The 144,179-nt window shown below is 32.8% G+C and overlaps 8 protein-coding genes and 3 long non-coding RNA genes across 17 annotated transcripts; 3 read left to right on the forward strand and 8 right to left on the reverse strand.

Moving 5' to 3' along the window:
- Positions 1-14,525: 14,525 nt before the first annotated feature.
- Positions 14,526-21,632, reverse strand: LOC148624713 (uncharacterized). Its single transcript, XR_015919743.1, has 5 exons — positions 21,554-21,632; positions 21,288-21,351; positions 19,777-19,880; positions 18,822-18,902; positions 14,526-18,273 (listed from the first exon to the last, which is right to left on the reverse strand). It is a non-coding gene; the product is annotated as an uncharacterized LOC148624713 (long non-coding RNA).
- A 2,066-nt stretch (positions 21,633-23,698) lies between these two features.
- Positions 23,699-27,312, forward strand: LOC148624714 (ras-related protein Rac1-like). 2 transcript variants are annotated; one of them, XM_088567561.1, is made up of 5 exons: positions 23,699-23,966; positions 24,261-24,332; positions 25,694-25,811; positions 26,242-26,304; positions 26,900-27,310. In XM_088567561.1, the coding sequence occupies exons 1-5, from the start codon at positions 23,932-23,934 to the stop codon at positions 27,182-27,184; spliced, it is 573 nt and encodes a 190-aa protein (XP_088423687.1). In that variant the 5' UTR covers positions 23,699-23,931; the 3' UTR covers positions 27,185-27,310. The 2 variants fall into 2 exon arrangements, with proteins under 2 accessions (XP_088423687.1, XP_088423688.1); XM_088567562.1 differs by lacking the exon at positions 26,242-26,304 and having other exon boundaries at positions 26,900-27,312.
- A 3,674-nt stretch (positions 27,313-30,986) lies between these two features.
- LOC148624715 (ras-related C3 botulinum toxin substrate 1-like) lies at positions 30,987-40,373 on the forward strand. 2 transcript variants are annotated; one of them, XM_088567563.1, is made up of 5 exons: positions 30,987-31,100; positions 32,094-32,165; positions 34,645-34,762; positions 35,653-35,715; positions 37,480-40,373. In XM_088567563.1, exons 1-5 carry the CDS (start codon positions 31,066-31,068, stop codon positions 37,762-37,764), a joined length of 573 nt encoding a protein of 190 aa, XP_088423689.1. In that variant the 5' UTR covers positions 30,987-31,065; the 3' UTR covers positions 37,765-40,373. The 2 variants fall into 2 exon arrangements, with proteins under 2 accessions (XP_088423689.1, XP_088423690.1); XM_088567564.1 differs by lacking the exon at positions 32,094-32,165 and having other exon boundaries at positions 31,006-31,100.
- LOC148624716 (uncharacterized) lies at positions 31,935-36,227 on the reverse strand. The gene is made up of 3 exons (XR_015919744.1): positions 36,121-36,227; positions 33,770-33,824; positions 31,935-32,654 (listed from the first exon to the last, which is right to left on the reverse strand). It is a non-coding gene; the product is annotated as an uncharacterized LOC148624716 (long non-coding RNA).
- A 6,181-nt stretch (positions 40,374-46,554) lies between the features above and the next one.
- Positions 46,555-66,503, reverse strand: LOC148624717 (sphingomyelin synthase-related protein 1-like). 2 transcript variants are annotated; one of them, XM_088567568.1, is made up of 5 exons: positions 66,365-66,503; positions 51,368-52,005; positions 50,302-50,419; positions 48,645-48,795; positions 46,555-48,361 (listed from the first exon to the last, which is right to left on the reverse strand). In XM_088567568.1, the coding sequence occupies exons 2-5, from the start codon at positions 51,997-51,999 to the stop codon at positions 48,018-48,020; spliced, it is 1,245 nt and encodes a 414-aa protein (XP_088423694.1). In that variant the 5' UTR covers positions 52,000-52,005; positions 66,365-66,503; the 3' UTR covers positions 46,555-48,017. The 2 variants fall into 2 exon arrangements, with proteins under 2 accessions (XP_088423694.1, XP_088423693.1); XM_088567567.1 differs by lacking the exon at positions 66,365-66,503 and adding an exon at positions 65,329-65,477.
- Positions 66,504-69,994: 3,491 nt separating this feature from the next.
- LOC148624718 (uncharacterized) lies at positions 69,995-78,479 on the reverse strand. 3 transcript variants are annotated; one of them, XM_088567569.1, is made up of 9 exons: positions 78,319-78,479; positions 77,884-77,959; positions 77,202-77,246; positions 76,324-76,413; positions 75,714-75,797; positions 74,929-74,940; positions 73,532-73,594; positions 70,963-71,077; positions 69,995-70,409 (listed from the first exon to the last, which is right to left on the reverse strand). In XM_088567569.1, the coding sequence occupies exons 1-8, from the start codon at positions 78,376-78,378 to the stop codon at positions 70,989-70,991; spliced, it is 519 nt and encodes a 172-aa protein (XP_088423695.1). In that variant the 5' UTR covers positions 78,379-78,479; the 3' UTR covers positions 69,995-70,409; positions 70,963-70,988. The 3 variants fall into 3 exon arrangements, with proteins under 3 accessions (XP_088423695.1, XP_088423696.1, XP_088423697.1); XM_088567570.1 differs by having other exon boundaries at positions 70,948-71,077; XM_088567571.1 differs by lacking the exon at positions 74,929-74,940.
- A 5,077-nt stretch (positions 78,480-83,556) lies between these two features.
- LOC148624719 (ecdysteroid-regulated 16 kDa protein-like) lies at positions 83,557-86,407 on the reverse strand. The gene is made up of 4 exons (XM_088567572.1): positions 86,250-86,407; positions 84,941-85,054; positions 84,052-84,224; positions 83,557-83,767 (listed from the first exon to the last, which is right to left on the reverse strand). Exons 1-4 carry the CDS (start codon positions 86,323-86,325, stop codon positions 83,681-83,683), a joined length of 450 nt encoding a protein of 149 aa, XP_088423698.1. The 5' UTR covers positions 86,326-86,407; the 3' UTR covers positions 83,557-83,680.
- A 696-nt stretch (positions 86,408-87,103) lies between these two features.
- Positions 87,104-91,155, reverse strand: LOC148624720 (NPC intracellular cholesterol transporter 2-like). The gene is made up of 4 exons (XM_088567573.1): positions 91,024-91,155; positions 89,592-89,705; positions 88,968-89,137; positions 87,104-87,299 (listed from the first exon to the last, which is right to left on the reverse strand). Exons 1-4 carry the CDS (start codon positions 91,100-91,102, stop codon positions 87,213-87,215), a joined length of 450 nt encoding a protein of 149 aa, XP_088423699.1. The 5' UTR covers positions 91,103-91,155; the 3' UTR covers positions 87,104-87,212.
- Positions 91,156-94,306: 3,151 nt separating this feature from the next.
- LOC148624721 (uncharacterized) lies at positions 94,307-99,164 on the reverse strand. Its single transcript, XR_015920173.1, has 2 exons — positions 98,970-99,164; positions 94,307-94,932 (listed from the first exon to the last, which is right to left on the reverse strand). It is a non-coding gene; the product is annotated as an uncharacterized LOC148624721 (long non-coding RNA).
- Positions 99,165-121,134: 21,970 nt separating this feature from the next.
- On the forward strand, positions 121,135-123,711 carry LOC148624722 (thialysine N-epsilon-acetyltransferase-like). Its single transcript, XM_088567576.1, has 5 exons — positions 121,135-121,274; positions 121,923-121,974; positions 122,516-122,578; positions 123,094-123,257; positions 123,514-123,711. The coding sequence occupies exons 1-5, from the start codon at positions 121,209-121,211 to the stop codon at positions 123,679-123,681; spliced, it is 513 nt and encodes a 170-aa protein (XP_088423702.1). The 5' UTR covers positions 121,135-121,208; the 3' UTR covers positions 123,682-123,711.
- LOC148624723 (uncharacterized) lies at positions 123,668-140,767 on the reverse strand. 2 transcript variants are annotated; one of them, XM_088567575.1, is made up of 12 exons: positions 140,645-140,767; positions 140,279-140,431; positions 134,843-134,908; positions 134,050-134,142; positions 132,959-133,207; positions 130,855-131,012; positions 130,130-130,250; positions 128,772-128,847; positions 127,280-127,471; positions 126,796-126,938; positions 125,896-126,010; positions 123,668-125,437 (listed from the first exon to the last, which is right to left on the reverse strand). In XM_088567575.1, exons 2-12 carry the CDS (start codon positions 140,405-140,407, stop codon positions 125,319-125,321), a joined length of 1,461 nt encoding a protein of 486 aa, XP_088423701.1. In that variant the 5' UTR covers positions 140,408-140,431; positions 140,645-140,767; the 3' UTR covers positions 123,668-125,318. The 2 variants fall into 2 exon arrangements, with proteins under 2 accessions (XP_088423701.1, XP_088423700.1); XM_088567574.1 differs by having other exon boundaries at positions 134,843-134,926.
- Positions 140,768-144,179: the final 3,412 nt, after the last annotated feature.

The raw sequence follows: 144,179 nt of genomic DNA on the forward strand, positions 1-144,179 counted from the left end.
ATATCCTTTGTTTAACTTTGGTTTTCTTCACAATATATACATTTAAAAAAGAACGTATATTTTATTCATACGGTGCACATCATGCGCACTTTAAAAAAAATATCACTATTTGAACTAAACACATTGAAATAATGCATTGGAAGACGATAATAATTTATAACTGCAATTTTGATGGATTTAAGCAAGGAGTTAAACACAGTTTATATAAATCCTTGATTTAAGCAAGGCGTTTGATTGTCTTTCATATAATCTTCTGTATGAAAAACTAAACGCATATGGTGTTTCAGATGCAACACTTAATCTTCTCCGAGATTATCTGTCAAACAGAAAGCAGTATATCAAATTAGGATCCTCGTGTAGTAAGTGGGAGAAATTTATAGAGGTACCCATGGGTCAATTTTCGACCCGGTATTATTCAATACATATCTTAATGATATTTTTTATTTTATACATGATTCCTCTCTCTACAACCACGCTGATTACAATTCTCTTTCTTATGCCCAATATAATCTCGATGAAGTCAAAACAAAATTAGTGTCAGACAGGTTAAAATTATCGTTTGGTTTACAGTGAATCAGATGAAAGCAAACCCTGATATATTTTAGGCACTTGCCATTAACCGAAAAACTTATGATAAGCATATTTCTTTCGATCTTGATGGTAATGTTATAAAATGGGAGGATGAAGTGAAACTTTCGGGTGTAACAATAGTTTGATACTCGTACAGCCAACATTTGTAAAAAGGCCTCTTGAAGATTAAATGTTAAAGGGTAGGGAATTACTTAAATAAACTGGGAAGGTTAATAATTTATCACTTCTTTATCTTGTCCAACTTTAATTATTGTCCTGCCACTTGACACTTTTGTGTTGAGGTAAATACTAATTAAATGGAAACAAATTGAAGAAAGGGCCATTAAATTCATCCATAACCATTACACCATATGGGGAGCTTTTGATAAAATCGAAAATGCAATCACTGAAAGTAAGACGAATTAGAAACATTGCAGTTGAAACTTTTAAGATAATAAATAGGCAGAGCTCAGTATCTACATGACCTACATGTAATTGAAATAAAAGAAAATAAATATAATTTCTGATATCAGAACACAGCAAAACTAACCAGCGTCAGAACACCACGAAAGGGGTGGAACACCTTCTAATGTTTTGCTGCAAAAACTTTTAATTTGCAAGATATGCATATTCCCAGTAAATGGACTCGTATTATTCAAATCACCGTTGACTTGTTTAGAATTCATGGTCTAAATAACGTAACTTTTCCCTAGTTGGTTATTGCAGCCATATAAAGGTTAATAGAGACACAGATCTGCCTGTTTGCAAAAAAAATAATAAGTGCAGTGTTATCATGGAAACTGGTACAGAAAGGTAGACCAATGAACTTTTTTTCTTCTATCAAAGTAAACACAAATAGACCATGGACCAGCATAACCCCCTCTCCCTAGAGGGATTTTTGTAGATATGTATAGGATTCATTACTGGTTTATTTAAAACACATTTCTGCCTGTCTCCAAAAATACAAATATAGCGCCAGCTCAGGATTAAGAAACGGAGGAGGCCATTAGTATCGAAATGTCGAAATTCCGTTAAAAAAAAAACAAACAAAACTGCTTTTACATAAAATTACCGAACACTAATCCGATCCATAATCAAGTCAAGTCCAAAATAAATCTGACAAAATATATACAGATACTAAAGAATGTTAGATACCATTGAAAAGTGCAGTTTTGAAGTTTTTGAATGAGTATATGGTTAATAGTTTTTATTTAAATGATAAATTCGAATTTGGAAGGGATCTCGGGACGATACAGACCAGCAAATCCTTACAGGACCTTTTTGCAGAGAGGCATAGTTTAAAGCCTGATGTTATTAGAACATAATTCTGCTTGTTTGCCAAAATATAACTGCAGTGTCGAACTTTCAGGTGTGGTTGTATGAATGATCCCGCATTTCAGGCAATATGAGTGTATCATATCTATGATTGGAATAAATCATTAGTTTTCACGTAAAGTCTATGCAACTTACCTCACATGAATAACAAGATGTCACGGACGCTAGACATAATATGATTCAAGACTTGACTGTAATTTTCAACTAATATCAGTTAAGTCCTTGCAAATATCCATAACTGTATTGCGATCACTATATGGAAGGATATACATGTATGGTAATGATGAATCTGTTGCAGGTGTTATGAGATTACAATTACAGTATAAACTAAAGCTTATATTTAATTAGATTCGAGAGTCTGATGGTAAAATAGGAAACAATGGGAATATTCACATTTTGATCTCTTCATTCTTTTTTAAAGTTCAGGTCAATTCTGTTTCTATAGACAAAGTATATTAGTCATGAATAAATTAATTTCTTTCTTTTAAATATACATAGGGTTGGACGTATTGAGACGGTTACTGATCATGAATAAAGACAAAAACGAGACTCTGAAGTCCTGTCCTATAATACTTCATTTGATTTTTTAGTATCATCAAATTCCATCAATTTCTAGAAATTTCCGATAACAAGATTCCTCTCCTGATCGACCATGTTTCGCATCAGAAAACCCAAAGCGTCGACCAATGACTAACTCCGTGTTTTGTATCAGAAATCACCACAAGTCATTCAGATAGAAACACAAACACAAAGTGCACAATGTCATTGTGTGACGGTGAGTGCTGTAAACTTTTTCAGCTATTAGCCCGAACTACCAATTTCAGCAATTTTTCTCAAGAGCGCAACTGATATTCTCAGATTTTTCACTTATAGTCCGAATCAATATTTGCTAGTCTCATGCTTCGGCAATTGCTAAAGGCACAGAAAATGTTTGATGAAAAATTTTTGAAAGTTTCATCAAATTCTATTCAGCGGTGTAAGATGAGTCGCAGATTAGAAGATCACCCCTTCGTCGTCGAATAACACAGTCCATGTTCTCCGCCAGGAAACCCAAAACCTCAAAAGTAATTCAGGTGAATCAACGTATATGTGATGTGTACAATTGCACCATGTGATAAGGGGTGAACAAATCGGTTCTCATGATGCAGATGGTTACACCATAACGTCCATGCTGGCAACCATGATATTTTTATAGTGAATACTTTAATCTAGTAGCAACATAACCCTGTTCCAGAAGCCTAATTGTAGGGAGTCTAGCACTATGCAAAAAGTCCGCGTAAGATTGTTAATTTAAAGACAACACGTCATGTAGATAGCGGAAACTAAGATCAAAGGATCTGGCTGAACTATGTTCATTCTTTTGGATAAGATCAGTGACAGGGTCAGCTTTACAAGAGTGAAGGGATAGGTTAACGAGTGGGGGTCCATTAGAATACGACCGTCTGTTGAAAAATACGTTCATCTTACTGGATTAATATGTCGTCGATCGAAATTTTCAGCATTTTGACAACGCATTCTTCGTTATAGTGAGAAGATGATTTGGAATTATTATGTTTTTTTAAAGTATAGAGAATTTAAACAAGTACTACGTTTTTTAGCTAGGTGTTCCATCTTATTTTTTTAAAGTAATGACGATGTATAATGGTTTGATTCGGGATTTCAACTGAGTATGGGAAATAGTAATATAGAGAATTGTACAACAATAGTTCTTGATGGTATTTCATTCCGATAATAATCTAGCATCTAGGGTTTTTAGAAGGTCTCTAATTTTTCAGAATCCACCATTAAGGGAGTAACAAGTGTCGTTCAATAAGACTTGAAGACCCTCTTTGGCAGCTGCAAGTATGAAAGTTAATCGTTTCGAAAGAGGCTTAGTAGAACAGTTTGCATATCCAGCTATGAAGCGTTGTTTGTATGGATTCTTAAGGGTATAAGGGTTTAATACATGTGCAGGAGATCGCAGTCATCTTTTGGTGGTAGACAAAAGAGTATAGAACATATTTTATGGGTTTCAACTATCTCTTCTTTGGAGAGTGTGGTAGCAGTATAGGTATTATTACTGCTACTATTTATAACATTAAAGGGAATGTGTCTTGCAGACAAAACAATGTTGTTTTCGGCTTTGTCTGTTGGTACAACGTTTGTTCTCGTTTTATCCATTTTCTGCCATACTCCTCCACTGCATCCATATGAATTTTAAAGTTATAATCCCAACTTTCGAAGCATGGTTCACGGTATTTGAGACGTACTTTAGCAACTTTACGGAGAGATTCGTTTTCTTCTATATCTAAACCTCCCGTAGTGATGTGACCGGTAGGGAGGGATATATTTGAACAGATAGTTTGACATGAACAGTCAGATGGTTAAGCCCTCAAGTCCTCTAACTCGAGGTCCTGGAATCCTTTTTTGTAGTAGAAAATTTTGGATGCAAAAGGTGAGATATAGATATACATGTATGAATAATTGGTATGGATTTGTCTTTGAAATACCGCGGAATTTAGTTCGTGATGTTTGTATGATGAAGGATGTTAACCAAATTTATGACATCTTAATCTTTGCTGACAAACTGGACTGGACGAAATGAATGATTTTCTTCATCTTGACCTTAAACTGGTTTAAAGAGTGCAATAAAGTGAGAGAGAGGTAAAGTGTATAGATGGGTCTGAAAAATTCCCAACGATGTTAGAACTGTCGATTTTGCTAAGCAAATTTTTGTCGTTCCATATAGTCTAGCCGACCGAGTGGTCTAGGGCGCTGGATTTAGTGCAGGCGGTGTTGCCATAGATGTCACAGCGGTACGAGTTCGAGTCCCGCGGAGGGAACGACAAAAATTTGTTTAGCAAAGACAGTTCTCACATCGTTGGGAATTTTTCAGACCCTTCTATAAGTTAACGTTATCTTCCCTGTATCAATTTGATCCGATGGAGCAGTGTAGCGAATAGAGTCGTCACATTCTGAGACGTTATATATATATATTGACTTGAAAGATTTCTTATACATGTACTTTTAATGTTGTCATTGCATCCGTAAGGTGTTGCAGTACATAGTCTGTGTATCTTATATTTCTATTTTTTCTACGATAGTTTTTACCTAGGATAGGAAATATTGATAAATTGCCGGAATTTTAAATTTGTAGATGTTGATACCCCAACTACATATGTTTCACCGACATATAATAGATTACGTAAAAAGCATTCTAATTCGTAGATTAGTTTAATCGAATTCCTAGGCGTTGCGGATCAGAAAAGATAAACAACGAAATTGAAAGTGCACAATGGCATCATGTGATAAAGAATGATATCCCCCCTGGTCGATCAATGACAGAGTCCATATTTCGCATAACAAAGTTGAAACACAAAATTGAGGGGCTTACTGATAAGGAGTTTGTAAAAGTTTCACTAAATTCTATACAGAATTCCCCACCCAACACCTTTGGTCGACCAATGACTAAGTCGATGATTTGCATTAGGAAACATCAATACCCAATTGGATAAAAAACGGAATAGAAAACGGACAATGACATTATATGATAAGGAATTTTGTAAAAGTTTCATCAAGTTCTGCTTAATGGTTTTAGAGGATTTGTGGATTAAATGTTACTTGCACCCTCTGGTCGACCATTTATTATGAGTATGTTTTGCATCAGGAAATTCCAAAAACCATTCATGTAGAAAAAAAATATAGGAGGTGCACGATAGAATCATAAAGAATTTGTAAAATTTTCATCAAATTATGTTCAGCGATATTTAAAGGTGTTGCGGATTAGAAGGTGCCCAACCCACCTGGTTAATCAATGCCCAAGTCAATGCTTTCATTAAGAACCTCCAAATGTAACATAGATGGAAAACTAAATAAAAAGTGCACAACAGCTTCACGTAATAGTTTATGCAAGTTTCATCGAATACCATTGAGCGGTTTTACAGGAGTTGCGGATTAGAAGTCACGCCCTGAATCTTGTCGACCAAGACATAAGTCCATGTTTGTTTCAGGAAACGCCAAAAGTCATTCAAACAATAAAATGACAACGGTGAAGCACAATTACATCATGTGGTTAATAATTTCTGAATGTTTGATTAAATTCTAATCGGCGATTTTTCCTGGTCGACCAACGACAAACTCAATGTTTTGTATCAAGTAACCCCAAAGAGTATTAAGAAGTACAGTTAAAATAGGAGGTGCACAATTGCATCATATCGCATCGAAAAATTAACGCTATCCAGTTATACATCATGTGCTAATAGATTTACTTACGAGGAAATATCACTTGCTTAAAGCTAGCTATATTTTATAAACGTCTTCAATTTGATTTTATATATTTTTCTTGATATAATAAATGTTCATTTTTTCTTAAATTCTTATACTTAAAATAGAACATGCTAATATGTAACATTCATCCCCTTGCAAATCAACGATTTATAATTTATACCTGTAGAAACTAAAAGCTTTGATTCGTAGGAGCAAGGACACGACTGTTGCTTAGTGTATAACTGGGGATGGAATTATTTTTACGATATAGATTTTATATCTGCCATTGTACATTACAGAAAAAAACAGAAGACCTAAGCGTCATATCTAATATTCAATGACCAAAAAAGTAAAGAACTGCAACAATGGAAGTGCATCTTACTGGTATTAACGGTGGATTATTAAATGTTCCATGGGCAATACATTTCGAATATTCATATGTAAATGAATTTTACACTCGGACTTTTTCCTGCCAAACGTTACTTTACTTTATCATATGACATTAAATCTGATTACAAAATGTAGAATTTCAAAATAACTGAAAAGACCTCACAAATATTTATGGTAAATAGAAAAATCCATTGGTTATCGTGAATAATACTGTAACTCCTGTCCAGAACGCTTGGGAAATTTAACTCATGCGTGGAACAAGTTTCGAGCACAAGTTAAATCGTGGCGTTCATTAGCAGTCGTGATCATGTTTAGTTATTCATTTTGTCCAGTTGATTACCCTGTAAAGAATTGGGGCATTTGGGAAAAAAGAATTAAGTAGGACAAAAACACTCCTAAATATGTGTCATAAGTAATAAAGTTTTCTTCCTAATAAGCAACAGAAGATTCATATTTTTGTTGAATTTCCAGAAGTAAAGCAAATAAATCTGTCAGACGGTGCAAGTGTGCTGAGTGAACATTTGTCAATTTATGAATGTTCTTGAATCTTATATTCTTTGAGATGTATCGTTCAAAGATTCGACCGGGTCTGGCGTGAAATAAATCATCTGCTGAGGGCGTTCGTCAGTCCTGTAAACAAAATAAAAGTGTATAATACGATGTGTTCCACAATACAAAACAAAAATATAAAAAAACAAGACAATCACTACTTTATACTAGCATTTTAAACTTTCAACCGTAATTCAAGTAAGCATTGTTTTGTAAAAGTATGCGATGAAGTTAAAAAGATAAAATGTGTCTTAACATTCTGCTTTATTATGAGTTCCACATCATTTTTTCTCGAGTTTACTGGAATTACTTAGCATTTTCTCCGTGATTGTGATTTAGATAAAAAAAACAACACCTAGTTATTCTAGAATATTGATAACCATCCGATATACCACGTTAGTATTGTAAAATGTTATTGTTGTTCTACAGGGCCAATATGGAAAGGGTGTGCAAATATGACTAAGGTTATATGTTTTTTTTTTAGTTTTGATTAGCACACTTAGAACAGCACTTTTTACGCATAGCTGCCGCACAACATGATAAGAACACAAAGAATACTACCCCGCCGATGCTTGAACCAATTATTGAGATGTAACGAAATAATTAAAATATGAGTTATGTAAAAGAGATACAATGAAATGCAATGAAATGGAATGTTTATAGTGCAGATTTATGAAGATGCGAGGACTTTCCTTAAAGTATCGTCAATTAATCGTGTATATGTTGTACCATTGAATGATCTGTGCGCTTTTTCATGTCATTTCGAAATTGTGTAGTACATGATTCTTTTTGTGGAAGTTGACCATGATTTCAAATGTCAAACTTTCTTACTTTTGTAATTCCTTTGTTGACGGAGATTAACACAAATAGCTTATTTAAACAAAACGAAAACACGTTTTATTAATGTAATTATACATGTAATATGTATTTTGTATAAAAGGAATCTCGGGATATTGTCAAAAGGCTACTTACCCTGTACCAAGCCCAGACAAATTACCACATCCTCCACTTACTAAACAGTATTTTCCACCTGTACATGTGTATCCATGAGGACAACACCAAACTGAATCATCACAATAGTATCAAGTTGTGCAATCATAGGTTGAATCACATTTACAAATTACTACAAGTAAGTAACATTTGAAAACAAATAACTTGCATTAATTTTATATGTTTTGTTTTTACCTTTTGTTTAAATTGTTTAAAACGTGTGTGTTCTGACGGTGAGAACAACCCTTATCATTTACAAATTAACAAAACAATGTATTAAATAAAATAAAATAATTTTTAATTATGGAATTGCAATTGTGGTGTTAATAAGCCGGTATATGATATTTATATTTTCTTCGTTGTTAAGGTGAGCTAGTAGCTCAATTCTGACTTCTTAATACGTTGTCGTTACCTGAGAGTTTATCACTTCGGCAATCTTGTTTCTCTACGTTAATAAAAATGATTTTGATTTGCTAGACAAATTTAAAGAGCAAATTAATAATAATATGACAAAATCACAAAAAACTTATTCTCCTTGGTGTTTCTTTTCTAGGGTTTGTTTGATTATTTTCATTTATTTATGTGTGTAGTATTTGTTATCAGCTTCTCTGTCCTTTTTATAGTGTTGTATATACTATTTCTTATATCACAAAAAACTTACATCCAGGAATTGTAACTTGAAATATTAACCAGCTGAATAAAACGACCATTTTGTGTCCCGGAATCTCTTTAAATGGGTGATTTCATGTTTTATTTTAAAAGTACAATATATTTTAAATAAGGTTAATTTATAGATGTGGATTAAATTTTCAAATATTACAAAGTTTCTTCTAAGTGGAAGATAAAAGCAAACAGATCAATGCAAAACTACATATGAACTTTTGTGTTATAAATATATTTTACAAGTGCACTTCGATATTTGTATTGTAACTATCTAATAATTTATTCTTAGCAACGTCAGGTTTCAACCAGTTATATATATATATATATATATATCCTTGGAATCCTGTGGTTATCATGATTTATTAAAACCTATGATTTTTCAACACTGTATACTTCTATTCCCCATACTCAGTTAATTCCGACTTAAAAACATTATACATCGTTGTCGGTGGTACACCTAGATACAAGTATATAGTTCTTGGTAGAGATTCCTCATACTTTGTAAGAAATAATTCCAAATCATCTTCCAAATATACAGAGGAAGATATTTACAAAATGCTGGAATTTTTAATCGACGACATATTTGTCCAGTGTGGTGGACGTGTTTTTCAACAAACGGTCGGCATTCCAATGGGAACATATTGTGCTCCTTTACTAGCTGACCTATTCCTTCACTCTTATGAGGCTGACTTTATAGCTGATCTGATCAGAAAGAAAGAATATTGTTTGGCTTGTGTGGTATAGCTGTATTTTTATCAATTTGTATTTGTGAACAATGTATTATTGTTAGTCGTCATGTATCCCTGTATGTGATTTATTTGTGTGATTTGTATTCAATTAAAGTTAGTTTTATCAATTTCATTGCTTGAAATTGTAATTTTATATGTTACTCCTTTACAGTACATTTGTAGTCTGCTATATCCTTATTACTCAGATATTCCTACTCCTTCCTTGTTTCTTATTGGTTGGTTTATCTTTTGGCGGGAACTTGTGATTGTGGGTAGTTGACTCTAGGTTTTGAAGGAGTGAAGAAGCCATTTTTTGTCTAGTGGAAAATCTTGTATTTACCTGGATTGTCTATCTGTGATAAAGCCGATCTTAATTTGAGGTGTATATTATAGTGATGTCCTGAAACTGAAGGCCATAGGAAACACAGCCTTTACACAAACATGCGAGGGTATTTTTCATTGTTTCCTATGTTACGATGATTAATAAACAATACTAGAACTTGCAACCTGGGATTTGTGTTGTAATGCCAACCAAAACACGATTACACTAGATCCTTCAATCTCAGTTTCCGCTATATAGATGACGTGTTATCTTTAAACAATCCTAATTTCGGGGATTTGATACATCGCATCTACCCAAAAGAACTTGAGATAAAAGATACTACAGACACTGTGATGTCAGCCTCATATCTTGACCTACACTTAGAAATCGATGGTAAAGGAAAACTATTGACCAAACTTTACGACAAACGTGATGACTTTTCATTCAGAATTGTCAACTTTCCTTTCATTTGTGGCAACATCCCTTCGGCTCCTGCGTATGAAGTGTTCATATCACAACTCATACGTTATGCCAGAGCTTGCCGAAACTACGCAGATTTTTTGTACCGCGCTAGAACTCTAACAAATGGGCTTCAGGAAACGGGTTTTGTTGCTACAAGATTGAAGTCATCACTACAGAAGTTTTATGTTCGTCATCATGAACTCGTGGATCGTTATGGTGTATCCATCAGCACCATGAAAACTGATTTATTCAACGGGTCATAGTTTTCCTTTCCTCGTTTGTCTACCCCGGACTTGACTTTTTATGGGCAACTCGTCGGGTGTTTCTAGAAAAGCAGAGGACGCTTACACTAAAGGTGCACCTGGTCCATGCTCCCAGTTTTTAGTGGAGTCCGAGTTGCTCATTTACTTTTGTTACTTTGTATGTATTATTTTAGTTACTTTATGTTCTTTGTTGTGTATGTCTGTTTTCCATGTCTGGTCTTTGTCCCTGGATTACATTCTTTTGATTACCGCTATAACCTTGGTTCCCTTGATTACTCTTTATCAGCCAGAAAGATCTTAAAAAAAAGAGACCATCGACAAAAGTGATTATTGATCTCGAGGGTTGATAAGACAAGTAAACGAAAATCTAAAGATATCAATAATTTTATTATATGACTAATCTGTTCCTAAAATCAAACTGACAAAAATTCAATAGAAGCATCCAAATGTGAGCATTTGTGACATTCACAATTTACCATAAATCATTTAATTGTTTGCTTCCTCTCTCTCTCTCTCTCTCTCTCTCTCTCTCTCTCTCTCTCTCTCTCTCTGTTTGTGTGTGTGTGTGTTGTTGTTGTTGTTATTGTTTTATGTTGTGTGTGTGTTTTATCCCTTTAATTTATCTCTTGATTTACAATGTAAACTAAAAGTTTGAACAGGGGAATCCGTGTCATATCTGATACTTTTGACGTCTTTGTTAGTCAAGATACCTTTTATTTGATTATAACGAAAATGGATATTGTGAATATTTCAGAGACAAAAACCTTACTGTCAGCTCAAGACCACCCACTGGTCTTCAACGAACAACGAGGAAACACTCTCACTACAGGGCGGGCTGTACCTGCCCCCCAAAACAGCAATTTACACAGAAAAATAGTTGCTTTTACAGACTCAGGCAACATAAAAGAAGACTGAAAGTGAAATTGAAAAAAAACCAACTCTTTTTTGTTTGTACATTGCAGTCGCTCGGAGCAGTCAGTTATCATTTTTGAATGACGGTAAACGTTAAGTAAGGAGAGTGGCGATTGGCCAAAAAAAGTTCTAATATACATATTGACTTATTGTTAATAACGATTTAAAAATAAATTATAGAAATTCACCTGATATTACATTTGAGGACACGCTGTGTTGAACATCCTTGTTTGATAAGGCAATGGTAGGATTAACAATCATTTGATATTTACTTGAAAATAGTAGTTAAGTGTATACGATAAATGAAAAATGTTACCTGGATCAAGTTGAAAAATGTCATAACCGTTAAGCGCGTAGCATAACCATGAAAATGTAAACCTAATATTTTGTTATATTTCTTAAATTTCGTTATATCCAAAATGACGTTCTAGCCATGTACACTGATTTTAAATGGTGTAACAGCGCGTGAAACGTAATTGCAACACAAATATTGAATTATTTTATTTATTTTTTTTTAAATATTTATTAGATTCTATTGTTTTTTAATATGTTTTATTTCATTGCAAAAATCGGGGAAAAATATGTAATAAAAATATATTACAAAAGAGAAAGATTGTGTGTCTCTTTTTATGATATTATTTAAAATATTTCATCCATCATTTTTTATTGGAAAAGGTCAAATACAGGTAAATTTAAAATATAAACCATTTTGAACAGCCCATACTCCCTTAAAGCCACAAAACTTAAAGCTAGACCATTGAAAAAATGTATTTTACACACGTTTATAATGTATTATTATACATACGTACATAGTAGGTTTCGGGCAAAGTTTATTCTGAAAATTATTCAATGTATATAAAACCAATTCCCATTCATTTTTAATGTTTAGATGATGAATAGATAAGACAGACTTATTCATTGTAATCTGAATAAGAAGCACTGTAGATTTTCCCACTATTTTCACTCTCAACATTACTATCTCTTAACCATGCTATAATTAATATATGGGTTTATACCTTTCATTTCACTCTTTTGTTTTTTATTTACGTAATTGTTGTTGATTTTTTTTTATTTTGGTTTGCTTTTTTGCCATCGTAAGATGCAAAAGGATGAAGATTTGTAAGAGAAAAAGTATTATTCTATTTTATTGATTACCATCTTAACAGACGAATTTACTTATGAATTACACTTTCAGAGTGTAATATCAATCGATATATATTCTTTTTATGTTCATCAATAAATCGTTATTGGTATAGTACACGAGGAAAAAAAAACACTCAGAAGATAAAATCGACATATTTTCAAAAAATGACATCAGAAGAAGAAAAAATATATGGTTAAACGCAATATATGCACCATAAACACCTTATGATCACCCATGCATGTTACAATAATGCATGCGCTATAAAGAGATAACGTTAAATTACTATACGTCATATTCTACTAATGGTTGTTGGGCTTAATAACAACACAATTACTGTACTGTGAGTACAACTCTTGAATGATAATAACATCCCATTAACAATATATAATATATAATTACATGTTGATACGTAATACTTCTAAGAATTTTTTTTAATTCTGAATATCTAACTTCAAAACATAAAAAGTATAATATTCATTACCAAGAGTAATCAAGGGAACCAAGATTCTATCTGAAATCAAGAGAATGTAATCAAAGACATAAAATAACAAAAATAATACATACAATGTAACATAAGTAAATGAGCAACTATGACTCCACTAAAAACTGGGAGCATGAATGTGTACGGACTATTTCTTAAGTAAACATTGTCACAACAGAATAAACCTAAATGAACCTGAAACATCACTATAAATAGACATCAAATTGCAATTTGAACCTGTGTAAACCAAACAACCTAACATACTGTTTGGTTTTGTTTGGACAGGTTTCTCTCTATTACACAGTCATTTTTTTCTTTTAATTTAGGTATGTCAATTTAATACAGTCGAACCTCGTTAAGTCGTAGTCGAAGGGACCATGCAAAAATGTTCGAGTTATCCGAAGTTCGAGTAATACGAGTTCGAGGATAAACCGGAAATACTAGTAGTTTGGTCAATGATTGTTTCTGAATTTACATCATTTGATGTACTTGTACATGTACATGTACTTCACTTTACACGGTAATTCGTAATGTCTTGTGTTTCATATCCTGTAATTATATAAACCGGACCCATGTGGATCAATGATTTGATGGTGTCCATTTCTTGACCAATATCAACATATCGATTCAAAATCATCAATGCAACACTATGGTTTGGAGGTTATTTTTATTTTTATTTTCTCGCAAATCGTATTTTTGTTTATTTATGATCGATATTTTTGAATTTTACACGAAATCAAATTTAACGATTTTGACAGCTAATGCCATTTTAAACAATCTTTTTGAATGTCATCTTATATAAGTTGTAAAATCATAGACGACACATTATCAAAAAGAAGACATTTGTACTATCAGGTGTTTGAAAAAAAATCAAAGAAATTTTTAAACCTGTTCACAGTAATATCTTTTTTAATATTTGTTTTGTTAATAATAATTAGTGACACCGTTGTTGCTAAGAGAACTTTTCAAACCTTCCTCAAGTTATGTTCACTCAATTTGTACATTGGAAACATCGCTGTTTCGGAAAGTAACATCGTGACTGTTGTGTTTGAGAGGTACAAAAAAACTTGCACCGATCGAACCTGCTGGAAAAAAAATGCAGAACCTGAAACCCTTTTGGGTTCTAAAAATTATTGGTTTATGGTTCCATAGATAACCAAAGTATATATTTTCTTGTCATATTTGTTATTTAAGTCTATTTTGAATGAAAATGCGCCTTTTCAACTCTTGTGATATTTTCCTGTCGATATGCAGATCATTTTGAAAATTATTCCTTATAACAACAGAACAAATAATCAAAGATGTATACTTCAGTGTACCAGTCGTCGAATCTAACATTTCATTTATACCAAACATTTTCTGGCAACTATTAAGGCGGGAGGTGTAGCTAGCCATTAAAGTAAATTAATTTTGAAATGCATGCACGAATTTAGTAACTTATTTTATCTTTTTTTTCCAGTTTATTTACTGCTTATTATCCTTTACGATATATGATTGTGGAATCAGAACGAGCTGCAATATAACAAATAAGGGTTTTCTTTCAAAAGAGTTTGATGACATACATTTTTCTTTCATGTCTAGAAAGAGAGAATGATGAATGTTGATTTATTGATAAAACAATGTATAGTAATGAAACATATCATTGGTAAATTTTTATTTTACATTAAAATAAAAAAGTAAAAGAACAACAAAACAAAACAAAACAAACGAACAAATGTTCGGAAAAAAATACAAAAAAAATATGTAAGCAAGCTTACATTCTATTTAGATAACTGTTGATTTATTGATAAAACAATGTATAGTAATGAAACATATCATTGGTAAATTTTTATTTTACATTAAAATCAAAAAGTAAAAGAACAACAAAACAAAACAAAACAAACGAACAAATGTTCGGAAAAAAATACAAAAAAAATATGTAAGAAAGCTTACATTCTATTTAGATAACTGTAAAGTTCTGACACTTTTTGAGAATAAAAAACGTCTGGAATTTTTATGTTGAAAAGTGTAAAAAAATTCATAATTCAGGAGATTCAGTATACCTTTCTAGATAAATCTAAAAAAAACAAATGACTTTTAATTTGATATACAAGATCAGAACACTTTCAGTTGACTATTTGTTTAATTGCGTTTGCATAGAAATATTGTGTTATCACAATGAAGTTGAAAACAATAAATTCTTAAAAGGTAAAAACAGTCCATTTCATTCAAAAAAATTGATACTACAGACAAGTATGATTAGAACAGAAAATTTGTATTTTCAATATCGTATCGAAGTGCTGCTTAGTGCCAAGTCAATCAAGAATCTATGTAGAACCTTAAACTTGAAACAAATATGTTGAAGGCTTACAAATAACAATCAGACCAATATGTTTTTACCTTCAGTATTACTTCTAACAATCTGATTTTATCTTCAACTTGCTGTTTTATGCATACTTGGAATTTTTTTTAAGGATATTGAAATAGTTTGGTTTTATTCACTTTTCAAACTTATGAAATTTACAAAAAGATTACAATGTGATGTCACTTATATCAATACATACAATTTAACAAGTTAAAGTAATGTTTTGTAATTGGCAATAATAAAGTGTTTTGACATTCTGAACTACATGACAACTGAAACTTCTAAATGAGGTTCTTAGAAAAACAGGTGCAGTGGGGCATATCAGCACTTTAAGATACTTATGTAAGCAACGAAAATGTCAAGAGTTGATGATGAAAACGCGCACATGACTAGACACAAGACGGAACTGATAAAATCCAACCGGAACTTAGAAAGAAAGGAAATAATGGGATGAAAAATAGAGGGCGAGAGCTGCCTAAGTATAAGTATGAGTGGAAATGGCTTGTGGAATTAAGGTAAAAAAAAGTCCACCTCCATGTTTTTTGTAGTCAATATTAGTATTTTTAATCACAGAGATCGGTATCACTATACAATACAATATTGAAACAATTTGTTTTAAGCATGAATAAATTCAAGAAATTCAATTTAATAGTTTGTTTTCTTACAATCGTTTTCTTATCATTTTTAGGATACACCTTGTAACGAAAACATAAAGAAACCAATTATTTAAACACGTATTCTTATAACATTAAAGGTATGATAAAGTGACAATTTCTTGTACAAATACATACAAATTTGTATAGGAACCTATTTGAAGTATGATTATATATATAATAAACAATAAACTACATCAGTGTTAATGGCAACATTGCTAAAAATACTTCACAGAATATCATCATAAGCCATGCTGTAATTTCACTTGGACATTACACATTTATTTTGTCAAATAATGATCTCGGGATAATCGAACAAAAGAAAATTTTACTATATTACAGTAAACCTGTATCAAACATGATTAAAGTAGGGTACACAATTATCCTAAACTTCTTTTGTCTCTTGCCGTTGAATTATTTTCATATACCACAGTTTATATACCTTTAGACACCAAGAAGTGTGGTTTATGAACGGCTAAAATGAAATATTTCTTAAATAAAAAAAAAAACAGTTTTGGTGCCTCAATGTATAAACAAGTGGTATATGAATATGAACAGGCAAAAGGAAACTTTCATCAAAGTGAGAAGTAAACATTCTTTCGCATCGATTCTCCTTGAGGAGTCTTTTTCATATACCATGATTAAACATGGTATAATTTATAATAGGCGGATCCAGCGAGACCCCATTTTGTGTGAAAATTTTGTTATTTCTTTTTTGTAAATTAGGGCGCAAATTTACAAATAATACACTGGAACCTATTTGGAACCCCTTATTCAAAATCTCTGGATCTACACCTGGGTAGATACAAGGAGAACGTGCCAAACGGTTTTGCTTCGTTGTTATAAATGGTACCTTTTTGTAGCTCAGCAAAATCAGAATATGCACAAGAGCTACATTATTGTAGCTACAGAGGATCCCTCAAACGACATAGACAAAACCAAATAAGACTGTCGTGCGATCAAAGCAATACAATTTTGAAATTTATTTTTTGTTGTTGTATATGCTTTAACTCCATACCATGCTGTTTTGGTTATTAAGTTAATTATTGGTTTGCTTTGTTTTTACGACAAGGCGTAATTGAATTAGTTTTTGTTCAGCTTTTTTTCTCAAGTATTTCAAATATGGGGTGGGGGTCTGTATGGAAATGTGTGAAATAAATCTGAAAGCTGAGAGAAGGTCTTATAAAACAATGTTTATATTACATATCAATCCTATGACATTTTCTTGAATTATAATTGAAAATAGATTTTAGCCTGTAATTATAACGGAGGCAAATCTCTAGTATAACTTCTTTTAACCAACTATATAAAAGTTGATATCTCCATATAACTAACAAAACGGCATTTTCAAAGGAATTCTTGTGCCGTACCAAATCTAGAGGTTTCCAGGGTTGAATCCTGTTTTTTCCCCCTGAAATTTCCTAATTTCAAGCAGAATTTGGAAAGTCGAGCAAAAAAAGCATGTGGCTCCTTTCCTTTCAAAACTTCCTACAAACCCCGTGCGACCACAGCTTCGTATGGGGCAGACCCTGCATACGTCCCCCACCATTTTGGAAAAAGAAATGAAATCATGATTTTTTCACAATTTTTACTCTAAAGATTGCCTTACCTCGCTTTGTTCGTACTTATTTACGCCCCTAACCTAAAATCTTTCATCCACCCCTTATGATGTGCCATCAAAATAAAATGCAGCAGATCGGTGAATCGATAAAAATCCTCAACAGCGCATTTGGAAAACGGAATTCAAGTTTCTTACAAATAAAAAATTAAATTTATCTCAATCAAACCATCTTCTCTAACACAACATGCTTAAAATAAGATATGATACAATATTTCCCATTCAAATGAATGTTTTCAACCGTGAATTATGTGAATCCCTTTGAATCGCCAAACATTGATCATTAAAGACCACTCGCAAAAGAAGAAAAGGCTGAATTGGTTATACTGTAGTTAATCATGGATATAAAAAATAAATCTTCTCGGGTTCGCTCCGAGGACTCTTTTTTATATTCCATGATTAACCATAGTATAACCTATACTGAAAAAAAAGATAAAAGTATTAAATCATGGTAGGCGATACACAACGAATTTGAAGCAGTTTTGAAACACAAAACGAATAGAAAATTCAATTAAGCAACCATTTTCTCCCAGATATCTGTCAGTATCTTGGAGGAGCTGTAGGTTCCTGTTGGACGTTTATTTGTCTTACACGGTTGTTTTCGCTAAATGAAAAGGAAAACGTATATATTCACGTAAATTCAATCGTATTGTTTGAAAATCAGATGATGAATAATGATTATGGCCCATGCATCAATAATATATAAAATGAAGCAATAAATACAAGTACTCTGAACTCGATTTATCTCTAAGGAGAATGTTAAATGAAGAAATAGATCGTGACAAAAATCATTCAAATGATCACAACTATCACCTGTTATCCTCGGGTCTTGCTTACATGTACATTTAGTTTATACACTGATTATTGCATTTATATTGGTGAATATTTAACATTAATCTAATCTATATCCAATAGCAGTTTCAACAATAAATAAAATGTATTTTGGAATGATCGGCATCCGTCATTTCTATTGACCCTTGACAACAATACAATATGATCGAGGTAAATTTCGAAACGTTTCAGTTTTTTCCTTAATTGATTTTATGGCTTCGGTGCAAATACAAGGATACGGCCGGTTTCCCTGTCCTTTGAAATTAACAAGCAAATATTTATTGCTATGTATCATAATAATAATAATTCATCACTACTCACGTATTACCACATAATTTTTGACAGATTGAACAGAGGACTCCTAATCCAAATAAACTTCCGAAAACTATACCGACAATTGTTCTATAATAGTACATAATATTCGAATGAGAAAGCGCAACAAAGTAAGAAATCAGGTGGTGTATTTTATTCTGTCTGTTTTATTGCTGCACCTGATAATGCCATCTGATTTTGACTGATTTGGGTGGTTAATTTTAAGTTTCTATGCGCCATCTGTTTGTTGTTTTTTTTTTCAATTTTGTACTGTCTTTTTTTACTCTGACTTTCTAATTTCCTATTTCCGTTTGATATTGCCGTAGTTACCATGTACTTTTTTGTAAATCTAAGGAAAAAGTTAAATATATTTGGTCATATTAACATTTGCGTGATTATATAACGCGGATACTGTATTGTTTTCAAATTTTGTGCCATACATTTCAAAATTAATTCATAATATTAAGTTGTCATCATATGATATTTAACTAGGGAGTACAAATAGTGTAATTTTCCCTTATTTAATTAGTTTCCCATTGCTGCCTATCTAACTTTGAAATTCGAATACCTTTTATTTAGAAAGGTATTTTAAAACTTTTTAATCTATGTTTTGCGAAACTACATATTTTGAATTGAAATCCTTAATTTTTGGGAAATATATTATCACTCATATTTGATAAATTGCATCCGCTAATTGCTGTAAATTAAAAAAAAAACACTTTTGTAAGCCACTGAAATATTCACAACAGATAACAACTATAAGTAAGCATGCAATCAATTTTCTTGTTGCATTTGTGTCAATATGCATCAAGTTTTAGCAATAAAATGTATAAAATACAAGAGTTTTAGCATGCATATCAGGTATAACTGTCCCAAGTAGCATTAAATTTTGCACTATCTTGCGAGATATACTACTCTAGATAAACTTTATCTAATATTCACGAAATAATTGTGTATTATTCACCCTGCATCCATACTAGATGCTTTAACAGGTTGTAAAAATAATTTTCAACAGCTAGAATTATTCTCTGCTTAAGTTGTTAAAGTGGTCTTAAACCACTCTTAACCCTATAAAATATTGATCATATTTATGCTGGTAAATGATATTACTGTTCAACAGTGAATCAAATTTGAAAATAAAATATTGCCTCTTCAATAAAATATTACTTCTTCAAATGTACCGTAAATTGGGATATTTTAGAGTCGAGCTATTTTTGCGGTTGCATGTAAAATATGCATGTTTAGTATTGGTGCGTTTAAATTTTGTGATTTCAGAATGATGAGTGATTTATGAATAATCTTTACGGTGGAATCAAACTACCCTTTATTATCCTAAAAAGAATCTAACGCTACCATTATCATATTCATGACTACGCAGACTTTTTGTATCGCGCTAGAACACTAACAAATAGGCTTCTGGAACCGGGTTATGTTGCTACAAAATTAAAGTCACACATAAGTTTTATGGTGGTCATCATGAACTCATGGATCGGTATGGTGTATCCATCTGCACCATGAAAACTGATTTATTCAACGGGTCATAGTTTTACTTTCCTCGTTTGCCTACCCCGGACTTGACTTTTTATGAGCAACTCGGCGGGTGTTTCTGGGGGGGGCGAGGGCGCTTGCCCTGTCGGTGCACCTGGTCCATGCTCCCAGTTTTTGGTGGAGTCCGGGTTGCTCGTTTGCTTTTGTTGCTTTGTGTGTTTGGTTTTAGTTACTTTATGTTCTTTGTTGTGTATGTCTGTTTTCCATGTCTGGTCTTTGTCCCTGGATTGCATTCTTTTGATTGCCGCTGTGGCCTTGGTTCCCTTGATTGCTCTTTCATCTGGGTAAAACAAAGGGTAAAATTTATTGCTATGCAGACCACACCTACTAATACACTGATATATGCTGGTTTCTTCAAGTTTCGAAAACTTTTGGTGTGTTTAATTTTGGCACGTTTTAGAAGACATCAAATAAACCAAATTAAAACAATGGCCAAAATTTCCCAATTTATGGTACATGTATATTTAAAATATGTTTCATTACAAATTATGTTGACTTCCTTAAAAAAAACGCTACAATTTTGACGTATACAAACTCCTATTTATGGACAATTACTTGACAAATCCTATCAGGCATTTTATAGGTTTTGTACACCACCTATTGTGGTATAAAGTACAAAAAAAACTTGACTTTTCTCGCGTTTTTAGCTAGGTTTGCCAAATATTTTTTTATATCTAGAACGAGGAGACTCTAATTTTATTTGATTCACTTCAAACATGATCCTGAAATTGCGATTTGTTTACGTGTCTCACTTTTACAATGATAGCTTTTAACCAAACTGTCGAGAAGGACTTTTGCAATATGAATGTTCACTGATGTATATTTTCCGTTCTATTACGAAAAGTCTACCAATTAACTCAAGTAGTTTACAATGGACTAATTATAATTAATTTAATCATACACGGCAAAAAATAAAGCATAAATTACCAACTGCATATGGTCTTTTTGAAAAAAAAGATGGACACTTTTTGACTGTTCGCTTATAGTGGCTCTGGAAAATAATTACACACAAAATGTATATTAACATCAAACTACAATGAATTTCATTTTTTTCTTTTTCAAAATTGACTGAACAAATTATTTGTTTTCATACACTATAATTTTTTGATAAGTAGTTATTCACATTTTGATTGATTAATATTTTATTAGAAAAGCTTATTAAAACAGAAAACAGAAGTAGCAGAAATACTGACCTTTGAAACAAAATCATCTAAACAAAATGGCGAATATAAATTATACATCTATATGGAGATCGTTATGCTAATCTTTGTAGTATACCTAATAAACCCTAACCTTCTTTTTTGTAATTGCTAATACCTTCCTGGTTGTATGTAATTTTGTATCATAAATTTGTCTGAAGTATGATAAAGAGCTTTTATATAATGTATGTAGGAGGTTTTTTTCTTTATTACACATAGGAACTTTAAATCATTAGTAGTAATGTCACCAACGATTTATGATTTGATTGTTTTATATTATCCTGATCCTAAAATTGCTTTTGCCATTATGTGTGTGAGGGAACATTATATCACGACGAATTAAATTATTTAATCTTGCGAATGTTTAATCTAACAATATCAAATCTAACCCCTTACCTATTACCCCCTTTTCCTAAAACTTGTCAAACTTTTACGCTGCTGCAACAAAATGTTTTTTTCCTATTCGGAATAAGTAAACAACACTTGTTGGTTTTAGACGGCTAAAGTAGTAAAATAGTAATCAAGGGAACCAAGGTTATAGTAGTAATCAAAATAATGTAATCCAGGGTCTTTGTCCCTGGATTACATGGAAAACAGACATACACAATACAGAACATTAAGTAACTAAAATCATACATACAAAGTAACAAAAGCAGATGAGCAACTCAGACTAAAAACTGGGAGTATGGACCAGGTGCACCGGTAGGATAAGCGTCTTCTGTTTTTTCTAGAAACACCCACCGAGTTAAACGGAAGAGGAAGAGAAAAGGAAAATTATGACACGTTGAACAAATCAGTTTTCATGGCGCAGATGGATACAAAGTAACGATTCACAAGTTCATGATGACGAACATAAAACTTCTGTAGTGATGACTTTAATCTTGTGGCAACATAACCATGTTCCAGAAGCCTATTTGTTAGTGTTCTAGCGCGATACAAAAAGTCTACGTAGTTTGGGCAAGCTCTGGAATAACGTATGAGTCGTCAAGTTTGGTCGATAGATTTCCTTTACCATCGATTTCTAAGTGTAGGTCAAGATATGAGGCTGACTTCACGGTGTCTGTAGTATCCTTTATTTCAAGTTCTTTGGGGTAGATGCGATGTATTAAATCCCCGAAATTAGGAATGTTTAAAAATAATAATAGATAATATTTGTCCAGTGTGGTGGACGCATTTTCAGCACACTGTCGCAATTCCAATGAAAACAAATTGTGCACCTCTACTTGCTCACCATTCCTTCACTCTTATGAGGCTGACTTTATAGCTGAGCTGACCAAAAAGAAGGAACTTTTTAAGCTAGATCCTTAAATCTCAGTTTCCGCTATGTAGATGACGTGTTTTAGTTAAACAATACCAGTTACCGGGATTTGATACATCGCATCTACCCCAAAGAACTTGAGATAAAGGATACGCAGACACTGTTGCGTCTGTGGCAAAATTCCTTCAGCACCTGCGTATGGAGTTTTCATATCACAACTCATACGTTATGCCAGAGATTGCCGTAACTACGCAGTCTTATTGTATCGCGCGCTAGACCTTACAATTAGATTTCTGGAACAGGGCTATGTTGCTACAAGATTGAATTCATCACTACACCTGGGCCACGTTTCTTTGGCTCGATGAACTTTAAAAACAATCGCATGACTGAAAGTGTCTGAAATTTTTATAAGGTAGAAATAGTTGAATGACGTACAATTCGTTTCAGAACCGGATGAATGCTTGTATTCTTTTTTAATTTCACCATGACTTATTTCATTACTGAATTTTTTTGTTCGTGTTCAAATTTGTTGGCTTACAATTATATCATCAGGTTTGCAATATTATCATTTAATTGTATTTTACTGTTGTTTTTTTTTCTAGGAAGAGATCGTTTCTTATCCCTACCTCACTTGATCATTTAAATTCTAGTAATTCAATGACCTGTTTTAATTTTCTTTCAAACGTTTTTGATATGATATTTGATCATATTTCTTAATGTTTTAATTTACTTCAATATTCATTTTTTATAAACATTACTCTGACAAGAACGAATTTGTCAAGTTTATTGTATAAACTAATTGCAATTTATGAAAACACTCATTCATGTTTAACATATAACTTGTTCTTGCCTACATTAGTTTATTAACTTCCCCTGCTTGTGTTTGAAAGGTATATGTGTTGTAGCAAAATGACAAAGTGATCTGTACATTACATGTCATTTCCCTGAACTACCAAGGAAGGAAAGTAATATACAATATACAAATCGTCAATATCAGTATTTTAAACACTGAAGGAAAATGCAGGTTTCGTAAATGTTTAGCTATTTACAATTGAAATCATATAGGAAAGCTTATAGTAAAGGGAAGTAGAAAAGGGTATTAAAATATATTGGAATGCAGCATATCAAATGCGTAGTAGTCGGTGATGGGTAAGTTTACCTATTTTTAATTCTTTACTATAGTTATAAGGGATCAAAATTGGTATTTTTTCTTTGTCTCATTTCGTAATTAAACAATACAATTGTTTATTCATTTATTCTTTTCCCTAAAGTGGCTAATTTTCAGTTAAGTGATTGATTTAAAACCCATAAGTATTTGTTTGAAACTAAAATGAGCGAGAAAAGAGAACCTCAAGAAAAAATCCTACGACTTTTTGTTATTTGAATCAATTGAAACGTAATGAAGGGTTTGACAGCATTATCACTGGCAATATCTATTTTCAGAAATGTGGGAAAGACATGTTTACTCATATCCTTTTCAACCAATTCTTTTAAGGAAGACTATCTGCCAACCGTGTAAGTTCAATTTCAAATTATAGAAAAAATAAGTATGCCGTATCCATAAAAAAGTTTTAAAAGCTTTAAAATTGTTTGAATACATTGTATGGTAATCGTAGCCTGCCTGTACACTATGCCTATTCAATGAATATATTCATGTGGACCTACAGGTTGCAAATTGTTCGAGCATCTCGTGATAATCAATGTGAAATTATCAATACCTACGTGGATCCCTTGATTACTCTTACGCATTTTACATAGAATAGTATACGTTTTCCATAATTTACGCAAGTTATTTATGTTTAAAACAGGTAGTTGAATGGAAGATATTTACAAAAAAGACATATATATGAAATCGTAAGTGTAAAATTAGTCATAATTCATGATGTCCTAATAAAGTTAAGTATTATGACGTCACAACTTACGACTAATTTTACTTTTATGATTTTTTTTTATGAAAAGGGCTGTTACAAATAAGTTTAATCACTAATAAATATGAAATTCACACCGCTAAAAATAAAAATAATACAAGGTTCAGAATATAGCATCGAACAAATAATGCCTTTTTATGTCTGCATATGCCATGTTTTTGTCGTTACATAATCATTTGTGTATACATATTTGTTTCTTGGATAAACCTTACATTCATCTCCCCTTTAATCAACAAAATCAAGAATGAATACTTTTGAAAAATGCCAATTCCATAAACAATCCATACAATTTGAACATTTTAAACAATTTTCACAATTTCATATCAGGTTAACAGGTATATTGTTTTACATGTAAGTGTTTTTTTTCTTGCGCTCATCTCACAGTTCAAGGAATTAAAACAACTTTTTTCGGGGATTTGTACATACTTCTTATAGATAGAAGGACTGACATAACAAGTAGTATGAAATAACGCTATTTATTATTCTATATTGGACAGTTCCTTGATAATTTTAATAAAAAAGCCCGAGAAAAATTTCATGCACTATACTCTTGTATTAACATGGTTCGGAAAAGATACGAAACGTTCCGAAATTGACTCCATTAATAGACAAAACAAAATGACGGATGCTCCAAAATCCATTTTATTTGTGAGTGATGCTACGATGGATAACAAAAGATGATATTAATGTCAATTAACAGTAAGTATAGGATTAAAGGCTTAATGTTAAAAGGAAAGTGAGTGTTCAGTGGTGAAGTTCTGGACAACATCAGATCTGGTTCAATATTAAATAAAATTTTTAAAGAATGTAGTTCTTCTATTTAAGCACAATAGAATGTCTGGAATATTCAAAAAGTTATTTCATTTCTATTTTACGGACATTGGATATTATCCCGATAAAAATATTGCACGGGAATCTCGTAAGTCTCGCGTTATTTTAACATTTCAGATTTGATAATTATAAGACCACAATAACATTAAATGATCGTCAAATAGAGCTAGGGCTATGGGACACTTCAGGACAACCTGACTACGCCAGATTACGCCCTCTTTCTTATCCTAATACCGTAAGTACATAAACTCAGCACTACGCAGCATTGCATCATGTTCTCAATAATTTTCCGCATATTCCAAGTAAGCGGGGAAACTTTAGGATAATTAGAATATGCTGACATGATTTTTTTTTAAAAGATTGTGATACCTTAAATTTATCAATTCACCGAGACTCTTCTGATCAATTAGATTATGCAATAATTATTCATTTTACGAATTTAGCTTCATAAGTTTAATATTTCTTTTTGCTCAAATTATAAAAAAAAACATTTAATCCCTGAAATATTACTAATGTTATGTTTCAAATACATGACCGTTGTAACTCTGAACGACTTGTTTTATGTTTTATGAGTATTTCCTATTGTAATTCCACCTATCAAAATTGCATTAAATCTTAGTATATCAGTAACTTCCCATATCACGATCTCCTGCTTTTTTTTTCAGGATGTATTTTTGGTTTGTTTTTCTGTTTCACACAGAGATAGTTTTTGTAATGTTTTAAATAGTGTAAGTTTAATAAGTGTACGGTATTTTAGTAATTGTATACCTATGTATAACAAACTTATAATCAACTATGGTTTACAAGAGCATTTGGTATAAAATATAAACACATTTGCGATCACTTACTTTCTACAATTTAAATAAATTTTATTTTTTGGGAAGACTTGTATCTTTTGTTTTGTCACTGGATTTGTTATCAATATATCTAGAATCAATAACAACAATCAAGTTAGTAGGTCGCGTGTAGTAATCAAAAAAGAGTTATCCCAACAAAGTGTACGTGATCTCATTTAACTTTCATTCATTGACAATTTACAAACTTCTATGACTAATCAAAGAAATGCATGTCTGAATATTTTAACAAGTACTATTTATGTGCTTTAACATTACTTTAAAATGCTTTATGTAAATAATCAAATGTAAATATTTATGATTTGTACCGATTATTTTTACACTCTTTTCGTTTACTGTGTGTTTTATATCTGATCTGTTTGTTGTTTCAATCGCTGGTGTCTGTGCTGTTTCTTCTTGTTTACAACTTTAAGCTTTTTATGTCGTATTAACTCTTTGCTTAACCAATGAAATATGTCTTATGTTCTAGTGGATACCAGAAATCACACATCATTGTCCAACCATACCATTTGTTTTAGTTGGAACTAAATTAGATACTCGTCCAGATGATTACCACAAATCAAAGGACAGTATATATGTAGCCTATAAAGAGGGGCAACAATTAGCTGACAAGATACATGCCGTTTCGTATGTTGAGTGTTCGGCAAAAACTCAAGTGGGTATTAAAAACGTTTTTGAAGAAGCAGTGAAGGCTGTTATAATTCCAGGATATTCAAAAATCAATTTAAAAAAGAGAATCTGTGTACTTCTTTGAAAAAGTTTATTTACGTTTATTGTTGTCAAGGACAACTTTTAATATTGCATACTATTCGTTGTAATTGAACCATATCTTATTTATGCAAAATACAAAATAAAATGATTGTGCTACTTTTTAGATATTTAGCATTGTTCCCCCCCCACTAAATATAAAAAACTATCATTTCAAGTATTTCAAATGCACCACAAATAACAAATTTATCTTGTATTTCGTATTTTGTAAAACAGTCTGAAAATTCGTAACACTTTTCGTCGAAACATTTTACATTCGTTCTGTTTTTAAGAAAAATGATCAATTTTGGTTTCCTTCCTTGATTACCTTTTCAATTTTATGCTTCCGTCTACTTAAGTAATAGACAAGTGTTAGAATACTTTTCCTTTAAATTGAACAATCCTTTATTTGACATTTACCAGGAAGGAAGTAAGAGCAGTTGGTTGATAATGTTTTAACATCCGATGGAAAACGACATGAAGCATATTACTGTTCATAATTTTACAATACATGTAATGAAGAGCAGTACATATGTATAGCTAAACATAATATGATGACTTTATGATGAAAAATAACATTTGTAAGTAACAATTTTGCATCATGATGTACATACGAATTGCACTGTTTGGAATCTTTGCCAGTTTTTTTTTTTACAAGGAATTGTCTTCTATTCCGCATACTCAATTAAAATCACGACTTAAAAGCATTATACATCGTTGTTTTCCCTAAAAAGATGGTACACCTAGATACAAATATATAGTTCTTGGTAGAGATTCCTCATACATTGTAAGAAATAATTCCAAATCATCTTCCAAATATATAGAGGAAGATATTTACAAAATGCTGGAATTTTTAATCGACAACATATTTGTCCAGTGTGGTGGACGCGTTTTTCAACAAACGGTCGGCATTCCAATGGAAACAAATTGTGCTCCTTTACTTGCTGACCTATTCCTTCACTCTTATGAGGCTGACTTTATATGTGATCTGATCCGAAAGAAAAAATAATGTTTAGCTAGATCCTTTAGTCTCAGTGTCCGCTATGTGCATGACGTATTATCTTTAAACACTCCTAATTTCGGGGATTTGATACATCGCATCTACCCAAAAGAACTTGAGATAAAGGATACTACAGACACTGTGAGGTCAGCCTCATATCTTGACCTACACTTAGAAATCGATGGTAAAGGAAAACTATTGACCAAACTTTACGACAAACGTGATGACTTTTCATTCAGAATTGTCAACTTTCCTTTCATCTGTGGCAACATCCCTTCAGCACCAGCGTATGGAGTGTTCATATCACAACTCACACGTTATGCCAGAGCTTGCCGAAACTACGCAGACTTTTTGTACCGCGCTAGAACTCTAACAAATGGGCTTCAGGAAAAGGGTCATCACTAAGTTTTATGTTCGTCATCATGAACTCGTGGATCGTTATGATGTATCCATCTGCAGCATGAAAACTGATTTATTCAACGGGTAATAATTTTCCTTTCCTCTTTTGTCTACCCTGGACTTGACTTTTCATGAGCAACTCGGCGGGGGTTTCTAGAAAAACAGAGGACGCGTACCCTACCGATGCACCTGGTCCATGCTCCCAGTTTTTAGTGGAATCCGAGTTGCTCATTTGCTTTTGTTACTTTGTATGTAAGATTTTAGTTACTTTATGTTCTTTGTTGTGTATGTCTGTTTTCCATGTCTGGTCTTTGTCCCTGGATTACATTCTTTTGTTTACCGCTATAACCTTGGTTTCCTTGATTACTCCTTTATAAATGGTAATTAAATGAAGAAAAATCGATATTATTGACAAAAAGTGTGTGTGTGTGTGTGTGTGTGTGTTGTTGTTTTTTCCTTTTAAAGTTAGACACATTAGAGCTTACGTAAAAGGTTTTGATCATATAAACACGTAATTTACTTCAGATAAATATGAATAAAAATAGAAACCAGAGATATTGAGAGAAGACAATAGATCAAAATAATATTGCAAATGTGTTATTTTGACTTTTTTATTGTTTTTGTAGTTAAAATCTATTTGGAATATTTAAATAATATTATTTCTTGTCCTTTCAATTACTTGTTATTTTTGTACTAGTTTGTTTAATTATTTTATACAAAAACCATCACACAAAGTCAAACACAAACATTTTGTCAAATCATGCCGTTAATATAAGATGTTCCATTTATATATTTATGTAGTGTGTTTTATATAACTTAAAGTGTTCATAAAACATGTTTTTTCTTTAATTATTCGCGATTGTTTTTATGCTCATATACACTATCATCAGTTTTATCTGCAAGTGTTCAAAAAAAAAAATGATACGTCAGAATAAAGTTATTAGGAAACTGTGAAAGTATTTTTGTTCGGGGAATATCGATTTCCTTGGATTTTGTAGGTTTGGTAAACTATGAAATTTGGTACCCAACGAAAAGTAACTTTCTTATTCGTTTGTATGATAGAGTTGTCAAATCAAGAATCTACGAACTGATCATTGTCCCCAAAACCACGAAAATTGGCACCCACGAATAAAAGTACTCTAACATTAAAACTAAATTATATATTTAAAAACCTGATATAAGAAAACAAAATAAAGTTTGAACAAATATGTAAAAATTCACAGAATTATGGACATAAGTAGAATTATCTATAATTGCCGGTAAATAAGTCCAATTAAGTCGATCCTTTTTTTCTCATTACGTGACTGTGGTTTCACGAGAATATATCCCAATCGACCATTCAGACATATGGAAATGTGTCATTAACAGAGCGGTATCAAACATATCAGAAAATTTATGCCAGTACAGTTCATTTAGTAATGCTGTGCATAAGGTAAAATAATAAGTTGTGAAGTTTTATATCTACTTTCTAAACAATCTTACAAGTTTCAAAAAGTTACATTTGTAAAACTACCAATAATATATTGGATTGGGAAGATAATGAAGTATGTCCAAATAGTTTAATGCAATTCTCTACTAATTCCTCTACTTTTAACTTTTGAGAGGTACTTAAATTACAAATAGAACAAACTGACTATGATAAAATTGACTATTTTATCACTCTCTTGATGATTCTTTGAAATTGAACATGCGCTCAAACGCTAAGAAGGATACAAACTCGCGATACCCCAAACAACCACCTACTCATTTTATTACTACAGTCCTGTCTCAAACAATATCTCACTCATTACAGTCCTTCCATTTAATTTTTGTTTTTGTTTTTAAGGAGGTAAACCGAGGGTAAGGGACACAACTCTTAAAAATCATTGGAACGTTTGTATTTAGCATTTTACATCAATCATATGTACGCATTAACTTAATAGCTTAGTTTCATGTTATTCTGCTTCAAACGAAGCTTGATAGGCTTTGGTAAAATTGAATATAATACAAACATATCACTGATTTCATGAGATATGTCCCTTACCCTAAGTCCACCTCCTTAAGTCTTCGGTCTTTATTATATTTTTTTCTGTCCTTATTTTCTTTATTTACTTAAAACTCCTTAAAATATTCATTAACGATTAACAGTCTATGATTTATTAGGCATGTGCAGATATTTTGGTAAAGATTTACTCAAATTAAACAATATTTCATTTGTATTAAGAGCATGACAAAAACGTTTTACTTTTCATGAGAACAATGTCGTGCATGTAGATCCAACTATTTTAAATATGGTATCAATTAATGTTTTAAGTCAAATGTGTTGTGGCTAACGCAATGACGAAATGATAAAACACACATCTTATTTCCTTGAGATAACCAGAAAGGAAGCTAAAACAACTGATCGCTATAATATATCTTCAACATTCAAGGAAAATGAAAGTTTTATAGGTTTTCAGTTGTATACAATTAATAAGATTTGATAAGTTTAAAAAGTAAATATTTTCGGAATGGAATATTTTAAAATCGTTGTAGTCGGTGATGGGTAAGTTTAAGCATTGGTTACCTAGTTAATTGTACGATACAATAAGAAAGTGATATTTCAATATATCATTTCAGTTTATAATTTGTATTGTGTGACAATATTTTTACCATCAACGGAACGGGATTCATTTTTTTATCATGCCTTCCTTCCGTCAGTCCGTTCGTGGACATGCCCTTTCAATCCACAATTCCATTGAAACTGCGCTAGATTTCTTACAATTAGACTTCTGGAAAAGGATTATGTTACTACAAGATTGAAGTCATCACTACAAAAACTTTATGGTGGTCATGTTGCACTCGTGGATCGTCACCCTGTTCCTGACTTTTTATTAGCAAATTGGTTCGTGTTTCTAGAAAAGCAGAAAACGCTTACCCTACCGATGCACTTGGTCCATGCTTTATGTTTTAGTGGAGTCATTTACTTTTGTTACTTTGTATGTATTATTTTGGTTATTTTATCCGAATGATTTTTGGAGTTTCTTTTATGTTTTGTTGGAGGGAGCGGTGGTATTACTTTGTTAGCTCTGCTCAAAGTTTTTCAGGTAATTATTTTCTCGGGAATTCACTCAACAAACATACAAAATACAACTCAAAATACAGTGAAACCTGTTGGAACCGAACCCTAAAAAATCCGTGTACAACAGATGAATTAGTATTTTGAACCTTGATAAATCAAATATATGTCTTAACTGAACACATTTTAAAGTTCTAAATGGGTGTTGTTATGATATATTTTACTGTAATTACGCGAAGAAATCTGCGTCCTTACATTAGACGCTTTACAGCAAAATTGTTGTCATTTAGAATATGAAGGCATCAATAACCAAACACCAAATTTAGCTTTTAACATTTTATAACGTGATCGATAATTATAATTTGTCAGGAAGAAATAAACAAAACATCTTAAGAAAGAAATCATATAACTGGTAGATTAAGGCATATAGGACTTCGATGACCACGATGGCATTATCACTAGTAGCATTTTGATTTTCAGGAATGTGGGAAAGACTTGTTTACTAATGTCTTATTCGACAAATACTTTCAACGAAGACATGATACCAACTGTGTAAGTCGACGAGGGCAAATTTTGAGGAACAAAATGTCAGTTTATCGTTTTCCGAACAGAAAGAATTCTTTAAAGCAGAATTTTGAGTATGAATAAGATATTCCGACATTATAATCATGTCAGTCTGCATATTGGTGCCAGGCTTTTGCGATTTAAAGGACGGCAACTTTATTATAATATTTACTAAATTCAAATATATCAATCTTTGTTCCAGTAAAATCGTATTCATACCTTGGAAAAGCAATTTTGGTTTCTATTCATTTAACTGCTAGTACTGAATCAATATATGGCTAAAAAGCGTCCGTGTCATACCATTAAGTATTTGACATACATTTTCAAAGATGAACGTGGCAAATTCTGAAATTTACCGGAAAGTCGGTAGTTGACATCTGTATTGTCCTTAAAGAATTGAACGTGAATTTGAGAGTGGCAAATCTTCACATACAATAAGGTAACATCCATGCATCCTGATGCAATTATCAAATAAATCTGTGAAAAAAGCAATAAAAACTATTTTCAAATAAATCTGTGAAAAAAGCAATAAAACTATTTTCAAATAAATCTGCGCAAGCATGAAAAATTGATACAGTCAATCGTGGAATTGAAGTTCTGAATATATTGGTGTTATCCAATGAATTTACAATGAATGTTGCATTCGAATGTGCGTTTCATTTACCTCAAAAATATTTTATGATGTTAACCTCTAGTTACCAACCATGCACTAGTTCTATGTACATTTTATTTTCATCGTTTGTTGTATTCCCATTTTAAGTATACAATTTTCGTGGACTTATTCATTTTCGGTTTTTACTATTTTTTTTCAGAATTTATTTTTTTTTACTTTTTACAGTTAAAATCAAAATGTATTAAAAACCATTAACAGCTAACAGTATTTACAACTTTATTACATTTGGGGTATATTATTGGAATAACACGAAACTTCTCTTGAAAAAACTATGTGGCCCATAAATTTTGCTACACCAACGATGTGTGTTTTTGTAAGTTTCAAGTCTTAAAAAAATCAATCTGTTCAACATTCCAATGGAAACTTGATAGCAAGTTGAAATAATCTTAGATTTTTGTTGTTGTCGGTGTAAGAAAGTAATCATGGGATATGAGCGGAAATCAAAAGAATGTATTCAAAGTATAAAGACTCGAAAGAGAAAATAGACACATACAACGGAGAAAATAGCTTACATTGTATTTAAAAAAATCTCACTGCGGAGGCTGTAGAAGGTGATCAACCAATCATAATACATGAAAAAGACATATGCGAACTAGATTGGAATTACACTGATAGCGGAAGGAAAGTTTTGAAAGTTTGGCGCACCATATATATTCGTAACGAAAATGTGCAGGACAGCACAAATATATGGAATTATTACTGTATAATATAGATAATATAATCCTGGAACTATGGACGGAAGAAAGGTTTTGAAAATATTAATTTGGCGCTCCATACTCAGTAACACGAGCGTGAAAGAGTAATCAAGGGAACCAAGACAAGGCATGGTAAACAGACACATACCGCAGAGAACAAAAATATAAAATAATCAAAATATTACGCACAAAGAAACAAAGATAAATGATCTATTCGAACTCACCAAAATTGGGAGCAGAGACCATGTGAACCAGTAGGTTAAGCGTCATCTACTTTTTCTAAAAACATAGAAGAGCAAAAACATATTGTAGTTTTTGTTTTATTTTCCCATTGTAGATATGAATCAGTTAATAACAAAAGTGAAATTTGCCTTTATATATTACAACTTTTAAATCAAATTTATAAATTTCAATTATTACTTCAATAAAGTTATTTACATTATTTAACCTGAGTTATAATTTCGCAACAATGATAAACGAGTCTTATAAGCTTGAAAAATAGGTAGTTAGTTTGGCTTATCGTAAGGAATATAGTTGTAATATTGTTGTCAAATCGTTAAAAATAGCATTTGGTATTAACAGTGACTCGCTCATATGGTCTTTACACAGAAACTACCACACTATACTTAAAAGCACTCTTGGCATGACAAGGGTTGTGTCCTTATTGTGTATGACTTATGATGTACCGTGGTTTTCGATCCCACATGGGAAGAATTGGAATTTTTTGTTTGTTTTTGTTTAACAAGGGACTCTGACCTCCCTTTTTTAATTGATGTTTAGCTGTGTTTGATTGTGTAATATTTTTTGCACATTTCGCTGAACCTGTGTATAATAATATTTCTGGGCCAGGTGTATCCTGCCCTGTGGTGTGAGAGGTTCCTCGTCGTTCATTGAAGACCCATGGGTGGCCTTGGTCTGACATTTTCCATCCCGGTAAGGTTGTTGTCTCTTTGACATATTCACCATTTTCATTCTCGTATATTTGTATTCAAATTGTTTTTGTTGTGTTCTTTACGCAACAAAAGAATAAAAAAAACCTACAACAATGATTGGAACTTGTACTTTATTAAATAAATCTCATGCCTTTTATATATTTCAGATTTGACAATTATAAGACCACAATAAAGTTGAATGATCGTCAAATAGAATTAGGGCTATGGGACACTTCAGGGCAATCCGACTATGCCAGATTACGTCCCCTTTCTTATCCTTCAACCGTAAGTATCCATATTCATGGGCGAAGAGAACATGAGTATACATATTCATCGGCGAGACGTTCAGAACAACGTAGTTTTGGACCAATGTCTTGAATGCATTCCGTTTATGATCCTAAACAATAAATTTCCAATTCATCGATACAATTAGATAATACCAGAATGCGCAACCTTTAGGATCGTGACACAGTATGTTCTTAATTTGATCTGTAAGGAACGATAAAACTACTCCAGGTTGTGCCACCGTTCAGTTAATCCAGTAAGAGTAAAAATGATTGTGGACAAAAAAGACTAATCAGACTACAGGCATTGTGTGCTCCACGTTTACTATTCTAATCAGTTTAATTAATCTATATTTTTGTTCCTTTTGCATGACTTCACTCTTTCATAAACTTAATTTGCGATTTCTTATATTATTATCATTTCATATTAATTATGAAGATACCAATGAAAGAAGCAACACTGATTGTTTTAAACTTTAAAAGAAAGTTTTATAGTTTCACTATTGGCTTAAGGTGATAGATACGCAAATAGTGACATTTTTTTATTCATCAAATCATGATACATATATGGTATGTTATAGTGGTGGATTTCTCAAAACGTAAACGTAAAATCGTTCGTAAGTTATAATGTTATTAAATTAATTTCAAAAATGACGTCATAACTTTTAAGTATTTCTAATAAAGATTCTTTTTTGCAAATTCCTCCGCGTATCTTTTCATCAGTAATATAGCAAATTAGCAAACAGATTGTTCTTTTATTATTTGTAAGTCGTTCCTACTAAATTTTACCTTAAAAATAAAATACAAAATAATTGTCTCGATTCAAAATCCAAGTACAGCATTACCTATCGATTTTCACTCTGTACATGGATCTGTTGATTATATTTTCAGAATGTCTTTTTGGTATGTTTCTCGATTTCACATAGAAGTAGTTTTAGTAATGTTTTAAGCAATGTAAGTGTGTTAAAATATTTTTAAGATTTTATTTTTAGTATTTTTATTTACTAAAATCAATTGATCATGCACCTGGTCTATGCTCCCAGTTTTTAGTGAAGTCCGTGTTGCTCATTTACTTTTTTCTCTGTACATGTTTCTTTTTACCAAAAAGCAAGGTGTTTATCAATATGATTTCCATGTAAAATGGGTTTGGAATAATGCCTCATTGATTTTGTCAAAATATACAAAAAGCAACACATCGATGAGGACACATTTTATCAAGATTTCTTCCATTTCACCAAATTTTGCAGGCATAACAAAATGTACAATTTTTTATCGAGGAATTGGTTTTGACGTGACTTCTTCGTGATTCGTGGCGAGAGCTGCTTTATTGTTGCTTGACATTTACCGGATTATACTCACTTGCAATAAGACACTGGTGTAGCAGGACATGCTTTACCCTTCAGAGCACCAAATACCACTTCCTGGTTTTTGTGTGACGTCTTGTTGTCCTTATCTTCAGTTTTGTGTGTAATCAATTTTGTTCTGTTCGCTACATTGTGTGTGTAGATCGTCTTTCTTTCCTGTGTTCACGTTTATGCCATATTTGTTTGTTTGTTTGTTGTTTTCTAGTTTCTTTTTTATTTTGACGTATTTTAATAATTCAACTACTGACGCTTCGGGGTTTTTTGCCGACATTCAGAATTTCAGATGTATCTTATATCTTGTTTGTTTTTCATTTGCATGAAAGTATAAAAACGACCGAATAACATCTTCGAAGATCATGAAGACTTTTTAAATCGAGAACTATTTACTTGACCTAGCATGGGATTTCAAAAGATAAATTGGCGTCTTGGTTCAGTTTAATTCAGTTTAAACATATTTTATTGTCAATATAACATCGACAGTTGGATCAAGCACAAGTAATTCGACTTAAAACGCTTTTTTACACTACATAAACTATATTACAATACAAGACGTGCATTCAGTATCTCATATGATTCGACACTGCGATAAACAAATAATAAAAAAAGGAAAAAAAAACAAAATACAAAATTAATCACACAGTAACTCACCAAAGATGTTGCGACTTCTATAATTGATAAAAGATGACAATAAATTCATTTAAGTTCCCGGTCTCGGGAATAGAATATTTGTGACTTTCAGTGTCCTCTGTACACGATCAAGTTGCAATACTTGACATGTACTAGTATTATCGATCTCAGCATTTCTGTCGCTTGACAGTGTAAGGTGATGAACTGTGATCGTACTTGTAATACACTTTACGCATACTGCAAAAAGCAGAATTGACTTGCACATGCTAGTCATCGCTGCTTTTCAGAAGGCACTTCAGTATACATAACAAAGGCTAAGACAAGCTTGATTACCACACCTAATTGAGTCCATGACCAGGCTGTATTGCAATCAGATGGCGGACACGACAAATCCTGACATTTATACCTAATCATTTGAGACCTTTGTGAACAAAAGTTACATTAAAAATAATAAAGAAGACTTCAAATGCCTTACAGTCATGATCATATTACTAAAAACCAGTAGACAAAACTCAAGGCAAGTCCAAATGACAATATCAAAGCAAAATCCTAAAAATATATTACTGCACATGAAAGGGAAATTAATAGTTTTTAAAATGCATAATTTATTCATATGATAACGTCTGAATTGTCTGTGTTGCGTCTTTGTTCACCTAATTTTAAGCTTCTTTTGTCGCTTTTACTGATTTTTTCTCTTTGTCCAATGAAAAAATTTCTTATGTTCTAGTGGATACCAGAAATAACACATCATTGTCCAATTACACCGTTTGTTTTAGTTGGAACTAAATTAGATACTCGTCCAGATGATTACCATAAATCAAATGACAGTAATTATGTAACCTATAAAGAGGGACAAGAATTAGCTGACAAGATACATGCCGTTTCGTATGTTGAGTGTTCGGCGAAAACTCAAGAGGGTGTAAAAATTGTTTTTGAAGAGGCAGTTAAGGCTATAATAATTCCAAGACATTCAAAAATTAAGCCAAAAAAGAAAACCTGTGTACTCCTATGAAATTATTGTTGTCAGGCGTTATTGCGAAGTTTCAAAACAATGGTGTTTATATTGTATTGTTTTATAAAATTAAGTTTGAAGTTGCCAAAATTTTATTTCATAAAACAAATATTCTTTCTTACAAAATCGTGATGAAAGAATTCATTTGCATATCCAGAGGGATCTGTAAACTAATTTGTATACAAAATTAACTTTTGTGACACACAATTGAATTCTGTGACACACAAATTACTTTTGTGACACAAAATTGAATTTTGTGTTAAATTGCATGCAAAAGTGATTTTGTTATGACATAATTCAATTTTATAAACATAAAATCGAATTGTGTGACAATTTTTTTTTATAATATTTCTCAGTTTTGTACGTAAATTAGTTCACAGAATCCAAACTAAACTAATTTGCATACAAAATTGACTTTTGTTATCCAATATACAAATTGGGTTACAAAAGTAAAGTCTGTGATACAAAAATTTTTTCATGACAAAAGATTAATTTGTATGACAAAATTTAATTTGTAGTATGTAATAAATTTTGTTAATCTGAAATGGTATTCCAATGGAGGTTAGAAGATGGTTCAGTATCATGTAATACGTAAGAAGGTTTAAATAAAAGGAAATCTGATTTTTCAAATATGTTCAGTAGAAATAGTGAAAGTCATTTTCATAGTGTTAATATGAATCAATACATGTAGATGATTTGTTTGATTGTGAAATTTCTATTGTAGAGGTGTATAATGTTTTAAAAACTTTCAAAGATGGAAAAAATCCAGGGTGTGATTGAATTCCGGTTGAACTGTATAAAAACCATACTGTGCTAATAGCATTATCTAAAATGTTTACTGTCTGTTTTAATTCTGGAAAAGTGCCTCGTATGTGGTCAAAATTATAATTACTCCGATCCCTTAAAATTCGACGTCAGACAAAATTTACCCGATGTCATATCGTGGTATAACATTGGCTCCTGTTTCATATAAACAATATTGTGGTGTGTTAAATGCACGCCTTACTAACAAACTTGATGATATTAACTTTTTACATGATGAGCAAAAAGGATGCAACACAACAGATCAGTTAAGTACTTTAACAACTATAATTGAGACAAGGAAATTAAAAAAAAACTTTCTACATTTGCTGAGTTAATTGATTTTAAAAAAGCGTATGACTGGATAAACAGAGATTTGTTATTTTGTAAATTGCATTCATTTCATATTGGCTCCAAAATATTACAATCAATTACGGCTTTATATAATAATGTTCAGTCGTGTGTTAAACTTAATGGGCATTGTACAGATTTGATGTAATAGTGGTTTGAAACAAGGGTGTATATTGTATCCCTTACTTTTTAATATATTTATCAATGATCTTGTTGACGACATTAAGAAGCTGGATATTGGAATTGATATTAATGATGAAAAAAATTGTATTTTATTATATGCAGATGATGTTGTATTTTTAGCTGAAAATAAAAAAGATTTACAACAATTGTTGGATGTACTTAATTCATGGTGTTTGAAAAATGACTTAATTGTTAATTGTGATAAATCAGAAGTTATTCACTACAGAACACAGTCAGTGTCAAGAACTTCTTATCAATTTATGCTTAACGATAAAATTGTTGCTACTGTTTCTGATTATATAATCATCTTGGTCTGCTGCTAACCGAATTTTTAAGCTATGATTGTATGAATCAGCCAGTAGATCATTAAGGTTGTTGATAACTAAATGTAAAGCTAATGGTGGATTTCAATACTCTGTGTACACAAAACGTCTTGATTCTCTTGTAGTGTCTGTAATATGGGACACGAAGGAGTATTTATGTATAAACAGAGGAATGCATTTTTTTTCATTTGTGTCGGTAAATACACACCAAATTTGGCTCTGTATGGGTGATATGGGCTGGGTATCATGTAACGTAAAACAATGGACTTGTGTTTTGAGATATTGGTCTAGACTAACCAAAACGGGTGATGAGAGAGTGAACAAAAAGGTGTTTTTATGGGGTAATTCCCAAGGAAATAGGAAAATTAAAAACTGGCGTGGCAATATAAGGTTAATACAAAATTAAAGAGTATTAATATGGATTATTTGTGTGATACAAACTATGTTATGTCAAAAACATGAATGGTATTGTAAACTTATGTCAAACTGATACAAGCAAACTTCGTACATACAGAAAATTTTAAAATACTTATGTTAAAGAGAATTATTTGATAAGAAACAAGCCTGGTAAATATAGAAGTTCTTTCTCTAAATTTCGGTGTGGTGTAGCGCCGATAAAAATCAAAACCGGTTGATACGAAAACTTATGTATAGAAGAAAACAGTTTTAATAGTTGTTTAGTGTTGAAGATGAAAAACATGTTATTGGAATGTCTTTTATATGCAGATATACATAATGATTTTTAACCCATGCCTGTTTTATTTATGATGATTATATGAACATGTCTGATGACCAAAAATTTATTTTTATGTTCAGTAATGATGCCATGCAATTTCATACTGCCAAAATCTGCAATAATGTGTTATTATATATTAAATAGTGTTTTATATAATTAGTATTTAAATGTTGTTATTGTAGTCTATCATAACTCTTTAAATAGTGGCTAATGTATTTTTATAAAAGTATTTTTAGACTGAATATATATTATGTACATTAGGTGAGACTTTAATAAAGTATTTATCTTGTCTTGTCTTGTTTCATTTTTGTTGAACAAAACTCACTTTTGTCTGTACAAATTTTAATTTGGAGTACAAAACCACAAGAGCCCCAATCGGCGCCCCGCACAAAAGGGTATAAAGCGAGGTTTTAAAGAACCAGAATAGGCGGTGATAATTCCATGGTACTTTGTATATCAGTCAAAAGGGGAAATCTGTGTTCTTCTGAGAAAGAAACTACATATACTGCTTCCCATGTTTCTAAACGTCGCTTAAATGTACGAATGTTACACACAATAGTATAGAAGAAACTTGTTGCCTGTAAATAAGTATTTTTTATGGCAACCTCCTTCAACTAAACAAAAGCGTACAAAGACCAACACTTTTTTTACTGAAATCGTAAAATGAAATATTTACATTGTATATATACGTCTAACATAATATAATAAGTTTGGCCTAGAAAGGGTTAAAAAAAAATCCCATATAGACAAATTTGGAAATTTCAATTCAAAACAAATTATTTTTAAATGAAAATGCGGTCTTACCCCATAAAGGCCAAGAATTGGCATACAATCAATAAATCTGACCATAAAAACAATCGACATACGTGTACATGAATGAAATGCATGTAAATAAATTAGGGTTCATTAATATCATGTAAATTAAGTATAGTAACAGAGAGATAGAACCAAAGGCCCAAGCAGTTAGTCATCTAGACTTTCACTCTAACATGTACATGTGTAAATGATACAGGTTGCACAAGGTTTAACAACTTCCTTTTTACACAAGTTTTTGTCCTCCTACCCAAGCAGGAGCAGTTTTGTAAAGCTTCCAAAAAAAAAATAAAACAAAAAAAATATATAAAACAAAAAACTATCAATGAAATGCAAAAATCATAATATTTTTCCAACCCGCCCAAGCAGGTTGTAATAATAAGGTATTGACATGTATAAGGAATGTACAAGTGGACGCAAATATGTGTGATGTTTTTATATTAAGATACTGAAGTTCTAATGTACCAGAAAAGCGTTGGATTTCCAACTACCCATGGCACGGATTTTTGCATCTGAAAGTCTTTGCAAAGCCGCTGTAGTTGTAGCCCAAATGCAAAAAAAAATGTGACCTTTATATCTACTGCTATCCAAACCGCACATTTCCAAGCATTTATAGAGAATAGAATCAATGCTTTCTGATCTTGTAAACAATACAATGCACCAGGTTTATTGCCTCGTAGTTGTAAGAAATCGACCAAACAATGTACACACGAAAAACCTGCTGTGCCATGAGAAAATACTAAAACCTTTGTCTCACCTTTCAATAAGTGCTTAAAAGTAAGAAAATTAACTTGAACCTCATACATGTATAGTAATGGGTAGCCTGAAATCAATCTTGCCAACTAACCTGTGTGTACCCGTTACCATTTTTTTCATTAAAAATGACTTAGTATGATTGGGCATTGAAAGAATAGTATGAACATAGGAAATTGCTGACAAATATGTTGAAATGGTACTAAGAGAAAAACCTTTTTGATCTTGGCAAAAATCATCAAATGCCAGTCAAGCTCTGTGATAAGTAGCCCAATTCGAAGGAGCTAAAGATGCATTAGTCATTAGGTCAATGTACTCCAGTTCTCCGGCAAGAAGTTGTCTGGGACAGGGCATGGAACTGGATTGGCGTGGTCTGCTCATCTAAAAAAAAACTGTTCCACTTGCAAACGAGAGAGCAAGTCTGCAAAAATGTTATTTTTAAATAGGATGTTCTTAGCTCGAAACATGATGTTGTGTTGCAAACACATAAAAACCATGAATCTAATCATTTTCATAACCATTGTGTCCTGAGAATTTTGTTTATTAATAACAGCAACTAAAGCCTCATTGTCAGTAAAGAACAACGGGAATGGTTTTGCCATAGAAGAGCCCGATTTCTAAAGCAAGAATGATGGAGTAAAACTCCAGTATCATAATGTTAATTGAACGCCAGCTTGTAAAAGGCCAATAAAACCATCAAGGTCCATAAGTACTTGAAAACCCTTTTGACTGAGCAGCATCTGTATGCAATTGAAGTGTCTGACTGGATAAGAAAAATTCGTTAAAAAAAAATTGAGTGTCATTAAAATTATCTAAGAAAAGAAACCATAAATGCATATCTTGCTTAGATTCTTTTGAAAAGTTCTACCCTGTCAAAGTTATTTTTTGTTAAACGAGTTTCTTGTTTTTGAACGTCAATAGTAATGTCTACAAATTCCATAATCTGAGCAGCTAGGCATTTCAGTTTTTTTTCTGCCGATTAAGAGACTCCAATATCTTCACATAAAGCAATAAATGTTTTTAATTTTGATAAAGCATCACTGAAAGATTTTTCAATAATAAGAAAGTCATCAAAAATGTGAACCATGCCTAAAACTCCTAGTATAACTTTAGCTATCATTCCACTGCAGAACTAAATTTATCAAAAATTTTTCTGCATGTTCTACAACCCATGGGCAAGCATCTATCATAATAGAACTTGCCCTCCCATGTGAAATCTAGCAAATCCAGAGCGGAAACTGGTAGAATTCGAAAAAACTGAAAAGATATCCGTCTAACATAAGAAAACTTCACAATTGAAAAAAAAAACTTAATGATTTGTAAAGCTTCATTAATACCAGCATACTGGACTGCAGAAGTTTCATCTGAAATACCCACATTTACGGAGTCATTTTTCTTATCAGAATACGACTGGCGTATTAACCTCCAAGAACCAGACTTTTTAGACACAAGGCAAAAGGGGGGTACGTAAATTTTCAAAGAGCTTAGTGTCAAAAAGTCTCTTAATTCGGTCCAACTCAATCTCTTTGTCCAATTTCTCCTGAACTACAGAGGGGTTGTCGTTTGTTGACGTTGAATTAGAAGAATCAAATGACTGCCTGTTGCCTTGACGCTCCAAACGAAATCCATGTTAAAAACCTAGCAATAAAAAACTGGTATTATGCTTGTTATATCCTTGCAAATAGTGTTCTAAACGATCTACCGAAATTGGTGTAGGTAATTCAAGTTTGCCTGTAGTTTAGTATGGGTGGGACGTTATGAAGTATGTTTTTCTTATTTGAGTTGAGTCGTTGCTTGCTGTATGGACTGTATGGACATTGTATCTAGGGTGATTTTGGTTGCAGTTTCCACACAATAGTATAGAAGAAACTTATTACATGTAAATAAGTACTTATATTAAGGAAAGAAAGTAACAGACATTTTCCGGTTATATTGTTATCTTATTTTCATCAAAATTTAATTGAACACTTTCAATGATAAATCGGAATCTTTATGATAGTAGACGTGGGCTGAGATAACCCTCGTGCACCCCCTCTCCCACGCATCAACCAAGATATGATATACCTCCCATTTACGAATCTTTTTGTCGCGAAAAAATAAACTGAAGCTTTTTAGTATTTTTTGGCTACTTGTTATACCTCGTTGAGGCAAATATCCATTTTATACATTTTTTTATTCCTAGAACTTCTACTTTCTTCAAAATAATGTAAATTGATATACATAGGTGTCAACATTTAGTCCAATATCTCAGCTTTACACACCCTCCCAAGTCAGTGTTTTGAGTCTGCCTTCGCTCCCTCAAGCCCCTGATATCACTCATTCATATTTAGCGGGTATCGTCCAGCCAATTCCGATTGGTTACTTCTCCGGGTTAGAAGCACCAATGAAAATCGATTTAACATATAACGTCAGTGGAAAGATAAACAATAACATGAGGTAATGGACGATCCAATATAGTAAACTGATAATTGTAAGATATCACAAATGATTCAGTATGAGCAAAAATGATAACTGTAGATTATGTTTAGAGTCTTTACTGAACAAATAGACGTTATGTGTAGCATTTTGTAAGTTATATCGAAGAGTTTCTATTACGGGTGATTTGATTGGATGTTGGATCCGAGTTTAGGTAACTCACTAGATGGTGCTGGACAATACCCGCTAAATATGAATGAGTGATGTCAGGGGTTTTAGTGAGCGAAGGTAAAAACCCTGATTTTGGGAAGATGTGCTTTACAATGGTATCTAGAAAGTTGAAAGAAAAATTTCCCTTTTTATGAAAAACTCATTGTCAAATTGAAACTGAAAAAAAAACGTGCCTGAAATGAGCAGATATGTTGGGTACATCGATAATTAAAACAATAGTACCCTACATGTCTATTGTACACCGTTTATAAGCAAAAAGGTAACATTATGGTTCAAGCTTGTTTACACTGCGGTATTTTGAAAGAAAAGCGACAAAAACGGGTGATATAAAAGACATTGTAAATTTCTGAAAATTCACCTTTTAACGATTTTATAGTAATTATGGCAAAGAAAAAAGAAAATCTAAGCGCCTACATTGATCAGATGTGTTGGATACATCATTATCTTAATTATGAATGCCCAAAATAGTTTTACGGTGTCTGTATGCTGTCAATGAAAATTTTGTATGATATTGAGACAAGTTTTCTAAGGGTAAGGGTAATATTTTTAATTTTTTTTTTTGAAAATTCTTTATCGAAAATTAGTTTTTCGTGCTTTATTCGTGTAGAAAATTACACGATCTATCCAATGATACCAAGTTTGAGACGTTTTAGTTGAGCTATAACTTGCAGAGTCCAACTTATGCGACTATTCAAAAATACGATTTTTTGCATTTTTTGGATAAATTCTGACTACGAAAATCACCACAAGTCATCAAAAGAATCCCAGAAGTATTAATTGTGATAATATCAAATAGAAATTATCGAACAAGCCGATCTTTGCTGAAGCATAGATACTCTTGAGTTTTAAACATTGAAAAAAATGTCAATTTAAGCGATTTTTCGGTGGAGTAGGGGTAATTATATTTCATTTTACTCCAAAACCCTACGTTTTACGGCAACTCTCTTGATACCATTGTAAAACTGAGACATTGGGCTACGTGATCATACCTACATGTATTTACTTTCTTCACACGTGCTGTACCAGCATGTTTGACTCTCGAACAATTCAGTCACAAAAATCTTTGGTTTTTTTTACCCAGGTGGATACAAATATAGGCTTTTACTGAAGAAGAATCTGAGAATATTCTTTGGCGACAAATTGATTCGGTAATCGGAGGTATAATGATACATGAAAATCACCATGAAGTTGATGAGTGGGAGTGCACGGTGGACCCTCCCAGCCCATGGACTATAGCAACTGTGTAACCATATCAGTGTATGTTTTAACGTGTTGCTATTTCGAAACAATACTTGACAAAAAGAACAAGTACAAGTCGTGAGCAAATTTCTGGGTAAACGGGTACATTCAATTTTGCGCAACTATCCAACTACAAATTTAATTTGGGCAAATTTTGAACTCTTTTTGAGGATAACATTTTGCAGTTTTTTTTATCCAACTATATAAACTTAACATTAAAACGTTTTATAACTTTATCATTCAAAGTATTTGATAAAATTTGATATTTGATGTTGAATAAAATGAAAGTGAATTAGTGTTCCTACTTGTTCAACAGCCAAATTTAAATGAACAGTGAAATTTAAGTGACTTTTTATTTACATTTGAAAGAGTATGTGCACAGTTTTAGGGATTCAAAATCACTTACAATTTATGCAAATAGCTATTTTATCCAAATTTTGACTTTTGACCTGCAGTCTACGAGCCAAATATTCCAAAACTTAAATAACAATTCGATTCAATATAAACCTTGAATTTAGAATGGAAATCCTAATAAATTATTTTGTAAGGAATTAAAGTCAAACGGAAAAATGATAAAAACAAAAAATCAGATGTGCAACCGAAGACCTCAAAAACTCGGAATATGGATGTTGCATTTCAAGTAAAATTGAAGACTTAATACCGTTTTCAGAATGTTGTCTTAAAAATACCGCTTAGGGAATGGCGACTGGTCTGAGTGCATTGTAAATCGAGCTGGACTGAAATAAATATTTATAGTGTCCCTCAATTAAACACATGAATTTAAAAAAGGAACAAGACAGGCAGACAGACAAGCATGCAGACACCGAAAGAAACGAACAAACAAACGGACTTAGACACTTACGGAAAGTGGGAAACCCATTCTTGTTTGAAATTGTCTCCCTTGGAATCTCACATTTTAATACATAAGAATTATATTAGATAAAAAATCTTGAAAATATTTTATTTACAAAGACTGCATTGATATGTGCTATGTAAACAATGCACTGAAAGACAAATGATATAAAGAACATACGAGAAAAAATATACAGGATTGGATGGAAGGACACATTTGAAATGTAAATGAAGAATATATATGCGACAAAAAGCCAGGATAATGACAAAGATATGATTTAATAGGCTTTGAGCTATATTTCAAGTAAAATTCGTGCAAATATTGACAATTGCCCACATAAATTTATCGCAGACATCTGGAAATGATAATGGAGAAGAATATCCATATTTTTGAAAAATAATGATGTTCTTTTCTCCGTCGACTATTTTTAATGTTATATGTTATACAAATGAATTCCCGCTTTTATGGAGTTCATGAAAGGATTGTTGGTATGCTTAAGATTCATTGTATATTATCTGATGCCTGGGGAAGAATTGTAAAATGCAAGCTGATTAACATGAGTATAAGATGGGTTGGTAAGAGATTACGTCAGAAAAATGCTTTATTCAAATGTATACAGCATCATATAAAGCTACACATTCCAATGTATACAGTATCATATACAGTTACACTAGTTAAGTATAAATGCTCAAACTGGATTATGTCAACATTTCGCTATTCGTAAATTTTTTCCTTTAGTTTAGACAATTCAATTACATTACTACAGATACCACTTTCATAGTTTCGAGTCTTTGGTTTTTGAGACGTTAAAATACGGGAATAACCAGCTCTGAATGCTTAGAATATACGGTATCTAAATATAGATAAATATAGCTCTAGGTGAGTTAGGAGAGTACAAGGCTCTAGGTGAGTTAGTAGAGTACAAGGTTCTAGGTGAGTTTGGAGAGTACAAGAGATACTTTCATTAAAACTTCCGACAAATTAACATTCCAGAACAAAATAAAAGTACATGCAATGGGACAATTCTCCTTATCGGAAGAGAATGGTTATTAGTGAAAATATCTATGTAGAGTAAGTGAAAAATACTTTTATGAGTATAAAAGCACCACATGTATGTAGGATGTTTGTACAAATTAAATCAAGTCTATGACTACAATAGTCTCTCGACTAGGTTTTGTACGAAATAGGCCACTGTTCCAACATTAGGTGCATTAAAAGAGATTACTGTCTATTGTCAATAATTAATAACCAAATCTAAATTGAATATCTGACGTCATAATACAGCCTAATCAAGCTTAAATCTTCATCTCTTGACGTTCCTGAAAGTTGAAGATCTTGGATTTATAAATTTTTCGTCTTAGATTTAGATTCTGTCTGTTCATTCGTAATAGGACATGATCAAAGATAATCCTAATTATCTATCATGTTGGCAATGACTCCTGACGTGATCTCCAATTACAGTATGTAGATACAAATGTAGGCAAATGTGACAGGGATACATGTACATGTACTCCTGGGATATCCTTTCCCTCCTTTTCATAATTATGATGGTTGGCTAGCTTTTCTCTTTTGTCGAGACTCGTTCATACCCTCGCAAGTAATTTTTCACTTGTGTCAAAGTAGGGAAGGGCCAATCAAATTCATATGGAATAACTCCTGTCGAGTTGCACTCAAAATATGTAAATATTGGAAATAAAATCTTTGTTCTCTTTGTGTCTCTAGACATCACGTTAATGTTGTTCGCTAAAATATGGTAATAAGAGAATAAACGCGAGGTCAACACAAATGCTACGAAAACATCAATGGAATAATGTCCATGCCCAGCTAGAATAAAGAACATTCCAAACACGTTTGCCATCCAAGAAAGTACATGTAAACAACATAGCTTCTTTGGTGTATCTGTGAAGATAAAGAAATTTGTGTATTAAAATTTTTATTGTAATTATGAAGTAGTATTTGGGATTTGGGCTAACAGGCGTTAATTCATTTTTTTAAAGATGATTTCCGTCGATAAAGTTTGAAATTTCGAAAAAAGTTTGAATTTTGTTATAACTTACTACATAGAGTTTATCCAGCATACGTGAGACATTTTCATCTATGAAGAGTTAACCCGTTTTTTATGACCGGGCTCCTTTCAGTACTTAGTGGTTTTGAGACCTGTAAAAAAGCAGTGTGAACTTACACTCTGTGATGAAGAAATTCAAAAGAGTCATTGTTACTGTATGGCCGCTGAACATGTAATCACCACATGTTTTTAATCCTGACACCTTCATACCACCAGCAAGGAAAATTTCAAGAGCCCTTCCAGCTTTTGACCTGAGGTCTGTATAGTTCTAAAAAGAAATAGCTTTATCATAAAGTTAAACTAAACAGTTTCATGCATACAAATAAGCAATTAAAATATCCACTTCAAAAAATGAACAAATAACGTTGTAAAAGAATAAATTGTTTCAGCTTGTAAGCAAATACTTGTAGTGAATAAATAATACTACAAAATTTCTTTCTCAGGTGCTTTTTAAATATTCAGTTTTTCGTGTAAATTTGTCATAATGAAGTACCATTCTGTATATTAAGATTCATGCAATGGGTGGCGCATCATTATTCTTAAATTTTGGTCTTTTTTTGCTTCAAATATAATCAACACATTAAGAAAACAACCGAAAAGCTATTTAAATTTATCCTAAAGCGTCTGTGATGTAGATATTTTTACTGCTTATATAAAGAAAAAGTGAGGGAATTTTCCATAGCGCATTTCAAATAAGTCTAACCTGTGAATAACTGAAGACAAACTTTACAAGCACTTTGATAGTTATTTCCGGAGATTATAAGGAATAGTTAGATAATGCAAAATCTAACATTTTTTTTCTTCGTGTGCCACTTTGACACTTTAAACACGTTTGCCTGATTCTTAGACAGAGAGGTACTTAAGTACTTGGTCGCCAATTTATTTCTACGTAGAGGGATAATATAGCCATAATTTTAATGAAGCCGTTCAAAAAATTACACGAATAACAACCGCGTGTCTTCCCTTGTAACAGTCAATTGAAATAGTAATACTTAAGTACACAAGAATGATCCTGAAGATATGTTAGAATAGATAACTATGCAATGCTGACAAAGTAAGAAACTTTCGATAATGTATTTGCAAAAATAGATATAGAGAACATAGCACGATAAAGTAAATTCTATTGTATAGTATGAAAAACAAAAATTAAACATATCATTAAATTCTGTATAATTAGATGTTGCCCAGCTTGTTGACAACAGCTGAAACAAGGCTGGGGGACGTTCTTCAGGCAAAGGTTTGGAAAATGATTTGCAGCACAACATATCACACTTACAGTGTATGCTTCTTGTGCAAAAGCCTTATGGAAAGCATTAGGTTGGAAAAAAACTCTAAATTTAAGTTTAAAATAATCTGTATCTGTTGATATGACAAATTGTTGTAAAGGGCTTTGGCAGACTCGGGCAAACCGATTCAAACCCTAACTGCTTGAAAACGGTGTACAAGAAGGGCCGCTTAGGGAAATAAATTTACAGAACTTGTATACCATTAATTCTTAAACGCGTTTAAAATAGGTAGTACATGTATTATATTGAAGTTTAAATTCTTCAATCTAAAACATTTATTTATAACTACAATTTGCATGAGATTGAAGAATTCAAACCTTAATAAAACTCATGTAGTGAAATATCATTATGTTACCGGGTACTTTATGTATTGGCAGTAAAAGATTTATTATACAGCCGATTCAAATCCGATGTGTGCAGAAATACAGGTACATGTAAAGTAAATTATTCAAGTACTAATAAATAAACCAATAAAAAAAACTGTTTACCTTTCTATCGCATTTGACGTTTGATTCTGGGACTGGAAGTTGAGTTATCAGAATGCAAACGCATCTTAATAGATACATACTGCCCATTAAACAAAATGTTCTTCGCATTAGAACCAACCTATACAGCAAAGAAAGCATGAACATTTCAAAGTTATCAGAAATAATATTTACGATTTTGTTTTATAAAGCAAAAGAAAATAAACTCACAGACATCTCACACACATTGTCTAGAATTATTCAAATTAAAAAGTTGAAACATTTCCTGTCAACATCTGAAATTACAAACAAATTGGAGTCCAAGTTCCTTATTCATTAGTCATTTAGGCAGTTAATATTACAAAAAAAGTGGCAATTCTGGTCCTGATATCCCGATCTTACCTGTCACCTTAATTTATTCAGTGTAGTTCCTCTGTAGTACGAGTTAATCTATTATGATGCTGAAGATACTTATATATCGCGTTCAGTATATCAGATCTATTTCGCGATTTCATGTATTCGGTGTAATAATTTTCGTGGTTTAACAAAAAGTGTCGTTGAAGTGAATTCAGGTAAAGAAGTTTGTAATGTTAATTTTATATTGAGTTGAAAATTTAAAATCGTAGTTTGACATGACCACACAAACCATGGAAATTGGAAGCCCGCAAAAATATTCCATCAACGGCATTCAACTATATTTATTAAATAGATAGCAATGTTTTATCGAATGTTCCAAGTGTAATAAAATTTCGACAGTTCGCACTTTGAAATAAATTCGGTAATTTCACTTTCGGACTTTCTCCAGCCACAACGTCACAACTATTGTATCAATTGATCAATCAAAGAATTTTAAATTCATGTAGAAAATATCGATAAAATATCGATAAATTATTAGAAAAATATATATAATAAAATAGCATAATCAATTGGTTATCGTGAATAACCAAATATGACCACTAGTGCAAAGAACACTTGAAGATTTAAATCGTGCGCGGAACAAGTTCCGCTCACTTGTTAAATAAAGGCGTTCTTGGCATTTGTGATAACATTATGGTTCTTCATTCTTTCCAATTAATTATCCTAGAATTACCTATGCTTGTGTAATATTACGATGATTGCCCAAGACATCATCAGCGAGATGAGTACTGTATCAGTTACTTTGTAAGCCCATGATATTTCAGGAAAATGGTCTAAAAATACATCTGGTAATGGCGGATGTTTATGCTGATCAGGTGCCTTCGCCTGTACTACAACGATCGAAAAACAAGTGCAGTAGAGACCCAGAAGCATATAGACTAATCCAATTAATGCTTTTTGCCTCTCTGGTTCACCATTTCTTGAAATTTGTTTATTTTTATGAGGTAATCTGTTACATACTTTTTGCAAGTCAGATAGCTCTTGTGTCGAGTGTATATCATTTTCGCCAATTTGTAAAATTGTTTCTGCTGGCACTTGACTTAAGTTGGTATTAGTAGATATTATTCCGTTCCTTCTTCCGTTCGATTGCAACTTTAAAGTTTTAATACACTGTATTAATCGTTTAACGTCTCCTACTACACGTATTCCTATCGGTGGTTCTTTAATATCACTTTCAGTAAGATTTAGAAGTCCTTGGCCATCGATTTGGTGTTCTTCACATAGTAGCTGGCAGTAGTTTTGAAAACCGCGATCTTTCAACCAAGTACTCACTTCGTTGCAGGACCAATACCATGGGTCTCCCATCCTTGCCTGTAATTAGACATTATAATTAGTAAATAAGATAAACTGTACATTACATATGAAACCAACAATAATTCAGAGAAATCGGCTCTAATCGGTGTCGTTTGAATTACCTCTAAAACCAAAATTAAATAAAGCTAATCAATTACAAAAGTACAGGATGGACAAAAAGGGATAGCAATCAAGAAACAAGAGTGCTTCAATAGATGCAACAGTATCCCTGCTTGAGTCGATTACATGGCCAGACAACTAAACCGAGAAATCGGTCCAACTTCAGGATAGAGCATTGATCGTTGACCTTTAATAGTCACAAATCATTCCTTGAATATTGGTTGCTCCCCTGCTTCAACATTTTTTGCAGTCACATATCTGTTGTAAGGGAATTACGCGATGCTCGATCATCGTTAAAAATTGAATGTGAATACAACTGTGCTGGCCAGAAAATTATGAATTAATCTCCATTCACCGACATGAAAGGCTGGAGAAATTTCAATTAGTTATGCATCAGTATATGAAATATTAACGACAAGATCGTATCAATGCTGTTAGGTGAAATATGTAGGCTTAGCTAATTGACAAACTATAGATTTCCTTACGATGTACCTAGAGAATACGTCTAAATGTATTTCTGTATTTTCTGGATCGTTGTTTAAGCCAATAGTCACATCAAAGATGCACATATCGATCCTAGATATCTAGGATAGTTTCAGCAGACCAAGCGTTTATTTGAACAATTCTACCAAATGCTTAAAAGATTTACATATGGACAAAAACAAAAATGTTCATGAATTTCCAATATAGGAACAGATCAAGAAATTGTATGAAAATGTTTTCTGATCCAGATTGTGATAAAACATGCTATTATTTCTACATTACAGCCGCCACTGCCCAATGACCTCAATTTTACCTTACTTGCCGTATGTATCGTTTGTTCATGATTTTTTTAAACCCCGCACTTCAGGGCAAATGATTTTTTAACAACTGAAATTTGTTAATGTTATAATGTACTTGAATTTACGGGTTTATTCCTGGAATGCCAACATCCTTTGATCTACCGACAATTTACCTGTAAAATTTTGTTGGCCTTCAAGGAATAGGTGTCAGTGGTTATCACAACAAAGGTGCATGCTTATCAAAACATTCATATTAATTAACAGATAAGTAAATTACAGGTGACTTATTTCAGTTCATATTTATTCCAGTTGTTAATTTTTTTTTCTTTTTTCTTTTTGTGGTTTCTTCACAAAATCATACATGTATATGTATAGCACAATATAAGACTTTTGAATTATTTTTGTATAGTCCAATAACTTGAAAATATTTCAATCTATCATTCTACTTTATGTATGAATACTAGTACTAGAATAGTTACTAAGTATGAGGTTTTTGTTCAGTTAAATAAAATATTTGTAATTGCAACACAATGTAGAAGATCCGTTTTTGCAGTAAGTGGTTTAAGGACTATACTCTTATTACTATAATTTAAAATCACATGAGGCATGAAAAGTAAAGAATGAAATAAATCATCAATATAAAGTTCAGAGTTTGAAATCATGTTTATTGATGTTAAATTTCTGAATTTCTTTAATATGTTTGCGTATAGTTTATACATTTCTTAGAATAAAAGTTTAAATTATATTAAAATTTTATTGTATTTTTACTACTTTTTAATAATTCAATTTTATTATATTCTTACACATTTTAAAAAATCGTTTTTTCCATATAAAAAAGATATAAAATGTTACCAACTTCCCTAATGAATTTCAACGGTTAAATATTTATCAAAACATTTTAATTGTTATAAAAACAAATATTGTTATAATATAAACATCTATTGAAATTTTTTTGTTGGCATTCAAGGAATAGGTAACATACAAAATGTTGGCATTCGAGGAAGACACCGAATTTACGCCGGTAGGATAATTGAACATATTTGTGGGGGTATTTACTTAATCGACTAGTTATCTATTTGCTAATTCGTGAATTTAAACAAAGTTGCAAACTTTTCAATTTTTTTTTATCAAACTTTAAATTTCGACTTTCAAAAATCTAAATTATATACATATCAAGTCTCTCTTGCTCTTTCAAAAATTTCCATCCAGATTCATCTGTTTTGCAATTTATCGGATCAAAACTGAAATTCGTGAAATATCTTTATAATATTTACAGTTAAAAAGGAAACAAAAACGAACATGGTTTTCAACAATAAGTCTAGACCCTTGTTTGGCATACATTTAAAAATAGAGAGAAACGTAGTTTTATGGTTTCTGGCATGAAATAACCAGCTTTAAAGGTGTTTATACTGTATGTTCTGTCTTTCACGTCCGTATTTTCTGAGTATGGAGCGCTAAATTATTACTTTCACAACTTGTCTTCCGTTCATAGTTTCAGGATTATTAAAAGTTTCCATATACAGTAATAATTTCATTTATGTGTGCTGTCTTTCACATCTGCGTTATTAATATGTATGGTGCTCCAAATATTATTTTCAAAACTGTACTTCCGCTGTCAGCGTAATTCCAATCTTAGACTAATTCGCATACGTCCTTTTCGTGCATTGGTTGATCAATCACATTCTACAGACTCCGCAGTGAGATTTTTTTTTATAAGTGTTAGTTGTATGAACACGTTAATTGTTTTCGTAAACATTCTTTCTTTCATTGTTGTAAATGAGTTCCATAAATATATCACTGGTAGATGCACGTACACTTCGAAATCAGTTGGTAAATTGATTTCTTTGATGACTTCATGGATTTATTTCTAAAGTTGCATTTAAGTATATTCTTAAATGATAAAAAAAAAATAATGCAGAATAATTTAAGTGATAAATCCTGTATACTTCTGATGTTATATGTATCTTTACATACTTTACGAAAACAACTCACCGATTAAATTTGTAGAATCCCTTTCAAGGTGAACACTAAAAGTTTTCCACCTGTTTATGTCAAAAAGCCAAAATATGTCAGTAACGTAAGAGCAGTGGATAAATATGTAGCACCATTTTAATTTAATGATCTGTAACACCGATTTTAGGATGTAGATTATTGCTCAAAGCCTATCCACAGAATAGATAACCAAAAATACTGAAACTTGACATATGGTAACTCATCTTGATTACACTGACCACCTGTCTCTACTGAATCATGAAACAATTGGGGTAAAGAAATAAAAAAAAAATAAAACATCTTTCTACCAAATTTTTGTCATAGCTGAACCCGTATACAAAAAAGAAACATTACTATCAGCATTTATTCAAAGATATTTTTTTTTTTGTATTTTTTATTTTCATTTACTGCGGTAAATAGGTTATTCAATGGATGTTTATTCGCTGAGTTATTCGAAGTAGTATACATGTACATGTATTAAAGATACGAATCTAAATATTTAAATATCCTGTAGCGTAGCAATTATGATTAAATGTACACCATTCATTAATACGATTGACCACACATAAAAATCTGATACCACAGGGTCACAGTTACAGGAAAAAAATTACCCCCTCCCCTTTTCTGTATGTTCTGTATGCCTTTTCATAAACAATGTAGAACACCGCTCTTCTCCTTTCTTTAAGACCAGTTTTAGCATGAACATGAACATTTCTATTAGCTATTTATGAGATAAACATATTTATTATGTAGGTCGACATCAAAAATATCCCCGAGCACAGTTTTGCATTCCAATCGTTGGATCAGCCTGAACAGGTCAACATTCCAATCACAACAAAAACAAAAAATAAGATTTGAACAAGAAGGTAGTTCATATAAACAAAATAAATATGACGATTGTTTTTACCAATATGGACTTTTTATGAACTAAAAAAGTCTGTATTATTCTACGCTTAGCCTACATATCAGTTAGACTCTGTTTTCTGCAACATTAACGTTGGGCAGTTGAAGTGAGATACAATTTTCCCGTTTTATTGCAGCATATCAAAAATATTATTTTTCAATTTCCATTTCATTATTATTTTAATACAAAGGTACAAAAGTTCTTTTTTAAACAAACGTAGCAGATCACATGCACATACATGTAATACGTTTACACAGTAGTTTTAATACAGACCAATCTCGGCCCCCTTATAACATCAACAAGTTTTGCAATAGTGTTACATGTATATTTTATGTTCAAAAATAGGGATACTCAGAAAATTTAGGACAAATGAGATGGTATTGATTTTCTTTTTGTTAATTTTCCATTTCATGATGGTGATATTCTGATGCAACCTTTAATGCTAATTACATTTTGCAACTGGTCGGTTTGGCTCGTATGAAAGAGTAATCAAGGGAACCAATGTTATAGCGGTAATCAAAAGAATGTAATCCAGGGACAAAGACCAGACATGGAAAACAGACATACACAACAAATAACATTAAGTAACTAAACTCATACATGCAAAGTAACAAAATCAAATGAGCAACTCGGACTCCACTAAAAACCGGGAACGTTAGGAAAGCTATTGCCCCAGGGGTATCATTCTTACATTCTTCTGATTACCGCTATAACCTTGGTTCCCTTGATTACTCTTACAACCTTCTGAAAACTGTTACTACGGTTTTCTAACCGTTAAAAAACTTTGATACAAAAATTCAATAACATAAAATTGTATTTGCTTGATTAAAAATGATATAATTTCCCGCTCTGCTTTTTTACCGAAATATACTTAGTAGTCTATAAAGCAGATTCTTTCAAACAAAATCCGATGAGTTTATTAACTGCCCTTAATAGATATTTTCGTAAAGGATACGATTGTCAAATTATTGACTATTCTTGGAACCCTGTTTCCACAGATATTCGACCTTAATTGCAGGCCTACGTAAAACTTAAGTCTTGTTTTGTATTACACTACATCGAAGTCCAGTCCACTGGAATTGCAGTGACCGATTATTTCTAGTGCTGGTAGTTTTGATGGCATTATCATTGTCATTCTTTATTATATGGACTAGCTGTCAGTTAATGCCAGCATTCTTTATTATATGGACTAGCTGTCAGTTAATGCCAGCATTCTTTATTATATGGACTAGCTGTCAGTTAATGCCAGCATTCTTTATTATATGGACTAGCTGTCAGTTAATGCCAGCATTCTTTATTATATGGACTAGCTGTCAGTTAATGCCAGCATTCTTTATTATATGGACTAGCTGTCAGTTAATGCCAGCATTCTTTATTATATGGACTAGCTTTCAGTTAATGCCAGGATTCTTTATTATATGGACTAACTTTCAGTTAATGCCAGCATTCTTTAAGTGGATATTTCATATCTATTTGGTTTCTGTTAAGGTATTTCAGTGAAATAATTGGGTGTTTTTTTTTTGTGAAATTTATGATGTGTTTGTTGTTTCAAATCATTTTTGATCTTACATGTACATAAAAGGGGAATAGTATGGGGCTTATACAACAAGTTCAACCCAATCCCAGATATCATGCGTCTATCCACAGTCAAGATATGTTCCTGAATAATGTATAATTGTGTAGTCATACTACTTTTTAGGTTGATTTTGAAAAACAAATGTCCTAGATTTGTTACCGATGATTTTATTAATGTTGTTCTTGGAATCAGAGCTTACTCAGTTGTGTGTTTACACTTATTGTAGACCTTTTGGTCTCAAAAAGTTTTTAATATTTAGAATTGATGTTATACACTGGTGCGTATGTTCCGTTTTACCATATATGTGCTTTTTATCCAAAAAAAATAAATAAATAATCAATTAAATCGTTACTTAGTATATGGTACTTTTACCAAAGGTGAATATAATTCCGTTTTTTAATTATATTGTCTTAAGGAAACAATTTGGACCCCGGGCAAATCTTTCGGTCTGCGCATTGAAACATACCGTTTTATTTTTGAAACAACACCGACTTGATAGAGGAGATGATTCACATACTTCTTCGGCTCAAATGTTATTGCTTTATAAGTTTGTATTGCGCAATTATTTTATCTATTCAAAATCACGTACAGACATGTACGGTTATCACAACTGAAAAACACGGGTTATGGTATCACTTTGTATGTTGGTTGAAAACAGTTGAGTGTCCTTGTTATTGACTTCAACTATTTGAAATAGGCACGTGAATAATAAACAATACAAACGTTGCTTTTTGCATACATTATGTATGAAACTGTATGACAAATACAACAACAGTTTATACAAATATCATTCAATTTGATTGATGAAAACATTGAAACAACAATGGTAAGATCAATGTATAATATATCATACAGAAATATCACAGATATGGTGAACACAATAAATGCACTCAAATTTTTTAATCATTATTTCACACTTGAAACTGGACGGTGGCAAAATGTGGATAGAGAAAATCTCTGTATTGAATCCGCAGAATTCATTGGGAAAGGAAACAAATAATAAATATTATGTGTCGTATTCATACCATGTGCCGTATTAATACCATGTGTCGTATTAGTACCATGCGTCGTATTAATACCAAGTATGCAACACACTTAAATGTCGAACAGGGTTATACGATCGGTGTACATGTCCTAAAATAAACTGAAAACATAAAATGACAGACCCTGACTACAATAATTATTTCCGGCCCAGGTAGTTACAATTGTTCTATACAACTTCTCGGAAGCAAACATTTTGAAACGAAAAATTAACCAAAACAAAGTATACCATGCACGGCTAAATGGCATCCTAAATGTTAGATACTGTATTTTATTGACTAAAGGGAATATGCAGATTGTGTATATCACATCAAACCATGTTACGATAACAAGCGAAATTTTGTTTGCATGATGACGGATAGGGCACAACAGGTTCATCGAAGTGTAAGGGATGGCCCCAACAGCGTGTAGTACAACACAAGTTGACCACTACGAAGCTTTACTTATGATGCACAGCTGTAACGTAGAAAACTTTAATTTTCTTGAACTTTATCTGATCCCAATTATGAATATTTCAATTGTTCATTTGCGTTTGAAGACAGTTTACGTGCATGTGTCGGTAAATTTGTTTTTAAGTAATTGGGGAAAAATGTTAAGTTACACGAGTCCAGCTGAGCAAAAAATATCAGGTTAGCATAATTTTACCATTTAAAAACTACTCATTTCCATGCTATTTGAGTTAGAATGGAGAAAGCTGATAGGATAATTAAATACGAATTAGCTAGCGTGACACTGTATAACTGCTAATGGTTTCATTTGACATATTTAAATTGTAGGAGGTATTGAAAAAAGAGAGGTTTCTAAATTCAATGACAAAAAAGGTGGACGGACTACTATTTAAAAATTGTGTGGGAAACGATATTTTTGGTGGGGTGGAAATATGGTAAGCAAAATTTTGATAAAGAAAATAAAAGTCTTTGCAGTATCTATCTGTAAATATTAATACATTTAATTTCACAGTTAAAATCTGTAACTTAAATTCAAAGAGGACACAGTGACATTCATCGTAAATACAGTTCTTTGTGTTCCCTACATGCATCATTGATCCCGGATCATCAAACTGTATCAACTGGTAAGTATATAGAATGTAGAAATATATACAATGTACTGGGGACAAAAATTAAGTCCATTACATATTTACCCCAACACTCATGATTCTGTGATCTAAACAAGTACTCATAAATATCAAACTTTACAGCATCTAAACGTATATGTTACAGGGCAAATTGGAATCCAGAAGGATCCGGAATCATCCTATGGCAAATTGGAATTCTAATTTGCCCAGGAATTTAACCAGTGTATATTGGAATTCTGATTTGTTCTAGGGCAAATGGGGATATCTTGATTTGCCTAGGAAGATTCGGAATCCTATTAAATTTTAGTAGGATCTGGAATCACACTAGATTTTAGGTTACAGACCACCAATTCAACCAATGAGCATTTGGAACGTACGCAAAAATAGTCCTACGCAGAAATTACCCCTGTTCCTCTTAGTGCTGTGAAAAAAGTTCTCATCTTATTTTAAAAATTTAAAGAGTTTCTGAAAGGAAAAACATTTCTGTACATTTTATAGGTGCATTTTGCTTCTTGTGATGTGAAGCCTAATCTCCATAATGATTTTTAAATATACCCCTATCTTGTGAAAACACTGGGATTTCCCATGCTATTTATAGACCCTTCACTTCCGGTGACCAGTACTGCACTGCAAGTCTGCTAACCCCACATGCCATTCTGAGGATTGTGAGCTGACATATGTAGAATCATGCTGATATATAGTCATCTGCAGGTTAAAGTTAAGGTAAAGTCCAGAGAAGCCATTGAATATTGTGAAATTAGCATAGAAGCCTATGGGAAGTTGAATTAGTGGTTTTTAGCCTTAATGTCAGGGGGATTCCGGATATTTTGAAAGTAAAATATGTTATGATTTATGAAAATGTTGAATGTCTTTGAACATTCTTTTAGAACATATTTTATTCAATGAACTGTACTTTATTGCATAAAACTACAAAATTTCATTATGAAAAAATAAAACAATAAAATATCAGAACATTGACATCTTATTCATTACAACATTTTTTGATATTTTGTTTGTGACATTTTGTGCAGCAACTGCTTTTGGATCTTTAGCATGAGCATTTTAAGGTTAGACATTTTCCGTTACAGAAGCAAACAGATGAAGACAGGAAGTCTTGGTTAACAGACCGATTTTTCTGACATACTTGAATGTGTGTTATTTCATCTAGTTACTTTTGATATATGTTCAAAGGATTCAGCACAAAGGTTAATCCAATTACACCTGTCACTGAAAACTTACCATAAGAATAATTGGTTTAAAAGCATTACATAATGAAATACACCAAAAATTGAAACTGACTGTCTAGCTTATAAAATTATGAAAAAGGAAACAAAATAATGGAAAAAAGTATTTTAATTTACCAGGAAATTGTCCTAATACTTTTTTGATATTTTCGAACTTCAAGACAGTAGGATCAAGAATCCTCTTGTGCAAATTGGAATTCAAATTTCTCGTACTAGGACAAATCAGAATTCCAATTTACACTGGATAAAATCCACAGCAAATGGGACTTCCAATTTGTCCTAGGAGAAATTAGAATCCCAATTTGCCCTAGGGGGGTTCTGGATCCTACTGGATTCCAATCTGCCTAGTAAAATATACATATACATAGACCAGTTAATTCCTATTTGAACACTTTCACATTTATACTTGTCAAATAAAACATGTCTGAACGAGAGTCAAATTGAAAACAAAAATATCTTTACATTAGATTTTGTCCTCTCCTTAATAGACCAGACACCAGATTTGAACTTCGATATAATTGCAGTTACAGACCTTGACTTCACATTTAAACTAAACTTTGTAGTTATGAGGTGAATCACCAGCAACGAAAGAAGTACTGCACGAATAAGTCACGTCGATGCCTAAATCAACCCTTTGATAGATAAAGTGTCATTTCTTGAAGAAGAAAAACACATAAATGAGAAGGGAATCTAATTAACAGAAAACATCTCACAAATAAATATATTGTGATCACCTGTAAGAATGATAAACATTTTTTCAGTATTTATAATAATCGTTTTGAGATTTTCACCGGTAAGTTTGTTCTACGAAAACCTGTAGGCCGAGATAGTTTTTCATTATAGAATGTATAAATCTATATGGTAATATTCTCCCTAACAATTTACGTGTACTTGTACATGTAGCTCCAGGGTACTGGATATGCTACCTGTATCTTATTGATGAGTACAATACATTTACAATTTTTTTTAAAATCAAATTTTAAAGGTGTTACTCCGGAAAAGCTTTAAATTTCATTTTGATTTTAATAGTAGGGAGACCAAGGCCCCGGCGGAAGATTGCAAAGGAGTGCAACAACGGAAAAGATGGTATGAGAGTATATTATTCCACCGACCAGTGGCCCGGATGGGGAAGACAGCATCCAAAAGTCTTCACAAATTAAGTACTGGAACCTTTATAGGCTAATCACCCGTTCATGGGTTAATAAAGGATTACAGAAACGCATAACAACACAACTACATTTGGGTTAGGAGAAAGAGGCTCTTTACTTAGAAGACGCACGATACCAGGTGACAAAAACCGAAAGGAGACCATCGGACTAAAGCCTTTTAGTCCTCAATCTGTAACGAAGATTGCAACTTGGAACGTGCAATCAATGAACGTGACTGGCAAATCTTGAATTATTGCTAGGGAAATGAAGAGATATGGTGTCGAAATATTAGGAATGCTAAAGCAAGATGGAAAATCAAAGGGCAGATGCGTTTATCATCTGGAGAGACTATCCTAATAACAGTATACTTAGGACTTGTGGAGGAGCAGGCTGTTCATTCAGAGATGGTAGTAATTATGATATCCAGGGAAACACAAAAGACACTAATTGGATGGGAACAAGTGAGTCCAAGAAAAATAACATCAAAATTTAAAACCACACACAAGCGCATATCACTTAAGATCATTCAATTTTATGCTCCAACCTACGATGATACAAAAGACAAGTTCAATCAGCCACTTGAAGAAACAATCAGAAAATGTAGTGCAAGAGACATCATCATTGTCATGGGAGATATGAATGCAAAGGTAGGAACAGATAATACCGGCTTTGAAGAAATAATGGGAACTAAAGTTATAGGTACTATGAACGAGAATGGAGAACTTTTTTGCAAGCTTTTGTTCTACATACAACCTGGTAATTGGAGGAACCATCTTTCCACATAAGCACTGTCATCTAGCTACATGGGTTTCTCCAGATATGAGAACAGAGAACCAAATAGATACATGTATGTATCTCCAAGAAGTGTAGAAGAAGCCTTCAAGATGCGAGAGTCAAGAGAAGTGCAGAAGCAGCATCAGATCACCATTTACTTGTTTCCAATATAAAACCTAAGATGAAGAAACATGAAAACATGGAAAAACGTCCAAACGATATGACGTTTAGAAACTGAAAAAAAACAAAGACAAGCAGACAGAATTCCAAATTGAGGCTAGAAACCAATTATTCACCGCTATAAAAAAAAAAAACATGGAACAAGATCTTATGTCTACCGAATGCTACTGGAAAGAAATGAAACAGATACTAATATCACCATGCGAGGCATCAATCGGGAGTAGATACAGAAAACACTAAGAATGGATATCACCTGAGACACTTATTAGCATTGATAAGAGGAAACATCTGAAGGAAAACCTTTATAATAGCAAGACAAGAGCAGCAAAGCAAAAAGCACAAAAAACTATACTCTGAGGCAGATAAGGAGAGACAAAAGGGAGTTTGTCTATAAAATGACATCCGAGGCAGAGGAGGCAGCCAGGCCGAACAACATCAAAGACCTGAATGATAACATCAGATTGCTGATAAGCGATTTTTGCGAGGTAGGGGTACCCTTTTTTTTCATTTTACACAAAAAAAAAACTAAAAAAAAAAATGGATTTTTGCCTCAACGAGGTATAAAAAGTAGCCGAAAAATACAAAAATGCTTCAGTTTGTTTTGGCGTTAGAAAGATTCGTAAATGGGAGGTATAAGGGTACCTGAAAATTATACTTTGGTTGATGAGTAGGCGGATGCACGGGGATTTATCTCAGCCCACGTACTAAAGTAGAATAGTAAAAACAAGAACGGCCTTTACAATGATGACAACCATTTGGAGAGTAGGCAACATCACATTAAATACCAAAATCAGATTGTTCAACTCCAATATTAAGACCATCCAATTATATTGCTTTTTAAAATTTTGAAAACAACAAAATTCCTCATAAATAAGTTGCAAGTCTTTATTAACAACTGCTTAAGACAAATACTGAAGATCAGATGGCCTAAGAAAATCACAAATGTGGATTTTTGGGAGAAGACCAAACAACTCCATATAGAGACAGAACTGAAAAAACGAGAATGGCGCTGGATAGGTCACACCTTACGAAAACCAGCAAACTCCATCAACAGACAAGCGTTGCAATGGACCCCTCAAGGGAAAAGAAAAGTTGGAAGGCCCAGAAACACACGTAGAAGAAATCTACAAGCTGAACTGGAAGCAGAGGGTTACAAGTGGCAACACATCGTCAGACTGGCACAAATCAGAACTATATGGAGGAGTGTTGTTGGTGGCCTATGCACCTCATCAGTACCAAAGGAGTAAGCAAGTAAGCGAGTAAGCAAATCAAAATGTTCTTTCATGTCCGTTTCTGGAAAAGTGACATTCTTTGTGATAGATAAGTATGGTAGCATGGTGTAATTAGAGGCTTAATTAAGAAGGAATAAATAAATTATACCAGTTAAAATACATGATATGCAATTATGATTACGATACATAGTAGTATTATACAAGCGTTCTAAATAATACTGTAGAATTCTATCGTTCTGCAGTCAAACTACTGAGACACCGAGTGAAATAAGATCGAATATCATTTTATAATACCATCACCTACATTTATGAGTGTCATTTCACATTGAATATCTGGTGACAAGTGCAATTACTATATTTCACAATACTACATTTCATAAGAGTAAGTTAGCATAGATGAATAAATACAAGTACTTTTGTCAAAATCAAAAACTACGATTATGCTAGTTAGACCTTTGAGATATTTGTTCACATCATGACTCAATCATTATTCTTAAAAAATAAACCAAGCTTCAGCTAAGAGCTAGTTGCAGGTAAATGATCCATTCGAAAAATCCAAAAGTATACCAACAATAAGTATTGGCCATACAACATACAGATGTAACAAAATCTTTCATGTTATACAAGGTAATTTGGCAGTGATAGTTTATTTATACTTTGATAAAACTCTGACAACATTTATGAAATACACGTGTATTGGATGTGTTTTAAAATGTAAATAAAATGCATTCGTATAACCAAGCAACACAAATGTTACATGTGTCCTCTATCAATTTTACTTCTATTTTTTTTACGAGTCCAAATCAAAAATGTCTTAGAAGAAGTAATACAACTAGTGAAGACAACATCTACGAAAGAACAAGATGTAAACAAATGTTTTCTACATTTTGCCTTTCGCTTAATACGGTTTTTTTTTTTCGTTAAACTCAGCATTGAAACTATAAATGAATCCTTACTCCACCATATCTTAATTCGCGAAGGGCAGTTTAAGTACAATATGAATAATGGCCTTCCAATTGCTTATACAAAAGAAACCAAATGGTGACCAAAACTACAAATGCTGTAGTAAAACTGACCTTGTGACCCCTTGTACAGTCGTAGGAGAAAAGGTAAACAAAACTTTGGATACATGAAATAACTTTCATTAAAACGCAGAAGAACGAATATTACAAACAATAATGGATGCCTTTTTGCAAAAAAATATGTCGATTTTAGAAATTGTATTAAACTAGAAGTCAGAGAAAATTTTAAAATCATAACAATATCATCTTACCTGTCCTGAAATGACTGACAGTCATAGGTGTCTGTCTCACCTGTATTTATCTAGCTTTGATCACATGAGAATGATCCTTTATCAATGAAAATTTGAATGATGATACATTTGTTTCATCACTGTCACGTATTATTATCATACCCGAATATGTTTAAAGTACATTTCGTTACGTACTAGTTACGTTCAGATGTTATGACGGCAACAGCTAGACCTCCCCCTTTTTTAATATCTAAGTTTATACATGTATACTGAAACAACTAGTCTAGAGAGTATACTACAACCGAAATTGTTTATCAATAAGTAACAGACAATTAAAATTCATGTGAAAAAATAGAGGTTGTAGAATAAGTATGATATTTGTTTTTGTCATATCAAAAGTATTTCGCTGTTTGTATAATGTTGTATTTTCTACACAAATGTCAGCTGCATTATGAAATAGCTGCAAGATGATTAAAATACGCGACACAATGATTCCCAAATGCTGATAATATTTATACAATTATATCAATTATTAAATTTTAATCACAGAAAAAGCTTTAGTTGTCAGTAATGGTTAACATGTCAAAGATTCGTGGATTTTTATTAAATTGTCATTTATTCATCGGACCTATTCAGCCTTACTTCTCGTAGCACAGAAGAAAACCATTTGGGCGTAATATTCTATCGTTTTTTTTCCCGACCGGACTCTATTATAGCCCCAACATTCTTTTGGTTATTGAAACCAAATAAAGGACAACATTTTTTAATGCTGACTTTATAACATACATCACACACTTAAAACTTGCGTTAATGAAAAACAGAAATTTCGTTAAAGTTTTAAAGAATTATTCAAAGAGCACGACGGGGACAATGGGGAATGTATCAAAGTGACAACACTTTTAAACTGCAAAAAAACCACAAACATATATACATGTATAAAACACAATCAAAATTTAACAAATAGTCCATTCTTTACCCCAACCCCACCAAAACCCAAAAGAAAGATATTGGAAGGAACATAACACTGTTACTAAACATAAAATTCGAAGTAACTTACCTACTGTGGATGTCATTCAATTTAACCAGGCCACACTTTAGAAAAGGAAAAATCAATCTATCATCCATTTATACTTGAAAAGTGTATTAAACTATAAATGTAATTGGCCCTGAGAGAGAAAAACACCTGGTGTCAGCGAGCTGACATTTTGCAATTAAGGTAAAAAAAAATATTCGGATCGAAAGGCAAACTATGAATCTAAGAAAAGATTATCTGAAATTGATACCTGGAATTGACGTCCCAAAGAGACTGATTAGAACTTGAAAACCTATGCGATCATGATAGCTGTAGGCCATACTATAAAGTATAATTGATTTTCAGTTCTTTCTTTACTTAAACATTTGCTGGAAAAGGAAAATGTAAAATGAGCTAACTAATTGCTGGAGACTTACAAAAATAAAACTGATAATTCTAATGTATTATAACCAATAATCAACATTTAAACACGTCAGTAGCATTTGTTTACAGTACTTCAAAGTATTGTTCAGTTTAAAATTCAGGTGATGGTTTTTTGTTGTTTTTGTATTATCATTATTATAATCACATTAAAAATTTGATACATGAAATTTTCGTTTAACTAGGAATGGTGTATATGAGACAATTTATTGACAGGTTGAAGTGAAAAATGCATGGCACATGGTGAGACATTTTCTGATACTTTCAAAATATATCTACTAAACCCAACTTTTAAATGACATTTTCATTATTTTATTGCTTGTCAATTATACCTTCTATGTAAAATAGTTTTACATTGTAAGTACACGAGATGCAATTTTTGAAAAAAGAGCCAGATTTTATATAGAATCTGAAATTATCGTTTTCGGATAAGATGGGTCTTACTGTCATAACAATGCATTGTGCCCAAAGACCATATATCAATAATGGTGTGGCCTTAATGCTTAAAAATTATGATGTTGAAATGATCGATTGTTGAACAAATGTTACTTATAAAACAAATATAGCAAAATCAATTAATAGGAGGGACAGAGTAAAATACGATTTGTTTCATATGAAGATTGATTGATTGTTGGTGTTTAAAGTCCGAACAGCAATATTTTAGCTATATTCAGGCGACTCTCGCATGAAGGAACTCTTTGATAGTAGACGTGTAAATACCGATTTTTTATTTTAATTGTCGTTATGATAGTAATAGTTTTATCTTCTGTTTGTGTGTAATATGGTACTTAGCAGTTACTGGCAGGAGATGGTCTCAAACATTACCTTCGACACCCCCATAAAAGTACAATATCTTACCCATATACCGTACATGTAGATTTCGATTTCACTCTTTTTTATACTCTTAACTTGTTGCTATGTTTGTATAGTTTATAGTTTATATATATATAAATCAGCGAAATGAGTTTAAGGTTAGTTTTATATTATAAACAATGATACATGTAGCTTTAAAACTATCAATAAAATGCCAAGCTTGAAAATCCAATCTTTGAAATTACAGAAAATTGACGTTAAGTGTACATGTCTATATCACTTTCAATATTCATGTTGTGTCCTGTATGCTATTGTTGCAGACATATACTCTCTGTTAATTTGTTAATAAAAAAAATTACCTAGGCATAATTATTTTAAACAAGTACTATCTTTAAAAAAAGATAGCCGACGCAGATTCTCGCTTTGTTAATACCAAAACTGATTGAGATTTTATTTGGTGAACTGTGTTATCAGTTAGCTATGTTCGTATTTCATTTTTTTACTGGTTCAACAAGTTATCTATTTCCAATGATACAATAAATAAAAGATTATTCAATATATAAAACTGATCGAAAATATTCCGGACACTAATGCCCCCAATGGAGCCTTAAATTTCACTGTTGCTACCACAGTTATCCAATGAAATTGAAGATTGTAAGCTACATCGGTTAGGTTGCCATGGTTAAGCATCATGGATGTCACGTGATATCAAAGCAATATTTCATATTGAAAAGACTCAAGACAGCAAATCTTCTATATCTACCATTTTTTATTGACTTACAAAAATTAACGATTTTAGTGGGAGAGTAATCAAGATTCTAGCGGAAACAAAAATAATGTAATCCAGGAACAAAGACCAGACGAGGAAAACAGACATACATAACAAAAACATAAAATAACCAAAACAACACATACAAAGCAACAAAAACTGGGAGCATGGACCAGGTGCACCGGTAGAGTAAGAGTCATTTGCTTTTCTAGTTGGGATAATGTCAAACTGGAATGAAGTGTCCCTCCAAGCAAGCATTATAAATATCAAAGCTACTTTCTGACTCTAGCGACTTTTTAATGCTGTAATAACATTTTTTTTCTCTTGTAATTATGTTAATTTCTTTAAGATCGATGGATTCGTCATGATGTTTAATAAAATAAGTCGGCTATATCAGGATGCGTACAGGCTTATCACTGACATTACGTTGTACGATCTTTAAGATCAAGGATCACTCTTAATAATTACTGACGACACAACCCAAATCAAGAACTTTGTACAGCCAATTAGTCTGCACAGGATAACCATTACTATATATGGTCAGTAGTACCTCCAAGAATTCTAATTAACCAGTGATATTGTCATGACCTAATCTCAAATTTTACAAAATGCTTCACTATTTCAAACCATAGTTAAAGTGGAATGGATCTTTTTTTATTGCTCTAGCTAGGCTTTCAAGCGGTCTTTTAAAATAACTATTCCAACATTTTCATCACAGTTGAGTTTTGAAGATATTAATGGCATATACAGTGAAACGCTTCAATAATCAGAAAAGCAGTCTAAACCAGACACTTTTCAGTCATTTAACATCAATTTAAATGCATTTTGAATCTTGGTCCTGTCTAAACCGAACCACCTTTATAAAGACCAAAATGGTTCGGATTAAACAGTTTACACTGTACTATAACTGATTTAGTCATGTGTGTGGGTGGGGATACAAATAAGATTAGACTGTTCTAACCTCTCACTAAACTTTCATAGAACTGTAAGAACAACAGTTCTATGACAGATTTAGAACAGTTCTAGAGCCAGCTCTTCTGACAGTTCTAGCAGTAGAGCCGGCTCTACTAGTAGAACTATTCTCGTAGAGCCAGCATTGCTAGAACTGTCAAAAGAGCTGGCTCTAGAACTGGTCTATGACACTTTTAGAACTGTCCTAGAGTCGGTTCTTCTGACAGTCCCCTTGAGAGATAAGAATTGATCTTATCTGTAGCTATGTTTGAGCTTGTATATTGTTTACTAAATGATCATCCTTTACAAATGCAAAGGATGAACTTTACTTTTACTGGGTTACTAGCAGAATTAGATGTAATCACTTGTTACGCACTGAAATGGCGTATGGCTTGAATTGTGATGCATTATTTAATGTCAATATGTGACTGAAAAGGACCAAACTTAAATGCAACAAGGAAGGTTATATACTTAAAATGCTAACAACCTTTTTTACGTTGCACAGAAAACAAAATCTTACCTATGTTTATCCTAATGATAATACCTGGTTAAAATAATATAAATGGGTCACAAACTAGGCCGAAATTTCATTTGCCTCAAAACAAATCTTTTAAAATGGCATATAAGTTATTATTGACGTGGCGAAATGACTTAGAGAATGAACCGTACAATAAGGAGAGGCGGCAATCATATAGAGACAATTTAGTAACTTACAAACAAAATTTAGTTCTAAAATGTTAATAGACACGGAATAGTAAACTATTAGTTATACAATAACACATGTGAATGACTTTACAGACATCAGCGTCTAAAACATCTCTCTAATTCCCGAGCATGCACGAGTCTTTTCAGTTATTAATTTCTTTTATCTGCAACGTGTAATGCGTTTTCTGAACTAACGATGAAACAAGTCCTTTTCATGTTTCACGGCGCATGCACTCGGAACATGTACATGTAATTAGTTTCCAATAAATTCTTGAAGCATTATGAATCAAGGTATTTCAATCTGATAATACAGGCATTAAGACGAAAAAGAAATCTTCAAAAATTACAGGAGAGACATATTAAATGATACTAAATATTGCTGTTCGCAGTCAGGTTCCAGTCCGTTCGAAGCTGCAACAAAAGAAAGAACAACATAAATGTAGTTCAATCATTATTATACACTGTAAATCCGCGTATACATCGTCAGAACCACAAGCATATAATAACATTGTACCTCTCTCAATTTTATTGCTGCTTTATAATGTATTTCACGTATTCTATAAAATTTAAGTCAATGTAACAATATAAGAAGTACACGACATTGTCGTGGTGGCCGCTTCATGGAATCTCAATCGAAAAGTGATCTGTTACGTTTCTCTTGAGCAAATTATATGTGATTTTCGAAAAAAAAAGAAAAAAAAAACAATTGTTAAATATAACTAGATGTTAAGATCAAACTATTAACTTATTACTGAATTTTATTAGTTTTGTCTAGGACGCACTTATAATTTCACAATTTATGAATACTAGTAAAAGAAGAAAAAAAATGGAATCATGATCATGAGAAGATTTATCTTTCCACCCAAACACAGAAAATTCATTTTTCTCTGAAATGCCAAAGAGCATTTACTTGGACGATTTGAATATATAAGCTCATATTATACTCTACCTTCTTTTTTCTTACAATTTCAAGTTTCAGTATCTCAATGTTTATTTCTTTCCGTCCACTCTTTCCAACAATGTGTTTAGTTGTCTAAGGAGGCTCCTCAACTCGTCTTCGTTATTTCTTGTGTCAGGGCCTAGAATTGTTTTAAACGTTGCAGTCATGTGCACGCTTAGCAAACATATTAATAATTACAATTAATAATTATAAGTTTTGACTTGAACGGGAACACCCCATAATAAAGTTTGGTTTGGTCAAGGATCTAGTAATGTTTTGATTGGTATTTTTTTTCTTTGTAAAAATGATGGTCCGGGGATCTGCTAAATAAATAACCATGAATTTAGCTGATGTATTTTTCACTGTAATTAAACGAATCGAAAGCGGTTCTGGGGTTTAGGCTATAGACTAGACTATAATACTTTTAGTATAGGGTGATAGAGAGACTTGTAGAAATGCATTTACAAAAGGTCATGGTCAAAACTGAAATACAGACGGATCTTACTTTTTCCGTGCATAAGTAGTACTATACGATTTCTGTCATGTTCACTAATTAAAATTTAAGGGACATAAATATAATGATATATTTTTTTTATTTTTGAGAAATTACTATTAAAGTTTGTATTTTAATTAATGAATAGTAATTTCTGAGATAATAAGTACTAATAAAGTTCATCATAAGATTGAAAAAAAAAATAGAACATTTAAGGAAAATGGATGTGAACCGATTGTAAACAAGAAACAAAATAACGATTTAAAGCAGATCATCATCTTAAACGTAAAAATGATCATAAAATTAAAAAAAAAAATAGTCGCAGAACATGTAAATATACATTCTCCTTCAGTCTCGAGGGGATTACAGGATTTCTCCACTCGAGATAGTTAAAATCTAAAATTTAACTATCGGGAGTGAATAAATCTTTTAATCCCCGAGAGAAATGAGGGAGAATCTGTTTCCCCCATGAACAAAACCATGAAAAATAAATTTAACAACACGCTAAATTCTCCCATTGCAACATCAAGGACCTCCCCTCCAGTCATCAAGTCTTTGCGCCATCGATATCACTACCATTATGATTAGTTGATGCACTACCAACTAATCTTTTAAAATATGAAGAACATTCAAAAATCAACAAGTATTTAATTGATCAACAATATGAATAACAACTGTAAACATGGGAAACACGGTAAGCGATGTAGGTTACAGACCACCAATTCAACCAATGAGCATTTGGAACGTACGCAAAAATAGTCCTACGCAGAAATTACCCCTGTTCCTCATAGTGCTGTGAAAAAAGTTCTCATCTTATTTAAAAAATTGAAACAGTTTCTGAAAGGAAAAACATTTCTGTACATTTTATAGGTGCATTTTGCTTCTTGTGATGTGAAGCCTAATCTCCATAATGATTTTTAAATATACCCCTATCTTGTGAAAACACTGGGATTTCCCATGCTATTTATAGACCCTTCACTTCCGGTGACCAGTACTGCACTGCAAGTCTGCTAACCCCACATGCCATTCTGAGGATTGTGAGCTGACATATGTAGAATCATGCTGATATATAGTCATCTGCAGGTTAAAGTTTAGGTAAAGTCCAGAGAAGCCATTGAATATTGTGAAATTAGCATAGAAGCCTATGGGAAGTGGAATTAGTGGTTTTTAGCCTGTAAGCGTGGGAGTCTTCACGCGACATTTTAATTTTCCGGCACGTGGCGGAAAATTACAATTTTTTAATCACTCGCTCCAGCGGTGGAATGAAGCATATGAATGGGAGAAATGCAAATTAAAACAATTCGTTTACAATAAGATCTTGCAGCCAGATTACTTACTTCTGGTTCGCAATAAATCATATTGCAGATTCTTGTCTCTCGTTGTACATGATTGTTCTAATTTATTGTCGAATGATTTTGAGTCTCGAAAATTTTATTCGAAAAAAGATTTTCAAACTTATTTTCAGAACTTGAGTTTTACGACAGAAAGAGTTACAATTTTGCTCAGTCATTTCAAGTTGTTCGGAAAACAACTTAAACCTGAATGCTCCTAATAGATAAACGCACATCAATTCACCATAAGCAGCTTTGGAAGAGTAATCAAGGGAACCAAGGTTATAGCGGTAATCAAAAGAATGTAATCCAGGGACAAAGACCAAAGCTTGAAGATTGAAATAAGTTTGATTTGATCGATCTGTTGTTAGAGTAGCTAAGCAGACAAGCAGAAGACGGACTAGGTCCATGCCACCTGCCTTTTGGTCGAGTCCCCTGGCTTCTTTCATTATTATAAGATCTTGCATTCTATACGATGTCTGTTTGTGTCATAGATTTCTTAGCTTGGTCGTTTAAACATTTCATTTCACTTCAACAGCAGTTACCTTAGATTTTAATTTCAAATTGTTTTTTTGAAAATTCATTAATACTTTCTACTTGATTTTCCCGTTTTGTTTCGGTTGTTATAGTAACTTCATTGATTTTGTAAGTATGTTATCCTAGATTTTTTGTAATTACTGTTAATGTTTTTTTATATTTTAGGAGGGGGTAGTTTTGTTACCTCACAAAATAAACAAAACCTATTTTTATATAAATAACTATAACTTACTAGGCAGAAGCGGTGGACAGGGAGCGTTCGGGTCACCAATACACACACCGTCTTGAGATTTGCCTGCAAGGTTATCCAAGGATATAACAATAACTTTTACAGTTCTATAGAGTATGAGAGTAGAGGCTTGATTACAATTAAAAGTACACATTTTGAAACACTGACTGTGTTACACAAAACACATTGTAAAACAAGAGAATCCCAGAATCCTGAATCGCTCACCTGGTTAAATTTACCTTGTCAAAGGCAATAATTTAATAAGAAGTTGTCCGTCAGTTTTGAATAAAGATGATTTTGGTAGGACTTAACATAAGGATCATTTCAGAAATTGAAAGTTTCTGTCTATCTATTACAGTTTTCATGATTGTGGCTGGAAACTGTAAAAAAAAAAACAAAACCAAAAAACAAAACAAAAACAAAAAAAGTCATACTTATTTTTCCTCTTTCAAGGGCAATTACTCTTGGCAGGAGTCATCTGACAACTTTTATCCCCGAAGATTTTTGTAGTCCTAATAATAAGGATCATTTCAGCAATAGAAATAATTTAGCTTAAACCTAACGGTTTTGGAGGTATATGCAAAAAACTACTGTCAGACGACCTCAATGTTCTATTTTTAGTAACAGCAGCATGTTTTTCGATGGATCAAAAATCCACATATCACTTCAATGCAGGAAACCCCAAGGAATATTCATACCAAGTCTGGTTCCAATTGGTCAAGTGGTATCAGAGGAGAAGATTTTGAAAGAAATAACATTAAAAATAGCAAAATAAAACGTGGAAGAAGGGCAATAACTCCATGATGGCTGAACAGATTAAAATGAAAATTTGACCACAGATAGATCTCATCATACTGAACACTTTAACCTAGTCAGAATTTGGCTTAATTTCACAGTTATAGATATAGATACGGAAAAATACTGACTGACTGGATTACAACGAAAATTTGACCACAGGTAGACCTTATCAAGCTTAACACTTTAACATTGTCGGAATTTGGCTGAACCTAACGGTTTCGGCAATATATTCGAAAAACTACTGTCTGACCCCTATGTTCTATTTTCAGTAAAGGCGGCCATGTTTCGAGACGGATAAAAAATCCTCACATCATTTCTGTGCAGGATAACCCAAAGAACATTCATACATAGTTTGGTTCCATTTAGGCAAGCACTGTCAGAGGAGAAGAGTTTTAAAATATTGTTAACGAAGACGACGGACGCCAAGTGATGGCAAAAAAAAAGATCAATGTTTAATGTGATAAGTAAATACATACATTCTACATGTACATGTATACAAGTTAGGGAAATGAAATTCGTTTAGTCGACATGAAGCTAAAACATTCTTTGACTTAAGTCTTATTATGTTTTTACTATATAAATATACACTATCTTGTACTCACATTTACAGTCTTCTACAAAGCAAAACATAAATTCAAATATAATACGTTTAAATGATTTTTTAAAACTGTTTTTTAAAAGTTCTTTTTCAACTAAGACAAAATAATAATATGTCTGTTTTCTGCTACCCTACCTGTTCTATTTTTCGTGCCTACCCTGAAAAATTTATGGCAATTTCGGCTCAAGCAACGTTAAAGTCAACATTATTTACCCATTATTAACTCGATGTATTTTTTTCTTTATAACATAATATCCCTACCTATCCTGTTTTATCTTGTTGGCAGCGGGAAATAATTTATAAAGAACTTTATTTTTACCTTAAAGGAAAGGTTCAGGGAATGTTAATAAAGCCATATAAAAAAATTCTTTTCAGATCCAGATCGGATACAAGAACGGGTGTTGTCAATAAAACAAAATAAATTATGCAGTCTAGTTTTGTGCATCCAATATTCAGAGTGAAGTTGAAACAAATCAACTATGACGTTATGCGTCCCTTTATTAGTCAGATATTTGAAGATATGCATTAAATTTCCAATTCAGGGAAATCTTATCACAAGCAAGAGGTGAAAGTATGTGTATATAGGTTGGGACATTGACAATATTTACATATCAAAGGACCTTACATACCCAAATACAAATGTAATGTTTTTGTATGTACACGTGGAGTTGGTATTTGAATACGGCTCCTACAATACATATTGCGACTTCAAAAATTTGTGTTGTAAAAATCACTGAGTTTATTGTGGTTGCCATAGTTACTGTAAGCAAGTATATAGACCATTCCTACCTTCAGGTTTGACAGTTGCTTGGGTTGTTGTTGGTGTTGGTACAAACGGTCCTTCAATATCCTTTCTCGCTATTCCTTTTAACTCTATAAAAAGTGTAAGTCATTACATCAAAGGGCATTTATACTTTAATGTTATCTATGAACTTCTCAATGTTAACGCCCTGTATGTATAGGGTGCTGTAATAATAACATATTTTAAGTTTTAGACGGATTCTTGTTTTGCGATTTACCACTGGCGTTGAGTTGTCTATCTTTACATGAGTTTAGAATTCTCTTGACTACGGAAGCTAATAAGTATGCTGTTTTAGTTTAATGACTACGTAATTCGTTAAAAAGACACAAGACACAGCTTACTCACAATAACAACTCAATAAACTCGTTAAAACGACTTAACGACTTAACGAAATCGTTCAATAAAATGACTGAAATCAACTCTACAACATGGGTAAGATAATATGATGCTAAATATAACCGGGGTTTCGATCAGTATATGAACTTCCAATAACCAGAAAAAAAACACAAAGTGTCAGGTCTTTACGAGACATCCATTTTAATTATGTATAATAGATATTGCGCAAATACAAAAAAAATGCTAATGATTAATTCGTACCCTGTCGCCTTTTCTTTTTTACTGCCATGGGTGATGGGCAACTGCCATCAGCGAGCGGTTGTATACACTCATCTTCTATAAGTGATGGGCCTGAAATGATTAAACTCTGTACATTGTATTTTATTTTGCACCGAAATTAGCAGGATATATAATTGTTTTAACGTACCAAAAATGCAGATTGGGTGCTTCGGTGAAGAATTATTCTGAAAACCTTTTTACTCAAGAAATAGTTACATGGAAGTATGAAACCCCAAACTGAAAAAGAACAGCTTTTATAAATGTATAAACATTCATCAGAAAAGATGGCGGTGCTTTCCATAAAGACAAGTCAAACGCTAGTATCATTATTTCCTATATATTCTAAATTTACAAAAAATGTGACAAGAAAGCGACGAGAAATAAAACAGATGTGCCAATAAAGAAGGGAAATTCATGGGCAACAACATGTTCGAGGAAACACATAAACCGACAACAAGAAAAAATATTGAAAATAAAAAAGATGATAAAATACACTCAGAGACGAACAGCACGATCACTACTAGATGAACTAAGGTCGGTTGAATGAGCAGTTCTTGCTTTCAGCAAGACACCCACCGAGCTGTCCGTTCAAGGTCATGTCAAGTAAATAGAAAGGAACTTCGTGACTCTAGTTCATTTTCTGTTCTGGAAATGAATACATTTATGAAATACATACTGATGTATGTAGTTGTAATTCTCAAAAGATCAAGTTTATTTTTCTACTGTGTTCATAGGAAACCAATTAGAAAATAAAACATTCTTGAAGATCAATAATTTTCACTTATTTTACTTATTTGTGTATCATTTTGGATAACGTCAACAATGATCTGATCGAACTGGGAAGAAATCAAATTACTTACAACAAAGTGGAGGTCCCTTGTCCGTAATTGGTTCGTTTAGTTCATCTGTAAACAAATTTAACAATTATAATTATATGTATATTAATGATTGTTACAAATAAATTGAAACTTATTATGTCCCTCTTTTTGAGTTTTATTTAAAGAATATAGTTGCGACTGTTTTACTACAGATATTGGAGTATGTGATACAGTCGTTCGTGATCATTACTGCAGTACATTGTTTTTTCTTGTTTATCAATTTCCACACACGGAGACCAGAGAGAAATATCCGAATTCTATATTTGAAATTCGATGTAACCCCGACTACACGTTCGCAATCCTTCAATTGCAAGACTTGATATAAGTAGTTTAAGACCTCGTTCGTGTGCTACTCGATAACTATGCCCAACCGATTCTAAGAAGCAGTTTATTTTACGAAACTGTAAATATATATATATATATATATATATATATATAAGGGTCTGAAAAATTCCCAACGATGTTAGAACTGTCAAATTTGCGAAGCAAATTTTTGGTCGTTCCCTCCGCGGGACTCGAACTCGTACCGCTGTGACATCTATGGCAACACCGCCTGCACTAAGTCCAGCGCCCTAGACCACTCGGCCAGCTAGGCTATATAAAATATAGCTTTCGCTGGCCGGGTCATACCTCCTCGTAGGATTAATCTAGGGCTGTAACTTACCTGGATTAAGACTCTTTTTTAAGAGTCTATCCCAAAGATGTTGTCGCGATTCGGTTCTTTTCTGTGCCCTCCCGATCTACAATGACAGAAAAAGGTAGATTATTTTTTAAAACTCAGATATTTATTAACTCGGTCGGCCACATGACGCGGAAAGCAATGGTAGATAAGATCATGTGCATGATCGGAACAAGTGCCGTTCGACATACCATTAAGTAATTAAACACTGGCATGTGCCGCGGTCACTAACGAAAGATGTTTTTTTTTTTGTACTTTATAATTAAACTTTGTATGAAGAATTTATAAAACATATCTAAAGATGGAAGACTAAAGTAAAAGGAAAAATTCAAAGTTTTAAATGTATATTTTTTATTTTTATCTGTACAATGTATAATGAGGACTGATACTTACAGTTAATCAAAGCAAATAATAACTCACCAGGCTGCAATCTGCCACGAGAAAACAGGAAATAGCTAAAATCACGAGTCTGATCGCCATCTCGTCTCGTCTTCTTCTATGGTCTCTATTACTGCCTTCTTATGTGTAAATCATTTTGAACCAATATTTTCAGTTATGACGCAAATATTAATCTCATTATTTTTTGAATTTTTAATTCTGTTCTCTTTCAATCCCCTGTTGAGAAACTGTCCTATCCATAACAACTTAAATTTAATGAACAACTATATAGGCCTTTGAAATAAACTTATTTGGTAAGCAATCCAGGTCTGTACAATAAATACAGTAACCTTCAAGCCTCGTAATGCTTCATTAATCTTCGATACATTAAATTTAACACAACATACGAAATCCTAAAGCAACATGAAATCTAAAGTAGCTGGATTAAAATGCATTTGCAAATCAATATTCAATAACTTGACAAATTATTAATTTGACTTAAAGTCAACTATTTTAGACCACAAATACAAAACCACTTCATCAGATTATTCAAATGAGGTATTCTTCTATTGAAGAATCGGCCTACAATATGCACTTAGCTACTCTACACACGCTGCCGTTATGAATCTTAATTGAATTTATAAATTGGCATATATTAAGTATCATATCCGTTCATTTAACACAAATAAAGGAAGGCAGAAAAAGCATGGTTATGAAACATCTTTCCCATCGCCTCACTTTTCACTCGAAAGTTCAAATCTCAAGAAAGGTTGACCAGCAGGGATGTGGGTTAAAAACTCATTCTTTCATATCATTGAAAAATCAGTAATTTCAATTGAATAAAACCTTTTCACGTGGTGATAATCAATCAAAAAGTTTCAACAGTCAATACCATGATGTGATAATGCCCTGTTGCGAGTTTAGAGTTACATCCCCTTATTCAAACGCATTCGTGATCAATCCATTGTCAATGTAAATATGACAGGCCAGAAACACATTTTGCATCGCTTTCTGAAACAAAAAAATCAATGATATGGTTCCTCGATGAAATAAACATAATAGTTGTAGATAAACTGGTCAATATCGTGATATTTAGACTCGCCTGCTGCTCGGTCATTATCGCTGTCTTAGTCAATACCATTGTTTTGCGGGCAGTCTAAATATCACGATATTGATCAGTTTATCAACAACTATTACATAATAAGAACATGACCGAAACAGTAATAACCTGGGAAATAAAAACAAAAGATCCATAAAAAGTGGTCTTTGTCGTTAAAAAATATAAACACCAACTTCATCACCACCGTTTTCGTCGTCGTCATCGTGATAATCATAAAACAAATATTTAAGAAAATGATTATAGATCATCTTATTTTCAACGAATATAGTAATCATCTCTCGATGCGTTGAGTAAATACTGAATAAGTGATAATTTTACGTGAGATATGATTAGTTAAATTCCGTTGTAACATTTGCTTAATGAGAGAAATTGCGTTCTACCTTATAACTCTTGGGTTAAAAGTGGTGCTCAAGAAGTGTGTTATGATTATCTCTCTTGATAGAAGAAATTTGATGACAAACATAATATGTCTCTTTGCAGTAAGGTCTACGTTATTGATGGGAAAAGTACTTACTGGATCTCTAATAACTGACTGTCATCGTTTCTGTTTGTACGGGTTACCTTAAATTATTTTACACTCGCAACCTCAAAATGAACACGTGGCTCCCAGGAGCATGAATCGCTCACCTGGTAAAAGTTTGTCTTTCAAGGGAAATATATTTAACAAGGAGTTGTCCAACAAATTTGATTCAAGAAGATTTTGTTAGGACGTATCATAAGGATCATTTCAGAAATTGAAAGTTTCTTTCTTTCTATCTATCTATCTATTATAGTTTTCAAGATATTGGCTGAAAACTGTAAAAAATGTCATATTTCATCTTTCAAGGGCAATAACTCTTACAAGGAGTCGCCTGACAACTTTGATCCCTGAAGACTTTTGAAGGCCTCATAATAAGGATCATTTCAGCAATTGAAAGAGTTAAACCTAGCAGATTTTGAGACATATGCGGAAAACTACTGTCTGACCCCTATGTTCTTTTTTAAGCAACAGTGACCATGTTTTTCAACGGATCAAAAATCCCCACATTAGTTATATGCAATATATCTCAAGAAACGTTCATACATGTACCAAGTTTGGTTCAAATTGGTCAAGTAGTGTCAGAGGAGAAGAATTTTGAAGGGAATTACATTAAAAATAGCAAAAAAAACGTCGGGCAATAACTCCAACATGGCTTAACAGAAAATGAAAATTTGACCACAGATAGATCTCATCATACTGAACACTTTTACCCAGTCAGAATTTAGCTAAACTTAACGGTTTTAGATATACGATAAATTACTGACTGACCCCTCTGTTCTTTTTTTAGTAACGGCGGCCATCTTTTTTCGACGGATCAAAAATCCCCACATCAGTACTATGCAGGATACCCCAAGAAACACTCATACCAAGTTTGGATCCAATTGGTCAAGTAGGGTCAGAGGAGAAGAGTTTTGATAAATTGTTAACGACGACGACGACGGACGCCAAGTGATGGAAACATCTTAAGCTAAAAATGGAAAAGTGGGGGGGGGCGGGGGCGGAATGAAATCAGCGCGGATATGCAGTTGTTTATTAGTCTATGAATTTGAACATGTACATTCTTGCCATTTGAAAAGAATTTTCCCTCGAAAATAACCTATATTTGTGAACAATGAAGAAGTGTTGTATATAACTTATAATAGTCAGTTTTATCAATGGTAGTGGTTGAATTCGTTCTTTGTACCTTCCCGATTACGCTGCTATTTTAGAGTACTTACGAAACCTCTTTTATCAACGAGATACATAATGTAGATTGCACAGTGGCCACGTTTTAAGTCGCAAATATTGTTAGCGACTTGGAGTTTTTGCATTCGTAATTTTAGTGCTTAATATTTGCATATGATTTGCATAAATGTGTAGTTATACGCTACATAATGCTGCAAATACCCGCCGTGTTTACGCCATAGCGTCATAGTTCTAGCTTCAAACGAGATAAAAATGTACCTCTTTTTTTAAGCACCATACGTGTGTGTTCTACGTGTGTTTCTTGCTTGTACGAGAACGGGAAATTATATGAAATGATCGGTTAGCTTTGAACATTACCCAGTTTCCGATTCAGGCAGTGAGGCTCGTTACAAGACTATATAGGTCATATATATTAGCACGTCCCGATATTTATGAATATTCATTGCCAGCTGCTTCATCTGGTTCCTAAACTGGTTTCTTGGTTAATATCATAAGCGACCCAAAGATCGCTACAACGTACCTTTTTTAAAGCATATCATACACATGTCTAGGCGTGTTTTTCGCTTGTATTAGAACGGGAAGTTTACATTAAAAGACAAAATGGTCGTTTGCATTGAATTTATGTAATATTACGCAGTTTCCGATTCAAACACAGGCGTTCGTTACAATTGATTAAATAATGGTCATATATATTATCAGAACACCTATATCTATCTATCTATCTATACATATAGCCATTGCCACTTGTTTAATCCTGTTCCAGATGATTGAAAAAAATTGGGTCATAACGGTTACGAGTACGCAATAATATCAAGGGAACCAAGATTTTAACGGAAGTCACCCGATTTTAGAGCATACCGCATTTACACCATTTCGGCTGTTGAAAATAAGCCAAAATCAGAGAGAGTAAATATTTGACGATTAGCGACTTTGAAGATTTCAGTCTTTGATTGTAAATCACACTTAAAGTTAAAAAAATATTCACATTATCGTGTGAAATATTCCATATCTATTTCAACTTACTTCTCTTACACAGAAGATTTTCACGACAATACCGTTTGATTTCATTTCCGGGTTGCAAACAGAAGGAATTTCGTAAAAGCAAAGCAAAGTTGTATGTATTGTTGAAATACTTTTACAAGACAATTGTTGACAAATATTTTTGAAAAGAAACTTGTTGTTTAAGTCGGAAACTGATGATGGATTAGAATTTAGGCATATTCTTATTGATTGATTGATAATTTGTACTTTTACCTTTTCGGGTAGACTTTTCAAACATTTCAAGGCGAGAATGTTTGTTTAATCGAATGGACCCTTATCTGTACTTGTGATTTTGTTGTGTGCTAGCTCACAGAATCACAGCCGACGATGATGGTATTTTCAGGCCAATATCTAAGCTTTCTAAAGGTATCAAGAATGTGCAGTGATGTGAACCATTGTGAGTAGCGCAAATTATGTTATTCTCCTAAAAAAACAATGTTAAAACTAAAATGTTAACCCACAAAGTATGTATGTCTTGTTTCGTTTTCACCTTTAGTTTATTTTTATGTTACTTGAGTGAATAGGAGCAACTCTTTCACGGTACCTGTGTATAATGATGTTTTGGGGCAAGCTGCAGCCTGCCCTATGGTGTGAGGGTTTCCTCGTCGTTCATTGAAAATTAGTGGCCTTGGGCTGACATTTTCATCCTGGTGGGATTGTTGTCTCTCTGACATATACACCATACTTATTTTCGTTATATGCTTCAATAGAAAGAGGCTTAGTTTGTTTAGAAGTACATATATGATTCTATGGGGTTCTTGTGAAGACATGTGATTTCCGTACTTGTTGGTTATCAAAATTCGTAACAGTTTATCGGAAGTGGAGTATTGAGTTTTCTGTAAAAAGGACACAAATGTAAGCAGCTACTCTACTTTAACTGTATATGTGAATGATACGTCATGAGATAAGAAAGCAGATAAAATAATGTAAGAACTGTCAAAGAAGAAAAATACTATCCTTGTCTCTATAAAACACGTCTCAGTGTTAAACGAAAGTACCGTTCCAGCTAAGGGTCAAGTTTGGCAAATGTACTTCAAATATTATCAAAAGAAAATACGCTTTCACGTACAGCACTTATACGAGAAGAAACATATAATTCGGACAAATGAAAAAAAAGCATCTAATTCGGACATTTGAAAAAACCTTACGAAATCATGCCAAAGCACATTTCAGCGCACGGGGTTACAATAATAATAAAAATTGGATCTTAAGAATTTTCTTTCATTTCAACCGTAATAGGCAACTCTTTCACTAAACACGTAGTTCATACAAGTTTCTTTATAGTTATAAGTGCATGCATTTTAATACTGTCTAAATGGGCTAGAAATACATGTATTCTTTTGCATTTTTCTTCGGTTTTTGTAATCGTTACTCTTCGGTATTTGTGGAATGAGTTCTTGTATTAAAATCATGATTGTTTTTTTTACATTTTTATTGATAACTATTGAAACGCAAATGAGACATAAAATTCGTAATAATTAATGACATATTATCCTCAAGGCATGCGATCACTTCATTCTCTTCATAATCGGATAAATTTAGTCTGTTATTTCTGCTGGTACTTGTACGCATAACAAAAACTTTCCATCACTCGTAGTAACCTCAACATCAACAACAAGGCGGAGCTTAAAAAAAGTAGAAAACAACAAATAATTGAGCGAGTTTAAGGCTTACACAAGTGATTTGTAATACGTTTTGTGTACTTAAAAAACGTTTTGAAGAATATTTGTCCAAATGTACATGATCGACCCCTACCAACGTGAAAGCTTCCATCGCTATGAGATCTATACGACCGAGTTATAATTTTCAATATCTGTTGGTCTCTGGGTAGCCTGCTCGCCTCAAGTGCCTAATTGACACAATTGCCAATTTAGACAAGTTTCTTTATGTTTTCTGAACCATTTCTTACCTTGGGATAAGCTTCTTGTACAAACACAACAGCAGTGAATGACGTAGCTTGGCCCGATGCCACAGGACATTTGATATTCATGTTCTTACATGCATCTACTTTAGTTTGAAATGGTGTCTTTATACCAGCAATTATGCCGTACAAGTTCAATGTAACTGCACTGGCTGCTTCACCTGTAATAATTAGACACTGCAAGACAAAGCTTTATCAACTGAACTAAAGACGCAAGTGATGGAGCACGGTGTAAAGTTTCAAATGTTGTTGCAGTTGCACGAAAACTGAAGACAAAATTGAACAAGACATGCACTGGTTTTTTGCTTCATTACTGCAAACTGCTCATTTGATTAAACATTTAAATGTGGGGAAAATAGCATGTATGGCTAATTTGTTTAAATATTCATATATTGATAAACTCTATGCTTTTAAATAGCGATGAAAACGCCTGACAAAATATTTAATTGTCCTAAACCTACTCTCTTTTTTCACATTAAGATACACTTTTTTGTAAGAATCAGGCAAAAAAATCTGAAAAAAAATTATTGCCAACAACCCACCGATCTGACAATATACTTTCACTAAAAAAATCTTCTCTATTAGAAATAACAGCTACTTCATCTCTGCAGCTTAGTATATGTTTGGAAATTTTAATTACAGAAGGTAAGAAATTCGTTTTATCGACGCGAGATGGAAAATCTTGTCTCGCTCGATAAATTCTGATGGTATAAATAATTATAACATTTACGTTGTCGAAATGGTGCGGTATTTCATACCACGTTTCACTATTGTCTGATTCTTACAGAGAATGATACCTTATTCATAAAAAGGCATTCAGTAAAGAGACAGGGGAAAACTATTTCACTTCTTTAGATATAGCCTTTTATATACTTACTTGGTGTTAGCTGGACGGTTAAGGTGACATTTGTCCCTCGTTTGAATGGGCATGGAACAGTTCCATCTGGACAATTAACAACCTGGACACTACTTAGTGTAGCTGCATTTGTTCCTGGGGTAAAATATTGCGGAGTGAAACAAAAAAATATTAATGCCTTTAATGCTTATTGAAGGTTGGAATATGTGATCTGTTATGAAACAGTGAGATACTGACCATGAAATTATTAACGTAAAAATTCAAAATCAAGGAGTCATATATTGATATAATAAAGAGTTTCGAACCCATCCGTTATTAGTTCGTGTACATTTATATTGATGTGTATCAAGTTTACTTTTATTGCCTGTTACATTAATACATGTAATTATCAAGTTAACATATACTATTCAACAAATCATTGCATAAATTTAATTTTATATCATATTTAAAATTTAAACAACTTTTAATACTGCTTGATCTATACCAGCTCATAATAGTCGATCTATGAGGTAAAACAAGGTTCATAAAAAGCCCATCAAGTGGAATATGCTCTGTCTGTCTTCATCCGCCACGTATTTACTTAAAAAATAGTCTTCTTTATACGGAACTATATTATGGTCTCAGTATCGTATTAATTTTCCCATAGACTTCTATAGTGAAGTGCATATTTTTAGGATTTTTTAAAAAATATGTAAATTGATTCAATAAAACTTTCACTTATGTAGCATTTCTAAGGACATGTGAAAAAATAATTTCCCGCAAAGAAAATAGGGTGAGTCCACGAAGATTGGACAGAAAAGTGGTCTTGAACTATAAATAGCCATTTTCCCTACTTTCACTTTCGTTTTGCACTCACCAAACCAACCTTTTCAGTGGAACATTTTTATGATATTATGTTAGATTTTCTTTTAAAAAAGTTCTTCATCTTACAGTGTGATGTTTGCTCTATTTTTTAAGTCATTGTTCATGTCTTTTGACAAAACATTAGTTTGTAGAGAGGCAAAAAGAAAATGCACTATATTTTATGGCATCCATGTTTTGACGTACACCCGCTCAGGGATATGCAATACGATACTGGTACCTTATTGCGACGACAGTTATTATCTCCCTCTTATATTAACCAAATCAAGAACGATAACTGTAGCAATGAGCCAATTATATATACAAACTATTTAACCTTTGTCACTAAAGTGCAACAACCGAATGAAAAACTGGGACTAGTATGCAGTCTGTTACTGTTTCTGAATGAGGTATAAAATTCATGTTTCACTCCATGTCTAACATGTATTAAGCCCGCTAATTAAATTAACTGGAATAATTATGATCTTACCACAGTCTTTGAACGTAGTGGCAATACCCTGACCTAGACATACACTGACGATAACAACAGCAGTAGCCAAATACATGTTGACAATCAACTACAAACAAAGAAAGGATTTACTAGACAAATTGTCAGGTTTCCTACTTATCTTAGTCGTAGGTTCTGTCGTACGAGTATCACGCCACATAGTTCAATAATCAGCACGAATATAAGATAGAATTTGACCTAGTGCCTGGACAGTGTCTTTGGGGGAATCTAGTACTAACCTCTTAATCTTACGTTATATGACCGTCTATCATAGTAAATCATTGTCTATCCATCCTTTTGTCGTACAATTTATATTAATGATTTTCATTTGAGATCCCTTTCATGTTCCATTGTTCCATTGTTTTCCGATGTTTTCGTTTTTAAGTTATTTGGCGTTAAACATCGGGTAAAAAAGGTTGCATGATTGTCATGTGCTTTGTAGTGATAACCCACGTTTTAACTTTACTTTTGTTTTATAGATATTTCTTTTTGTCAATCACTTATTCTTCATCATTAATTTATAAAGTGGTCTTTTTTATGTCAACTGTAAATGTCAGAAGTTGTTCCCGTGTTATGTTCGTGTTTTTAAAATCAGACATTTGCGGAAATTTTGAGAACATTCTTGGTTGAAATTATGAAATACACCTTGAATATGTGGTTATATTTTAAACAAACTTTTGTCTTACGATTACTCTTTTACTATGCTTATAGTCAGTACAAATTTGTTTTATAAAAAGACCTTTGTTATGATTTTTTTAAAAGTTTTTCCTTGGTCACATTTTTGTTATTTTTTTAATAACAATAACGCTCCTTTTTAATCATATCGTTTATTTATAAAATAATTGAGTATAAAAAGTTTGTATTTATTATAGAGGTATAGCTCAGCATACAAATTATTCATTACGTTGACGCTAATGTTCGGTTGTAAAATGATGATGAATAGACTCAGTCCGTAATTTCCGCTGGAAACTGTGCACATATCATTAATTTCCCATCGCTTGTTTTGACTTCTAAGTCTGCAACTAAACGAATCTAAAAATATAGATAAAGAACATTATGAAACACATATGGTATACCCTTTATCGATAACTACTCTTATTCACTTAACTCTTAACCTTGGAATAAATGATATTATTACCTAATTATAAGGTTTTATCTTGTTTATTAAATATACACATACTTTTCTCTATTTTCAAAATTTATTCAGGACAGGGCGATCTATTGCACTGTCGATGTACCATTGCACGGTGCAATAGTCTCCTTGAGGAGTCTATTGCACTGACCTTATAATGACCTTTATCTAAGCCTTTTGATTGGTTGAACTTTTTTTAAGCGCTTCATTGAATTGGAATTTACACACAAAAAACTCGTGTGTAAAAATGTAGATGTGACTTTCGTCTGCCAATTCGTAAACATGGAGCGGTCAATTTCCTATTCCTGGTCGAATGGTTGTCTCTTTGACATATTCCCCATTTCCATTCTTTATTATATTTCATAGACTAATTAGGTAATAAAACAGTTATTAAATGGGTAGGATACAATAGACCAGAATATTTGTCCTGAGGTACTGAAAATGATCAAGTGTTCTATTGCACTCGGCCGTTGGCCTCATGCAATAGAACACTTGATCATTTTCAGTACCTCAGGACAAATATTCTGGTCTATTGTATCCTACCCATTTAATAACTGTATATTCTTATTCCCGAAACTCAATTTTGTCAATTTTTTCTCTCAAATTTATTGTGTTTAAGCTAGATTTGCGCTAATCACTTAAAAGACATTCGACTCATAAAAAGCGCGATATCAAATTGCGTTGCTCTGTAATAAGTTGTTCGAAAGACGGTTCGCGTTTAACATCTTGTCATAATACCTGAAGTAAATGATACCTATGTCTACTTGTAAATTATGAATATTTTACTCATTGATTTAAATTTCTGATTGAAATGACAATATCTTTACAACAAAATCACATCAAAATACAAGTGGTATCGTAGCAGTGTTCCAGTTTGTTTAACATTCAGGTTTGTTGTCGGTTAACGTCTTTATGATTGAACAGTTTTCCGACCTCCTAAATTACAAACTTCTTGTAAGCCTCGTGGCGAGATAATTGCAGGTGCTAACAGGTTTTACCAATCTAGATTCTGGTGACTTCAATATTAATTGATAATTAAAAGCAACTCACATTATCAGCACAAATCACGCATACGACATAATTATATATTAGTGATTCAAACTATAGTGTAAGATCCACGAGCATTATATAAGTATTCTGTTAATTTCCGAAAACTTTTAAGTTTGGGCTGTTAGACATGAAAAATTCATACGAAGGGAAGGCTAGGCATATTGGGGAGGGAACGTGCTTTTAAGTAAAAAAAGGACCTATCTTAAAACAACAACGACAACAATACAATAAGTTCCACAAACTAATTTTTTACCACATTTCATGAAGAAAACAAAATGTAACAGTAGCTCATTATTTAGTAAAGTTATACTTTTATTTTCAATTATTTCTGTACAATTGGAATCAAATTTATATAGCGAGATCACACATACACACACACCAGATTATTGCCCCTCTGAAAAATAACGATGTATCGTTTTTGAGTTTGAAAACTGGAATATACTACACAAAATACTCAAAGGCGATGTCAAAGTTAAGCAAGGCTAAAAAGAAATCTGAAAAAAGGCATATTTGCTAACCTTAGGATAGGCTTGCTGTACGAAAATGGTTTCTGTGTAAGTAGTTTGAACGTTTGCTTTTAATGGACACTTAACGCTGGACTTGCAACCATCTTCCTTTGATATAAATGGCGTTTTTATACCCGCTATTATACCATATAAATTTGTGGTTACTGTATCAATATCTTGACCTGTAATAAGGAGAACACTTTCTAATCAGAAAAAATGTCATGTTTATTGACGATAAAAGTCAAATGCAGAATTGAGTTATTTTTAGACATTTCTACGAAAATTTCTCTCTAATCAAAAATGTAAAAAACCCAGATATATTTTTCTGAAAATTTATACAGTCATCCCGTTTTATCATAAGAGCATAGCATAATTATTACTTATATAAAAGTAGATGTGCTAAGTATGTTGATCAACTCATGGTGTCATTTCACAAGACGTTATAAGTGTCAAATTAATCGTGAATAAGTATTCATACGTGCGTGTGCAGTATCACGAATAAGAGAAAAAAAACGAATTTTTGTACCTTTGTACGTGAAATGGCTCATAAATGACACAATGGTATTGATCGACATACATGGAAAGAAATACCTCATTGTCTAAAAGAAATTAAAAATATGTAAAAACCAGACGTACTTGGTGTAAGCTGTACATTCAATGTTACATTGGTCCCTTTTTTAAATGAACAAGGTCCTGATCCATCAGGGCATGTTGGTATATCAAATTTCAACAGCTTGGCCGCAGTGCTTCCTACAAAGTGAAAAAAACAGGGATATGGCATTTGTTTTATGCCAAATTAAGTCATTCATTCACAGACAACTCAAGCATCCTAGTACAAATGTATAACAGTGGAGTTTTCTTACATTTTTGGTATATATAAACCGAGTCTTTTCTTGAAAATTTGATTTAAGCTTGCTTGTACTTAGAGTCATATTGTCTCGCCTACATCTAAAGCTAAATCTGAACGTAAAACCCTCTACTAGCATGATGACAGCAGGACATGACCAACCGATAAAGCGAACTGAAATTATATCCTTGACCTTATTATAATGATATTAATGTTTAAAAAATGAGTTTCCGTTTCAACACCGGGCATGATTCTGATTATTCAATGAAGTGTCTAAATATTTATATATTATTCGTATGTACAATGGTGCAATGTTTAATTCTAAACGTTTGTGTGCTCGGGAAAGTCGACTATTGATTTTGAAGGGCGGCTTATATCGAATACAAGGTTTCTTACATTTTTTATAGAAAAGTGTTATGCTTTTTTTAACTCGCTTATACTAATAAAGTGACAACTACAAACGGAACTAAACTGAACGTAAAACCCTCCTATTATATAATAAAAGCCGGTCGTGTTCTAATTTTATGATTTGACCGATAAAGCCATTCAGAGCCAAAAACACCTGGCCTACTTAAACGACCGACAATTAAGTACAGATAACAGGTATATAGTAAGTGTAATCAAGGAAACAAAATTCACAAGTCAGCAATATAAAGAAAACAATAGGGAATATTGATTCGAAACAACTTTCAGATCGTTAATATCAAATAACTCTGATCAGAATCAAATGTCCGTGAAGAATTTTATCACACAATTATGCACAAAAAATAACAAAAACATCAGTGTTTTCTTAACAAAATATATTCTAACGTCTTAAGTAAAATTCAATTTCTCGGGTTCGGAAAACCAAGCAAGAACATAAGAGATATACACCCATTTACCAACATGTACACGAATTTAAACATAATTTTTTGCGAGATAAAACGTTTTAAAAATTAATATCTGACAAAAATACGTTAAAGGTGAAAAGTTCTGACAACTCGAACATGTTCATGTTAAAGACATTTACGATAAGCCTATAGCATATTTCCCTAATAAATATTCTACGTTCTAATAAAAAAAGCAATCACTTTTTAAAATTTGTGTTTAAAGACATAAGATTCAGATATAGTTTAAAACCAACCATTTTTTTTTATCCTTTTACTAATGTTCTATCTTTTTAGTTTTTTTTCTAAATTTCAGTGATAAGTAGTTGCTACTAAAAAAGACTTTATAACTTACCACAGTCCTTGTAAACTGTTGCATCTGTCATAGAAACCATGAAAAACACAAGAACAGACAAAGGAAACATCATTGCCATTTTTTTATCTTACCAACTTCAAACCGTTCTACTTTCTATTACTTACTCTTATACCACTAGTTTTTATACACCTCATGATATCTTGGTTCTATTTTAATTCGGTATTGCCATGGACATCCCATAGAACCATCGCCGAGGTACACTTAAGGGAGTTTTAATCACTTTGGTAAGCAAATCAGACTCCATTTCTATTTCAAAGGTTTATTTCAAACGTTTGAGATTGTTTTACGAACACAGGACATGTTCAGGTCAGTTTCTCTAATGCAATTTCAATTATTTACTTTTTCTCCATTGACTAATGTGAGGCACCATACCTTAACTGAAATGACATATGTAATGACATGATGATCACGTCATCAAACCATCTGATGAAAAAATCTAAGAAGAATCGGCCGATGCCCTACTTCTTATCTTTCATTGACTGGAAATAGTTCACACAATAAGTTCATATGTCCATTTATAATTACAGAATTTATACAAAGTAGCCATTAATGTCTGTAAACCCTTTGAAGTAATCTAAAAGTTTTTAAAGCACAGTGAATGTTAGTGTACTATACTTATCTGCATTGCATAAACTTTTGTTTACTTGATTCTGACATAGATTACTATAGGAATTTTTTATTTGTTTGATTTTTTTTTAGTTTTCTTATCTTGTAAAAAGCTGTATGAATATTTTTGTTAATGTCGTTATTTATGTAACATGTATCTCGCGATAACAATAATAATGCATTAGGAATATGTATTTTTATTCCACTTGTCAGGATATGATTTCTTTTTGCGTTTAATGAAAAATCTGAAGAATGAATATATGAAGCGTTGCATTCTATTAAGCGGTGTCAGAAACAAAACAGATGCTTGATTCCATGATTTGTACCTAAATTTTCATTTTTTAAAGTTTCGATAAATGTTCCTATTATATTGCATAAAAACTTGTCGTACGTCCTTTTTGTCCCAATGTGATGGGCTTAAACTGAAATTAAGGACATTTGTTATTATCAATTTACATCAAAGATCAGAATTGATAGAGCAGTCGCCAGAGCCTTTAAATTTGCAAAGCCTGATAGTATCTATAATTATCTTACACTAACGCAGGCTGCATTTCTTGATAGTGGGAGCAAGCCCCTATGATTACAGTTATTACAAGACTCAATCCTTTATGTTACTCTTCGTGTCTTTAGACTAGGTGCCCAGAAACTAAACGCTTTCACACAACACATAGCTGTCTATGTAATAACTTGTAGCACTCGAGGTATAAAGTTTATCAGCTGAGAAACGTAGCTAGTTCAGAGGAACGTGTTCTAAGGATAATTATGATTTATTTCAATGATTGTGTTTAAAGTTTGAATGATTTGACAGTCAGTTTCGACCTTGAGGTCGATAAATTGAATTTCGACCTGAATATTTAAAATATGGGAATGGACAACTAGTAGTTTGTAGTTCAATTATGCACTAAGTCGCAGTTTTGTGTTCATTCATCTAGGTGTTCCATATAAACCGATATCGAACCTGAATATTAAACAAACTGGCGCACTGCTATGACGCATTATGAATTTTCAATTGGTGTGTGTGTTTTTATATGTCCTTCGTAATCAGAATAATGAATTTAAAAATAAAACAAAGAGTTCAATACTAACCATTTGTACCAATAAGCTTATTGTATGATACGTTTGAATTATATTCCCGTACTTTCCTTTATCCCATATATTTGAAATATGACGATTATTTGAGGCGTAAAACTCAAACGATCGATATAAATTGATTCAGTACACGAGTGCTTTGATATATTTTGAACATATTTAATGCAGACTTCATGTAAACAGTAAGACAGCACGATATTGTTTGGGGATTGTTATTTTTTTACCAAAATTTTACGAATTGCAAAGTTAGAATGGGGAATGAATAAAGTTTTGAAACACTGGACAATTAGCACTGTCCATTTTCATGGATTTTGTAATCATCAACATTCGCTCAGCTTTAAATTCGTGACATTTCACCATAACGTATTCGAACCTCTTTTATGAAATTTTTAGCTCGGTTTACTCCAGGTTGACAGACAAAAGGCAAATGATGACGTTACAGTTTGCTGGAAAAACCCACCAGTGAGAATCTTAATTGAAAATCGAATTAAAATACAGCAAATATTCAAAGAAACGATTATGCTAACACTTGTTTTAATTTTAAATCAGGTATGAACATGTTAAGTAGCACTCCAGCTAAGGATCATGCAAAATGTGATTCATGGGTAAAAAGCCTACATATTTTTATTTTTGATATTTTGTTTTAAATGTCATAGTAAACAGAAATTGATATGTGGTTTTTCATATAGCCCATGCTCTTAGGAGATAAAAATTATTTAGAATGCACTGTAGATTTCAAAATGAAGGGAGATAACTCTGTAAATGACGCTCAAATACAATAGAATCTATTGGATTTTCAATGTTGATTATCTCCTAAGAGCAGGCAGATTTGAATGAATAATTACACATTTCATAGTATAGACACATAAAACAACTTAATTACAAAAATAAAAATATGTAGCCTTTTTTGGAGTGTATCACATTTTTCAGATTTTGCATGATTCTTACATAGACAGCTACTTAAATAGTTTTATGGATATGTGTATATCTTGTTCTATTCAAATATATAAGTTTGATAGTATGGCGTCTTGTCTAAAAACCTTTAGATGTATTATTTGTAATCAAATCGGGCATCTGTGCCCGTACCGCTCTATCTAGCACAATAACATATTTTTATAAATAAATAAACGGAAAAACATAAAACTGTTTTAGAGAAAATATTTTGAAAATTCTGACAAATGAAGTCATGTCACGTTTAATCAGTCGACTAACAGTCATCATAATCAATCGAGAAACAATTTTATGTTGTAAATGGTTTCTATACGATTAAATAAGAGGGGTGTAATTTTCTTGTCATCTAAGTTTAATTTTGTTAGAATTGATTGTTGTGGAATACAGCATTCTTAAAATAATTTTACATTACTGAAATAAGCAGCGTCAGTTGGGTTCAAGTCGCTGAATTTTCTATGATCTCTTTTTGTTTTGAAAAGGTTTAAATCAAGTTAATTTAAGCAGATCGAATTGAATGCAGATCATTTGTACTCTTCATCAAGTTAGACTAAGTTTTTGCAATAAACCAATTTTGGACAGTTAGCGATTTATGTATCAAAACGGTTTTGAACAAGTGTTAATTTTTCCGAAGTTATTTATTCAGGCATAGCTTGAAAAAATGATACATTGATTTAAAAAAAATCAAGACAATTCAAAATTTGATCTATCGAACCTTTAGTTAGGATTTTTGAATAGTGGAGTGTCGACCTATGGAAGTTTATAGCACTACTGATTGGTGTATACAGAATAACAATTGTTTACCACAGAGAACTAACAAATTAGGATACTTTTTACAAATTAAATCGAAATATAGTATTTTAGAAAAAGTCCAGTTATGACAAATCAATATATAGTGTCTACCGAGGACGCGCTCTTCTGTTTACACAACTATGATACCCGAAATATACTTCACAAACTTTATACTCAAGGTAGGAATGATGATCAATGTTCAAAAATATTTCAATACATTCGTTTAATTGCACTTCCACAGCTGTGAGGACATATCTCCAGGTTTGAAATACATCGGTCGAAGCAGTTGTCGGCACCGTCAAGGTCAGTCATTGTATTAACGAACTCGCAACTGTTGACACACTTTGTGAATCTAGATTGACACTGTTTATGACACATCATAAGCACTGAGAAGGAACTGGCATAAGAACTCGACACCAGACAGACAAGGACGAGTAAAATTGCTGAAGATGTCTGAAAAAAAAATGAACAAATTAGGCTCGCTGCATTGTTCCTTCTTAGTTATATCAGTAGTTTGCTATGTATGCAACTGCTATTATTAAATTATGAGTTTATTTTTTTGATGTTGTAAAGCATTCATTTTCGTTGAGACAGTCGAGTAAAATATTGCTTGCATTGTTGCTTTTGAGGTAATTTTACTATTGAGGTTTGACACATCTGATTATTTAACACCCCTGTGAATCTGTATAGATTTCGCGAAATACACATGTATCATGAGGAAAAAGATAATCTTACTTAGTCTACCAAAAAAATCAAATTCTCCATAAACGTCAAAAAGATTATTATTATTCAAAATGGAAAAAAACTTTTATGATACAAAAAAAAACAGCTTTAAAAGAGTATGCCTAAAAGATAGTAGTTAGAAGTATAAAAATAGTACAAATTCATGATTTCTCTTCTAGATAAGTTACTCCTATATTATACATAATTGCTTTGACTTGATTTGGCTCTTAAGCATTATTACCACACAGGATAAATCATTAGTGGGACCCTTTTAAGTGGCTGTCTATCAGCTAATGTGTCACTATAAGCGGGTGTGATTTTGTAGGAAACAGTCATTTTGATTTCAATGGAAATGAATATTCTAAATAATTTCTGCATTCTCTATTTAGCAGGGAATTGCGGCAGCGTATTTACCAAAAGGATATGGGTTTTGTGTCATTTAACATTCTCCGAGTTTTTTTTCTACATTTCATGTGATAATCCACCTTTCAGAAATCTTGATGTGTATATATTTACCAAATCACCAAAAACAAGTACAACTGACGAAGAAAAAATCGCACAACACAAAATAATGAAACAGTACACACAGAAAAGCAAAGGAAACAAATACCACAAAAATAACATGAAAAAAACAAATAGGTTTTTTTAACATACTTGAAAATAAATGTTTGCTGGAATTTAGAAGTATATAATCTCGAAAAATACGTAACCCCTCATATCTTTTTATTATTGTTTTAGCTTTTTCGCAAGATATGTAATGCGTGACCCCCATAAAAATCGGTAATTCGAATTCTGATAAGATAGACAACCGATTGGCATCTTTAAGATGTAGGTAAAAAATAGCTGAATAGCTTAATATACGCACAGTTAAAATAATGAATATAATCATGCTTGGAATGAGTAATAATGAATATAATCATGCTTGGAATGAGTAATAATGAATATAATCATGCTTGGAATGAGTAATAGTGTATTGAATATAATCATGCTTGGAATGAGTAATAGTGTATTGAATATAATCATGCTTGGAATGAGTAACAATGAATATTATCATGCTTGGAATGAGTAATAATAATCTTATTGTCATACATATAAAATTGCACATAACTGCCTACTTTTTAGAAGAAAATCTAAATAGCATTTGTTTGTCGTTAACTTGCTGCTATCAAACAAGATTCTAAAAATGGTGAGATGTAATAAAGTGATATTATCCGAAATGGAATAATCCAAAATGCTTAATAGTATTACTTTATCGGTAATTTAACTCCTGTTTTGGGAGATCTTATTTCGAGTTTTACAACTTCCAATATTATATTGTCCCCATCGAGAATTAATATGTTGTAAAATTTTAAATTGGGATTTGAATTCAATATCTTTAAAAGCTTTTTAATTCTAGAAAAAATAATTTTTCGAAAGTGGTTGGATCGTAAATATGTCAATACGTCATATCCAATAATCTACATTAAATAAAATATTTGGAATGATATGTAGGCGAGTAAAAAGAAGGAACGAATCCAATGCTGTGTCATCTTTCTTCACAGAGAAGGGGTGTGGGGTAATCGGGATCAGGGAATGGGACTTGAAATTAAATTGCCACATTTTGACTATAAACAACACATTGCAATGTCTATAAGAGTTAAGTCTCGCTTTGAACGAAAACAGTAATTTCTTCAATCGGTTTAACGTCCGAGCAGCAATATTTCAGCTATATTCAGACGATGAACATAAAATGATGAAATAAAATAGGGATGAGACACAAGGACAATGGGGTCGAAAATTTTTGATTGCCACTGGAAATAGGGAGAGGTGGGTAGGGTCGGACAATTTAGCCTCCTGTGGCGGAGCCCAATGGTTCCTACTCCGAGAGAATACCACAGTAGGGATCATTAACGTGCGAGGAACGTGGCATCTTTCCCAACACGGTGCACCACTATGGTTTGCGGTCAGGTTTTCAGTATTATAGCCTGACAACCCCAGCATGTAACACGCCAGGGGTATCCCATTCCACCACCTGGGGCACACATCCCAGTTGCTCTGTGGGCAGAGCGCCCTAGCCCCCGGCTAAGGTTCTGAGCACTATTTAGTCGCCTTTTACGACAAGCTTAGCGCTGCTGCAGGCCTATTCTTTTAACACCCGGACCTGCACGGGGCTCTTCAATCGGTAATGTAATTCAGTTAATAGCGAATGTGAGTAAGGAATATGGCTTAGAATACGGCATAAGGAAAAGCAAAAATGGAAAGTCTATCTAACATAACGAAAAGTAACTTTAAAATATTCAAAAACGAGAAACCTCCTCCGCAATATAGACAGAAATTCATAGTGTTCTGTCATAAAAAAAATGCATATTTTTTAAATCCTTGGTGTGTGGAGGTTGAAGACATTTATAAGTAATTTAGTAATTATAGTTATAAAATCCAGTAGCCATGGTAACATACTGAAAAAATATTACTGAGTTTTAGTACAAATCCGGGATGCCTTTCCAAAACTAACAGCCTAATACTGTTTTATAAAATATCGGGCTCTTAGACACTACCACAGGATGAAAGCATGCATGGAGTAGGTGAAAAAAGGGTAAAAATAATAAAACCCTTTTCGATTCTTTTTCTCACAATTTTAGTTCCAAAAGTTCGTCCGAAATAAGATATTTTGAAAATAAGCCATCTGATGCTGAGAAGTGAACCTAATACGGCAGGGGACTGAAACGTTCTGAATACCATGTTTCATTTAAATTTCATTTAAAGTTCTTTTTTACCTTGTAAACGTGGCTATTGTTCACTTATGCACTATTCTCTTTTTTCCGACAGCTGTTCTTGCCTTATAAAAATCTATCTACTTTCACATTTAGCATCCAATTCTAAAATGTTTAACTCTTATTTATACTTAAATGGAACACTTAGTACTAGTTTACCTAAAACAAGCATCGTAGTTTTGTGCCAATTGGATAAAAAATCGTATTTTAATAGAGCCAATCTTTATCCCCGTGTAGTCCTTTTCCGCCAGAAAAAGACTACGAATTGCGCCAAATACAAATAAGAAAATTAAAACATCAGAAAGGTAAAAATCTAACGTAAAACGATCCTAAAACAAAGAAAATGAGTTAGAAATGTATAAATTAAAGATAAGAAACATAAAGAAATTTTAAATATATATGTATTTAAAATTGTATCCAGAATAAAAAACCAAATATAAATAATTTATTTATTTTTTTTTTCATTTTAATTTTATTTTTCTTGAAAAAAATCTCAAATTTGTTAATCGGACCTTTTTTTTTAAATTAACATCAACTCCGCCAGGTAAACCTGCTGGTCTCAAGCCTGGAAAAGGAGAAGGGTCTATATTTACGTTATTTAATAAAACAAATGTCTTATATTTTTATAATATAACTTGCCAAAGAGGTCAACCAACTATAAAGAGATCTTTTTTTTCAATGGTGAATAACATACAATAACCACACCACGCATCTAATGTAGCACTAAAGCAAACTCAATTATAAATTTACCTGTATTCTGATGCAAAAGGATCATTAATTTATTGGCGCAATTTAACTACGAAAATCGAAAAGTAAACTGGCGCAAATGGAATACTGGCGCAAAAGGAAAACGCCGAAATATTTTGAATGCAAAACGATTCTTGAAATATTGATGATTAATTGAAAAATTTAAAAAAATTATAAACTTTAAAGTGATTAATTTTTCGAAATAAAAAATCGAGTAATTATATTTGTAAAATAAACAATTACCCTTCTAATGTAAGATTTAATTCTTACCATTCTCGTGTAGAATAAATTCCTAAATAAAAATATCTAGCTCCAAGTTCGGTTAATTTATCAATAATGCCAAGACCGTCCAGAAATAATTTACGCAGTAATAGAAATGAACTCTGTTATTACTGAACCACATGGGAACTTATTATAAATAATTTTCTAAAACCAAGTGTCTGACAGCACGTTGGTGTTAGGAGGACACGGTTCAGGTTAAGGAAAGGATTGAAAGTTTCTTCTATCTAATTTTGTCTCGTGTTAAGCAATATTTTATATTATTGCTGTCTAGTGTTGTATTACCATTGCATGTCCAAAGATCATTTGAAAACGTCATTATGATAGTATTCTTGTTGCTGAGATTGGAGAAGTTTTTGATAAATTTCATCTGAGTACACATTAAAATATTGGTGTTCAGCTGGGAACTTATTAGGTTTAGGCATGTTCATCAAGTATTTCATTAAAGAAGTCAACTTTATTTTGTAAATTTGTAAATTGTTCGATTAATTATGTTTTCTCATGTCCTATGGCAAATGTTTCATGCATTTCAGGACAAGAATGATTTACCAATCGGACAGATCCTTCTTTGTACTTGTCCGACACTCTGAGTCTGATTTTTCTTGTGGTAGTCCACATAATCAATAGTAGGTAAGCTGGTCACCCTACTCGGACACATTATTCTTTCTCCGAGCACGTCACTACTTCCCCTCAAATACTATGGGAGGTGCGACTCTACATCGAAGCGAGATGGCTAGTATGAGAATATCGAGGCGGTTAGAAAATTTTTGAAAATATTTAATTATTTCAATTGGAATTAATCAAATTCGAGTTATGCAAGTTTAAACAGTAAACTGTGACACCTGGACGTTGCGAAAATATAATTTGTATATTTGTATATTTAAAAGAAATTTAATGAATTCTGAATTTACCAGATACACAATGTTTATTATGTGCATATATGTTTATTTTTCTACGTATGTTCGTTTTTGGTTGTTGACTTATTTGTTATGCACGATTTACCACAAATGTCCGTTTAGAATATGATCATTCCTATTAAAGAGAATATCCTGCAATATAATTATTTGTACTCGAATACAAGTGAGCCTTTCTTATGTATTGTCTATGGTTGCTGTTTTTAAAATGAAATATTTCGGCTATTTTAAACCTCAGAGTATAAATATTCTAAGTTTTTTAATTTTTTTTAAATTTTTTTTCATTCTTATTTTTTTTTTTTGTTTTTTGTTTTTTTTTGTTTTTTTATGTTTTTGTTTTGTTTTTTTGGGTTTTTTTTGTTTTTTTTTTTTTGTTTTTGTTTTTTTATGTTTTTGTTTTGTTTTTTTTTGTTTTGTAAAAAAGCAGCTTAAAAAAAGAGTAAATACTTACACAACATTAACGTTTTTCATCATTAAGTATCCCTCCACGTAATAATGATGCAGAGGTTGATTTATGGATCGAAAAATCACATTGTTTACAAATGTGGTTAAGAATCCTTCAGAATATTGAAATTCACATAAAATTCATTTTTCTTTTGAAGTTTGATCAGTTTGATTTTACAGATACATTCTGTAATAAGTTTCAACTCAATTGCCTTTTACAAGAAGGCTTCATATGTAAAGTTATTGTCCATTTTACTTTACATACAAAAAGGTACAAAAAATGTATGTGACATTTTTCAAATAATTACTTATTCTAATTTTACTTATGTAAAAAAAGTGGGGAATGTAGATAAGAAAAGTCTTGTTTGTTCAGTGAATTTTTCTACATCATGAAGCACCTCTACCATTGCCAGTATCTGGATATTATATGAATTGGTACTTAATATTTATATTGTTCTTTAAGAACTACAATTTATTTTGTGTCCATCAGTGAGACTTATGCTTCTAGAAATATTTTTGAGCATAATTTATCTCTATTAATTTTGTTGCATAGTCTTTTGACAGCTTTTTATACATATTTGTGAGGAAAATCGAGTGTCAACACGTTATCTTCTTGTCTGTCGGGATACAAAGAGTCAGTGACGTACTTAATCTATTAAAGTGGTTAGACGGGGATCTTCTTTTTCACCACTTAATTAAACGTATATGCTTTAGGTAAAATGGATGAAAGAAGATACATGCAAAAACAAATAGCATATACATAGAATACGTTGGAAAAGTAATCAAGGGAACAAAGGTTCTAGCGGAAATCAAAAGAAAGTATCCCGGGACAAAGACCAAACTTGAAAAACAGGCATACACAACAAAGAACATTAAGTAACTAAAATAATATGTATAAAATAATAAAAGCAAATGAGCAACTCAGACTCCACTTAAACTGGGAGCATTGACCATGCTATGAAAAACTATGACACGATGAACAAATCAGTTTCATGGTGCAGATGGATACACCGTAACGATCCACGAGTTCATGATGGCGACCATAAATGTTATATAGTGATGACTTCAATCTTGTAGCAACATAACCCTGTTCCAGAAGCCTAAATGTAAGAGTCCTAGCGTGATACAAAAAGTCTGCGTAGTTACGACAAGCTCTGGCTCTCGTATGAGTAGTGATATGAAAACTCCATACGCAGGTGCTAAAGGGATGTTGCCACAGATGAAAGTAAATTTGACAATCCAGAATGAAAAGTCATCACGTTTGTCGTAAAGTTTGGTCAATAGTTTTCCTTTATCATCGATTTCTAAGTATAGGTCAAGATATGAGGCTGACTTTACAGTGTCATTAGTATCCTTTATCTCAGGTTGTTCTTTGGGGTAGATGCAAAGTAGCAAGTCCCCGAAACAAGGAAAACGAGATTAAAGGATCTAGCCATGTGCAAATGATGTTCTTCCTTTCGGATTAGATCAGATTTAAAGGAGAAGACTATGTTATTGTGCAAGTCATAAATATCGAAACTTATCTGCTAAATGTTCATGAAAATTAATTTGAAACAAAATAATTTCCTTTTCGTAACTAATTAATCGCCATTTTTAATTAGATAGTTTAAATTTCCCGCGCCTATGGACGCCACCATGATCGGTTGAGCTGTGACAATACGAAGTCGGTTTGTAACATGAAAGTAAATAGAAAATTGATTACGATGTCCGAAGAAATCGCAAATTCGGGACTTTTTCTCTATAATTTCAACCCAACATAAACAGTAGAAAAGATTGACGCACAACATGTAAGCAAACATCAGACAACATTGAAGAACCACGGGATGTGCAGCCAGAAGACTAGTATGTCTGAAGAAAATCTAATGGCTACGTCCGAAGAATGTTCGTGTTACCGGTCAAAACATTTTTGGAATATTTCTCTTTTATCATTCGTGCAATCGTAAACTTGACAAGAAAACATGTTTTGGTGATTAGATAAACAGGATTGTATAAATATTTACGGAATATTCTTGGTTTATATATTATTTGCAGTACTTGTATCAGTACAAAACCGACTTAGTGACATCACGAAACAATCGGATGATATCGGTGAAAATCAATAATGTCTTCTTATGATCTTCCTTTAGATAGGAGAGTTCTACAAAATGGCTATCCACATATATCTCAAAGATTTCGAACTTTGCATAGCCCTGAGCATTTTATAAAAGCGCATTAATTTTGCGTTAAAGGCTATTTATTTTTGCTTTTACGTGGGTATGATTTATTATAAGAACCTAACTTAATGCGAAGTTGGTCTTTCCCTTTAAAGTCAGCTTCATAAGAGTGTAGGAATAATTCAGCAAGTAGAGGAGCAAGCACAATTTGTTCCCAATGAAATACCGACCGTTTGTTGAAAAACGTACCCACCACACGGGACATATATATGTTGTCGATAAAAAATTCCAGCATTTTGAAAACATCTTCTTTTGTATATTTGGAAGAAGATGATTTGGAATTATTTTTACAAAGTATGAGAAATCTCTATTAAAAAACTATATAATTATACATTCGTGTACCATCTTTTTTGTTTCTTTTTTTTTTTTTTTTTTTTTTTTTTTTTTTGAGAAACAACGATGTAGTTTATTTGTGAGTCGGGATTCTAATTGAGTATGAGGAATAGAAGTATACAGTGTTGAAAAATCATAGGTTTTAAAGCTATTATATTCTGATAATAACCTTCAATTGATGGTCTCCAAAAGATCTTTCGAATTTTTCAAGATCCACATTGAATTAATACCACTACGGGAGTAACAAGTGCTGTGGTAAGACTGGAGACTCTCTTTGACAGCTGTGAGTATAGAAGTTACAAGTTTTGAAAAAAGGTTTGGTGGTACATTTTGCAAATCCAGCTATGTAACGATGTTTGTATGGATTCTTGTGGAATTTAGAAATCCATGGCCAGTACATAGACGGTAAATCACAATCATCATCTTTGGTAGACAGACCAAAAGAGGATAGCACAGATTTATGGTTATCCACTATCTCTTCTTTTGAGAGTGTAGTGGCGGTGTATGTCTTACTACTGCTATTATTTTCTACGTCTACTTCTGATTATTAACAATGGACTTAATACGTTTTGCAAACAAAAACAATGTTGTTTTGGACTTTCTCTGCTGGCACGACAACATATATGTCATGTATACTAGACAATGTTTTTGCTACATCGGGGTCTTTGAAAACTGATGTAGCGTTGGCACTCATTGACCTACTTAAAAATTTCCTTCGTTTCAAAATTAAAGACCTCACGGCCAATATCCACTCTGGCAGAAAATCAATGTCTTCTTCTTGTTTGATCCATTTTCTTGCTCAGTCCTCCACAGCATCCATAAGAAGTTATAATTCCAATTTATGCAGCGTTGTTTACAGTACTTGGGACTGTAAGAAAGGATATTAAGATTCGATTGATGGTTAAATCTCGCGCAACGATGTGGCCGGAAGGACCGTATTTGAATGGAGAGTGTTTGCAAGAACAGTCAGGTTGTTTAACCTTGAGGTTCTGCAATAGCCTTTTATAATTGAATTTTTTTATGCAATGGGTGAAGTATTGGAATATGAAATAATCGGTATTGATTTGACCTTGAAATATGGGGTATTTTGTTGGTTACATTTTTGTGATGGAGAATGTTAGCTAAATGAATTGCATCTATACTTTTGTTGAGAAACGGTAGTGGAAGAAATGATCGTTTTCCTTCATCTTTTTACACTTGTTTAAAGAGTCTGTGGAAACCAAACCAATATACAAACTGATGGCAACAAGTCTGTATAGAAATGAGGTAGGTTCAGAAACAGGTTTGTCTAGACTTGTTTTGTAAAAAAGGGAGTGTAGTAGAGTGAGCGGTATTGAAAAGAGTTTAGTTCGAATGTGATGAAGTCCAAGAGGTTTTTGCACAGAAGGAAGAATATCATCTATGGAGACATCATGTGTCTTAGGCGACGTATAGTGGCGATGGCCATGACTCCTTTCCCGTCCTGCATTTGTGTCAAATAAATTCGTCACATTTATGCTATTGTTATATTGGCTTGAAATGTTTCCTATACTTTTGATAGTATCTAAGTAAATGCAAACAGATCCTTAAGCGAGATTGATGTTCGCATATCCTAAAATTAAAAGAGCTGATATGTACACAATTTCCCAATATACAAACACAATTATATATAAACCTGTGTTATCTAAACTTAAAATGCAATATTCTTTTTGTTATATTTCAAAGCCTTCGCTATTAAACATAACGTTTAGCAGTATTTGTCTTTTGATCTTCACTTCCGTATCGTTTTATTACGTTTGAAGACTATTATCAAGCTTTTAGCTTCCAGCCGAGCCTACTAATAATTTACGTGGTATTTCTGTTAAGAGTAGTTCAGTAATAATTGGCTTATTTTAAAGCCTAGCTATTATATTAAAAGTTTTGTACGGAAGCAAGAACAAGGAAAGCATTAACATTTTCTCTCCATGTTAATGTTTCATTCAAATTAATCAAAATACAAAAACTAAATGCGCACGGCATAACAATGATGTATAGTGAATCCATCTGCACCATGAAAACTGATTTATCCAACGGGTCATAGTTTCTCTACCCTGGACTTAACTTTTTATGTGCAACTCGGCGGGTGTTTCTAGAAAAGCAGAGGACGTTTACCATACCGGTGCATCTGGTCCATGCTCCCAGTTTTTAGTAGAGTCCGAGTTGCTCATTTGCGTTTGTTACTTTGTATGTTTGATTTTAGTTACTTTATGTTCTTTGTTGTGTATGGTCTTTGTTCCTGGATTGCATTCTTTTGATTACCGCTAAATCCTTGGTTCCCTTGATTACTCTTTTTAACTGCGTACTAATGGGACTGCAAAAAATCCAAAGTCGTTAAAGTTATATAAAAAATATAGTATGTAAATTCTTTGTAAACAATTGAAAGATCTTTCCCTTGAAACCTTAAGTTTTCTGTGTAATGTATACATTTAGACATTTTGTTTGATATATGACACGCTAATCTTCACAAAAAAAACATTTTTTGCAATTGATGACATTGTCAAATGCAATTACCGAGGTCTGCATCTTGATTTTTGTCATGTACACTTGAAGATCTTTTATTTGATACGCAAAAACCATACTTTCTATGAACTTTTTGCACTTATTAACCCCAATCAGATTCTTTTTTCTTTAAAACGAAATTTATATTTTTGATGTACACGTTACGAACATTCATTTGATATGTGACAACCTAACCATATTAAACAATTTAGTTTCTGCATCATTGACCCCACCCAACCCATTTTTGAAGGACTGATATTTTGGATGTACGCTTTACAAGACCTTTCATTTGATATGCGACAACCCTGCATTCAAAGAAATTTTGATATTTGCGCTTAATCTACCCTTCGAACAAGCATGAAAACCAAAATAATGTATCATATGACCACCTCCGACGAATTTGAAAAAAAAATGATGCAATATCAATTCTATAAATATGTACTGATGAAAATACAAACCATTGAAAATTTTTTTTTTTTTCTGTTTTTTTTTAATTGGTCCTTCGTATTGTATCAAACGAGTGTACTTAAGCTGATCTTACATTTTATGCAAAGATTATTTGTATATCTGTTGTGGATTTTGAAATATATACCCCACTGATAAAAATTAAAACGTCAATGGTTGAAATATTGATACAAAATATCTCAAATCTGAAAACTCTATGATAATCTGTAGAACATATACAACACGTTGACAAAATATTTGGTTAATTTTAGAGCTCATTGTGGGCACACTGAATATTTGACAGATGATGCAATACCAAACATCAGAACCGGTAGTTGTAGAACTTAAGTCTACCACCATACAACTAAGGCTCTCATGACCTTAAAAAACTTACAAGGTCAAGGTCATTCAATCATGTCAAGGTCAAAAAGCTGACTCTGTGAAACAATTGAAGTGTCGTAACTTTTTAAAAGGCTGTCGACTGTTGTAATCTTGGGCTAAAATTGTAGAGTTTAAAGAGGGGGTCATTTCCTATCTGCATGTATGCACGTATCCCTTATCCTTTGCTTAATATAAATATTTACAGTAAGAAAATTTTTTAGCACTCTGTGATATTTGACCTTGGGTGAAAATAAAAGGTCACATTGAGACCAAAGATTATTGGAGAAGGTCCTATTTAAGAACGACTTCCGGTTCTCGAATAATATATATAAATTTTCAAAATTTAAGTATGATATTTCTAGGGATATAACTCAAGGAGGGTTTGATAACAAAATACGTGTTTATATTTATTCATTTGGACATATGTTTGTGTACCTGTAGCTGTTTTTAGATTGATTCTATCTATAATTGTTTCAAGGAATGATCGATTGAAAAAAAAATGTTTCAAAGGGACATAACTCTTAAAAAAAGATAATGAAATACTTAGCAGGGTCATCTGCTAATAGTACCTGATGTCATCTACATGTTTACCAAATATGATCAGGATATTCTTAAAGATAAAGAGGGGATCAGGTTAAAAAAATCCCAATAAAGGGGAGATAACTTCTATAATGGATGATGAAATCCTTCACATGGTCATCTTGTAAAAGTCCTAAATAAGGTTAATCGATGGTCAAAATTTGGTCATGATATCTTGAAAGTTGACGAAACAGGGCCATGTCAAAGTAAATGTTGGAAAAAACATACGGAAAACAATAAGGTATTTCCGATGTAGAGACAAACCTTAAAAATCACGTCTTCTTTAAGGATATACTTCTGAGATTATTTTGTGAATTTTCGGTGGTACTGTCCTTTATGCGTACGAAACTAACCAGGTGACATTTGTTATATGTCACTTAATTTATTGTCCTTGAAAATTAATAGTGTTATATCTAAAAGTATCGGAAAAAAGCAATTTATAACAATACAATGACGATCAGAATAAACCCATCGATTAAGTTTATATACTTCAGTCATTAAAATGATTAAATAAAATTTTGATATGAATAAACACCAGACCTTTGTTATATCTGTTGTTGAGGATAGGATTGTAAGTTTCGTTCATTGTAAATTGTACATCTTTATTACTATTGTGTGGTTAATTGCATGAACGAATTTTTATGTAAGTTGTCATTTCTGATTAAGTATTGACGTTCGGTACAAAAACCATAATGACAAAAATTTACGTATGATATTTCAAAAATAAATAAGTCTAGGAAAGTCCTTCAGCTTAAAGTTGTTGAATTCTAGTGTTCGCATGTTTCTTAAAATGAGTGAATCCTACCTTTTTCGTTTCAGCAAATAGTTTGATTGCATGGATGTCTTTGTATAGTATTGTACAACTTGGAATGAGTAACTTATTAATACACTAAATATAAATTCCAGTAGAAAGAAATAGTATTTTGTTTTGATTAGCTACATAAAACCTTCGGTGTTGCCATAGATGTCACAGCGGTACGAGTTCCAGTCCCGCGGAGGGAACGACCAAACATTTGCTTGCAAATTCGGCAGTTCTAACATCGTTGGGAATTTTTCAGACCCTTATATATATTAAAATGTCTTATTGATAAAACGTTTTTCAAATGAACCGTTAAACATGTGTTGAAAAGCCAGCATTTCATATTCTTATTTACTTTTTAATATATATAATGTACCAAAAACTTGTAGGGATTGGAAAACGAAACTTGCTTTGTCTTTCACATATATGTATTACACTTATGGTTTTCTTCCCAACATTTGTTCTTAACGGCAAAAGATACCTTCAATAAGATACAAACTATAATAGCATGTCAATTGCCCGTGTGTAAAATGACATTCCTGAACAGGAACGGTTTTAGATGGAAAACCTTTTTATAATGTATTATATGTTGTCCACGTCATGGCGTGTTTAACCTGTCGACAAATCACAACTTGATTTCTCCCAGAAAATACCACACTATTATTTCATATTTTATGTCACAAAATTAATTCTTGTGTCGATTGTATTCGGTAGTTTTGTTAAAATGTTCAGTGTTGAACCATTTTGGAGTGAATTAAATTTATTGACAATAAAAAAGCAGTACATTCTTTTTGGAATGCTTTATAAAGAATCCATACAAACATAGCTGGATCTGCAAAATGTACCACCAAACCCTTTTTAAAAGTTTTAAGTTCTATACTCACAGCTGTCAAAGAGGGTCTCAAGTACTATTACAACACTCGTTACCCCCGTAGTGGTATTAATTCAATGTAGATCCTGAAAAAAATTAAAAGATCTTCTGGAAACCCTCAATGCAAGATAATTATCAGAATACTATAACATTAAAACTTATGATTTTTCAACTCTTTATACTTGTTTCCCCATACTGACTCAGTTACAATCTCAACACAAAAATGTTATAGTTGTTACTCAAAAAAAAAAATCTGTAGACTTAAATACAAATTTGTAGTTCTTGGTTTCTAATTTTTCATAAAAAATAATTCCAAAGCATCTTCCAAATATACCGAAGAAGTTGTTTTCAAAAAGCAAGAATTTTTTACAGTGTGGTGGACACGTTTTCAACAAACAGTCAGCATTTCGAAGTGCACAAATTGTGCTCCTCTACTTCCTGACCTATTCCTTTACTCTTATGAGGCTGATTTTAAAGCTGATTTGTTCCAATAGAAGGAACATCAATTAGCTAGATTATTCGATCTCATTTTCCACTATATAGATGACGTATTATCGTTAAACAATCCTAGTTTCGGGGGAAATCATACATCGCGTCTCCACCAAAGAACTTTAAATATGGGATACTACAAATACTGTTAAGCCAACCTCATATCTTGAGCTACATTTAGAGATCGATGGTAACGGAAAACTATTGACCAAACTATATGACCAACGTGATAAATTTATTATTCCGTATTGTCAACTTCCCTGTCATCTGTGGCTACATCCCTTCAGCACATGCGTATAAATGATTTTTCTTATCACAACTCATACGTTATACCAAAGCTTGCCGTAACTACGCAGACTTTTTTATCGCTCTAGACTTCTTATAATCAGGATTCTGTAACAGGGTTATATTGCCACGACATTAAAGTCATTATTACAGAAGTTTTATGGTCGTCTTGATTTCTGATTTGTTCCAAATGTCATAGTTTTCATTTCCTCTTTCGTCTACTCTGGATTTGACTTTTTATGGGCAACTGTATGCGTGTTTCTAGAAAAGCAAAGGACGCGTACCCTATCGGTACACCTGGTTCATTCGCCCAGTGTTTAGTGGAGTCGGATTTGCTCATTTGCTTTTGTTATTTTTTTATGTAGTATTTTGGTTATTTTAGTTATTTTATGTTCTTGGTTGTGTGTGTCTCTTTTGCTTGTCTGGTCTTTGTCCCTGGATGACATCCTTTTGATTTCCACAAGAGTCTTGGTTCCATTGATTACTTTTTCGTAATTTTATCGGAGTTCTGTTCTAATTGATAAGTGAATTAAAGGAATATGTCGACATGACTGAAAGGGTTTGATCTTTATCACCTAAGAATAATTGGTATACTGATTCAAATTAGATCAAAATATTCCTTTGGGCCTGTCACTTTTATCATGAATTAATAAAGAGGAAAAGAACTTTATCATATATGAGAAATTATACACGATTGCCACAAGCTGGACAACCAATACAGGGTATCGATCTCCACTCCTTGTACAGATTCATTTTCAAATTATTCATTTGGCTGTGTGCCAGAAGACATGACAAATACAAATCTATGTCTACAAATAATCTTAGTTTTTGTTTAAGGCTCTCTTTTAACGTGGACAAGTTTCATTAAATTTCTTATCTGAACAAGAATTATCATGTGTTGTCAGGAACTACTTTTTTTTAATCCACAAAAAAAATAAAAAAATCAAAGTCAAGACTAAATAGAAAATTCAAGTTTTATTCTGGGATAACATTTTCACCGTTCAATACGGCAACAATTAGTAACTGTTGTGCATTGAGAAGAATAGTGTCAAATTTAAAACTGTTCTTAACTTTTCAGGAAGACAGAATTACTCTCATGAAAATTTCTAACTTAGGAAAAGTTAGAGCTGAATTCTTATGACTACAAAACCAATGTATTGATAACGTTTGTATTCAGAATCAATACATGGATACAACTATACTCAAATTCACCTCAGCCTGTTTGCAGTTTTTTTTTTTTTAATTATCTTTTAAGTTACTCGTAAGTTCCTTTAAAAAAATTGCCATTTAATTCATGTCGTTCTGTACTACAACTTTCATACAATTATTTCTCGTTCTTACCTCCAAGATCGAAATATTTCCATATTTATTTTTTCTACGAGAAATATGCACTGAACGTATTGTTTATCCGCCATTTTGTTTCTATGGATGTTTTGAAATGTTACCTATTATCTCACAATTGAAAGAGTAATCAAGGGAACCAAGGTTATAGCGGTAATCAAAAGAATGTAATCCAGGGACAAAGACCAGACATGGAAAACAGACATACACAACAAAGAACATAAAGTAACTAAAATCATACATACAAAGTAACAAAAGTAAATGAGCAACTCGGACTCCACTAAAAACTGGGAGCATGGACCAGGTGCACCGGTAGGGTAAGCATCCTCTGCTTTTCTAGAAACACCCGCCGAGTTGAAGAGCTGAAATACCATGATTTCCCGTCATATTTCTGCTCTTTACCTTTAGTAAAAGAAAAAACCAGAAGTTCCGAATGAAAATGCTACAACTGGTACTTAATATTAGTCTTACCACATAAAGTAATAAGTTAGCAGGGAACCAGAAATATGGCGGGAAATCATGGTATTTCAGCTCTTCAATTGTGAGATAATAGGGAACATTTTAAAATATCCATAGAAACAAGATGGCGGATAAACAATACGTTCAGTGCAAAATTCTCGTAGGAAAACTAAATTTTGATTTTTTTCAATCTAGGAGGTAAGAACGAGAAATAATTGTATGAGAATTGTAGTACAAAACGACATAAATAAAATGGCAAGTTTTTTAAAGGAATTTTTTAGTAATAAAAAAATTAATCTAAAAAAAAAATGCAAACAGGCTAAGGTGAATTCGAGTATACACCTGATGTTTCCTTACTTAATAAGATTTGGATATCTAGTACATGCCTCTTTCGTTTGTAAAAGAATTATAACTTTAATATTACTTGTGTTTTATTACGAAATTAATCCTTTCTTTGGAAGTTTGTAGAGATAATAAGCACGTTTCTCTTCACATATTGTGGAATTCTTCTCGTATCTGAAAACAGAAAAAGTGAATGACGGCATTTCTTGCCTTTGTGACGTATTTCATATTGAGATTGAAAAGCCAAAAACGTTAGCAGTACAGTAGAGGAGTTATTAAAGTGTTATAACGACAGAAAAACCACGTAAGCATTATCTTCACTGGTCTACAGCTTTATCTTCAAATATGTAATCAGTTATATGTCAAGACAATAGTTTAGGCTAAAGAACAATAAAAAAAGGTTACAAATAAAGATATTCAAGTGAGTTCGGTGCATTAATAAGAAATGTATTTTTAGTAACCATTCTGTGTAAGAATCATGCAAGGGGTGGCACATCATAATTTACAATATGGTCTTCTTTGCATAAAACACGTGCACGTACATCTAGAAAACAACCATTAAGCTATTTAAATTTGTCCTGAAGCATTGGTGACGTAAATATTTTTTGACTGCTTATTTAAGGAAAAATTTCGAGAAAATTTTCCTGTCATTTTTCATAGTGCATTTCAACTAAATTTGACCTATCGATATCTTAAAAACGCAAACTTTACAAACACTTTGATAGTACATGTAATTTATTGAGGTTATGAGGTATAAATACTTGGATAATGCAATAAAATATCTGTATATTTTTTTTACCCTTTGACCTTAAAGACGCGCTTCTATGTGCCACATCTTCTACACAGTTTGCCTGATTCTTAGACGGAGGAGAACTTACGTTCTTTAAATTATAGTTTGCCTTACATGATTATGTAATAGATATGCTATACTATATCATCCCCTCCTGGTTTGAAAGATTTACTTTGTCGTGAAATTGAACTTATTAAAAATATTGCCTACTGTGTATAATAATTTGATGTCTTATTTCATACCCAACTTCTTCCCCAGAGTGCGTTCAGTATGTCTCTTACAGGAAAGTTATATTCGCCTCGCCCTGAGTATATCTGCTCTGAGCAATGTGTTAATGTTTTTGAGATGAGAGCTTAATGAGGATCTAGCTAGCTCACTCATAAATCATAAATAATATTCGTGTTTGCATTTTATAATGAGTCACATCTAGGATTTTATTATAAAAAATTCATCAATAAATTATTCATAGCTTTCTTGATTCTAATACTAAATCGATTATCCCAATTTAAGCCTTCATGTAATAAAGTTTCTAAACTTACAAATTAAACAAATCCAAACGGTAGATTTGACCATCTTGCCAATGGACGATTTGGAATAGTACGAAACGGTCCATTACGAAACAGAAAACCTTGAGATGGACTAAATCCTTCTCCTTGGAATCCGTTTGGTCTGAAACGATCACTAGCAAATAATCCTACTCCAATTCTGGCATTGGGACCGAAACCACCAGTGAATCTGTTTAAAAATCCTGTGTTTTGAGTTCTAGCCTTAGATGTTCGTGATGACCGCGAGGAGGTTTGGGAATGAGAGCCTGTATTGGTACAAACAACTCGTCCTGTTCGTGAACGGCGGCATGTCCTTCTATGATTACTAAGTACACCCGACAGAAGCAACGTCAGTATAAATAGACGTATCAGTCCCATTAACCTGTCTGTCTGTAATCAGAGAATTAAATAGTCAGTAGGATGTTCAATGAGCGACGTAATTCTGGCTTTCTATATTACGATTATATTTAATACATGTAAGATTTGTTAAGCCTGACGTTTGTCTTTTGGCAACTACAGATGGTGTAATACAGGGTTGTTCACTTCGACCATAGATGTAGGTGTTCATCAGATGTTTATCAAAAGTGTTGAAAATATTTTTTCTCAAGTCTAAAAAACTGTGAGATAATTATTTTATTTAAGCAGGGTTAAACTTCATCTTGTTTTGGAGGCGATTTTCTGTAGTTTTATTATAATTATCATCATTATAAGTATTAATACTCTTTTTGTTTAAAATAAACCTGCAAATATAACTTAACAAATATACAAATATCACTACCACAATACATGAATTAGACAACGTGTGTATGACCAGAGGTACATTTAACTTATAACAATCAAAACTAATAGCACGTCCAGAAAAAAAATAGTTCCAATGGCGTACAAAAACAACGAAAAATGTAATCTCTGTCTTAAATGTTTGTGAAATTACTTAGACATACGTGTTATTGAAAACATAGTAGATTACATACGTTTAAGCCAACTTACTGTTGAACCGCAGTCATTAGGCCCCAGATTAAAATAACCTTATCACCTGTGATCGTTCCTCTGTGGCTAGTAGATACATTTTCTGACAATATATTCATAAATGTGTCATATTTGATTAAGGTTGAATGTATTATTGTAACATATCTGTTTATTGTCTTATAATAATTGTCATTCATCAAGCCTTTTGATTCTATTATGGTTACAGGTTACTGGGTTATTTTTATATACAGGTAGTTCTTAACCGATGATTTGGCACCGAGATCAAGTACGTTGGATATTCGATGTTCGATATTCGACATCGAATATCCACGTACTTGATCTTGGTTGATTTGGCACATACAATGTAAAAAATTCAAATCATACAAATATTGCAAATACACGTGTTTCAAGGAATACCGATGAATATTTTATTAAAGTAAAAAGATGAATGCAATTTATACCACAGTTTCATTCTTGTATAAATGCAATAATTAGAAAATATTACTGAGCATTGATTTTTTTCTGGAGTAATGTAGACAGAGTGTTTATTTTAATCAAGTTATTTTCCCTTTTTTTATTATTATTAACTGTAATATTATATTTGTTAACTGTAAAGGGGAACTTAAACATATAAATTCACTAAAAAATGTTAATCATCGGATTGACCATGATGAATTATAATAATTTGACATAATTTATTCTTTACGTGGGTTATTAATTACATCAAATTCATGTCATATTCCGGCAACCACTTATTGAATATTCATTATCTATGAACTCGATTCATAACTTTATTTGTTCTGAAACTTAAATCATTGTTTGTAATAATTGTAATATTTTTTTTTAAAAAATCATTTTAAAATTTGCAAAAGACATCTAAGTGTTACAGCATGAATGAAATCTTAGTAATGATTTACCTGCATTTGTTTGTTTGTTTTTATTTATTGAAGAGTAATCAAATGAACCAAAATTCGTTCGGAAAAACTAAGGACAATGACAAGACATGGAAAACACATACACACACATCATCAAGGAACGTGAAGTAACCAACACGTACAAAGAAATAAAAGTAAATGAGCAACTCTGACTCCAAAACTGGGAACAAGGCCAGGTGCACCAGTTGGGTAAACGTGCTCAGCATTTCATTAAACACCCAACGTGTTGTTCATTAAATGTCAAATCCGTGTTGGACGAAAGAGGAAAGGAAAACTATAATATGGTGAACAAAATCGCTTCTTATTGTACAGGTGGATACATCGCAACGATCCACGAGTTCATGATGACGACCATCAAACTTCGGTAGGGATGACTCCAGTCTTGTAGCAACATAACCCTCTTCTAGAAGTATATTGTAAGAAGCCTAGCCTAGCCTAGCCTGTCGTATAGTCCTATCGAAAGATTTCCTTTACCATCGATCTGTAAGTGTATGTCAAGAAAAGAGGCTGACTCCATAGTGCCTGTAGTGTCTTTTATCTCCAGTTCTGTTGGGGGTAGATGCGATGTATAAAATCCAAGCAACTACGTGTATGATTGTTTAGCGATAAAACGTCACCTACAATGTATTTAGCGGAAACTGAGATAAAAGGATCTGGCAAAACATGTTCCTTTTCTGGATAAGATCAGCTGTAAAATCAGCCAAATAAGAGTGAATGAATAGGCTAGCAAGTAGTGGAGCACGATTTTTTACCATTGGAATGCCGACTATTTGTTGCAAAATGCATCTATCACACTGGACAAATAAGTCAATAAAAATTTAATAACTTTTTCGGTATATTTGGAAGATGATTAAGAAACCTTTACAACCTACAAAAAAGTCGCCTTTCAACACGGTTACTATGTACAGTAAAACTTTGTCAGGTTATAGTGTTTCCAGGTACATGAAATGCATTTCAGAAATAAAAAGTGTCGAAATAACAAATAAGTGAATCACAGCATGTACTACCTGTCTAATTATAACATGGACATATAAAGCGAGTTTTAGGAACATCCTATATATATATATATATATATATATATAAGAGATCTGAAACATAAATGAAATGGTTAATGATCGTTCTGCGAAATTTGGAAGTTTTATCACAATCGTAGAGCGGGTGTTCCAGAAAGTCTCGCATATCCCTACGAGTCACGAGATCACCGATATAAGAACAAAGCGGTGCATTATCAACAATACCGTTATTTGAAATTCACTCAGTAATATATTAATATCCAATTCTCTTCCGTGAACTACTTCATCATACAACATATAGACAATATGAATATCCAAATTAAAGAACGCTTGCAGTTACTGAAATCTAGTTCAGAACATATTAAAGAATGACAATACCATCAAAATTACCAGCATTCGAAATAATTCAATTGACTGGATTTGGAGTAGTAACGTCAAATACTACACAGGTTAGATTTGATGTAGTGCAGTATCAAAATATGACTACTTTTTTTACGTAAGTTGCAATTAGGGGTCGAACATGTGTATTTTTCAAAAAAATGTTCAAAGATCAAACAATGATTTTAAAATCGTATCTTTTGGGCCGTTTTATCGCCGGTGCAAAACAAATTTCCTCCCTAGTTCTTTTAATTTTATTTTATTCTAGATATTGGAAGATGGGTGTTGAATGATACATTATAGTTTTTTTCGCGATATTCAATTCTCATACCTGTGATGATTATGAATTTATTGATGAAATTGTCCAGCCTGAGGGATCTTTTATCTGCCTTTCTCTTCTAGACCATTAATTGTAATAAGCATTCAATGAATCTTTGATGGTTTTTCTTCCCAAAGTAGATTTTTATATTCTATCGGACACAAATTGTCATACGTGAGAAAAAAATTTAAATTAAAATCTTCTTGTTATTTGTCCAGTTAAAAATCTATGACATTTTACCCGGTAATAGTTATGGCCATTCAATCAATTGAAAGGGAAAATCAACTGTAATCCCCGACGTTACTATACCACTATCTGTAATAAACCATACCTTGCTGTAATAACTAACGGTAGTAAACCATAACTAGTTGTAATCACTATATACATATAACTAACTGTGATCAACCATTACTAGCTGTAATTCCTATATAACTAGAGGTAGTAAACCATAACTAGTTGTAATCACTATATACATATAACTAACTGTGATCAACCATTACTAGCTGTAATTAAACCAAGTTAAATGTTATGTCAATGTACTGTAATATATGATGGTGCTTCTAATAACAGTTTGTAGTTCGTTTGTACTAAGTAAACTGTGGTAAGATACATCATTTCCATTTGCAATTTTCACTGGCACTTTGGTTAGAAGGGTAACGTTTATCCCTGATGGTCCTGTTGTGCATGTAACTGGACCATCCATTGAGTAATCCAGAATTGAGTTAGTGTGGTCTTTGAATACAAAATACGTTTGATTGTAATAAATATTTGATTTTATCTACTGAACGGCTATTGTTTTGGTTTGATTTTGTTTACCGAACGGCGTTTAATTGGATTTGATTTTATCTGCCATACGGCAATTATCAACCAAACGGCTATCGATTTGCTTTAATTTTATATATCGAACGGCTATCGATTCGGTTTAATTTTATCTACCGAACGGCTATTGTTTTGGTTTGATTTTGTCTATCGAACGGCTTTTGATTTAATTAGATATTATCTGCCGAACGGATATCGATTTGGTTTGATTTTTTCTACTGAACAGCTATTGATTTGGTTTGATTTTATCTTCTCGAACGGCTATTGGTTTGGTTGAGTTTTATCTTCCGGAAAGAATAGTGAATGGGATATGTATGCACGTATATCTTTATTGATTGCGTTCTTAGTGGAAAGATAATTCTAACTCGAGTAAAAAAGAAGTCTTTCTTCCCAGGCTATGAAACATCTTGATTGGCGTAATTGTAGTGGGAGATTTGTGAAGTTTTTTAATACGAGCTGAGTCATCAACGCTTTTTTCATTTATCTCAATGATTGCAGCCTTTCAGCATTCCAGACTGAGAAGAGGCAATTAAAAAAAAAAGCATATGACAAACTACACAACCTAAGTGTCAACCAATGCATTACAATTAAAACAAATCAATTATTTATTTAAATTTGGGATTTAATGAGTTAGATATTGTCTCCACAAGGAATCGCTTGGTATGGTGTACACAAGAAAAAACTGCAAAATCTGTTTTCATATGTTTCAAACATACGGAAACACAAGTCATTTTTAGGGCCACTATAGAAATATATCTGTTTCGGCCATTAAAACTCATGAACTGCATATTTTTCTCCAACTTAAATGAAAACAACGTGCTTTTAACTATTGAAATCATCATCTTTTTTTACCTATATTTTTTAGAGATATATGTACTATCATATATTTATATTCTAATTGAAAACACAAGTTTTTCATATGTTTTAATGTAAGTCCTAAACATATGAGAAACACCTTCAAAACATATGTTGCAATTTTTCCTGTGCACGCCTCGAGTGCAGGAGGTCGTGGGTCGATAGACTTCCGGTTTTATAATAACCAATAGACACTTTCAAATTGTTAATCACTTTTCTCCACAAAACAGGGACATGTCATAGATAAAATGATGACTGTTTGATTCTTACTCTTGGTAATACACCTTAAGTAATGTCACCCCTTTCTGTGAACTAGCACTGTTTAAAATAAGGCCGTTTGAATTGGAATTGGGCCAAAGATCCCCACCCCAACACCTGTTTTCAGAGTTGTGTCGGCTGGCACGTCACTAAATTGAACTTGATCTCGTCTTTTTTTTTTCTAGGTAGAATAGAATGGCGCGTACGAGTTTCATCTATAACGCTTTAATGCATGATCATCCTAGCGCTATTTAAAATAAGACCCTTTTACATTGTCATTGAGTCACAGCAGGGTCCCTTTCTTAGACTTTACATGCAAAAATCAGACTATATCATTTATCTTCTTTAGAACTTCAGCTTCCCTTTTGAAATCGGTGATTTTAAAGAAAGATAGCTCTCTCGTATTAAGATGTAAATTGAGTAATCTATTATCGAGTTTAAAAGAAATTTAAAAGTCGGTACGTTATCGCATATTTTGATTATTCGGTTTTCATATATGATCATATTGTTCGCTCGCCGTTGTTCAATAGCTTCAGCATAGCAATGTGGAAGCATTTATAAAGTTTCTAACAAATATGCCAATGGTGAATAAAACATTCATGTAACTATCAGTTCCTCTTAAAAAGATCAATAAATAAAACTTTGTAAACATTAAACTAAGTCAGAACAAGTTCACTTATCTTATCAATCATATGTCTTCGTTATAAATATTAGATCTACAAATGGATTCCTTGAAATATATCATTGGTCTCTTCGGATTTTTAACATTTTTTCGGTATTCATTTGCTATTAATATTGTCCGTTGTGATGTTGTGGTAGCAGGGGGAAGTACAGCGGCGCTTGGAGCTGCAATTGCAGCTGCGCGAAAAGGCATGGCTTCCAATCAGATTGTGTGTCTCACAGAGCCTACTGATTGGCTTGGAGGACAATTGACAGCATCAGGTGTCAGTGCCGTTGATTTCGGAAAGTATAACAGATTATGGTGGTTTCAGTCTAAAACGTTTCAAAATATGCTAGACAGTCTTGGATCCGGAAACCCCGGAAATTGCTGGGTCAGTACGAAATGTTTTCTCCCTCGAGATCTTATCGAAAGTTGGATAAATCAGACTGTTTCGGTACTGCCAAACTTGAAAATTTTCTACAATACAGTGATAAAAGCTGTTAGTTACGAGACGAATAGTATCATGAATATGACGTCAATAAGACGAAACCCCAAGTCTTCATTTGATCAATGGTCGGTACCACTTTCAACGATAATTTTGGACTGGTATTCTTTACAAGACTCAGAACACTTTACAAAGGAAATTATTGTCTTTACCGGACGAAGAGGTCCGCGGCCCGTAATCATAGATGCTACCGAGTACGGCGACGTCATTATTCTGTCGGAGGCATTCTATCGACAAGGCGTTGAGATACCAACAGAATCGTCGCCAACGAATGAAAGATGTGGACAAAGCATAACTTTCCCTTTTTATGTTGTATACGATAGTACAAGAAATGGAAGGTCAGAACGGTTCTTATTCGACAATGAAAACAGACCGTACAGTTTCGATGGTAAACCTTGGGGACAAATATGGTCATATAGACGCGTAAAAATGGCTCCAGGAACAGGCTACCACGCTGCACACAATGGAGAGATTTCTAATCAGAATTGGGGTGGTGGCAATGATTTCAAAGAAGGATATGTTTTCTTAGAAGGATCGGAAGTCCATGCACAGCTAGGCGACTGGAAAGGTGGCATAGACGTTGAAACAATAAAAGGAGCCGAATCAAGAGCAAATGGTTGGTTCAATTATTACAAAAGCCACGCACCATCAAACATTAAAAACTTTCTTTACATGGGAAAATCTACTATTTCGGGTACAGCTACCGGTCTTTCGATGGTACCCTATATTAGAGATACTAGGCGAAGTTTTGGACTTGATGGGTTTGTTTTGAGGAAATCACATTTGGAATCACCAGTTATGGCATCATCTAATCCCGGTTCTTATGACACTAGTCATCCACATCCAATGAACAGTACGCAATATTCAATGCGTTTCTTTGACAGCATTGCAATAGGAAACTACTTGTATGCTGACGTTCATGGAATTGCCCGATGTTCTTGGCCAGCTTACATGAATAACCATGCAATATTGCCTTACCACATTCCGTTTCGTGCATTAACCAATCAAAAATATAGGAATCTGCTCGTTGCTGGAAAAACTATGTCGCAGACTTTCCTGGCAAATGCAGGAACGAGGCTACACCCGGTTGAATTTGTTACAGGGGAGGCCGCTGGAATAGCCGCTAGTATTATGCAGAGTCACGATTTTTCAACAAGACAAATGCTTCAAAATATTAAAAGTCTACAACTGGAGCTAGAAAAATTTATGCCAATTTTCTGGGATAGGCCGAGATATGCATAACTCATAGCGATAGAAATTGTACACAGGTGTACAGTTGATTTACATGCATTCTGTTTCTGAAATAACTTTAATCGGTATCATGATATAATTATGTTGTATTTACTTTTCGTATTATTAAATAATGACAAGCGATTCTTATGAGTTCATTATTTTTTTCATAACATTAGAGATAGAAGAATGCATGGGTATACAAACATTCTAGAAAATGGATATGATATAATTAATAAAAAATATATTCAATTGATGTTTAAGGCACTCAAAGTTGACTGATTTTTTTCTTTCGGCGTATCATCTTTGTCGGTGTATACATCGCCTAATCATCTTTTTATATAGTTGTATGTGCTCGTGGTATTAATTTTGCTTATGGAAAAAAAACTGCCGCTCGGACTCTTCTCATAACAGTGAACACACAATTGTAGGAACATGTATGTACATCCAGATTTCATTTAAATTGAAATTTAGCGGGAGTTTAACTCAGAAAGCTAAACGTACTATTTATTGAACTACCGGTTGTAATTTTCAAGTCAACAAAAATGTCCAATGTTAATATTAGACAGTCCAGGGAGGAAGATTGTCAACAGATTATTGATCTGATACAGGTAAGGTGAAATCGTTAGATTTCCATCTCAGTGGAAAATGTGTGTCACCAGTCTTCATTTTCTCCTTTCTTCCACCCCACTGTGTTCCACCCCTATCCGCTTTCTCTCACCGTCACCCTTTACCCTTTATCCAGTCACACACAATGACTTTTAAAACTACTCCATAAAAAAATCCTTGACAACGGCATATGGTAGGTCTTGAGTGCCAACTTTCCCTATTGAAGTACAGAAGGCTATATTGACGACGTGTTGTTGGTGACTTCAAACAGTAAGGAGACAACCGTTCAGTAATTATGACATAGATGGGATAAATTTAAGTTTTAAAAAGAAGGATGAAACTAAACGTGCAAATAAAGGATGCCCGATTTGTTGAAAAACATATTACTGCTACTAAATATATGATAAATTCCTGTAAGCGTATTTATTAAAAATTTTAAAACTTGTCTGAAAACTTTTACTTGACTGTAGAAAGGTACGTAATGATTAAAATTGTAAAACAAAACATTAGTAAATTTCCTTTTACGGCAATAATGCATAGTAGTTAATAATAAATCTAAATATTTACATGATATGTACAGAGTACTTGTTGCATTTATGGTCTGACCTGTTGTGTAATGCTTGAAATGTAGTGCTGGTTTTCCATTTTAGGAATTAGCTGACTATGAGAAGTTGTCAGATCAAGTGATACTAACAGCTGATGGTAAGTATTGTCCTTTTCGTGTTTATTTTATAGCAGGTGCGGATCCGGTGCTACGGTCCTTTAACATATGCTAATATTCTTAGAGCATAGCGATAATATATTTAAATTTAACCCTGGTCACCTCATGCTAATGGCTATATGTATCAACTGGAATTTAAGTAGTAGAATACGATATTTCATGTAATATATAATAATGAGTTGGGGTCATTTGAAGCTAATGAGATTTTCGCTTGTGATAATTCAAAAAGAAAACAAACAAAACTAATTATGAATTGAAATAAAACAAAGATTTTTTTTATATTAAATAAAGTGTGATAGCTTAACCGTTTTTAAATTGGTTTGTGCTTACATGTAAATGTACATGTAGTTTAGACATGTTGACTTGTACGAAAGTTCTGTCGGACATAAACTTCTGTCCCAGGTTTCTGCCATTTTCGTTTTGACGAATTCGATAGTAATTGAACAATAAAAGAACACGTGTGATCCATTGCAGCATTTTCTTCAGCCAATCTTTAAATTTGCAATGTTCATTACTTTTTAGCCTTAAGAAATGACTGTTTTGGAGAGGACAAATTCTGTGGATGCTTAGTTGCTGAGATTAAAGGTCAGTACTTAGATGAACCGGAAATTACATTAAATAAAGATAATGTCGGAAACATTTCAACCATTATTAGCACTGTTATAATTGTTTCTCATAGCATTGTACGTTTACAGTAAACTTTACTTTATTTCTTGAGGTGGTAACGTCTTCTTTAACTAAAACCTAAAGGTAAAACCCCCATACGTAAAGACAAAACCACCATGTGCGTGAAATTAAAACCACCAAACGTAAAGATAAAAACCACCGGTGATAATGCAGTAGAATGTACACTTGGCACTCCATATACCTGCAATGTAGTTTTGGTATTTGTGGAAAGTCTAAAGGCCTCGTAGTCTCCCGAAAAAAGAGCATGGGCATTGCCAAATTCTAACAAATTGATTAACTTCTTATTACGAGTACATGTTCTATGGGTAAACTGTGACAAATAATAACTGGTAGGTGAAGTATCTGATAAAAAACGAAATCCGACTACGGTTCGTTCATTGTTTTTATATTTTACCCACAATTTTCTTTTGAAGAATCCGCCGATTTTTCGGATAAATCTTTCTTGGTTGGGTATGCCCTATATTACTTCACGTATTCGACGTTTGAGGGAAGAAGTATATATATGGAGGATTTGTTTGTCAAACCCAATTTCAGAGGTCAAGGTATTGGTTCTAAACTATGGGAGGAGGTAACCAAAGTAAGTCTGTCCCGAACGTCTTTGATGCAAAATTTTACAGTAATAGTCAGAATTATGAATTGATCAAGTTCAATTTAAATCTGATTCTATCGATAAAAAGTTGTGATTTTAAGTAACATACGTTTTCCTTTATGTTTGATATAAGAGCTTCATATTTGTACCAATGTTACAAATAGGACTGTGTGTCAACATGAAATATAAATTAACTTTTCTATAAATGTATGTGTGTATTAATTATTTATTTTGCATTTTTCAGATTGGATTAGAAAAGAAGTGTTCTCGTCTCGACTTTGTGGTTTTAGACTGGAACAAAAACTCCATTGAGTATTACAAGCGCAAAGGATCTATCGATATGACTCAGCTTGAAGGCTGGCATTTGTTTCGTATGCAAAAGCGGGAAATGGAAGAACTTGTAAAAACATAGAATTTTATTAAATAAATTTTATACAATTTAGACAGTTTACATTTTGTGAAAATAATTCATGAATACTTGAGATTCGTAATATCATATTCTCAGTCTAGTTGACTTGTTAAATTCTCAGTGAAATGAGCATATAAGAAAATCCATTTTAGGAGTAAAACTTTCATCTAATTTGACAAAGACAGAACCTGTTTAGTTACAGCTAATGAAACATCAGGGTCTGCAATGCATGAAGTGAACAAACAAAAAATATGAGCAAGAACAGTATATTTAAACATTGCTTATTCCCACAAATATCAAATGGAGGCTAATCAAAAGAGTTTTAAAGTAACAAAATACGGTCATGATAGCATAACATTGCTGTGCTTTTATATATCACCAGGGGTCATGGATTTCAGGTTCCGGTAGAATGTTTGTTTGTTTGTTTGTTGGGGTTTAACGCCCGAGCAGCAATATTTCAGCTATATTCAGGCGATGAACATGAAGTGGATGATAAAATGAACATAAAATGATGATGAAATGAAAAAGGGATGGAACACAAGGATAATAGGATCGAAAAATTTTGATTGCTACTAAAAAAAGGGAGGGTTGGGAAGGGTGGGGTAATTTAGCCTCCTATGGCGGAGCGCAAAGGTTCCTACTCCTATCGAATACCACAACAGGGTTCTTTAACGTGCGATGAACGTGGCATCTTTCCAAACACGGTGCGCCACTATGGTTTGCGGTCAGGTTTTCCGTATTATAGCCTGACAACCCCAGCATGTAACACGCCAGGGGTACCCTATTCCATCACCTGGGGCACACAACCCAGTTGCTCCGTGGGCAGAGCGTCTAGCCCCCGGCTAGGTTTCTGAACACTATTTAGTCGCCTTTTACGACAAGCTTAGCGCTGCTGCGGGTCTATTCTTTTGAAACCCGGACCCGCACGGGTACCGGTAGAATGAAAGTCAAAAATATTTCATGGGATAATTTGTGAGATTTCATTGTTTCAATTTTAAAAGGTCGTAAACGACTTCTTCCAAATACAAAAAAATCTTGAGATTCATGTATATACTTATAAGTTTATATGTTAATAAGTATATCAACACAAAACTGACCTCATTTTATAAATAGCCTTTTACAGCATGTGGCAGCCTTCTACATGTACAGGTCATTATCTATTTCTCGCTAATTGAAAGGACAAAGAACGGCATCAGTGTCTACATGAACATCCTTATGCTGATAAACATTCTAATGCTGGCAATGAATGTACAGTAGATAGCAATAATTAAAACTGACAAGTGTACCCATTTCACATTCTAAAGAGCACATACTTCATTTATGAAATATACTTTAAAAAAATGTGTGAAAATAAACATATAAAAAGGCAAATCGGACTATTTCTTATAAAACACACACACAAAATGTACATGGATGAATATAAAAACACGTTGTATGACACCTTAATTGAGGATTGGAATTTTATTGTTTGTTATTTTTTTTTAAATTTATTTCTTGTCTTTTGTTTTTGTTTAGTGTTGAATATAATTATATACATGTTTAACATAACTGGCGAATAATTTTTAACTACAGTATAACAGTATAAAAATTATTGTAAAATAATATCGCATTTTGCTTCTTTTCAAAGGAGTCAGATTTGACTAAATGTCACTTTTCATCATTATAAAAGTAAACTGTATATCCTCCCTATTCAATTCTATATCATTCTTACATTCCATCATCTCGAGTCTTCCGTCCCTATCAACGCGCCAATACCACCCTAAAACATTTAGGAAAATCGTATTTACAGGCAGTTCATCTTTAAATCTGAAATGATGTATATTTTATTTGGCTCTTTAGATACTTTTTTGTTAGTTTTTAACAGGTGTCAAGTGAAAGCATTTGATTTTTAACGGTGTGATGGGCTAGAATGACATTTGAAATTAAAAGGCAGGTTAAAATATTTCCTGAAATAAACCGACAGGGACATCCAAGCCCCATAAAATCAAATGGTTGCTCCTTTAACCAATTTACAAAATACCATTACCTACAAGTGTCAAAACTGCAGTGCAGTAGTTGTGCTTAATGTATACTTTCCCAAACTTAAATCGCTTTTCTTCCCCTGCACTACCTCAAGGAAGTATATCGCACTGTTTATCGACCATCCCACGGTTAAAGAAGATTAAAGAGTTTGTTTTAAAATTTTTTACTGCATATTGTGAATGTGTATTTTTTTACCTCTGTATGTCATAGATTCGAAGTATGAGTATCCTTTACTAGTCTTGTAGACGAAGAAAAAGCGAGGATCGGCGTATTGAATTTTCTTTAATGTTCTGTCTAGCGCCTGGTTTTTCTAAAATAGCATCATGGTAAAAAGTCACTGGTTGAATATACTACATGTATCTGAATGTCGAATTAAATAAAATTCTTATTTGATATTTTGAAATGTGTTGGACATCTGTATACAGATGATAATAACTTAAAACTCGTATGAAGAGGTTTATTCGGTTTTTCATAACCTTACGCTATATTTTTTTATTTATTGAAAGTTATTTTTGTACATTTATTCTTCTTTATTTAATTTCTTGACCTTTAGCCATCTTAAAATCCCTAGCGAAATTCGGGAAAGCAAGGCTGTTGGTTTGGAACATTACTTAGGTTTGCAGGTCCATGCCTTAGGATCATATAATTTTTAATAAAATTCATAAAAAAAAACATATATTCCCTGTATAAATCTATTAATAGGTGATTCTGTACAGATGTATAATTGTTCTCGATTACAAAACTTTCACACAACCGTGCTTCCTCTGTATTGAAAGTATAATGCATCGGAAGAGGCTTCAAGGAATTTTATTCCTGCTGCTTCGTCCTTTCGTTCGTCTGTCCTCACATTGCCACTACTGTTTTCACTTTAAAAACTCCCTGTCTGACGACTGTATATATTTTGACCATATGGTTACTGGGTTCGGGCACGTGTGCATTTTTAATGAACTTTGCTCTCAGTTTTTTCTATAGTTATTGGTTGTACCATTGCTTAATGAAATGATCTTTTAGCAGGGTGATAGAATTTAATACAAATAAGTTGTAATTGGTCTCCAGAGAAATTTAGCTTGTAAAATGCTTAATGTATCATCTTACCACTACTGTTAGTTTTGACTTCGTGCTCGCTACAATGTAATCATCATCTAGCCATGTTCGGAAAACACCAATGAAAACACGTTTCGGGATACTTCTGGAACTTCCACGACAAAGTCCACTGAATATATCACACTTAAATACATCTGACAAGACAATGGAATAATGTGTCAAAAAAGGCAATAACTTGGTAACAAAATGTGAAAACTATTTTATGTCATGATCAGATAATAATTCGTAATATTGTACCGAGTCGGACTTTTAATTTATATATACTTATTCAATTCCATTTGAAATATACTGAATATTTTAATAATCGAATTTCTACAAAAAAAAACATCGGAAGGTTAGTATCCGTTCGTTGACCCTCCCGTCCGGTTATATTGAAGATTACTAGCCGCTCGTTTACCCTGCCGCTAATATTCGAGTATACTGAGTAGTTACGATTCGATTAAGTTACACGTAGCTCTTAAAATAATCCACTTACTGTTCCAATCATCTGCATATAGAATAGGTGTTACGCGTAAATTGTTTTCAGAATCAAGGACAATACAACTGTTGGAACGCCATGCGTTTTGTATGCGGCACTCAGATGTTACATTCCATTTAACTGCATTTATTAACAACCTGTGGTTATCAGAATGATTTGTTGATGGATGGATGTTAACTGCTGGGTTCCCTAAAAGGTAAAAGTTGGTTTGTAATTTAATGTAAAGTCACAAACTTCGTCAATCGAACACACGACTTCTTGCTAACTCCACTCAATCGAATCAGTCTTTAAGGAAAGAAAACTCTATGCACTAAGCGAAGGAATCTGGAATTTGTCCAATCCGATTCTTAAATTATTGTTGAACTGGTGGATTTTTTGCCATTACTTTTTTCTTCGTCCCAATATTCACGCCAAAATTCTTGAAGTTATCAAGACAATTTTTACCAAAAGGTGTATGATGACTACTTTTGTCCGTAAGTTACTACACTCCCGGCACAAATGTATCTTTTTTTTTACATCGCTTCTGATTTGTTGGCATTTTTTCATTTATTATTTACCAGGTTATCGTGACGTCACATATCATTTAAATATAGACAATAATTGCACTGAATTGATATACGAATGAGTTATAGAACCGCGGGAAATGTGAGTCTGTGCAGAGTATATTATTTTTGTCAAGTCTGTGCACTGTTATTGTCTTTATACGGCAACCAAAAATGTGGCAAGTTTGGGACATCACAACAGATTCAGTCGATCAATCTTTTTATAAATATCAGAAAAAAATTCCGAATCGTCAACATAGGGATGAAATCAAAAATCATGGCCTAAGCGTGAACACACAAAACAAGAGACGTTCTACATGCACAATGTAGCACTGGTATTAAAGTGGTAATCGTAACTGCAATTACAACAATCCCAATCATGGCGATGGCAGAATTAGGTAAGATCTTTCAAGTCTATTTTCTCCAAAGACACATTTCTTCATTCTAAATAAAGATTAGCCGATTTGGTCATAACGATTATCATTTAAAAAGGGGGCTTGCAATTACGTGTATCACTGCGATTTTTTTTTACGACAACTTTCTTAATAACCAAGGGAAATTATTTTCCGAAACGACACACACAGGCCAGAAGTTCTTAGAGGAACCATGTGACCGAGTAAAAATTGTAACTCTAGGCAAAAGCGCGTTTTATTCTAGAAAATAGACTTTTCATCCCGGTGGGTTTGTTGTCTCTTTGACATATTCACCATACCTATTCTCGTTTTTTTTATATTGAAAGATCTTACCCGATTCTCATCTCGCTATGATGAGATCGTCGTAATTGCAATTACGATTAAATGTAACAGTTTAATAATCGAATAAAAAAGATTACACATGAAGAAACAGAACTTAACCACTAGCAATGTGAACTCCCACAAAAACAAAACAAAAAAATATAAAGTGTTTACAGCAAAACCACTTGAATTAGTTTTTATTATCAAACCTACCACGCGTCGTTACTTTGACATCAAGTATTATTTCAAACATTCCTTTCCTTCCGTCTTTATTCCGTCTCTCTATTACCTAAAAAAGTATTAAATCATAAAAAACACATTTTTTTAAAAAAAGAATTGAACAATGATCTAGATAAAAAAAAAACCCGCTACGTATCATTACCTAGAATATATATATGTATGTAGGTCCTGAATGAATATTTGTTCGGCCATGGTGAGACACATGAACCAATTTTGTATTCATTGAATTTTAGAAATTGAGAAGAGATCAACATTCCTGTGACAACAAGACTTTGTCAGTCTATAGTGTAGTGTATTGGTATTCTAAATAAATACGTTCATAGACGTTAAGCTACTTTTAAGGCTAGTGTCTGATTTTTTTAGCTCACCTAGCCGAAGGCCAAGTGAGCTGTTACCATCACTTGGCGTCCGTTGTTGTCCGTCGTCGTCCACTGTCAACAATTTTTTTCAAAATTCATCTTCTCTGACACTACTTGACCAATTAGAACCAAATTAAATGTGAATGTTTTTTGGATATCTTGCACAGAACTAATGTGGGGATTTTTGATCCGTCGAAAATCATGGCTGCCTTTAATAAAAATATAACAGAGGGGTCAGACAGAAGTGGTCGCATATATATATCTCCAAACCCGTTTTTTAAGCCCAATTCTGACATTGGTAAAAGTGTTCAGCATGATGAGATCTTATACTATCTGTGGGCAAATTTTCGTTTTAACCTGTTCAGCCATGTTGGAGTCATTCCCCTTTTTCGATATTTTATTCCCATTTTTAGTGATATTTCTTTCAAAATTTTCTCGATTGAAACTACCAGACCAATTAGAACCAAACTTAGTGCATGTATGAATATTTCTTAGGGTTGTCTGCATAGTTATAATGTGGGGATTTTTTTTTAATCCGACGAAAAACATTGCCACTATTACTAAATATAGAACAAAGAGGTCAGTCAGAAGTTTTTCTTATACATCTCAAAAACCAACAAGTTTAACCAAATTCTTTCAATTGCCAAAATGATCCTTATTATAAGGCCTACATAAGCCTGCAAGGGACCGATGATCCTTATGATACTTATTTAGTCTTGGCAAAATCTTCTTGAGTTAAATCTGTCAAACAACTCCATGTTAGAGTTGTTGCCCTTGGGGCTTATATCAAATATAAATCCACACTAACTACATGACACTAGTCTGGCAGCATATTTGATAGTAGAAGTAAGAATCCGGTTATGACCAGGGTATACCTTACTTGTCATGTCATTTAAACCACAATATTTGCCAGCTTTGATTCATTTTGTACATTGTAAGCCAAACACAAGTGCGAGTTAGTTCTTTACGTACCATCGTGACACGTTCCACGGCTGTGTCAGTAAATAGAAGGTAACGGAACATAATCATGACGATTGCATGTTGGAAACAACTGACCGCCTGTCCATTGATTCCAAGAACTTTATCACCACTCCTGAAATGTATACATAATTGAACAAAACTCTATAGTTTAAGTATAGGTTATGCTGTGGTTAATCATGGTATATGAAAAAGAATTGTTTGAAATTAAGAAACTTTGAAGTTTGAATTCATTTTAAAATGTCCCTTTGTTAGTTGTTGAGGGGAATTAGACCGTTCATAAACCACACTTTTTGGTGCCTAAAGGTATAAAAACTATGGTATATGAAAATAATTCGACGGTACGAGACAAAATGAGGTATAGGTATAGGCCAACAAAAAATAAAATGAAAGTAAAATCATTGTAAATGTTTATTATTTACTTTTTAGTAGTGTGTTGAGTCAATATGTATATACTACGCGTACATGTATCAATAGTAATTGAAACATTAAAAATATATCACGACATATATATGTGTAAATGTCCCGTACGTTATGTCTAACTCTAAAGGCGACTGCATTGTGGATATCTGCTAAATTATAGAGCATTTGAGTAGATGTTCATATTCATATAATTATGAAAAGAACTTGTTTTTTGTGTTTGTTTATCTTCTTGCTTTTAAAATGTGTTATCAGATTATGTATAATAATAAAACAATACAATTTGGAAACCAACATACCTTAAGTTCATAATTGGCGGATATTTACTCTCAATATCAATAACATTTATAAAATGTCCGTCCTTTGTAGAGCAAAGCTCCATACCACTGTTTTCTTCATACTGGTCTGTCAGATTAAAGTAAATTTCGGATTTCTCATCTTCATCCCATGTGTCAACCTTTTCAAAGGTAAGATAAAAATACATCATATATTATTCGCGGATCAAAACGGGTTTCCTTATTTTGAATCCCCTTTTTTGTTTTAATTTTGGTCATTTTCGGGCTACAATTGACCAGTTATAGCCTGGAACCCCTTTTTCTGTATCCCTATAAAAATCTGCGCATTTGTATCATCGTTGTTAAAACTTATCGTACAGATAGTATAATCTGCAATTTAAAAAAAAACCCGCAATTACGGATGTAAATCAGAATTTGCGAAAATATTGCTTACATGTAGTCGGTCAATGATTTTGATGCAATATCTCTTAAAGTTAAGAGGTCACCTTTTCTGATTTGTGTGTCTCGCCGTCCATATCTCGGCCCGTTTGTATTGTAAGTGCAACTCATCTTAACTTATTCTATGGAATTCAATGCAACTTTATTTGAAGTTTTGGCAAGAAAAAAATGTTATGTAGATACCCAAAAGATATTATTGCCGGATGTTAGAAAGGTGGATAATTCAAGCAAATAAGGATTGACATGATAGTATCAGTCTTGTATATTACATATTCCTGAGCGGGTGTACTTCAAAACGTGGAGGCTAAAAAAAATATAGTGCGCTTTCTTTTTGCCTTTTTCTGTTTTTAATTCCTGGCAAATGACTATCATTTTTCATCAAAAGTACAGGGTAAATATCAAGCTATGACACAAAATGTTGTTTTTGAGGAAAAACAGTATTTTTCTGAAAAATAATGCTTCGGAAAAGGGGTCTATTTCATGAACTCAAAATAAAAGTGAAAGTAGAAAAAGTCTATTTGTAGTTAAGTACGTGTTTTTTTTTCTAAAATGGACCTAAAGATTATTTTTGACATTTCCTTAATGGAAAAACATGGTCAAAAGTTAGATTGAAACTCCTTCTCTATTTTTTTTTAAATCATGAGAATTTAAGGTATATTATAAAAGCCTATGGTCAAAGAATACAAGACTGAGACCTGATGCATACATCGTTTGCGGAAAGTAAAAATCAATTTCTATAGGCAGTATAAATTAGACATACGAACAGCACTTCGGTTATAATGCATACAAGCCAGTATCCCAATTACACAGGCTATATTCTTTATTAGTATATAGCCTGGGTTTTTATAATGAAAGAACTCGTAGAACTTGATAATTACGCCGGAGCCAGAAGTTCCAGTTTTATACTATTTTTTTACGGCGCGCAAGTCGGCATTACTTTCACAAATCAAAGCAGTGGCGCCCATCAATGATAACAAAAGACGAAAACTTCTTAACAAGATATAATGATTAAAAATGAAACGAATTGATAGCACTTATATTAAGAGAATGGATATGGTCAATATATCAAAGAGACAACAACCTCACCGGGATGAAAAATGTCAGCTCAAAGCAACCCGTGGGTCTTCAGTGAACGACGATGAAACCCTCACACCACTGGTGTTTACCTTAATAAACTCTAGCAACAGATAAACTGAAAATGAAAACGAAACAAGACATACATAGGCCAGAAATTCCTGACTTGGGACATGCAAAACATGCAGCGGGGTTAAAGTAATTTGACGTGATCACAACCCTCCCCTTTTAAATCTGGCCACTGTGTAACAAAATACAAAATTAAAAATACCTAAAATCAGTTTAAAAAGGCCTGAGTCCCTTGTCAAAACAGAAATAAAGAAACTGTTTTATACGCTGCACAAATACACAAACAAAGGACTACTAGCAGTTAACTGACATGCCAGCTCCAGAGCAATTTTTACCTACAGAAAGTTATGTCCACACCGTTTGTAATATCAATTCCAATTCTTCCAATGTGGGATTGGGAGCCACGGCACATCATACAATAAGGAAACAAACCCGTATCATACCGAAACTGCTTTTAAATATTTATGTAAAGACTGAATATTTCTATGTAAGTTTGGATTGTCTCCCTTGTCGCATGTTTACTTACATTTTCAGTTACTTTATTCTTTGAACAATAACATTCCTCCTTTGAGCAACAACCGATTTGGTACTCGTACGTGACGATAGCATCAAGACCTTCTTGGTTAACAGTGATGTAGTCTTCGTTGTAAATGGCTGCTTTCTTTACAGTGGTTGTGCACTTGATCGTCACTGTTGTTTTTTTCTTTTTCTTTGCCTTGGAGCTGTCAGTTTCATCAGTATATGAATGGTCAGTATTTTCAAAAGGTCCTAGCTTCTAAAATACCAAAAATAGACTCAATTACCAAGGACAAGGTAGGAACGAATGGCCAAAACTTTTGCAACATTATATTTGGTCCAATCTGTTCTGGAAAGATGAGTTCTTAAGGGCCGCTTTAATAATATTTTTAACAGATAACACAATATAATACATACGCAGGTGAAATATTGTGGAAGGGCACTGTGTTCACATCAGAATAATAGAGTTATTTAATGTCATTACGGAATCGTGAGAGAACTAAGATAAGCAACTAATGCCCCATCGTAGTTTGATATGTCTAACAAGTCTTCGACTGAAAATACTCGTCGAGTAATTTTTGCACAAAATAAATCATTTGACTGGAAACCCTTCACAATGCTTAATTGACAATGTTTCAAAAATGAATGTATCAATGGAAGTTGGACTTGTGAGCAAAGCTCACAAATTATACCCTTTGCTCCATACCAACAAAATCGTTCTTTAAATGAAAAATAGTCGTCAAACAGGAAGTTAATGTCGCTTTTTAAAGTCTAAAATCAAACCCAAAAAGAAGGAATACCAATAAAAACTTTTTGTAAAAATATAAAGTGCTTAGTAATTATAAAAAAAAGATATTACGAAAAGGGTACGGGCAGAAGGACATCATTATCACCATTTACATCCCGCTTTCAACACGGGAGTATAATAGTATTCTTAGGGACACTTGTAAATTATCAAAGAGAGTGTTCAAGGCTATCAGAATGATGTTTGTCCAATTTAACCAAATTTTCAAGAAAGGGGGTTGGTGTTCAACCCTTGGACTACAATTGATCTGCCATTGTTATGAATGTAATGAGTACACTAAAACCCCGAAAACCTACCTCAGTATTTTCTTCTTTACTATCTGAATTATCAAACAAATTCTCTTTACTGAAGAAATCAAACTCCTCCAGTGATATTTCTTCAAACACTGTCTGTAATAAAGTTTTATTGGTCCTAAAAACTAATTAAAAGCATCACTTTTTTCATACCTTTATTTTTTATTTTATTTTATTTATTTATTTATTTATTTATTTATTTATTTATTTATTTTTGGCATGTCATTTTTACATGACGAAATATGCACAATTTGATTCCAATAAATGTTAACCCTTACCATGCGGGAACCGTATATATACGGTCATGGGCTGTTTTCCGATTTTTGAGTTCTAGCAATTTTATTTTTAGCTTTAGAAACCACAATTTAATTTCATATGCAAACAGAGTGAATGTGTTTTAAAATGATACAGAGATATCATTTAAAATTATACAGAGTTTTAGCAAATCGGGACTTGACAGCTGAACAAGAGGTTATGAGTTAAGAAGGCCACAAAAAAATGTGATTTTTAAGGGTAGGGCTCAATTCTCGGCCACTAACAACAGCAGAATGGACCCAGAGTGCTTTATTTCACCTGGTTTCTATAGAATAATGATGTATTTCACCACTCCCATGATGTCAACCCAACATACTAACCACGTCCGTTTTAGGCCAATCTGAAGACAAAAAATTGCAAATAAAAATAAAAATATGAAATAACCGGGTAAACATTAAAAGCATGTTTTGACAAAGAGAGTTGACTTAGTTAACAAGGGATTTAGGGTTTTTATAAAATGAAATATCGTCACTATACTTACAGCTTTCATAGATTTGGTAAGTCGTCCAGTAGATTCGGTATTTGTAGGACTTCGTGGGGGTGGATACTGGAAAATACGAAATGTCTGTTTTTGAAATAAAACCTGTGCACAATTGTCAAATTAGTCTTCCTTGCTCACACCGTTATAATAATGCAGAATCGGAAGCAGGCATGTTTTAAATATTTCTTCTAATATGATGTCTTCATGTTCGCCTAACAGTATTTGTCGGTACAACTCACCTTTAGCACCTGCGCACTGTCTCTTTTCTTTCGCTGTCGCTTCGAGAAAAAATACTCATTTAAAAACGTTTACGCGATGATTTAACGACCTATACTGACATTGATATTGATGCTTATTCAATAGATGGTTTACTTGGTTCGTTTCTTAATTTCTTAATTAATCCAACTTCCATACGGGGGAGGTTAAACGGAACAGCCGTTATTTTGGCTACGCCTAGGGAAATTTTTGTCACAAAAATTATCGTATTTGTCATATTAGAAAAGAAATAATTCCTTGCGGGGGTAGATTTGTATTCATTTTAACATCGTTACGGCTTTATCGTTCGGTGTTAAAAAATCGAATATAAATACCGTACCCATGTTAAAATGAATACAAATCCACCCCTCCATGAATTATTTCTTAATTAAATCCGAAAATGTAATTTGTTCTCAAAGTACAACACAGAGTGGTTCATGTAGAAAGACACATTTACTATGTTAATAAGTGACTCATATGGAGCTATTTGTCACGCCATTTTATACTGCATTCATCGTCTGAATACAAATACAACAACAAATTGAATACAAAAACCGAAGAGCGACAATCTGAAGCAACACCAACAAGCTTGCATTGTTAAAACTATAAAGCTGAAGAAAAAGCCATCATCCATGCTGCACGTACCATCACAAACCATGTCAATAAAACAACTCCAGTTGTTTTCCTGACAGGTGCTCCCTCGTGTTACTGGACAATAACAGAGATAAAAATCCAGTTTGCTAAGCAGACATGAAGACCATCATCGAATCTCAGTACAGTAAAGACAGTTACAACCAGCTACCGAGACCCGAATAAGCTGTCATCTTCAGGACATGACGCAACAGACTTAATCAACATCTTAACAAAACAATGAAAGTAGTTCCAATGTGTCTCTGTTGTGAGGCAGAAGAGGATACAACCAACATTCTACAGACATGCAAGAACCATTATGCATAATGAAGAATAAATGACTCATAAATGAAGAAGAAAGCCATTCGTTACAGTTCGGATTTGTTAAAGTTCATGGGGCACTACCAGCAATATATTCTTTAAAAGAATCTATTCAATATTACTTGGAGCAAAATTCATGTGTTTATGCAATATTTCCTGCCAATGATAAAGCATTCGACGGAGTATGGCAGGACGGTCTGCTTTTCAAACAGGAACAAACTAACATTGATAAAAATATATGGATGATCATATACACTTCAGATAAAAACTGCAACTGCACTTGTGCTGTTTAATGGTGTAATAAGTCAAACGTTTCGAATTGGCCGAGAAGTTGGTCAAGGTCGCGTACTATCAGCTTGGCTATTTTCCGTATACATTAATGGCTGAATACATGATCTTCTTACAACGAAATGTGGACTTAACTATGGTTCTTGTGAAATTCTAACTGTTTTGTCAGCCAACGGTACGACACTTCTCAGTACAACGATTAACGGTAGTCAAAAACTTTCAGATATTGTACATGAATATGAAGACATGGAAGCTAAGATACAATGCGTCAAAAAGTTGTGCTTTGAGATTTTACCCCAAAAAAAGTATATGACAGTCAGCTTAAGGTAACGCTTAAACTTGGTGATATAGAAATAGAATGGAAAAATAAAACAACGTATGCTGGTACAGACATTGATGTCAATCAAAACAAAACTTTAGTTAAGATCTGATAGTGCGTCAAAAATTAAAACAAAAACTGCATTCGTTAGACTCAATTGGTCTAAATCCCGCGGCATGAGTGCGATAACGAACTGCATTATATGGAAACGAATAATTTTACCAACAGAACTTTCTGCGTGCGAAACATGGGGGCAAATTCCAGGACGTGACATAGATCAATTAGAATATGCGCAAAGACATTTTGTGCGTTTTGCATTACGATTTTTAAGAAGAAGTCCAACTGTTTCTTGCACGAGCAATTTAGGACTGTGGTGAATAAATGCGTTCATAGACAAAATGAAGTTCTTATTATTTGGACGACTGTTTTGAGCTAGTCCCAGTTGTACATATAAACTATTATTTAACTTGCGTGTTAGTCAAGTTTTTATAAATGAATGTGGTAAAAACTCCATTAGGTCGGAATTAATAGAATTGTTATCAAAATATGACTTAACGGTGTTCCTCGAAGAATATCTTATTTACATATTTACAATTATTTTCCAAACAAACTGCTATGGAAGAAAATAGTATGTCAAGCCATAGAAATTTACGAAGAAAATCGATGGCGAAACGAGGTCGAATACAGAAATAATTTGAAAGCTATGCCAAAATCCACACAAAGCTAACCGAACACAGACTCCTGAGACTCGCGGTGCATTATCCAAACTCAGATGAGCAACTAATGTTTCTTGTTAAAATAGGATCATTACATATCAAGAACGGACTATGCTCCCAACGTAACTATTACTCAGTTGATATACTTCAACATCATGTACTGAGTTGTACGCGTACCTAATCCAAACAAATTTGACATGTTTTACAAAGTTGTGGACATACTTTCAGTTCCAGAATCCGTCTCTTTTTTCGGCCAAGAAGATAATGAACTCGTTATATCGATGCTTGGCGGTGTGACTTAACCTATACAATTAAACACTGTCATCAGATCTTTGGGCACGACTGATGTGTTACATAGTAGAATACATATCTCTTTTAATAAAGATTTCAAATATGATTTATATTGTCACATTTATGACCTGTCGTGATATAACGTTAACTGTGCATGTGTAATAACAGAAGCAATTTGTAAAATGCCACTTTAACATTTCATGTGGACTATATATGTAGTTTTTTTTATTATTATTGTAAAAGAGTAATGTAAATATGTTGATTTAACTGTTACTTGTATTGAACTTAATACATCTGAAACTCTTCGTTTATGGAGGAAATAAAGACAATCAATCAATCAGTCAGTCTGTGGGGAGGCAGAACAGGATACAACCAACATTCTACAGTTGCAAGAACCATGCAAGAGTAATGTCAGTATGTTGATTTAACTGTTACTTGTATTGTACTTAATATATTTGAAACTCTTCATTTATGGAGGAAATAAATATAATCAATCATTCAAACAATCTCTGGTGATGCAGAATAGGATACAACTAACATTCTACAGAACCATTAGCCATTGAGACAACAGATATTGTCACCACCAACAATCTAGAGAAGGCTATATGGAGTAGTGAATGCCTCACAGAAAACCACCAGATTCGTAAAGACGAAGAAAGCCAGGAGTAAAGGCGAACGCCTTCTAACATTCTACAGAACCATTAGCCATTGAGACAACAGATATTGTCACCACCAACAATCTAGAGAAGGCTATATGGAGTAGTGAATGCCTCACAGTAAACCACCATATTCGTAAAGAACGAAGAAAGCCAGGTGTAAAGGCGAACGCCTAACATTCTACAGAACCATTAGCCATTGAGACAACAGATATTGTCACCACCAACAATCTAGAGAAGGCTATATGGAGTAGTGAATGCCTCACAGTAAACCACCAGATTCGTAAAGGAGGAAGAAATCCAGGTGTAAAGGCGAACGCCTAACATTCTACAGAACCATTAGCCATTGAGACAACAGATATTGTCACCACCAACAATCTAGAGAAGGCTATATGGAGTAGTGAATGCATCACAGAAAACCACCAGATTCGTAAAGGAGGAAGAAATCCAGGTGTAAAGGCGAACGCCTAACATTCTACAGAACCATTAGCCATTGAGACAACAGATATTGTCACCACCAACAATCTAGAGAAGGCTATATGGAGTAGTGAATGCCTTACAGAAAACCACCAGATTCGTACAGGACGAAGAAAGCCAGGTGTAAAGGCGAACGCCAAGTATAAGGAGATTGTTTGAAAACACAAATACATACTATTAGGAATATAATTGTATTTTTATTTTATCGGAAAAATACTGATAAAACTTGTCTATTATGTTATTAATGCTTACAAGGAAAATGTCCTCTAAATACATGTTACGTGGAAAGAAATCAAAATGGTCTGTTTTACATAGCATAACGGTCGAGAAATTGAAATACATACTAAAGTCTTCCTCGATCAGGTTTCAAAATAATTGTATTTCCGCATTTTCATTTTGTTCCGCTTGATAACTTCCAACGCAATTTAAAAGTAAACTTTCTGCACTATAACTAACATTTTTGACTGATCCCTTAAGTAAGTAAAGTTACAATGTATCTGTATAATTAATTTGTAAAAAATGACATCAAATAAATGTATTTGTCTAATTGTAATTTCGAAATTTCAATTTAAAGTTGTTACATTACATACATGTGCATACTTCTTATCAAAACGTACGGATGAATATCAATGGCAATGCAAATAAGAAAAATGCCATATATGTAATACAATCTGAAAGTAAATCTATAACTTTCTTCAATTTTTGTGCGCAATATCCATGACAGACAAAAAGAAGTGCGACCCAACGCATTCTTATAAACTTTCGTAATAAACTCGATTCATTGAAACAAAAGAAAACATAAGAGCAAAAACCTTCGATCTTGCTTTGATGAATTGAGTCGATAACAGTCCACTCCGTATGAGGATCGATACACAGCTGTCGAGCTGAAGAAACTACAGCGAAACATTCCTTGGTCATTGCCAAGGATAACAAAGCCCTAATTCTCATGCCGCGGTCGGTGCTGCTTCACCGATTAGGCTCACCACAGTTAAAAACAAGCCCGGATCGTAATTCATCGTAGGATATGAGACCCCACCACACACACACACACACACACACACACACACACACACACAAAAGCATTAGACATTTCTATGTAGTATAAGAACTTGAAATATCAAATTTTACAATTATAGTACCTTTATCAAAACTTCTTTTTCCAAAATTGATAAAAGTTATTTCTTATGGTGGGACATTTGTCCAGAACGGGTCTTTTGTGTCCGCGGAGGGGGTGGGGGCTTTTGTTCTAATCTCGTCAATTTGCAGTAATTGGATTGAACTAGCGTCTACACATATTAAAGGACATAGTTCGATGGTAGTTTTAAAAATCGAAAATTATTTTGTATAAAAGTTAAGCTTTTCCTACATATTTTTAATGAGATGTCTCAATATTCAAAATTTAAATTATTTTTCGAATACTAGTTGACTAAGGTCGAATGAGAGCTATACAAATTTAGTGAAGGCCGGATATTATAAAACATACTGTATTCGATCTGTAGTATGCCGGTGACAGGCGTCCTTCCGGATACGAGGTTCTTCCTTCCGAGCTTCTCCAAACAGTTTCCATATTGTTGTAAGATGGGGACAACCGTCCCTCAAAACCACTCCACATACTGTCAGTCTATCATAAATTAATCTGTCAAGTAAAACTTCACAATTTTATATACAAAAAAAAGAATTTTAACAGGTTCAAATTCGCTTAATATCCGCTGCTAGGTGGTAATTTCCGCATAAAATTAAATTTACAAAAATTTTCCTTAAAATATTCTTTTCCAAAATTATATAAACGCGTCTGAGATTTAATTCTCAATTTCTTTTCTTGTTTTTCTCTTTCTTTCGGCGAGCTTACCTGTCTGACTGATGGTTTTGAAGTATAAGGTAAAATAAATGTAAAATCAGATAGATACGGAAGTTTAATTTTTAAGTTGGAAAATCCGCATTAGTGTGGAATGTGGGTTGTTTATCTTCAAAGATGTAAGCTATTTAAATTACAAATGTGTTCGACCGATTGTGAGAAAATGAACTTAGAATGAAAAACTAAGTATACTTCCACCTAAGAGTAATGCAAAAGTAGACAATAAGTGATTCATGTGTATTATAGGCAAAATGATATTCTGTTGTAGTCTTTTCCATACAGCTTACAATCTTTTCAATTAAACACTTTTTTTCCAGAAACATCGGGCACTCTTTCGAGGTAGATACAGCTTGTTGTCTCTTGTACTTTTTGTTAAAGTGTTTGTATCCTGTATCGATCTCAAGACAACATATTTCTTATAATTCGTTTTATTGTAGTACATGTGTTTTCCCACCACTGTTGCACTGTCTCATGTTAAAGACTGTTGAGCGCTCAACATATTTAACCCCGCCACATACTGTGTGTGCCTGTCACAAGCCAGGAACATGTAGTCCGGTGGTTGTCGTTTTTTTATGTTCATTGTTATTCGTTTTACGTTTTTTTTCGTATAGATTAAGTCGATTTTCTACTATTATGAATAGTCACATCATTTATTTTGGGGCTTTTTACATCATAGCTTCACATCTTTCATTTCATTTATTTTGGGGCTTTTTACATCATAGCTTCACATCTTTCATTTCATTTATTTTGGGGATTTTTACATCATAGCTTCACATCGTTCATTTCATTTATTTTGGGGCTTTTTACAGCTTGCTTTATGGTACGAGTCCATCATTGAAGATCGTGTGGTAACATGTTTAATTGATCCTTGCTTGACTTTTGGTGGATGACCGTCTCAGTGGCAATCATAACACATCTCCTATTTTTAAATAAGTAAATTACTCATGAATTAGCGTGTTATCTAAAAAAAAAATAACGGAAACGATTTTATCATCGTTTTATCAATGACTGGCCATTTGTGTGGGTTCGTTTGCCGGAGAGGGGGGCCGGAAGTGGATTTAGATGGGGGACAAATAAGGGAACATTGGGGCCCTTTGATGTAGAAAGGGGGCCTTGAAGGTTGGGAAGGAGGAAACGACCTCCATAGGTAACCTCATTAAGTGTCCTAATTAGTGTCATTATATAGTATGATGTAAACAGGTAGGTATAAAAAGGGGGGAGAGTATTATGACTAGAGTTATCTTTCTTTGTTCTACTGTCTTTTTTTTTATTTTTACATTTTCATTAACGTTAATTGTTTAATTATTTTTTTGTAAATTAATTGTTTGTAATTTTATTGTCATTGTGCAATAATGTCAAATTAAATGGACACTTTGAATATATGTTTCTCACGGTGTACAACAGATGTCCTCCTATCTGGTTTGTTGAATGTATTGAGGATTTAGGTGGCTTTGTGTTGTAGTTTATGAATACATTTAAGTTATAGGTGTTTGATTTTTTTTCATTGTTTTATTTATTTTTGTGTAATTTAATTTTTTTTTATTTATTTGTTTGTGATTTAATTTTCTTTTTGCGGTGTTCATTTGATTGTGTAATTCATTTGAATAGATGTTTCACGAATAAGACAGATGTTTTAAACTTTCCATTGCACTGCTGGCTAAAATACTGACTGTGATGACCATGCACAGTCAATATATAATTGAGGATAACAAATAATGTCTACTTAAACGCTTATTTTGTTTCCCTTAGTTCCTTTAGCATATATATTAAGAACGTAATAAAGTGGTGCAACGCCAGAATATCAAATAGAAGTGGAAACCAGAGCGGAGCACCGTGCATCCTTGTATAAGAAACGAAAGATCAACTAGACGCATTGGAAACATGGGCCTGAGAGCGGCTCACTATAAGACGTCGCCGAAATCCTTGCATAAGAAACGACCTGAATAAACTTGGTGGAATGAAAGAAACAAATGTTCAATCTGATCAAAGAGTGGGGTACTAAAAGTCGGTGCAGATGTCTTGCGAGGCTAACAAATCGAGCGGAAGAGAGTTACAAAAGTTCAAGTAAATGAATCATATTGATCTATGATACCAGGACCTTATATAATGAGAGGATGTTTCATGAAAAATAGCAAGAACTATATGGTATGTACTATGAAAACATAGTTCAAAGACCAAAAGTCATGTAAACCGAGGAACAAAGGGAAGTGAAGATTAAATAAAGTGGTAAAAACAGCCTTGACGCCAATGATACTTGGACGGCAACACTACTTATAGTAAAGCAGAAACATAAGGATATCGAATCGTGAAATAACTTAATGAGGAAAAAATAAAGAACACTTTATGGAACAGACCATGGAGCAGGACCCGGATTCGAAAAACAGACGACATCCCGACAAATGGAACAATAAATATGAATTGTAAATAAAATATAGAAAAAAATGTTGTTGTGTAATAAAATAATAAAACTATACTAAAGAAACACCTCCTTTCAAAAAGGGTAGCTCAAAACCGATAACACCTATTAAAACCGTTAGCGACAGCATAACCAACATATTTACTATCGGAGCCTCATAATACGGGTCAAAAATTGAGTGTATGTGACATGTAAACATACTTTAGTAGTAAAAAGTCCAAAATCGTTATAAAAAAAAAAAAAAAAAAAAAAAAAAAAAAAAAAAAAAAAAAAAAAAAAAAAAAAAACATACAATTCTAAAACAAAAAAAGGGAAACATACGACAAATGAAAATATGGAGAGAAAAAAAATTCCGTAGATCAATGATTTACCCCCATAACGGGTCGCATCAAGTACACGCCATATATTGAAAGGATATATTGAAAAAAAGGAATTTACCCACTAGAATCCCATAACACGTATAAAATCGATGATAAGGTTGAGAGCGTTTGTAACAGGTGATGAAATAGTCGACAGTAATATATGTACTGCATATAATGAAAAACGCACCACGTTTAATGACATTTATACTGCACATAAAGTAATATGCACCGCATATAATGAGTCCACGACCACGTATAATGTGAAATACACTATGTATACCATAAAATGTACTGTGTATAACGAGAAATGCACTGTGTATGTAGAAAACCATCAACAAGACAGTTGCGGCGTTCCATAGGTAAGCTCCAAAAGTTTGTTGCCGCAAAGTTAACAAGGATGCCACCTAAATCTTCCAGGACGGAATTCATCACTTTTTCATCTAAATTTTTTTCCTGACAAACATTGTCGAGTTTTTGTTCCAAATGGCGTACTTTGTCAATATCGATATTTGATTGGAAGTCACGTTTTATTGGCTTCCCATGGTTTAACCTTAATTTTATCATTAGCTATGGTTTAAATGTTTTCCTTTGACATCACCTCTACATTACGTAGTACAATACGGTTAGGTCATTTCTGATAATTTGGTCTCATTTTGTTGAAATAAAGCTGTTTTGAGGCAGTCCGCACAGAAACTTCAAGTGCTTTTTCATAAAAAAAGTGCATATTTGTTTTTAATACTTGGTGTGTGGA

The sequence above is a fragment of the Perna viridis genome, chromosome 2 (assembly GCF_037379345.1).
Source record: "Perna viridis isolate PV_CMFRI_1.1 ecotype Kerala chromosome 2, ASM3737934v1, whole genome shotgun sequence".
NCBI lineage: Eukaryota > Metazoa > Mollusca > Bivalvia > Mytilida > Mytilidae > Perna > Perna viridis.

Bases quoted from the DNA above. Each gene is read 5' to 3' on its own strand.
- LOC148624714 (XM_088567561.1), top strand. From the start codon at position 23,932: ATGCAGCATATCAAATGCGTAGTAGTCGGTGATGG. The intron at 23,967-24,260 runs GTAAGTTTACCT...ATCTATTTTCAG, and splicing joins TGCGTAGTAGTCGGTGATGG to AAATGTGGGAAAGACATGTT. The intron at 26,305-26,899 runs GTAAGTTTAATA...CTTATGTTCTAG, and splicing joins TTTGTAATGTTTTAAATAGT to TGGATACCAGAAATCACACA.
- LOC148624715 (XM_088567563.1), top strand. From the start codon at position 31,066: ATGGAATATTTTAAAATCGTTGTAGTCGGTGATGG. The intron at 31,101-32,093 runs GTAAGTTTAAGC...TTTGATTTTCAG, and splicing joins ATCGTTGTAGTCGGTGATGG to GAATGTGGGAAAGACTTGTT. The intron at 34,763-35,652 runs GTAAGTATCCAT...TTATATTTTCAG, and splicing joins CCCTTTCTTATCCTTCAACC to AATGTCTTTTTGGTATGTTT.
- LOC148624717 (XM_088567568.1), bottom strand. From the start codon at position 51,999: ATGGGAGACCCATGGTATTGGTCCTGCAACGAAGTGAGTACTTGGTTG. The intron at 50,420-51,367 runs GTAATTCTAGGA...TTTGCTGTATAG, and splicing joins GTAATATTACACAAGCATAG to GTTGGTTCTAATGCGAAGAA. The intron at 48,796-50,301 runs GTAAACAGTTTT...ATTTCTTTTTAG, and splicing joins ACGTCAAATGCGATAGAAAG to AACTATACAGACCTCAGGTC.
- LOC148624718 (XM_088567569.1), bottom strand. From the start codon at position 78,378: ATGGCGATCAGACTCGTGATTTTAGCTATTTCCTGTTTTCTCGTGGCA. The intron at 77,247-77,883 runs GTAAGTTACAGC...ATTTGTTTACAG, and splicing joins AAAAAAGAGTCTTAATCCAG to ATGAACTAAACGAACCAATT. The intron at 76,414-77,201 runs GTAAGTAATTTG...TAATCATTTCAG, and splicing joins CAAGGGACCTCCACTTTGTT to GCCCATCACTTATAGAAGAT.
- LOC148624719 (XM_088567572.1), bottom strand. From the start codon at position 86,325: ATGTATTTGGCTACTGCTGTTGTTATCGTCAGTGTATGTCTAGGTCAG. The intron at 85,055-86,249 runs GTAAGATCATAA...ATTTTACCCCAG, and splicing joins CACTACGTTCAAAGACTGTG to GAACAAATGCAGCTACACTA. The intron at 84,225-84,940 runs GTAAGTATATAA...TAATTATTACAG, and splicing joins AACCGTCCAGCTAACACCAA to GTGAAGCAGCCAGTGCAGTT.
- LOC148624720 (XM_088567573.1), bottom strand. From the start codon at position 91,102: ATGGCAATGATGTTTCCTTTGTCTGTTCTTGTGTTTTTCATGGTTTCT. The intron at 89,706-91,023 runs GTAAGTTATAAA...TTCACTTTGTAG, and splicing joins AACAGTTTACAAGGACTGTG to GAAGCACTGCGGCCAAGCTG. The intron at 89,138-89,591 runs GTACGTCTGGTT...TCCTTATTACAG, and splicing joins GAATGTACAGCTTACACCAA to GTCAAGATATTGATACAGTA.
- LOC148624722 (XM_088567576.1), top strand. From the start codon at position 121,209: ATGTCCAATGTTAATATTAGACAGTCCAGGGAGGAAGATTGTCAACAG. The intron at 121,975-122,515 runs GTAAGTATTGTC...ATTACTTTTTAG, and splicing joins AGTGATACTAACAGCTGATG to CCTTAAGAAATGACTGTTTT. The intron at 123,258-123,513 runs GTAAGTCTGTCC...TGCATTTTTCAG, and splicing joins TATGGGAGGAGGTAACCAAA to ATTGGATTAGAAAAGAAGTG.
- LOC148624723 (XM_088567574.1), bottom strand. From the start codon at position 140,407: ATGTGGAGTGGTTTTGAGGGACGGTTGTCCCCATCTTACAACAATATG. The intron at 128,848-130,129 runs GTACGTAAAGAA...ATACTTTTTTAG, and splicing joins CCGTGGAACGTGTCACGATG to GTAATAGAGAGACGGAATAA. The intron at 126,011-126,795 runs GTAAGATGATAC...ATGCTATTTTAG, and splicing joins AGTCAAAACTAACAGTAGTG to AAAAACCAGGCGCTAGACAG.